This window comes from Onychostruthus taczanowskii, unplaced genomic scaffold, assembly GCF_017590055.1.
Source record: "Onychostruthus taczanowskii isolate IOZ18803 unplaced genomic scaffold, ASM1759005v1 scaffold60, whole genome shotgun sequence".
Taxonomy (NCBI): Eukaryota; Metazoa; Chordata; class Aves; order Passeriformes; family Passeridae; genus Onychostruthus; species Onychostruthus taczanowskii.
Genome location: NW_024503680.1, coordinates 3655599 through 3794923, shown reverse-complemented (window position 1 = coordinate 3794923; position 139325 = coordinate 3655599). Strand labels below are relative to the sequence as shown.

General features: G+C 52.4%; 4 protein-coding genes across 11 annotated transcripts; 2 read left to right on the top strand and 2 right to left on the bottom strand.

Moving 5' to 3' along the window:
* Positions 1-20420: 20420 nt before the first annotated feature.
* EMILIN3 (elastin microfibril interfacer 3) lies at positions 20421-29265 on the top strand. The gene is made up of 4 exons (XM_041419316.1): positions 20421-20663; positions 23627-23749; positions 26614-26861; positions 27371-29265. Exons 1-4 carry the CDS (start codon positions 20467-20469, stop codon positions 29263-29265), a joined length of 2463 nt encoding a protein of 820 aa, XP_041275250.1. The 5' UTR covers positions 20421-20466.
* Positions 29266-32947: 3682 nt separating this feature from the next.
* On the bottom strand, positions 32948-41156 carry LPIN3 (lipin 3). The gene is made up of 19 exons (XM_041419209.1): positions 40938-41156; positions 40506-40601; positions 39532-39743; positions 39164-39268; positions 38607-38727; positions 38017-38446; positions 37309-37408; positions 37029-37189; positions 36853-36946; positions 36604-36673; positions 36420-36514; positions 35808-35850; positions 35516-35641; positions 35126-35274; positions 34877-34963; positions 33795-33947; positions 33399-33510; positions 33204-33307; positions 32948-33092 (listed from the first exon to the last, which is right to left on the bottom strand). The coding sequence occupies exons 1-19, from the start codon at positions 41127-41129 to the stop codon at positions 32948-32950; spliced, it is 2595 nt and encodes an 864-aa protein (XP_041275143.1). The 5' UTR covers positions 41130-41156.
* A 10747-nt stretch (positions 41157-51903) lies between these two features.
* On the top strand, positions 51904-95783 carry ZHX3 (zinc fingers and homeoboxes 3). 5 transcript variants are annotated; one of them, XM_041419143.1, is made up of 4 exons: positions 51904-51942; positions 66063-66169; positions 85964-88871; positions 90136-95783. In XM_041419143.1, exons 3-4 carry the CDS (start codon positions 86114-86116, stop codon positions 90144-90146), a joined length of 2769 nt encoding a protein of 922 aa, XP_041275077.1. In that variant the 5' UTR covers positions 51904-51942; positions 66063-66169; positions 85964-86113; the 3' UTR covers positions 90147-95783. The 5 variants fall into 5 exon arrangements, with proteins under 5 accessions (XP_041275077.1, XP_041275079.1, XP_041275080.1 ...); XM_041419145.1 differs by lacking the exons at positions 51904-51942; positions 66063-66169 and adding an exon at positions 78085-78553; XM_041419146.1 differs by lacking the exons at positions 51904-51942; positions 66063-66169 and adding an exon at positions 79328-79607.
* Positions 95784-96183: 400 nt separating this feature from the next.
* Positions 96184-138243, bottom strand: PLCG1 (phospholipase C gamma 1). Of its 4 annotated transcripts, none has more exons than XM_041419139.1 (32): positions 138000-138243; positions 120028-120180; positions 119602-119695; positions 119113-119160; positions 114723-114807; positions 113594-113677; positions 113401-113423; positions 112042-112114; positions 110957-111058; positions 110155-110273; positions 109280-109365; positions 108824-108944; positions 108280-108448; positions 107744-107866; positions 106767-106868; positions 106346-106533; positions 105847-106047; positions 105327-105446; positions 104858-105038; positions 104493-104570; positions 103936-104039; positions 103593-103689; positions 103420-103492; positions 103012-103169; positions 102396-102492; positions 101732-101956; positions 100788-100936; positions 98888-99002; positions 98532-98693; positions 97946-98034; positions 97139-97326; positions 96184-96799 (listed from the first exon to the last, which is right to left on the bottom strand). In XM_041419139.1, exons 1-32 carry the CDS (start codon positions 138199-138201, stop codon positions 96757-96759), a joined length of 3852 nt encoding a protein of 1283 aa, XP_041275073.1. In that variant the 5' UTR covers positions 138202-138243; the 3' UTR covers positions 96184-96756. The 4 variants fall into 4 exon arrangements, with proteins under 4 accessions (XP_041275073.1, XP_041275075.1, XP_041275074.1 ...); XM_041419141.1 differs by having other exon boundaries at positions 97139-97323; XM_041419140.1 differs by having other exon boundaries at positions 103420-103489.
* Positions 138244-139325: the final 1082 nt, after the last annotated feature.

The window sequence follows — 139325 nt, the reverse complement described above, 5'->3', positions numbered from 1 at the left end:
CTGTCCTGCTGCCAGCTCTGTGCCACCAGGATCCTTGCTGTGGCCCAGTGCTGGCTCTCCCTGGCTTGGGTGACATCCAGCTGCAGGACACCTTCCCCGTGGCACAGGCACTGTGGATCTCACCTCGCTCCTGCTCCGAAAGCAGAGCTTTAATCAAGCAGAACACGGGTCAGGTTTTCCTGCCTTGCCCCCCTTTTGGGGATTTCTACAGCAATATTCACAGAGGAAGATGGCAAAGGCACAAGGGCTGACACAAGTTGTGTTTAAAGGAATCCCAGCATCACAGAAGGGTTTGGGCTAGGAGAGGCCTTAAAGAATTAAAGCCCATCTATTCCAGCCCCCCTGCCATGGGCAGGGACACCTTCCACTAGAACAGGCTGCTCAAACCCCATTGGACTTGAATCCCAACACTTCCAGGGATGGGGTTTGTCTGCTCCACCCTCAGATTCCTCCTCTTTGGCCCTACTGGGAAAACAAACCGAACCAGCCACGAATCTGCCATTGGGGGCCAGCAGCCACGAGCCCTGCAGGCATCAGCAAGGTGTGGAGTGTCCAGAGAGGGTTTTCCAGCCACAAGTTTGTCTTGGTATGCACCACGCCAGCCATGAAAGTTACTTGCATCTGTGAGATCCATTTCCTCTTAATTTTGCCAAGGAATGTTCTTTAAAAAGGAAGAATAGTGAAAACAAAGCTGTGAAAGGTGTGTTTTGCACTGCAGGACCATATTGTTTTGCCCCTCCTGAGCAGACAATCAATGATGAACTGCATCCCAGCCGGCTGGGGCTAGGAATCACTGTGGAGATGCTCACCTCCCTGCCACATTTCAGGGAGGGGAGAGGGAGTTTTGGCAAAGGTTGTGTCCAGCTCCAGATCCTGAGGGTTAATTCTCTGCTTTGTTCATGCTGGACAGGGGCATTATCAGTGAAATACAGGGACCACTGTTTTTCTCCAAAACCCCATCATTAATCCATTATGGCTCCAAGGAAGGCTTTTATATTTTCTGTTGGCAAGGCTGTCTGGGTTCATTCCAGACTCACCCCTCATCCCCACACCAGGGGCAGCCAGGACTCCTGCCTCACCCTGCTGTGGATTCATTTTTTCAAGGTGCTGACAGTTTCTTGCCTGCTGATGCTGTGGGAGACTTTCTGGATCCCGAACAAAGGTTTTCGAGACGGTCTGGAGATGCTCTCTGGAGTCACAGTGTCTGACCCCACCGACAGTCTGCAGCCATGCAGAGAGACCTTGGCACTGACGGGGACATCAAAGCAGATCCAGACTCTGGGATCCCACCCTGCTCCTCCCCACATCCTGCCAGCATGAGCAGCCTCACCAGTTAGTTGCTGGAATTCCTTAAACATGAGACTGTCTGCAGAGGTGCAGCCGAGCCCAGCCCCGTGCACAGCTCACACCTGACCTTCCCTGATTTCTGCAACCCCAGACTTGGCTTTTCCTATTAGCAGAGGACCTTTCTGCTGCTTCTTGTACTCTCAGCCTCATATTTCAAATTCCTTCGCAGCTGTGTCTGGTTTTCATTTGAACATATTACATTTAGATAGATCTATCTATATATAATACAATGAGAAAGGATTTTCAAGGTAATAAATGGAACATGCGAGCCTAATTATTCAGGATGACCCAATGCAATTCGGTAAGTCCAGCGAGTTGTTTATATTGGCAAGATGAGAACAAAATATCATTGGATATGGTCATTACTCTTATAAGATTTCAATATATATACATTGTCAGGAGTCCCTGAGTTATGAAGTCCTCCTCACTGGAGGAATAAACATGCTGGGTAGTAATCCTGGAAGCAATCAAAATGCCTTCAGCTCGGTGCCTGCAGAGCCCCTCTCTCTGCAGCCAGCCCCGAGCCCATGGGCCTTGCTCACAGCCCAGACTCACCCACAGATGGTTTGTCTCCCTCTGAGACCATGGGCAGAGCTCGGAGAGTGAGCAGAGAGGCAGAAATAGGATTCTTGGCGTTTCAGGTTGAATTACTGGAGCTGTCTATGACTGGTCCCACTGGTCAAATAGGAAAAAATAACATGAGGGAGTTGGCTTCGCTTTCAATGTGGCTGGGGGAGCCTGACTGGTGTCTGCTCCTGCCTGCTGGCCTGGGAATGGCCTCAGGTGTGCTGGGATGGGGGAGGCAGGACTGGCTGCTCTGTGCTGTGTCCAGGACATCCCACCTGGGGACGCTGCCCCTGTTCCCCACCCAGCTGAGCATGCCTGCAGAGCAGCTCTGCCATCTGTGGATGCAAGAGTGGGCTCTGCTGGGAAGGATGCATGGAACCTCCTGTGCACACCCTGCTGCCAGCTGAGAAAACTTCTGAAGCTTCTTTACTGCCATCCCTCATCCATGATCCAGGGAAGTGGGGTGCTGTGGGCATGCAGGTCAGGGCAGCACTGACAGCAGATGCCAGAAATGCCACATCAGCCCTTCAGCTTCCACAGGAGGCCTCCAGCTGCACAGGAGCCTCTCCGTGACGGTGAAGCTCCTCCAAGAAGCAGGGAGAATGGCACTCTCCCAGCTCCTGTGTGCAGCCCTGGGTTTACCTCTCCTGGGGCTGTCACAGGGTGCAGGGGCACTGGGGCTGAAAATACTCACCAAGTCCCAGTCCTAGTTTACTGTCTGTCCAGAGACACACAGCTTAGCCCCCACAGCTCAACTCCTGCTTGTTCCCAGCAGGGCACCCAGAAAACTCCTGGCAAGGTTGTCCAGTGGGTAAAGGACTCACCCTCAGCTGGTCCTGAGTCTGGGGGGTATAAATCAGCCCCAAAGACAGCGTTTCTCTTTTCAGGGAGAAGTTAACTTTCCACTGAATACACTGAGCTGACAAGCAGTGAAGCCTTGGCTGTTTACCCCAGAGCCCAGGCGTCATGGTCCACATGGCTGGAAGTCTCAGCAGGGCTCTATTCACTTTGATTTTACACCAGGGTTAACTAGACCCCGGTAATTATCCCCTTTTAACAAGGCAGTGTTTACACCTGTGAGAAAGGGTCAGCTCCTGACTTGCTCACTTCGGCTGGAAGGAGAGTATTGCTCATGGCAGCTGGAGAGGTGATGGGACTGTAGGGGGGGAAGAAAAGATGGGAAGAAAGAAAGAAGTGGAAATAAGAAAGATGATCTTAAAGCTCAGATGAAAAATATCCCCCATGATCCCTGACTCCACAGCTTGCTCCCTCCCCATCCCTCCTTCCCCCACCGTGATGTGATGCAGCCTCGGAGTGCACACAGAGATAGTTGGAAGCTGGGATATGTTGATGGATTTCTTAGCTCCTGGGCTATTAAATGTCTGGACCAGCTAATTTTAAAGCAAACAAGCAAAGGCCAAATGACAAATTGTTTGGGAGGCCCTTCAGGAGGAGGATGGAGTTTTACAACCACCAAGGGCACAGTTGCTGCCATTAAATCTGTGGACAAAGTGGAAAAATAAGATCTGATTTATTTGGTGATGGTGGAAAATATTATCCACGCTATAATTTATTGATCATTGCATCCTCCCAGTTTTCAAGGCCTCTTTCTCGTGCATATGGAACATAAACATATTTTTCTGCACATATGAGGCTGAATAGATAGTGGCTCCTGCACCTGAGGAATTTTTGCGTGCTCTGCTGGCTGTGGGGCAGGAGCCAGCAGAGCAGGACTGTGGAGCAGTTTTCTGTGGTGAGGGACAGGTCCCCTTGGGGCTGGGGCTGCTCTTCAGTCAGGCAAGGAGCTGTGGGATTACTGGGAATCACTGGACCCTGGCAGGTCTCTTCCTTCCTGCTGGGCACTGATCACCAGGTCACTGCTGTAGGACCCTTCCTCTCCCCTCCTGCCCCCCTTGACCCTGTGCCTGCCCTGCCTGCTGGTGCCCAGAGCGTCTTGGAGACATTGAATCATGTTTGGAAAAACCTGCGAGATCACCAAATGTGACACAGACATGAGACATAGACACTGCTGATCCAGCACTGCCAAGGCCACCACTGACCCATGTCCCCAGGTGCCACATCCACACATCTCTTGAATCCCTCCAGGGATGGTGCCTCCACCACCGCCCTGGGGCAGCCTGTGCCAAGGCTGGATAACCCTTTACATGAAGAAATTTTTCCTAATCTCTGATCTAAACCTCCCCTGGCACAAGCTGAGATAATTTTCTCTTGTCCTGTTGTTTCTTGCTTAGGAGAGACCAGCCCCTACCTCACATCCATGAGGAGGAATTCTGTCCCTGGGGAAGGACAAACTGGCCCAAACAGCCCTGCACACCCATGGTGAGGGGAAAGCAGACCTTGGGGAGGCTTGGTCTTTGCAAAAGTGAGCAGGGACACACAGCAAAGTGCTGTCAGCAGCGTTTCCCAGTGCTCCCAGGCAGGCTCAGGGGCCCCTGGAGCCCAGCTGCCTCCGTTACCTGGCTCAGTGAGCAGGATTGCTTCCCACAGCCACCACGGGTGGTGGGAGCAAAATTCAAGATGGCAAATGAAAAGAGGGCAGGTTTGGGCCCCTGGGAGCCTTTCTGGAGCTGGAGGCTCTCTAAGCCAGTCCATCTGGAGAAGAGAGAGCCAGGCTCTGCAGGGATAGCCGGAAATAACAGCAATTTATGCAGTTATGTTTCCAGATTTTTTTCCTCTAACTATCAAATAATACCATAAGGAAAAAATAAAAAGAAAAAAAGGAGAAAGGAAATAGAAAAAGCAATATAGGGACCAGAGCTTTTAATCCTCTCTGCGTTCCCAGAGAAATCCAGGGGCTCTTTCCACCCTTTAACTCACTCCTGCTCTCCATTAAAGGCTCCTCCAGTAGACCCAGGGAGAGGAGCCCAAACCATTGTAACCACATTCTGGGACACCTTTTCCCTGTGCAAACAATCAGATGCAAAACCTGATCCCTGCAGCTTTTGGGGGTGACCACGGTGGCCCTTCTGGGGCAGGTGACATTTGCAGAGCCCCACACGCCTCCAGCCTGGCAGCCCGGGGACAGCAGGAGCTGGTGCTGGGGATCTGTGGGAGCCAAGCACTGCTCCTGGAGCAGCACGGAGCCTTCCCACCCTGGCAGGCCGATGCTCCCCCGGGTCAGACCCGGCATTCCCGGGTGTGTCCATCCCACAGCACCACTGGCAGCTGCAGCTCTGCCCGCTGGAGGTGACAGGAAAGCAGCTTTTACAGAGGGAGGCAAAGGCTCCCGGCTGTGTGCTCACCTCTGAGCCTGGGAATGCCCCAGGCACTCCAGGAGCTCGGGATGTGCTTTGGCTCAGAGCAGAGCCCTGTCCCTCTGCTCTCTGCAGTCACCCATGGCCCAGCCCATCTGAGGGCTGTGCCCAGGTGCCAGGTCAGATGGCACAGAGGTGCCTGGCTCCCCAGCATCCTGCTTGGAAGGAGAGCACAGGAGAAGAGCAGCTGGGAAGGCAGTGAGCAGAGAGCCCCTGCAGTGCCACACATCTGTTTTCCTTGATTTGGGGAGCAAAGGCCGGGGCAAAGGTGGGCTGCCCAGACCACCCACAGCCCTTGGTGGTGACAGGGAGTGATGAGCCACGAGGGACCTGCCATCCCCTGCAGAGCAGAGCCACAGCCAAGCAGGGCATGCAGGGGGGAGCAGCACAAGCTGCAGCAGGGATGGACTCCTCTGGTGGTGCCTGGCTGCTCCCAACAGCCTGAGGATGGGTGAGGGCCTGGATTGCCTGGACAGCAGGGTTAAATCCAGTAAACAATAAACAGCACAGTCTGCTTTTACTCTAGCACAGCATCTGGAAATGAGGACAAAAAAACATTTCTGGGTGGATTGAGTGTTCCCATTGCACCTATCAGGTTGGGAATCAGGGAGAAGATGGATAACTGTATCCTCCCACCTGTCAGGCAGAAAATAAACAGTGCTCGGAGAGCTGCTGGAGCTCTTGCCTGTGACACAGATGGACCAGGGTACAGGTCCTCATGCCTCTTCAGAGACCAGTGAGAGTATTAGGTGAATGGAACACCCCAGTGAATGCCTCTTCCTAAGGCTCCCCTCTTGCTGGGCTAAGAGCATGTGGTACCCAACCAGACTGTCCTGATCAGTGAGGAGAGGGGGCCCTGGGAATGATGATTTCCTGCCTCAGCCCTGAATTAAACAGCAAATATTTTTTTCTTTTCTTGGAACAAACTAGGAAGAGAGTTGTGCTGCTTCCAGGAGCGAGCAGAGCCTTTCAGCATGCTCATGCATCAGCTGGACTCGATGCCCAAAGCACGGTGCAGGATTTCTGGCATCACCCAGGCTTGCTGGACGAGCTTCCCGAGGGACAGAGAGCTCGGGGTGAGCCAGCCCCTGTCAGCACAGACCCCCCTCGATGGGTGCAGACAGAGGACATGCAGCCCTCACACTGTGCAAACAGAAGAGGATCTCTCTTGGCACTGGAGCTGTTTTCCCTTCCCAGAGTAAAATGCCCAAGTACTTGCTATATTTAGACCCCGGGGTTTTTCAGGAAACACAAAGAAGCTTGTGTGAAGCTCCATATTCACCTCTGGAGATGGCTCCTGGCCTCCTGACTAGGGCTGGCTCCAAAGCCCATTGCTGCATCGGTGCCAACCCCACGTGTCCTTCCTGCCCCACCAGGCCTCCCACAGGCACTGGGGGTCCCCGAAATGCCCTTGGCCCAGGGCGAGCTCTGTGGGCTCTGACCAGCCCCCTTTTCACACGGGGAGAGGCTTAGGAAAGCCGGCAGAGGGCCAGAGCTGCAATGGGAAAGAGCAGCGGTGCCTGCTCCTGCTGCCAGCCAGCCCTGGCAGCCAGGGCTGCAGTGCTGGACGGCAGAGGGCACTGGAGGTGGCAAAGCCATCCCATAAAAAAGGCTTCTCCGGCGTTTAATGCTTTTACCTTGAGAGAAAAAGAAACAGGTTGCCTTTTTGACTAAGTTAAAGGCTTGCCACCCCTCCTTGAGGTGCCCGGGCTGGGGTTCCCATCCCACCCGCGGCTGCAGGGTAGCCCTCCCTCGCTCCCTGCCTCCCTCGCTTTCCCAGCTGGATGGCTTCCCAGCAAGGAGCAGCAGGAGAAATCTTGGCTCCTGGTGGGGAGAGGCAGCCAGCGGCAGGGAAGGGCGGGGAGGGAAAGCGATGCATTTCCAATGTCGAGCGCACCATCCTCGCAAGCATCCCCGTAATTGCAGCCACATGCTGGCTCCCACAGCCCGAGCCCCGAGCCCCAGATCCCCTTCTCCGCTCCTGGGGCTGCTGCACAGCCCTCCCCGAGCCAGACACGCCTTTCATCTCCTGCTTTAGGCCGAGAGAGAGCTGCACCCGTTCTGCATCACGGACCTGTAAACCCAGCGGGGAATTTCCAACACACCCTTAAGCCACAGAGAAAAATGATGGACCCTGGATTATAGCGGTCCCCAGGCCCTTCTTTCTCTTTCTTTCCCCCCTCTCTCCTCCAACATGAATATTTATCCCCTCGTCTGGGCTGTCTCCGCGCCGGCCGTCGCCATCGGCATTCCTGCAGGAATTCCTCCTTCTCCCGCCACCGAGAGCAGCCCGGGGCCGGGGCGAGGGGGAGGCAGCCCTTTTCATTGCCAATGCCCCATCCTCGATGGAGAGTAAACATTGTTCCTCGCACAAAGGCGGGCATTGTGGCAGCACGGGGGAAGGCGGGCGGGAGAGGCGAGGGGAGATGAAGTGCGGGCTGGAGGAGGGAGGGCACCGCACAGCCCCCTGAGAAGAGGGCGAACGGGATGTGAATATAAATTCTGTAAATATTTTCTTTAAGGTGCTGCATGTAATCCCAGGAAATAGATCCAGTTTCACGGGAGAATGGGGGGAGCGGGACTGGCTTTGCCACGGGTTTCTCCGCATTGATTGAAAATCTGATGGAGAGCTGGGGGGAGCACCCCAGGCAGCTCGGGAGAGCACCAGAACCTCCCTCTGCCACCGTCCTGCCTTCCCTCCACGCCCAGCCAGCAGGCAGCAGTGCCTTGCCCCTGTGCTGTCCCCACTTGCACTCTTCAGGCTCTTCTCCCCCAGGATAACACCTGGCCAGGATGGTAAAGCAGAGGAAAAGGAGGTTTAAATCCTGCAGCAAAGGGTTTAGACTCCATCAGGCCATCACCCTGCGCAGGGACAAGGTTCTGAGTTGAGGTGGGGACATGTGGCACCCAAGGGAGGGGTAGGGACAGCTCAGCCTGGCCATGACCCAGTAAGTCAAGCACCAAGCTTGAGATTTGTCTAAAGGGGACAGCCCTGGTGATAGTGTCCATGGGCAGCAGCAGCAGCCGTGGGACAGCCCCACCATCCCCCTTCCTGCCCAGGAGCTGCTCTGCCCATTCCTCACCCAGCTGGGCCAGCTGCCCTGTGCCAGGGAGGAGACAGGAGCTGGGATGCCTGGGGCTGGCACTGCTGGCCATGCCAGAGGGGATGCTGCTGCCTGCCCCCCTGGATGGGGCAGGGGCTTTCCCAGCCCTCCCACAGAGCTGCTCCGGGAGGATGAGCCTTTACCCCGTTCCAGTCGGACGAGCCATTGAGTCTCCTTCAGAAAAGGATTACCAAAACATCCAATTATGCTTTCCTTTCTGCCTGTCTCCCCTCCTTTGATGGTCTTTGTCATTGTATGAAACAACTGTGTCCAGATTTCAGGCTTTCCATGGACACTTCCCTTAATGGTGATTCTCCACATGCCCAGGTCCATCCCAGGAGCCCCATTTACCCTCCTGCAGGCACCGCTGCTCTCCCCACCCCACAACCCCCTTGCTTTAGGGCTCTGAGCAAAGCACCCACTGCTGGGCAGGAGCCAGGACCATCTCTGCATCCCATCCCTCCTGTGGGAGCTCATCCACATCCTCAGTTCAGGCCTCTGGAGCAGAGGACCTCGCAATGCTTTTGGTTATCCCACATCATGCCCCCACAAAGGGCAGAGACTGGGAGGCAACCATGCTCCACCTGCTCCCTGAGCCATGTGCTAGCACAGAAACCCCTGATTCCAAGGCATTCCTAGGAATTCAACAGTCACTCTCTATAGTTATTATTATTCCCTTGCTCACAGGGGATCCCTGCCACCCCCAGCTGGTCCCCCATGGCCCCAGGGGAATGAATGCATGCCGTGGCCACAGTCCCCTTTCACCAGGGGCACCGTGAAATGTGACATTGGTGGTGGGGCAGTGGGGAGGTCAGAAGTAAACCCGCATTGCAGAAGAGATTAGAGCGGTTCAGGGCGGGCTGCAGGGGGCTGGCCAGGGGTGTGCCTCACCCTTTCACTGCCAGGAGTGTCCCTGCACACTTACTTCATTCCTCTGTCCCAGTTCCTGTTGCTGGCTCATATCTGAGAGGTGACGTGGGGCTCGCCAGGCCTTTGATCTGCTCCAGCACAGCTGTTCCCAGACCTTTATGTAAGGGACAAGAAATGTGACTGAAATAACCGACAGAGTGAACAGAAGCAAGTGTGAAAGGCTATAAATAAATATGACACAATAGCTGTGGCCACTGCTAAATAGGTTTTAAATTGAATTGATGGTATAAATAGAGTGGAAAGCAGAGATGTCACCAGCAGGTGACATGGATTTGAGGTGGGGAGTGACCAGGGTGATGCAAGTGCAAACACATGGAGGCCCCACGTGTTCTCGCTGCCCTGCTCCAGCCTTGCTGTCTGTCAGCCATGGGAATGGTTGTTTTGCCCTCTCCTGCTTTACAGGGGATGTTGAGCCACAGCCAGTACCCAGCAGTGAGTCCTGCTGAGGCCAGAGTGCCCCTGAGAGGGGAGAGGGCCACAGTGGCATGGGGAAAAGCCAGTGGGACCAGAGGCTTCTCCTTCCTTACCTCCCCTTGGCCATGCTGGACCTGGATGATCCAGGCAGGGTGGGATGTGCCAGCCCAGCCCTGGAGGTACATGAAGAAGGTTGAGCCCCTTTGAGGGATGTAGAAGCTTGGGCCCCTCTCCCAGAGCCCCCTTGGACAGCTGACAGCCTCACATGTGGCCTCTACGCAGCCATTAAATGGAGTTTACATTTCACTTTCAGTGTTTAAAATCTTTTCTCCCTTTCCTTTCTCTTCTTTCCCCAGCAGATGTGTTATCCCTCGCTCCAGCAGGTCCTGGCCCTTCATGGGGCTGCAACACTTGGCAACAAGAGCTGTACCTGCATTGACTCCCTTGCTGGCTGATGCAGAAGACTTGTGAGCTCCTTAAACCAGCCATTTTGCACCCATCCCCCAAATTCCAGAGGCACAAATGCTCTGGACACCTCAATTCCGAACCCATATGAGAGTGCAAGGGCTGCTTCTGGTGTAAGCATTGCAGTTCCCAAGTAACCAGGGCACAATCCCATGTGCTTGGCCACATAAACAGACCAAGGAGCAGAGCCAGGGACCTGCCCCCCCTTGGCTGACCTTACTCTTCTGGGCACAGCCATTCAGCAATACCCCAGAGAAGCTCAACAAGTGCTGAACACTGAGATCAGCCATGGGAGATCCTGGTGGGGACAGTGATGTGCTGCTGTCCAAGCCACAAAGGGGCTCACACTGCCAACCTCCAGCAGTGCCAGCACAGGATGCTGCCAGCTCCACAATGCTCAGCAGCACGTGGGAGGACATCCCATCCATGGCTGGTGGGGCAGAGACCTCTTCTGATTTCATCCATGGATGATTTGCCCAGCTCAGATTCACAGCAATCCTGACAAGCTGGAAAACTTCCCCACTCTTTTCTCCCTTTTTTCCACCTTCCTTGCTGTGGGTCCAAACCAATCTCTCTCCCAATTAGTATTTTGGGCAAACACCCCCCTTTGGTAGAGAACTCCTGGCTGGGTTCAGCTCCATGCAGGGGGGAACGTGTGGGAAGGGGCGAGGAGCTGCAGATCAGGGCTGATATGGGCTGGCATTTTGGCAGAATTTTCTAGGACAGTTTGTACAGTGCCTTCCCCATACAATGGTTGTGTCTAGCCACCGCGCTGCAGCTCTCATTTCCATGAGCAAGGAATTCAACCGAAAAGTAAACAGGAAAAAACGTTACATCTCACAGTTTATAAATATATACGGAATTATTTAGGCAGTCAGGCCAATTTGCACAGATGCCGCATATATGCTGTGACAGATCTCTGTGTTGTTTTGGAGCCACCCCTTGTGAATGGGAAACAGGGCTGGTTTCTTGCCATGTCTGCATGAAATATCGGTATCCTCCTGCAAGCTGGCTGCCAGCAGCGAGTGCTCCGGCTCTTGGGAACAGCTCTGTGAGCTGATCTGAGCTATTTGCACGTAGTGCTCACAGACTCGAGCCCCCACGTTTCCAACTTGGGCTGCACAAGGCCTTGGGAAGAGGTAGGGGAGTTTTTCCTGGGGGTTGCATTGGGGATTTCAGCCTGCGATCCGATGGGACAAACCGTGCTTTGGTGGGATGGGGGCAGGACTGCCCTGGCACAGACATCTCCTGAGGGTGAGTCAGCATTCTGGAGTCCCAGTTCCCTGTGTCTGACAGGCTGGAGCCACGGCTTCCCAGGGCCTGGGGGCAGAGATGGGCACAGGCAGGGCAGAATTGCCTCCAACTCCACGCTGCCCAGGGGAACAAGGGACCTCAGCCCTCATCCCATCAACCCCCTCCACAGGGAGCATCCCACTGTGCCCTGAACCTGGAGCCACAGCTCAGATCAAAATGATGGGAGTGGGCTTTTCCACTTCCTCCCCCTCTCACAGCCAGCCTGAGCCCAGAGGTTTATTCAACCTGACAGGCGAGTGACTTGAGCCTTGGAAGCGATGTCTTAATTGCAGGACATCCTCCGTGGCATTTTCTGGCCATGGCCAGTAAAAGAAACTTCTCTTTGCCGTCCTCCCTCTGCCCCCCCAGCACCACTGAGCCGTGCCGAGCCACGAGAGCTGCTCAGACAGTGGGGATATTGTTTTGGCCATTGCCTGAATGGCCCAGCCTCCTCAGCTGTAAAATTACCTAGAGGATAACTAAACAAGTCCCAGACAAACACTTCTTTAAAGGCACTGCTTACTTTGCAGCAGCAATTTCCCCCTGCCTGCCACATGTGCTCATGCTGCGTTTTCTTTTCCTCCTTCTCTCAAGGGTGACACACTTGCAATGCTCCTGCAGGGCATTGGATGGGGAAGAAGGGACATGAGGGGACATGGGGGATGCCATGGGCTCTTCAGGACCAGGCTCTGCTCAGTCCAAACCCAGGAGATGGAGACCTTGCAATGCCAAGGCATCCCAAGCAAACAGGGAGGCAGAAAGCAGCTCCTTGGGCTGGTCCATGTTGGAGCTGGGAGGGGGATGGTGTTTCTAAGGGTTCAGCTCTGACCCATTGCCTGCAGGATCTGGGGTTTTTCCCAAAGGAATACTGGTCCAAAGTCCACTGAAGCCAGTGGAAAAGTTGTCCCAGACTCCAGCACCATGCATGGCCCAAGGGGGTTGCTGAGTCCCTGGGGACAAACCCAAGAGTTAAGGGATGATAAAACCCCTCTGGATTGTACTGGTTAAACAGGGAGGTCAGGACAGGTCCCCTCTGGGAGGTTTTGCTGCTTTCCAACTATCCCTTATAAATAGGAGAAAAGTTCTGCCCAAATCCTCCTTCAGAGTCAATCTAAGCATTTCCTGAGTCGGTGTTGATTTCACAGATTAAAGCTGGTCAAAAGCAACCTGGTTGCAATCCAGACAGCATTAATTTTAGGAAAAAGACCTTGAGGAATTTCCTTTGAGTTGTTCTGATGGTAGGGGCTGCGCTCTTCCCACCCAGAACCTTGTTTGCTTTTGGAATACGTGCGATAAACACATGAACATTGAGCCCCAGCTACAAGCAGGAAGGCTGCCTTCTGCTGCAAAGACTTTTTTTTTTTTTGGTAAAAATATGGGTTACTAGTTAAGCTGAGGTTATGCCTTTAATTTCAGGTCCACCACTAACCCAAAGCATTACAACTGCACCCAAGTTTCCATGTTCATGAGGGCTGCAGTAAAAGCCTGGGTTTTGGCATGGGGAAGGAAGACAGGAATTTAGGATCAAAAATCCCACTGATCCCATAATTAAGGGATGTTAAATAAATCCCTCTGTATTCCTGCAGCCTGTCACGATGAGACTTTCCTTTCTGTTGTAGTTGACCCATTCAGAGAGCTCTTGCAAAGACAGAGGTGGAAACCTAAAACACAGCACCACAGCGTGTGCTCTGGAAATATGCACAGCCCAACTGAGGCAGATCCCAAATTTTGGCAGATTCCTAAGATCAGGAAATTCCTTGAGAGTTCGGGAAATTCTCCAAGACTGAACCCAAGCTATTTCACTTGCAGAAGATATCAAGTTCTCCTCCTCTTCCTCTTTTTTTTGTTTGTTGGTGATGGGTCAGTGGGACCTTGGCGAGTGCACGTTGCTGGACAGTGAGACAGAGGATTAGCAAACCCAAGCGCAGATGCAGGGCTGCAGGAACAGCTGCTTGCAAAGGGAAGAGGGTGAAGCCAAGTATCAGCCATGAGCTCCAAGCAGGTCTGGAAGGAGCCCAAGCTGGTATCAGTTACTCTTTCTTCCCTGTGCATAAATAACCACCTGTTATTTATGGCCATTCTCATCGAACCCGCGTGCCTGCGGTGTCGCCTCAGGGGATGGGGCAGAGCTGGCTGCAGCAACAGGACATGAAGGGCCCCTCTTTGAACCCAAAAATAACTGCCACTCATCCTCTTGCCTCAAGAGATGTGGATGATGGCAGGGTTTCAGCCCAGCTGTCCCACATTTGGTACATCCAGAGTCAACCAGTGCTTGGGAACATGAAGGAGGCGTGCTGCCCATGGCTTGGAAGAAGCAGGTCATGGCCACAGCCAAGAAAAAGCAGGGCTGAGATATGGGAAAACTTCCTGCTGTCCCAGGACCCCATCTCCAGGCAAAATGGCCATGGCTAGGCAAAAATAGGCATAAAATAGAGAACAAGATGTGCAGGATAACTTATCCCAGGTTGGCTGCTCTCCATCAGTCACCACAGAAACACTCACTGGCCACTGGGACAATCCTCATCCACGGGGAGGTGCTGTGGGCACATCCTGGGAAGTTCTGTGTGGCTTGTGCCTCTAAAATGCTGGAGATGGGGGAGAGGGGACAAACCTCAGGCTGCTTCTTCACAGAGCCCTGCAGCAGCCTCTGCACTTGGTCATCACCCCTGTGGGCCCACCAGGTACAGGGAAACCTGTATCCACTGCTGTCCCTCATGTCCCTCTCTCTTGCTGAAGTCACCCCAGCAGACCTGGCTTGCTGTCCTTCCCTTGCCTGCACAAACCAGGTGCCCATGGGTGAATTTAAAAAAAAAATCACCTAGGAAGTTTGTTTGTATTATTGCCCTTCAATATTCCTCACATCCCAAAGCAAGTGTTTTCTTTTTGCTCCTGTGGTGCTTTTCTTCCACTGTGTGCAGCAGTGAGGTCACTGAGCAGAAGTTTTGTGACTCAGTTGCTGGGTGGCTGCCATCATCCTCTTCCCAGGAAAGGCAGAAGGTGACTCAGCTGGACACACAGCTAAGGAAGAATATGGATCTTCCTAAAATCCAAAGGCACAGGTCTGCAAAGATCAGGCTGAGCCATGCAGAAGCAATCAAACATATCATCTGGTTTGGGCTGGAAGGCACCTTAAAGATCATCTAAACAGTTCTGGGGTGTTTCTTTAACCCAAAAGCAGTGAGATTGTTTCTGGCACCAGGGACAGTCCCTAGAGGACATTGACACAGGAGCCCTGAAGCCACTCCGTTCCCAAAGCCAGGGCTCCTCCGGCCCTGCAGACAGCACAGTCTGTGGGATAATGTGATGCTGCTGAGGATGAGCTGCCACCACCACTCTCCCAGATCCACGGCCTGGCATCTCAGACCCCTCTTCTCATGGCTGATCCTCTGTGAGGGCAGCAGGGACCCCCATGGTCTCAGCCAGGCCAAGCAAGCCCATGACCTGCTGCCAGAGCCCTCTCCAGCAAAGCCAGGATGGACAGGAGTCTCCAGGATGGACAGGAATTGCCTTGCAAGGACTCCTCCTGGCAAAGCTCCTCAGCTGCAGAGTCCCTTCCCTCACAGCACATGGCTGCAGCTCTGTCCTGCCAGCACAGTCTGTGCCTGACACAGCCTCAGGCCTGCACTCCAAAGGCATTTTCCTCTCCTACCACTTTCCTTTGGCTTCAGGGATATCCTTTCAGAAAGGCAGGAGCTGACTAACTTTTTTTCTTGCCCTAGGGATCCCTCCCAGATCTTTACCTGCCCACAGAGCAACCTTTTCTCTCATACCCTGGATACCCTGGAAACAAAACCCCTACTCCTCCCTAGCCCTGGCACCAGCCTTCTATAGCAATCCCAGACTCCTGCTCTGAGATCAGGGCTGCTCCTCCTTGGGGCTCCCAGGGCCAGCTACCCCATCACCACAGCTTCCCAGAGCCCCACCATCACCATGCTGGGGTTTACTGGCAGGGTGTCATCTCCTCCTTTCTTCAGTCTTCATCCTCTTCATCCTGCTGAATCCTGCTCCTGCTCCATCACCATGGCTGCTGCCTGTTAATGCTCTCATCCCTGGAGTCCTGGCAAAGCTGGGAAAAGTTTTTTAAACACATCACCTCCTGCCCGCCCCTCATCCTTGCTAAATCTCCCACTGCCAGTCTCCCTGCACATTTTCCTGCAGGAAAGACGCTAATGGATATATAAATAAAGCAACCTGTGTATTCTTTTCCCTGCTCAGAGCTTGGATAACCTGTGGTTGACCCCTCCTAGTCCTCCCTAAACCACAAGCCCAGTATGTGCTGCCGCTGCTGCTCTGGCATTTTTATGAATGGCCGTGAGCCCGGGGAAGAGACGTGAGCCTGGATTTGGAGCAGCTCCATCCCTTCCACCGCAGCGCTAATCTTGACAAACGATCAGCGTGTGCCTTCCAAAGCACAGATAAGGCTGGCTGGCCACTTCAAGTCACTCTGCTTTCCCACGAAGAAAGGGATTTTGTTCTCAGCCCCCTTCCTCTGGAGCCTGGGCAAGCCCAGGTGCCCCCAGCCCGCGGTTTGGGGGACACACTCTGCAATCACAGCCCTGGGAATGCAGCCAGGGGCTAGCTCAGAACAAAGCCTTGGCAACCTCCAAACAAGGCAAATGTTGTGACCTTGCCTGGGTTTCTGATGCACCAGGGATGCCTCCTGCCTGCACACCTGCATCCTCTGCCCGTTGAAACCAATGGGAGAAGTGGTCCATGCCTGGCAAGGAGCAGGGATGTGGCAAAAATATGTGCTGGGGGCCAAAAAGATCTTCCAGTCCTGTAGCTGAATCATGAGCATGGTGGACTTCCTTGAGCTCAGCTGTAGCTGGGAACTGGAGCACCTGCAGAAGCACTGTTCTGCTTGAACTGGTACCCCACTGCACTGCTGTGGCCTTTGGGACATGCCTCCTGCCTGACAGTTTGGGCAACACAGTGTCCCCACCCCTCCCCAGGGCTGGGGAAGCAGTGTGGGATAGCTGTGGGAGCTTCCCAAAGATTATGACGTGGGAGAATGAGCCCTGAGTGGGTCCTGATGGATGTGCACCTGGGAAATCCAGGCTGTCCAGAAAGTTCCCTCTGTCACACAGACACAGACAAGCTGCCAAGAGAAAAGGCCTCTGTGAGTGCCAATTCAAGGAATGCCTTTGATCCAGTGGAAATCACTAGGGAGAAACTCTGCCTCTAAATAGAGCTGCTCTCTTGCCTTGCCACTTTGGGAAATGAATTTGTACTTGGAAAAAACTCAGGCTGGGAGAGCTCTTGGGAAGCCATCCAATCCATTTCCCTACCCCAAATTGGTCCTGACAGGTTTTTTTTTTATCTAACCTTTCCTTTAAAATCTCCAGATGGCTCAATACAGTCTCCTCCAGGGCTATATTATTTTTACTAGCAGATACTGTTTTATTATTAATATTCAGCTGAAATTTCCCTTGCTGCAATCTGCTCCTATCCCATGGCAACAGAGAGAGCAACTGCCCTCTTATTGCCCAGCATGCTGGGGGGTTTTCCACCCTGCTACCTATTTAAAGCTCAGCATTAGGGTGGGCAAGGCTGGTCCTGGCCAAGATCAGGCTGAGTTGCAGAGTTCCTGGGCTGTGCTATCACTTTTGCTGTCTCTGTGGTGCAGGAGCACACACCCACCCCTGTGCAGGCTCCAAACCTCATACCCAGATGGGAACAGGAGGTCAGGGGCTGCTGGCTTGTTGACCCATGAAGGGAGGCAATTACTCAGCTGATGAGGCCATGCAAGTGTTAATTAAAAAGCATGGGAAGCAGACCAGGTCACTGTTTGGTGCCATCCACTCGTGAAATTAGCCTCGTGGTGGTTCCCCCAGCCCTCCCCAGGAGCTGGAGCAGGGGAGCAGCTGCCTGTGGTGCCTCTGCTCTTGCTCTCATCTCTTCCTGCTCAGCTCCTGTTTCTGGGTGCCTCCTGTGTCCTGCATGATGCTTCTGCTGGATCCTTGGTAGGGAAAAACTTCTGCCTATTCATTTCTGGACTGGCTTGGAGCAGGAGTGAGAGGTGTAACCAAAAATAATCAGCTCTTGGCTGTCCAAGTGGAGAAGGAAGCTCCCTAGGCACATGGTGAGGCATTGTAGGATGTGCTCATATGGAATCACTGATGGACACAACCCTCCTGCTTAGGCATCCCTGTGGGTAGGGATTTCCCAGCTTCCAGATTTGAGCAGCAGCAGCAGCTCTGATCTGATCCCCTTTACTCTCCAGGTGAAGCCAAGGGAGAAAGCAGACCTTTCCTCTGGGAAGCACCAAGGGCTGGTGCTCCCTGACCAGAGAGCAGCTCTGCAGAGCCTTTTGGCAGCAGTTCAGTGTGGCAAAGGCCTTCCACTCTGCTGGAGAGCTCAGTGCTCAGCATGTGCTTCACAGCTCTGGGAGATGGGGCTTGGCGTCTTCTCCATCAGCCCTGGGACAGGCCCATGTTGGGAGGATGTCCTGGGAGAAAGGAGTCTCCTGTTTTCTCCACATGAGACCTCTCCAAAGCCAGGTTGCCATGCCAGGCTCCTCATGGGCACCCTCCTGTGCCTGGCCAGGGCTTGCAGTGTGGTGGGGACTGGCAGAAGCACAGCTGAGCACCTGATAGTTCAACCTGAGCTGCTCCCTGATAAGAGCAACTTCACAAATGCCAGTTTCCTGCTGCTCTGTGTCTCATGGCTGGATTAACTCACAGCTAATAAGGCACATGAGAGTTTTCCCCATGATTTGGGGCACCCATAATGGTTCTTTCCTGTATGGATTCCTTGATGTCTTACAAAAGAGTGGATGATGAATCCATTTCCTCAGTTGGGACCTGAGTTTGGCGTTCTGTTGTCTACTCAGATGTCTTTTTGCATAAACAATTAGACAATAGAAAAAGAAAATGGGATTCAGTGTCTCTGAGGATCTGCCTCGCTCTGAAATCTGGCAGAAAGGGACTTGGTTCTTCAAAGGTGGGTTTGGACAGACAGACAGACACACCCACCTAAGAGCAATGGCTCCCACCTCCCTCCCTTTCCCAGCCAAGCTGGTGAGAATGAATGAGCGCTTTTAACTCAGGCCCGTTGTACCCACTCAGCACAGCACAGGCTCCAAGGCTGGGGCCAAGGGCTCTTTCTGAAGCTGTGCAACACCAGATGTTTTTTTCCGGAGGCCTCAGACACACACGTGCAGCATGCTGTTATTAGAACTGGCTCACACTCCCTGCGCACAGGGAAAAAAAATTAAGGCCGCGCTCAACTTCGTTCTCCACTTTGGCATCCAGCATTAAACCAGGCAGGCTCGGTCAGCTTTTGTTTGTTTTTATAGAATTGCTTGTGGACCGTCCCTCCTGCAGCATCCCAGCGGAGCAGAACAATTCAGTGCACCAGCTGGATGAGGATTGCTTCATGTGCTGCCAAATGTACCACCACAAACCACGCTGCAGCACCTCTGGGCTGCAGCCTGACAGGCCGTGGCGGCTCAGCAACACCCTGCAGCAGCTTGAACCAAGAGGATGCACTGCTTCAGTGCTCAGGCTTCCTCCTCTTGGTTTTCTGCCTGGTCTGTCCAGCTTGCCTCTTCCAGCTTGGCCTTCTGATGAATTTTTCTTCTCCTGATAAAGTTTCCGTACTCACCTCAGACCGAGCCAAAGACTCCTTTTAACTGGAAAAAGGCCGTTTGTCTCAGTATCTTATCATCTCTGTCTCAGCCCAAGCCTTGATGCCTCCTTCTCCCAGCAGCAGGTTTCACTCCTTCATTTGGAATTTCACACAGCCACCTCTTGTTTTCCTCCAAGAGTTTAGGAGAAGCATGACACACCTTGTCATGGTGCTTCTCTGGCTTCTGCCAGCCAAGATAGGACTCTCATCAAAAAGCCACTGGTGAGGTTTTGGTGGGATGCTCAAGGGTGTAACTGTCTGCACATATCACAAAATTTCCTGCTCCCTCGCACGGCTTCACCTCTGCAAGGTTTCAATATGTCCTTCATTAGGTAGGACCAGGGATGTTACCCTCTCCCAAAATGCCCAGTGCCCCAGGGGAAGGTCCTTTTCCCCCTACCAACAGCCGTGGTTCACACAAAGGGTTAATGGTGTGGAGCCTGGGGATGGCTGGCAGGGCAGGGCAGGGTGCTCAGGCTGCTCTCTGTAGTGGGTTACCCGTGGGTGGGGGCATCGGGGTGCAGGATAGCAGGGATCTCTGCAGGGCAGGATGGCAAGGAGACACAAACATGACTTCCAGAGCCATGAAAGATGAAATGTGCTTGGCTATGGGAGATCCAGGGGTCTGCAGGGAAAGGCAAGGGATTCCCCTCTCTCCTGGAGCCTACATCCAAAGCCAAAATCTGGGGAGGGCTCCAAAATAGCACCACTTCCCTCTCCCCCTCCCTGCAGGTGCTGGGTTCGCTGGGGAATGCTCGATGCACCAGGCTGGTGCCAGCCGTATGATTGACAGCTGCCAATCTCCAGCAGCAGCACAGACGTCCTCGGGGGCAGAGTTAGGGTCGCTTCAGCCTTTCTCTCGCTTGTGCTCCGGGATGAAGCAGGGCAGAGCTGGGGACTTGGGGGAACCAGAAGCCACAGGGCTCCAGACCCCGCTGCACCTGCTACCCCGTGGGGACAAACTCCCATTGCGCAGGGAGGGGGCATGGGAGAAGGGGGGAAGAGGGGGCCGGGGTCGGGAGAGGCTGCGAGCCCCTTGCAGCCCCCGCCGGGGTCGGCAGCGCGCTCCGCCCGGGCTGCACGGGGGAGGATGCGGGTCGGGGGGCTCCGCTTTGTCTCCCCGCCCGCGGGGCCGGGGTCGGCGGCCGTGGGAGGGCGGGAGGAGGAGCGCGGCCCGCCCCCGCCGCCGCCCTACAAAAGGGGACGGGCGGGCGGCGGAGCGGCGTGTGCCGCCGGGCAGGGCTGGGGACACGGACACGGACACGGACAGGGACAGGCAGGGCAGGGGCCGGGCAGGGCGCAGCGGGCGGCGCTCCGCTCCCCTCCGCAGCGTTGTCCCGGCGGGGCCCCGCGGCCGCCCTGTCCCGTCCCGTTCCCGTCCCATCCCGTCCCGTCCCGTCCTATCCTGTCCCGTCCCATCCCTCTCCACCGCCGCCGGGACCATGCGGCGGGCGCGGGCGCTGCGCCGCCGCGGAGCGCTGCTCGCCTGCCTCTCCTTGGGGACGCTGCTGGCCCTCGCCGACGCCAAGGGTGCCTTCTACCCCCCCGCCGCCCCCCTGCCCTTCGGCGGCAGGTACAGCCTCTACACGGCCGGCTCCAGCCCGCAGCTCGGCCCCGGCAAGCCCGTGGGCAAGCACAAGTAAGCCACCCCCGGCCGCGGCCGCGCAACCCGTCCGGAGCGCACCGGGAGCGCCCGGGCACCGAGCCGGTCTCCGTCGGGCATCCTTTACCGGGAACAGAGCGCGGCCATAGGCACCGGCCGCGCGTCTGGGCTCTGCGGGCAGCATCCCCCGGGGACGGGCTGCCGCGGTACCCAAACCCCGGTGCCGACCATGGGAACCTTCCCCAGGGCTCGCCCGCGGGCATCCCTGCCTGGGAGTCCCCGGGTACCGGCCGCGGCATCCCTTGCTCCCTATCATCGGCCAGGTACTGAGCAAGGGCTCACAGCGCAGCAGTGTCCGAATGTCTCAGTGCCCCCCTCCATCTAGAGGAGGCTTCGGGAGTTGTATTTCCAGCAGGGAACGGGCTGCGTGCGGTGGGGACACGTGCGCTGCGGGACGGGGCAGGGGGAGGTGGGGACGGGGGTGCCCGTGTGTGGTTTTGGGGTAGGTGCATGTACCTGCTCTGCGTGCCATCGGCGCGGGGGAGCAGGGGGTGGTGATGTACGGGAGGGGAGGATGGCAGTGCACAGACCTACGTGTGGAAACAGCTTGGTTTGAGGGGAATTGCTTGTAAAATGCATACATGCTGGAGTTTAAATACGTTTTCAAGAAACCTGGAAGGCTCAGGCAGTGAGGAATGTGGGTTTTACACAAACTGTAGACTTTTTCCGTTCAGTTGCATAAGCGCTGTTACACTGGGGGCGGAGAGGGGGGTTTTGCTTCCCTCTCTGCTTGTTTGCTAGGGCAGTTTCTGCCGGGCTCCTTTGAAAGAGGGAGGATGTGGGCTTACAAACAAGCTGAAATGAACAAAGTAACACTAGGGATGAACAATACTGGCAGTGCCAGTGACAGCTTTCAAAAACCCATAACATTTTCCAGCTGCTCACTCTAAAAACATCAGGCTGGAGCTATAAAACTGCTTGCCACAGGTGTCTGAGAAGGGAAGGGGTTCTGAGAGGGAGAGTGAGCCAGAACCACACTAACCTGAGCAGTCAGGGTAGGCAGGGTTTATTAGCAGTGGCTAGTAGATCCGCCTGCATTGGCTGCTAGCTAACTTAGAGGCAGCTGGTGGTGTTTGTAAGCAGGTCCTGGATTTATGGATAGATGGTGATCCTAAATTTCCACATACACACATGAACTCCCTTGCCTCCAGCTGAGAGAAGTGGCTGGCCTTCCTTCCCTGTGGTCCTGTGCACGGATGAATGACTAACTTGTGGAGGAGCAGGGAGCAGCACAGGGCTCTGCTCATGCTCTGAGCCTGGCAGCCCCTTGCCAGGGCAGAGCTGCTCAGGTCTGGGCAGGCTGGAAATGCCAGTGGTGTGCCCATCCCAGGGGTCAGAGAGGGCCCTCGGTGAGGGGCTGGGGTGGATGTGCTGCTGCAGCTCCTGGCGGGAGCAAGTGGGATGTGCTGGGGGTGTGGGATCAGGGGATCCCTGCTGGAAGGGAGCAGAGAGAGACTTGGAGGAAGAATGGCCCTGCTCACACCTTGCTGCTTCACAGAGAGAGCTGCTGCCCATGGTGGGCTGTTGGAGGTCGTGTAGCCTCTGCATGGGGGCTCTGGGAGGCAGCTGGGGCTGCTGCAGGTCTGCTGCCTGGTCACAGGCTGGGATGCAGTCAGAGTTCCCTGGCATGGCCATCTCATGGCCTGTGGAGAGCAGCCTCGGGGCTGAGCACAGAAACGAGCTGCAGGGCCTCATCCCAGCTCTCATGGGCTTGCTGTGAGGGTCTGGATGATGTTGAGACACTTCTGGCAGGTGGAGGTACAGGAAAGGGACTGTGACTGTCAGGATGGAGCAGAGGGGTTTGGTAAGAAGGGCTATGGTGTCTCCTGTTTGAGTGAGTGTGTGTGCATGCACAGCCCTCCCCCAGCCTCCCCACTATGTCAGGGGCCAGAGCAGCAGGACTTTGGCTCGCCCTGAGTGGGGAAAGGTCGATGAAGGAGGGACAAGCACTGATGGCAAACAGGTGAAGACAAAGGGTGTTCCCTACCCATCCACACCAAGCCCCCAGCTGGCACAGGGGCAGCCACGTCCTCCCGCCTCACTGAGCACCTCTCTGCACCTGCAGCTTGCGCTGGCCCATCTGCTCCATCCCGCTGACCTCCTGCCTCAGCTCTGCTCTGCTCCGTGGGCCTGTGCCCTCCTCTCCTCCCGCTCTGCCGTCTGCCACATCCCCCTGCCTTTAATCCCTGCCTCCTCACACATCCCTGCTGTCTCTGCCCTTGTGGACCAAGTCCATCTGCTCCTGCCAGCAGGTCTGCCTTCAGCTGGAGCAGCCTTGGCCTCCATCTGTCCTACAGCAGTCCTGCATCCTTCCCACATGCTGCCTTCCTCCCAGCCAGCTTATCCTCAGCGCCTGGCTGTGCTGCTTGGCTCAGGAAAGCTGACTGGTACCTGTGGCACCCAGCTGCAAGGGGATGGCAGGAGGGAAGAGGCTCTCAGTACTCACTGTCCCAGAGATCTGAGGGGGTTTCCAGCCTCCATCACAGTTCTGCTCTGTGTCCCTGCCTCCATGATGGGGGGACCCACGGTGCTGCAGCCCTGCAGAGCAGCTTCTCCTCTCTGTGCCTTGTCTGTGGCAGCATCCACAGCAAGGGCTGAAGGCTTTGGCTTGGCCCCTGCACTGGCAGCACTCCAGGAGCTGCAGCAGGACAGACCACCCTGCCAGGCACTGCTGGAGCTATTTCTGGGATCCTATTCCTACAACTGCTGCTGCTGGGATTCTGATTGTCCTCACAGTCCATGCTGTGCCGAGCACAGCCCAGCTCTGGGGACACCATCAGCACTGGTGACAGCATGGCTGTGACTGACACTCCTGCAGCATGGTTGTGATGCCGCTCCCCAGCATCTGCCCAAGCTGGGGGGCTCCTTCCAGCTCCTGCCCCCCGAGCTCGCTGGCAGTGTCTGGACAGGGGTGACAGTGTCTCTCTGTGTTTCCCCAGGAGCTACTGTGCCTATGTGGTGCAGCGCAACGTGACGTGCACGCTGCAGGACGGGGCCGAGAGCTACGTCAAGGCTGAGTACCACAAGTGCAGCTGGGGACCCAAGTGCCCAGGAAAAGTGCTGTGAGTATGGGGGACACTGAGGCATGGCTCCCTTCCCCTCCCAAAGAGCTTTATCTCCTGTGCCACCTTTCTGACCATGACCCCCACTTTCCAGAGGGCAGTGAAAGGGGCTGAAGGGCTTTTCCTGGACATGCCAGTCAGTGGCAGGGCAGTGGTGTTGGGAGGAGGCAAGGTGGGATCTGTCAGGAGGGAGAGGGAGCTCTATCCCTCCTCAGAAACTGTCAGGGGAGGTTTAGATTGGATGTCAGAAGAAGGTTTTCATCCAGATGTCAGCTGAGCACTGGAAAAGGCTCCTCAGGGAAGTTGGTCATGGCACCAAGCCTGACAGAGTGGAAGAAGCATTTGGACAATGCTCTCGGGCACATGGTGTGACTTTTGGGGATGTTCTGTGCAGTTGCAGGGCACAATGATCCTTATGGGTCCCTTCAAACTCAGGATATTCAATGATTCAGAAATAGATGTGTAAGTCATGGGAAGTGGGGAGGTGCCTGTGCAGGTGTGTAGGAAAGCAGTTTGTCACGGACCTGCAATGTGGCACAATGATGGCAGCTCTGTGAGAACCTGGCTGAGAGGATGAGGACATGGAGCCTGTGGCTGGGGATGGCTCAGTGCTTCCTGCTCCAGGACAATACTTACAAAACTCTGCCACCTCGTCAGTGCTGGAGGGAAACACTTTACTGTGCCACAGCTGGAGCCGCCGCTGGTGCAGGGGCTTTGTGCTTCACCACCCTCCAGGGATGCTGCTCCATGTGGAAAAGCTCCTCTCCTGCATCCTCCCCAGGCTGGAGGAGTGGAGCAGAGCTGAGCACAGAGGAAAACTGGGATGAGAGAAGTTTTTGTCAGAGCCTAGTACCCATCCTGTGGCAGCTGGCTGGGACTCTCCATGCTCCGTGGTGCCATGGGCCCTGCTTGCATTCTCTCCTGGCAGAGATGGCAGCTGGACCCACTCACTCACTTGTTCTTCCCACCACAAGTGGTTTAGCAGCATTTGGGGACTTCAGGACATCCTGCAGCTGCTGGTACCCATGGAGGAGATCTCCAAAGCCTCTCCCATCTCCATGATGCCCTCTTTGTCTCCTTCAAACAAAACCAGGGTGAAACCAAGGTGTTTTCTGAGAGCAGATGACCCACAGCTGAATTTTCTGCAGAGCCTCAGATGCTGCATCCATGGACAACAGGGAAACATGGATTTTCCACCTGCTGGGGCCATCAGTGAATGTTTGTGCAGCTGGCTGCAAATACTTCCCCTTGCTGCTGTTTGGAGCAGGGGTCGAAAGATTTGGAGGTGCCCAAGGCTTTGAGCTGCTCTGCAGAGGCTGGGATGACACAGAGGAGGTGCTGGGATGACACAGAGAAGGTGCTCTCCTTGTGGATGCCACCCTCCTCCTTTCTTCACCCCCTGACAGTGGCTGGAGCAGCGATCTCCCATGGTACATCCGGGCAGGTTTCTACACTCTACAACAGAAGGAAAGATCATTGAAACTCAGCAGCATCTGTGAAGAGGAGTAACAAGAAGAGCTTGTTTTGAAACTGTCCCTTTGGGAAATTGATGTTGAGAAATTCTGAAGAGATTCAAAGAGCAGAGGCTTTGGGTTTGGTTTATCCCCCTGCCCTGTGGTGTGTATGGAGGTGGCTGTATGTCTCTGGGAATCGTGTGGAAGCAGCTCTGCCAGGGGCTGCAGCCTGGGCTGGGGACACTGTGGATTCAGACAAGGACATGGATGGCAGGGACTCAGCCCCACGTGCTGCCCTGACTGATGGATTAGTGCCTTCTGCAGCCCCTCTGCAGCACGGATGGCTGTGCTGCTCCTCCAACACCTTCTGCTGAACATGAAGAACAAGAGGCTGATGGTGCTTGTTGTCGCAAAACAGCAAACTTCAGGATTTTCAGGCCCTGGTAAATTCAGATTGGATATTTCCAGGAGGCAGGCTTAAAGCATTGGTACCTAGAGGTGGTGAGAAAAGTGCCATGTTCAGCCCTGTACAGCTCAGCTCAGCTGCTGGGCAACACGAGTGCCAGCAGGGCCCTGCTCCATCTCTGCTACCTCACAGGACAGCAGGGAGCAGCTGGATCCTCCCCATCCAGAGTGAGAGCAGAGGGGGAAGCTGTGAAGTGAACTTGCACACTGTGTGCTGGGTATGGGAGGATCAATGCTGTAGTACCCAAATTCATGATGGAGACACTTCCCAGGGCATCCCAGCTGGGGCAGGAGGCAGGTAAGGAGCCATCCCTCTGTGCACATCACAGCATCAGCCTGGAGACCCTTACCAGCTAGCCCAAGCCCCTTTAGGCTTCCCAGCAAACTGATGCCCTCCACACAGAGAGAAAACACCTTTTCAAAGGTATTTCAACCCTCATGGGGACTTCCATACAGGATTACAGTTGAGAAGAGGATTTTTTTGATCCTACTAGGAAATTCTGTAGGTCAGTTCAAAGTGCAAACCACTTTTACAAGCAGTCCACTTCCCTCTTGGAAGTGATGTGAGCTTGCAGGGCTTTTGAAATCAGTTCCATCATTTCATCTTGTGCTCTGCTGGCCAGAAGTTGCCAAACAGTGGTCACCTATCAGGCCAGAGACTGCAGCAATACACTTAGAGCTGCAGTTCTAAATCAACACAGTGTCTCAGGTTAAAAAATACTCGACCAAAACCCCACCATAATGCTGCACTGAGCTATGGTGCAGCAAGAGCTCTTGGAGAAGATGGGCCATGGACTGTACGTGCAGCACAATGATTTCAGCCAGACTTCCCCATGTTCCCAGATCTCCCACATCCAACAGGACTGTGACCCTGCTCTGTTGCTTGATTTTGAGGTTGCTTCTCTAAACTGTCTTTTCTCTCTCTCCCTCCCCTCTCCTGGCAAGGTACCGCACCTTCTTCAGGCCCAAATACAAGATTGGATACAAGACAGTGACCGAGCTGTCCTGGAGGTGCTGCCCAGGCTTCATGGGAGAAGGGTGCCATGACAGCCCGACAGACCAGCCTGGCCTTCTGCCCCAGCATCCCAGCCCTAAAATGCCCCCTGGGCAAAAGATGTTTCCAATGCCCAGACTTCCTCCCTATCCCAAAAGCCACCCTGACCTGTTTCCAGGACCAAAGAAGAATCAATATGGTGAGATCCTCCTCCTGCGTTATGTCCCCAGGTCACCACACCATTGTCATGCACTCGAACCTGCAGGTTCTCTCTGTTCCAGTGCAGAGCAAGAATCTGTCAAAAATTCATTGGGTGACATGTTTTCCATCGGAGTCCTCACATTTGATTGCTTTGAGGACCAGTTGCTTTTTAAATCTTGTTTCTTTCAAAACATGCAGCTTCAAAATTGCCTTTCCTCATTGACTTAAAGCATTTTCCCATTAATTATGGGGTTGATAGGGGGCACCTCAAGATGAAGCTCTCCTGGGCTGTTATCATCACCTGCTGTTGAACTTGGGGACAGAGGGCTGGATCCCAAGAGGAAAGAGGGTTTCCTGATAGCTTAAGGAGAGACGTGGGCTCAGATTTTGCTGAAATGCCAATAACAGAGGGCAGGACACAAGGTTATTATAGGAAAGGACTCAAAGGAGGGAAGTTAAAGGAGCACCAGCCCTCACTGTGCCCTCTCTATTTCTTTCCCTGTGCAGGCAGGAAGCTGCCTGGCCTCTTTGGGGACCGCCTGGATCGGCTGGAGGAGGAGGTGAGGCGCCTGTCCCAGTCCTACGACAGCCTACACACCATGGTGAGCGGGCTGGGGGACCGCCTGCGCTTGGCCATCCAGGAGGACACCACCAAGATGATCGGCTCCCTAATGAACAGCCCGGGCACGCCAGACTCATCCGTGGGCTTCGGCATCATTCCCGATGGCCTGGTGGATGTGGCAGACAAAGCTGACATGGCCACATACCCTCCCGTAGGGGACATCCTGACCAAAGTGACCGAGGTGAGCGATGTGCTGAAAACCAAGGCAGATCTGCTGCACGAGGTCCGGGGCATGGTCCTGGACCATGACGGGCAGATCAAGCACCTGCTGGAATCCGCCCGGCCCTCGCCCCTCACCTCCATCGACCTGCTGGAGGAGTATGTGGACACCAGGCTGAGCAGCCTGCGTGGAGAGCTGCTGGATGGCTTTGAGAAGAAGCTGGGCAAGATCCAGACCACGTGTGATTTCCGCATCCAAGAGGTGCGGCAGCAGTGCGAGGAGGAGAAAGCCGCCAACCTGCGGCTGCAGCAGACGCTGGATGGGAAGGAGCTGGAGATCAAGAAAGAGATCTCTCAGCTGGAGACCCAGATCCAAGGGCTGACGGTGGTGGAAAGCTGCTGCAGCAACCTGGACTACCTCACCGATCGCATGAACATCCTTGAGAAAGGCCTTCACAGCATCTCCGAGTCCCAGAAGAACCTGCACTCACGCCTGGATGGAGAAATCTCCACTGCCACCCTAGGAAACCTCTTTGAAGGGCGCTTCGAGGACCTGGAAGCCAGGCTCAATGCTACAGAGAGGGAAACGGGGAGCTGCTGCTCTGGTATAGAGGACAGCATGAAAGGCACAGTGGTGGCAGAGGTGGATGGCATGAGAACTGCCTTTGAAGACAAAATGCAGACCCTGGAGGACAGATTCATGACCATAGTGGGGGAGCTGAACAATGTCAGTTCTCCCATGGGCATGGATGGAGCAGTGGTGCCTGTGCTGGAAGGGGAGCTTGCCAGCATGAGGAAACGGACAGATGAGACACTGGAGGCGTTGCAGAATCGCCTCATCACCCTGGAGAGCACCTGCTCCTTGGGCTGCACCTCTGCCTCCAAAGACGTGGAGACCTTTCGGACAGAGATTGAGGACTGCCAGAACAAGAACCAGGACCTGCTCCTCCGGATGGACAGCAATTACGACCTCCTGCGCAAGCTAAACGCCACCATCCTGGAGATCCAGCGGCGAATCGAGGAGGAAGCATCAGGGGCTTTGCAAGGGGAGATCACCTTGCTGAAGATCAACCTGAATACTGTGAGCAAGTCTCTGACAGGGCTCAAGGACTCCGTTTCCCAGTACTCGGACACCGTGACACATGTCAACTCCTCACTAGATGAGCACGAGCGGAAGATTGAGGATGAGGTCCACTCCATCCAGGAGAAAGTCAACGACCAAGGTTCCCAGCTTTTCTTCAGCAACCGCCGTGTCCTGAACCTCAAGGGAGACCTGGAGCGACTCAAAGCCAGGATTGTCAGCGACCTGAGCTCCTGCAAGAACGTGGCCCATGGCCTGCAGCAGGAGGTCTCTCAGTTCGACGAGCGGGTGGCGCGGGTGGAGAGCGCCTGCGGCAGGCTGGGGGCCGTCACCGGCAGCCTGGACGACATCAGGGAGGAACTGGAGAAACACACGGGCAGTCTGTGGGACTATATGGACCACATGAATGGGACACTGGCTGCCCACTCTCAGGAAATAACAGGACTGAAGGACAACTTGCTTGACTGCCAAGCCAAGGTCTCTGAGCTGGCGGAGCAGGTCGGCCACTTGGAGGAGAAGGCGGAGAGAAGGCAGCACTAGCTACACTGTCATGCCATGTGTCTTCCTTCTCCTGCTGTGAAGGACAGGATTAAATTATATCACACAGACTCACTCCAATGTGACAACAGTTCTTGGGATAATTTTTTTATGAAAAGCTGCTACATTTTTTTTCCCCTTAATCTTGTTGGTCCCACTTCTTCTTAACTCCACTGTGCTGGTGCTCCCCTCCTGATGCTCAGCAACTGTCCTGACCCTGGCACAGCAGTGTCACTGCCTCCTGGCTGGGGATGTTGCTTTGGATCCTGGGCTGATGACCCCAGAAGGACAATTCAAGAGTAAGCTGGAGGCAGAAACATTATTTTTTCATTTTATTTTTGTGGATTTATCATTTCTTGAAGAATAAACCCCTGTAGTTATCAGCTGAGGAATAGTTTCTCTGACCTAAAGACCACCTGCATCTTAATCCAGAGACTGAGCAGAGCCAGGGCTCCTTGCAGGGAACAAAACTCACCACAGGAATTGTAGATTTCAAAGAACACACGTATTCACACGTCCCTCCGGGAACTGGCTTCCCTTCCCCGAGATGGCAGCCCTCCTTGTGTATGGTAAATCCATTTATAATGCTCCCTCCTCCATGCAGATGCATATGCCTTATGGAGCATATGAGGGTGTGCATTAGGAAAACACATATGCATATATGTATATATATGGTATGTGTATGTATATTTTTGAATGATTCTGTGTCATGGTGCTCATCTGATTCCAGTTTCCTACTGCTGCCCTCATGTCCTTTGCCATATTCCAAAGACCCACACCGAGTACCTAAAAGCTGTGGCAGCAGTGTTTGGAGAGAGCCCCATGGTTCTGGGGGCTGCTGTGCTTTGCAATCCCACTTTGCTGGACTCTCTGGTTACACCTGGGACTGACATGATGGTTATGGAAAACACGCGTCTTCCCTGAGGAGAGGTGTGTCCATAGGTCTCTGCAGAGACCAAGCTGGGCACAGAGCAGTCCTGTCCTCCAGCTCTGGCTCTCCTGTTTTATTGCTTAAGCTGTGAACTCCATCATCTCATCCCAGGCAGGAGAGTTCCAGCTGCGGCAGGGTGTGGAGCAGTGTAGAGTGCAGCAGTGGAGGAGCAGGAGCCTGCGTCCTCCTCATGCTCTTCTGATCCCACTGGGATGCCAGTAGCGCTGGGACCAACACCGATGTGGAACAAGGCAGGCCATCTGTGAGAACACCTCTGGAGGCCTGTCCTCATCTCAGAATGAAAAACCCACATCATTTACCCAGCTTGACTCTGGTTTCCCAGAGGAATAGGCAGGCTGGAAAACATTGTCCATGTTCCTGAGCTGCTCCAGCCTTCTCCTACAGAGCTGTTGCACACAGAATCCACCTCTCCCTAGGAGCCCACCATGAGCACCCTCCGCTGATCTGCCAGTGGAGACTTCATTACTAGGATGAGGAGGAAATTAGAGCCTCCATCCAAGTAACTCTGGCACTTTATAGAAGAGGAACATACTTTTCTCTCAGCATTGTAGCTCATGAACCCTCCCAAACCAGCCAGCCTTTGGCTCTCACGCAGTGCCTGTCACCCTCAGCAGGCTGTCCCTGCTCATCACCATCATTCCCTCCTTGATCCCCCCTGACTGCATGAAGGAGCAGCTCTGTGCTCTGACTAGCACAAATCAGCAGCTGCTCCCAGCAGAGATGCATCTGCACACCTTTTGTCCCCCAGAAAATCTGGGTGAGCTCCCTTAAGCATGCTTCCAGTTTAGGGAGGACCACAGGGATCACTGAGTCCAGTAGCCACACCATGTTCCCCTGAGGCAGTAAAAGCTCAGTCCCCTTCCAGAGGAGCACAAGCTGTGGGAGCATAGAGAGGACACATTTCCCCCTCACCACTTGCCCACCCCGGCCAGGTGCTCACAGCACCAGAATTCTCTCTCACTGCTCTGGGCGTTGCTGGTTTGGAGCTACCCTCCAGCTGCTGAGACACTTCTCCAGCTGAGGAACAACCTCCTGCTGCCTTTGGGCATCCTGCAAAACAGGCTCTTAGACAACAGAACTTATTTTTTCCTCCAGCCTAAGGAAGGAGTCTCAAGGCAACCCTAAGTACTTTGTGATGGGCCAGGGGAGCCCTCGCCCTGCAGGGGGAGCATCCTGCCTAAGCCCCTTTTCCATCCCCTCACAGCAGGGAGAAAACCAAAGAGAAAACCAAGCCAAGGGCCAGGCTACCCGTTCCCCAGCCAGGGCTGGGTTAGAGTGGGTGAACAGGAACAGCTTCCCCTGAAAAGAGGGAGCCAGAACTGGCCATAACAAAACTAGGACAAGGAAGAAGTCTGACCTTCCGGAAAATGGTGCTATGTTTGGACTATTCCTGACTAGTCACTTGAAGCTATGGACAGTTTGTTATTTCAGTTCTCAGCTATTCATGTTTAAAAAATGAAAGGAACTTTGTACAAAATGGGCATTTTTTAAAAATTGCTTGCAGAGTAAGGAAATGCTGCCCATGGGGTTGTGCTTGCATGGGCAGCTTTCTGAAGCAGTTGATAACTGATCCTGTTAAAAGACTGTGTTCTATTGTTTTTTAAACCATGTCTATTTGTTCAGATTTTAAAAGCTGAAAAACTATTTGTACTGGAAAGGAAAAAAATAAAGTATTTCTTGCTGAGGTTTCCAGGATCAGAATGACTTGTATGGCTTCCAGAAGTGGCAGACAAGATGACACACACACACGGGTCAGGGAGGGAGAAGGTAGATGCCAGACTGGAGGAAGGAGCCCAGCAGTGCTTCTGCTTATGTTTTACTTTGTAACCTCCCAAGAGAGAGTTGGGGATGCTCAGCCTGGAGAAGAGAGGGCTATGGGGCGGCCTCACTGCAACTGTGCAGGACTTGAAGGGTCTCTTAGGAAAGATGGGGACAGAGTGTTCAACAGGGCCTGTGGTGGGAGGAGAAGGGGGGATGGCTTTCAGCTGCAGGAGGTCAATTTAGGTTGTATCTTAGAAAACTGGTATTTTACACTAAGGGTGGTGAGGCACAGGCCCAGGCTGTGCACAGAGGCTGTGAATGCCCCATCCCTAGGAACATCCATGGCCAGGCTGGATGAGGCTCCTAGCAACCTGGTCTTGATAGAAGCAGATCCCATCACCCCCAGGACCCACTTGGTAGGATGCTTGAATAAGACCAATCACATTTTAGAAAGGACTTGGAGCCTGGCTCCCACTTCTGTGCACAGGGCTGCAGCACACAAGAGACAGCCTTGATTAAGGCACTATTTATTATTGGGTTTTGTTCAGAACACTCAAAACCCCAGCATCTTCCATCAACCTTTACAAGTTGGTGGGCAGTTTCAGCTACCAAACTGCAGGTAGCTGGACTGTCTGGAACACTGGTCATACCAAAGGTGGTAACAGCTATATCAGAGGCTCATCAACAAATACAACAGTGAACAACCACCACCTTTAAAAAAGAGCCAGGCTTTAGAGGAGCTACAAACACCAGAAGAGACCCAACTTTCAGGAAATTGTGTTTAGCAACTGGAGTTTTTATAGAGTCAGAACTCTCTCTTACCCCCTTAGGCTTCCTCTAAGGGGTGTCATGACCTCTATTACAAGTGCAAAATCCCAAGCAGCAAACAGGGAGGATGAGGTGCATCTGGAGCATTTAGTCCTGGCAAAGGACATGCAGGAGACTCTGGGTCAGGTCTCCACAGGGATGGGGTTAGGGCGAGCCATTCAAGTCATCATCAGGCAGTGGAGGTCTCCAGTAGGCAAAGTGGCTGCGCTCTGAGGACACCAGAGCAGCGCTCTCCCTCTGTCCCACAGGAGGGAAGAAGACCTCCACCAGCTCCGACAGCTCCTCATACCTGTGGGGGTAAGAAAGAAGTTACATTGGGGTCATTGGGTGTTTGTTTGATGCTTCTTTGCATCAAAGCTGGGTCATCCCGAAGATGCAGAGGAATAAACACTTTGCTTACGTTGACTTTTGGTTCTTTGAGAGCTCTTGGATCAGCTCTCCTTTAGGGTTTACTGTGAATATGCGGCTCTCTGGCAGCCCCACTTGCTTGTAAGCGTAGACATCCTGCCCAAGGAAGGCCAGCATGGCATGAGAGCTGCAGGAAGGCACCACCACCCAGCCTGAGCCCTCCCTGCACACCTGGAGACACACTTACATTGGGCCTGTTCCCAAAACCTGCGTAGAAGGGAAACTTTGTAGCAAACAGTTTTCGGATGTCTGTCAAGCAGGGGACCTTGAACACCTCTGGGTTCTTCTCAATCACCTCCCTGCAGCACAAGAGACACATTCACAATGGCATCAGCTGGCCAGGACTATGGGCACCAAAGCTGTCAGGGGCTCAGGGAAGTGATTTGAAGGGTAAGGGGTTTTGTGCATCAGAAGCTCCACTGTGAAGCTCCAGCAAGGTCAGGCAGCTCCCCTGCTGCCTCCCACGAAAGGCATTGTGCACCAAGGAGGGCAGAGCAGTTTAAGGCCAGGACAACCCTCAGGGTCAAGCTGGGGAAGGAGGTGCTGTCCCCAGCGATACAGGAAGTGCAGGAAAAAGTAGTACCTGTGGAAGGCAGACAAGAGGCTACTGGGGGAAAGCAGCATGGGGCCCATGGGGAGGCCACAGCCTTGCTCATTGACCCATTTGAGGTAGCCTTTGGTGATGTGGGCCATGCCAATAGCCCTGGCCGAGCAGTAGAGGAACTTGTAGCCATTCCTAGAGAGAACACAGGGAGCCACTCTGAGCTGTGGCTTGGGCAAGGCATTCTCCTGCTCTGAGGAGAAAGAGGTAGCCCAGTACCTGGCCTAAGACCAAATCTTATTGCAGTAAGCAAGGTGGCTCCACAAAGAACATGAATCCCTTATCTGGAAACCCCGACTAATCCCAATCCTCACCTGCCTCACACTGGGAGCCCCTGCACCACCCTCCATGCTCGTCCCAGCAGCCACACACACACCCAGCCCAGCTGCACAGCCCCCATTGGTGCTCAGCACCCTCACACAGCACTTTTATCCCACAGCGCTGCCTGTCAATTGTGGAGGGCTGTACCCAGCCCTTGCAGACGCCCGGGCGGGGGACAGCTCGGCAGAGGTGGCACCGGGTGGCCAAAGGCAGCCGAGGTGCCGGTCGGGTCCCTGCAATGCCCAGGAGTGCATCCCTCCCATGCTCCTCCCGGGGCCACAAGGAGACATCCACGGGCCTACAGTGCCTCTCAGTGGCCACAGGAGCCAGGCACCAAGCTAGAGGCTCTGCAGAGACTCATTGCTGGTGTCACCACTTGCAGGTGAGTCCCCTGGGCTGTGGGAAGCGATCGCTGGGTGCCCAGAGAGGTACCAGCACCGCGGTGCTGGGGACCCCCGTGCCACCTCTCTCAGGTGTGACCTTAGGTGGTCTTGTCTCCTCTGCTATTCAGCTATATGTCCCCAGCAAAGCCTCCTCTGACACACACTCCTTCCAGGGAAGGTAATGCCAGCATCTGCTCCCAGGGGACCCTCTGCTTTCACCCCTCAACATCGTGTAGGCAGCGCAGCCAGCATCAGCCACCACTGACAGCAGATCTGGGCCTGCATCAGCGAGTAAGAAGCCCTGACTCTGACTCAATCAGCTTCCCACTTCCCCTTGAACTCAGCTGACCTAATACCTACTCGTGGATTTTGTGGAAGAGTTTAACAATCCCAGGATGAGTCCAATCTTTACCCAGTTGTGGCAAGATCTGTCCAAGAGCATCGGATCTCAAAGGAAAGGAGGCTGGGTTAGTGTCATCCAACGTGGTGACTGTCCACCCCCACCCCAGTCGCGTTTGTGCTCCCTTCTCCTGCTTATGCAAGCCTTTAAAGGAGACTTTCCCCTAACAGGGGAAAACAAGGATTTGGGGTGGGAGAAAATCCTTTTACTTGGTGATGGTGCCATCGATGTCTGAGATCACCACTTTTTCGTTCCAGTTCCACAGGTAGATGGTGGCCTCACAGCGGCACGTACCCTGGTACTGAGTTGTCACGCTGAATGCCACCTCATTGGGACCATCCTGCAGATTCAACTTTCCCTGGGGCAGAGGGGCACCAAAAGTGTTACACCAGCACCAGTTCACACCACTCCAAGGCTTGCCAGAGACAAAACTGCCACCCAGCCAGGCCAGAGATGCCAAGACTCTACAGGGTGGCCAACAAGGGCAAAATATTTGGATGTCCTATGAAAAGATGAGGTCAGGAGTAGAGAAATCCCTGTTTAAGGGTTGTCTCACCCCTACACACATGGACAGTGAAGATGGAGGAATAAATACATACAATTTGTTCAGAGGAGAGCCGTAGGGTTTTCCTGAAGGTGGGCAGAGTTTTCTCAGCGGGAGCTTCCACTTCCAACATGTCCCCAGGGTGCTGGGGTTCACTGTCATTGGGTGACTCCTGTTCCTCCTGCCTACACAAAGAAGAGAAGGGGTCAGCCAGAGTCTTAAAAAAGCTTTCTACCCTCTTTTATTAGGCAAACTTAAGAATAATTAGTCACATAGGAGAACAGGAGTATCCAGACTCCAGAAGATGGCCTGGGAGGGAGGCACTCACCTCTGCTGAACAAGGTCACGCCACAGTGTTCCCAGGCTGGTTTTCTCTGTCCTTGGCTGCTGCTGCAGGCAGAGAGGGGTGTGCTGGTTCTGGTTAATTTTCTTTACAGTGACTGGTATGGAGCTGTGTTCTGGATTTGGGCTCAACACAGTGTTGGATAACAGAGCTGTTTCTGTTATTGCTGAGCAGTGCTTGCACAGAGCTAAGAGCAAGAGCATGGGCTGCTTTGCTTGTCTTCCAGTTGGAACAGAATGCCAAAAGAGGTATTACTGCAGTCCCTGCCTTCACAGGGACACTGCTGATGGAAGAGGAAGCACAGCCTGATGCTGTGGTGGGGCAGGGAGACCAGCAAGCACATATGGTGCCCAGGGACCTGGCATGACAGGTACACAGCAGGAGGTCTCACCACTACAAGCTCCACATTACTGCATTACCAGGTGCTGCTCTGCTGCTCAGGCATTAACAGACCAAAGGGGACAGGTAGCAACCTTAAGAAGTCACCTCATCAGGTCCTGGATGTCCTCATAGTCAACCTCAGGCCATTCCCCAGACCCTGCTCCCACCCTGGCCAGCCAGCAGAATGATGTCTGTCCCCTGGGGACATGGCTGTCATACCCACTGCTGCAAACACACCTCCTCTGTTGGGAATTCTCTCCTCCTCCAGGAGAACCAGTATCTTCTGTCTTTCTTGGGCATCTTCTCCTTCACCAGTTCATCGATGATGCTCTGTGAACATGGCAGAATATGGGATGAGGTCATTCCTCAGCCCAAGCCCTGCTGAAAATCATAGCCAGTAAATGTGTTGTACCACTGACCTCAGGAATGTTCCTCTGGAAAGCCTGCAGGGCCAGGACTATGGGACCAGCCACTTCCCAGTTGTAATACCTGGAAAAAGCAAGAGGGATGAGTACATTACCATCCTGCAGCATGGGCAGGTCCCACAACTACTTTGGTACAATCATGCTCTGGGATGGAGTCACATTCCTACAGGAGGGTTTCCACAGGGACAAAGGGGCCATGCTGTCCATTGTGGGATGAAGCAGCAGGAAGAGTAGGCCACTCACTTCTTGTTGATCATTATCACCAGGTTTGGGTCACTGATGAGCCTTGGATTCTCAGCAAACTGTTGGTAGGAGACTATGTGTTCTGTGAACTTTTCTGGTGGGATAGAGGCTGTGTCATGCCATTGGAGGATAGAAAGGATTTCAGGGCTGGAGATTGCCCCTCTCCTCCTACCTACCATGAGAGATCTGTTGCTCCCTGAGGCCCCCACACAGTGACAGAGCAACTGTGGGCATCGAGTCAGAGTCCATGGGGCTGTTGGCAGGCAAGGTGGATGGCAGCTGGACACACAGAGGGTTGCTGGAGTCTGTCACAGAACTCCAACTCTGTTCTGTGTCACTGCCAGCAAGGGAGGAAATGGAGTGACATCAGAGAATAGCTTTAAACAATGCCTCCATCCTTTGTGCCAGGGAATTGCTCAAAAATGTCTGAGCTTGGCCAGCTGGGGCAACTCATACCTCTGAGCCAAATAGAGAGCCACTGGCTTCTTGCTCGGATCAGAGAAGTCTTCCAGATAAATGGCTCTGGGACCCAAGTGAGGACTTCTTTTGATGGATCCTCAATGCATAGACAGAAGAGAGAGAGCTTAGTTGAATCACCTTTCCAATCACCCCAGCATTTATCAAGAAAACCAACAGCATTTTCCTCACATCCATGTACCATACAAACAGGGCAGACATTGTCCTACTGGAGAAACTGCAATAAGTCAACAGCAACAGAAGTGCCTCAAGACACTTGCACTAGCATGATCCTTAAATACACTGTGAAGGAGGGCACAGAAATGCTTCTCTATGATTTTCCCTGACTTGGCAAGCTCAGGATGAAGACACAAGTCAGGCCAGGTGCTGTCTGACACTTGAAATTCAGATATGGCCTGTACTGCTGAAAAATCTTTTAAGTATGCAAAAGCAGAGACATTGAAGGATGGACTTCAGGGAAAATAAGGCACAAAAGCCTTCCTGGGAGCTGGGTGGTCACTGAAAGGTGGACACCTAAGGCATGTCTCTTCAAAGCAAAGGAGCTGGTAGCACACAGAGAAGGCAAAGCAAACACACCACACCTGGAAGTCATGGAATTACACTGAAGGGACAACCCAGGGACTCATCTGAGTCAGACACATCTGCAGGCTCAAGCACCACTTCAATTAGCACCAGTGACCCTCTCACCTTGCATCCTCTGCCTCTCCAGCTGGGACGTGGGGCTTTCTGAGCCTGTCTGCCTTGGAGCAGTGGCTCCCTCAAAGTGCTCCACACCTGGCTGAACCTCTGGCACAACATTCACATCTCCCTTCTGTTTCTCTTGTGGGACTGAGGAGGCCCCCAAAAATCTCTTTACCCTAACAGCACGGAGGATGTCCTTCAGCCTGGAGATGCTGTTCCCAGCCTGGGATGCAAGTGTTGGCTCAGTTGCAGAGGCAGACAAGGAATGGGGCATGTCCTGAGGTTCTGCTGGGCTTGAATCCCTTCCTGGATGTTCAGAGGTGGCAACAAGAGGAGTTGCCTCATGCACTGGCACCCGTGTTGCAGAGCTGGTGGTTGCTGCAGCAGCAGTGATCTTTGTGGACTTGGCTGGTTTAACTTTCACCAATTTATTCACCTCAAGGGAACCAGAAGAACAGGTTTGAGGGTGGGAAGTTGCCCAAAGCATCACACAGAAGAGGACAACTTCCCTAAGGCTGCCTGGCCACAGCCTCCTCTGTTTTCTGCAGGTCTTTTGGACACCCATTCCCAGCAAAAGAGCAAGAGCAGAGACTTACCTGAGGGAGCCTTCCCCAGGTCCACTTCATGCGGGATTCAGCCCCTAGAGAAAAGCTTTCCCGTGGTTTGATCTCCAGTTCAGAATCACTTCTGGGAGAAGACTGATGGCTTGGCATGAAGCTGCAGGAAGATAAGGTGATGTGGGGCCTCACCTACACTGCATCCCCATGCTCTCCTATCAGTGCAAGACATTTAGGGCCAAGAACCCTGTAAGGCTGGTTTCCTATAAAGTCACTTCTACCCTATAAGATTGTCACTCCTAAAGGACCAAGATTTATGGAAGCTGAGGGCCAAGGAAGCAAAGTGCTATGCCAGCAGTTGCCCAGAGCAGCTCATCAGCAGACAGCCCTGTGCACACAGGCTTCTCACATCTGTGACCACAGCCACAAGTGTCCCTTGCGGTCTCTGAGCTTTTCTCCAGCCACAGAAAGTCAAGCTAGGAGAACTCTCCTCTCCTCACACCTCCAAGTCACTTTTCCATACCTCCTTCTCTGCCATGGGGCATATGCCCTGTCCTCACCAGAGCTGAGCAGAACACCTTGGCTCTGCCTGTTACCTTTTCCCTTCGAGCCTCTCCCCGTCGGAGTATGGGTGTATCTCTTGGGGCTGCAAGGACCCAGTTACTTCAAGGCGATCAGCAAAGGACGAACGTGCTGCATCACTGCAAAGGAGGAAAGAGAGGGAACTTGTGCTGCATCACTGCAAAGGAGGAAAGAGAGGGAACTTGTGCTACTCTCAAGCAGCAGCCTCCTCTCCAGAGAGCTGGTAATGCCCAGTTTCACCATTCCCCCTGGCCTTTTACTCCACAGGAGACTGGGCTCCAACTTGCAAACACTTTCCCCCTGTGTCAGTACTGCTAGGCATCACCAAATGAACCCACAGGCTTGACCTACTGCATAACCCTGCCCAGACCAAGCAGCTCACCTTGGGGCTGGCAGCTCTTTTTTGATCTCATCACTGCTGTCAGAATCCGAGTCCAACATCTCCTTCTTCCTGGGCCTTCTCCTGCGTCGCCTCCTCTTGCGCAGGATCACTCCAGCTCTGGAGACCTCCAGCCCATAGGAGGGTTGAACAACATCCTGTGAGTCCCAGTCCTTGCAAATGGGGGACGTGCAGAGGAAGAAGGGGATGCTGTCCTGGAACAGGGATGGGGCAGAGCCCATTAGCTCCCTCCAGCACACTCCTTTTCAGCCTAGCGCTCCTTCTCTCTATGAAGCATACTATGAAACAGCACACTCAACACCACCAAACCCTCAGCTCGGGTGATTTTGTGGCCTGGCCTAAAAGGAAAGGATTTGTACCTACCACATGTGAATAAAAGAATATTAGGGTGATCCAGACACAAGCTAAAGACATCCTTAACATGGGCAAGGAGAGACAGGCAGAAGATGGCACCACAAGACCAGAATTAGCAAGGCTGCAAATGGGATTTGACTCCAGAGCCCTTTCCTACTTCCAAACCCAGCCCAAGCCAGCAGTGACCACAAGTATGCCTGAGAGAAGAGCTGCCAGGATTTCTGGAAGCCACAGCTAGTCTCATCCCACTTCCCATTGGAGCAGGCAGCCTGCCACAGCATCTGTCTCATTCTCATCCCTGCCACAAGATCCCCTGAGAGGCCAAGCTCCAAGATATCCACCTGTCTGGCCAGCAGCCATGCCCATTGATGGAGACCAATCTGGGATGCAGATATTTGGTCTAATACTCCCTCAGGGTGCTCCACCACATGGGTTGCAAGGTCCTTTGAGCAGGAACCTTTCCAGACACAGAAAACATCAGATGGGACAACGGAGTCACTCTGGGGAAGAACAGCATTCCAAACCTGGTCATTCTAACTCAACACTGCACTTCCAGGGAGTCACACCAGGACACAGACATGCAGCACCTCCTCATAACCAACCTTATGCTCCTCCATCTCCTCGACAAAGAAGGCCTCTCCATTGTCTCCCAGCTTCATGCGCAGGTCCACAGGCTCTCCGTTGATTTCAATGTCAACCTAGCAAGAGACAGAAGCAGCCTGTCCATCTGAGCCCCCTCATCCACTGGAGCACAAGGGCACTTCCAGATGGAGGGGATGGGTTGAGGTTGCTCACAGGGCTGACAGCTACACAGCCTTTGAGGAAAGGGACCTCTCCCAATTTTCCTGGAGAGCACATTCCTCCCTGGAAATGGATGGGCTCCATTTGGGGGCATCCCCTCAAAAACTTGGCAACCCTTCCTGTGGACTCCCATTCCCCTCAAACAAAGTTTTTCCATAACCTGTGAGTTATAGAAGATCCTGGGTCTGGAGACACTGGGAAGGAAGTGTAGCCCCAGGGCAGGCACCACTTACCACCTTCTCCTTGGAGTGCAGCACCCCCAGCTTCCCAAAGCGCACATGAAATGGGGAGCACTTGAAGGAGTTGTCGGGCTGCCTCACCACGATCACATCGATGCAGCCCGACAGGTTGGTGGGGTTCAGATCATGGTACAGATTCTTCACCGTGACAAAGACGTTCTCAGCCAGGTTCCCCACATAGTTCATGGTTTGAACACTGCAAGTGAGAGACACGAATAGACCTAGGTAGGAGAAGAGAACTGCAGCAACTAAAGGCAATGTGAGTTTAGTGTAGGAGAGTCATGCCATGGCTGCAACACAGCCCCATCATGGGGACAGGTAAGCCTCTAGAGAAATTGAGGCAAACACCTGAGGGCTTTGATGAAGATCAGCCAGGGCCTCTGTGGGCACCAGAAAACAGGACAGAAGCCAGAGCATGAGTTATTGCATCCAGCATGGAGGACAGATGTCCTTGCCATTGGGATACACCATCGCATTTCCTCCTTGAGAGGGCAAATAACAACCTCACAGCAACACTGCAGTCAAGCTGTCAACATCCCATTCAAACAAGAATTGGGCTGGCAGGAGACCTCCTGTCCTGCACTATCCTTAGAAATTCCCAAACAACTTATGGCAGAGAGGTGGGAAGTCCGAGCTGCTCCATACACCACACACTCACTTCCAATAAAGTCCAAATCTAACATTTGCCACTCAGAAGGAAAGGCATCCCACTTAGGCATTGCAGAAATGGCCAGACATGGCTCCTGTACAAGCCAGAACTCCTGTGCTGGGCAGCACGGCCAGGTGACGGTGTGGTGTCCCCAGGGACTCTCAGCACAGCACCCAGTGCACGCTCATCCAAAGGGCAGCTGGGGGAAATTGGTTCCTTACCCAAAGGGATGATGACAAGCATGTGCCACGCCACAAGCCCTCTGCCCCTGCAGGTATCCAGCCTCTCTGATCCGTTTTGCATAAACTCAGCCCTGTCCCATTCCCAGACACCCCTCCTGGAAGGCAGTCTGAGCAGGCTGATGTGGTTCCTGCTCCATGCCCTGTCCCCCACCTCTCCCTGGCAGCCAGGAGCAAGCCCAAATCCCAGATCCTCTCTGGAGGATGACAGCAGGGAAGTGCTAGCCAGCTCCCGAAGCTTCGGTGGTTCCATCAGCTCTGCTGTGAGCGGGGCTCAGATCACGGGGCCTCTCATCAACCTGCTGAGCCCAGCTTTCCCAGGCATTGCTGCCGGGGCAGGCAGCCCTCCAGCTGCTTTCCCTGCCTTGCCAGAAGACCTGGCAGCAAACGGGAGACAGCTCCTCTCTGCACATGGGGGCAGATTTGGAGAGGAGGAATGATCAGACTGACCTGGATGCTCCCTGGGCAACACTTACGAGCTTCCAGTTGAGATATACACTGACACAGACCTGAAAAGTGCATAGGGAAAGTCCTGGGCAGAGAAATCCCATAGGATTTGGGGTGTGCGCTTGGAAATTATCCCCAGATATGATGGACTGAGCACCACCTTCATGGTGAATGCAGGGTGCAAGAGCTCTACACAACACTGCAGTCACACAGCAAAACAAGTGCCAGGGCCATGTCCCCTCTGCAGAGCCGCTGTCCCTCCTTGCCTCAATGGGCAGCTGCCCACTCCCCAAGCATCTCATTGCTGGGGACTGCATGGCTATGGTACAGTTTTCAGCTCAGTAAATTTAATTTCCTGTGGGTCTCACCTGGGACAGCTTGAGGAAGGCTGGGAACGGAGAGAAAGAGGCTTTTCCCTGCAGGCCTCGGCCTCACCATGGATGGAGCGGGCCCTATCAGGAAGGTGAAGGGTAGGTTATAGTTTGGAGAGACATTAATAGCCAGACAGGACAAAAGAAATGGTCTTCAAGTCATATTCAAGAAATAAATCCTCTAGAGGAATGAAGCATCTCCAGCCCTCAGCCCCCAAAGCTGCCAGGATCACAGCCCTCCGCCATGCAGCTCTTGTGGAGGATGAAGGAGACAGTCCTCCCCTGCCAACAGCTCACATTAACCTCCAGACCCAAAGGGCCGCCCAAAATAAACCAGGTGCTTCGCTGACACCAGTGTGCTTTGCTCCTGGGACACCATGCCAGCAGCACACCCTGCCCACACCCACACCCACACCCTCACCCGCACCCACAGCCGCGCTCCCATCCATCGCACGCTGCAAGCCAACAGGGCCTTCTCCGTTACCGGGGCAGCTGCTGAGCCTCAGCACCTCCTCGACTTCGGGGCAAAACTAAACCCCCGTGGTTGCTGTGTGCCGGCAGCAGCGCTCACCCTCAGCTCCTCCTCTCCCTGCCGCTTCCTTCCTCTCACCTGGGCGAGGGGAGGGCCCGTCTCCAGGCAGCCCCAGGCTGCGCACCCTGCCTCCCGCTGGGCCTCTGAGGGCCCGCCCGGCCGGCCGTGCCTCTGGGGTGGCAGCGGCACCTGCGGCTCGTCCAACTGCCCCTTTGCTCCTGCAGCCCCGGGCACAGCTGCCCTGTGCCCATGGAGACCCTTGCTTCTCCAACGCACCGTCCTGCAAGGACACGGTGAAGCCTTAATGAGACATAAAGGGTGGCCAAACCTCAGGGGCTCCTCTGGCCTGCATCGTCTCCATGGGGAAAGAGGGCACGGTGAAAGGAGAGCACATAAAGGAGACAGGAAAATTGATGCTCTCCAGATCTCAGGGAGCCTGAGAGCAGTGGGGAAGTGATGTGGGAATAGCTGGATGGACTCAGGTGAGAAACTGAGGTGGTGGGGCTTTTTTGTGGCTCCCAAAAAGTGCATTGACTCCCACCATATTATAACTCCAGGGCAGAGATGTGGCTGGTGTGGGCTTTGTCCTGTATTTACCTGACTTCTGTGCTGGTGGTTCCCCAGCAGCCTCTCTGATGGGTTTTGGAGTGATGGGGATTGAGTGGTGGCACTTTAAGGATGGAGGCTCTCCAACCCCATCGCTCATGGAGCTGACATTGTGCTGTGAGGGCAGGGAAGCACCAAAGATCAAGGGACATCTTTAGACCCTGAGAAGAAGGATCCAAAGCTTGTTGGTCCCAGACGATGGGCTGATCTGCAAAAATGCCACAGCTCATTCCCAGACAAGCCCTCTCAGCACCTAGGGCCTCACTTTCCTCAGCTATGCTGCTGGCAGCTGGAGGCACAGACATCCCCCCTGTGCCTGTCCAGTGCCAAGCATGGCCTGGGCACAAGATCCCAGTCCCAACACAAGAACTTTCCTGAAGGCTGTGGCAAATCTGCTGAGGAATGAAGCTTATTTTCCAGCAGCTTAGTCTTCTGGGAGCTCTGGCCCTCAGTGAAATTTGACTGAAAGCAGCTATTGTGGATGGCCTGGCATGGCTGCAGTCCCTGAGGAGGGTGCGCTGGCACTGCAGGGCAGGCAGCTGCCACCAAACTCCACAGCCCATGGCCAGGTCACAGCCCAGCCCTGCCCAGCAGGGAGGAATCTGCTGGAACCTCCATCAAGACAGCTTGGGTGTGACATTTCAGGTGATGTCCTTAGACTGGTGCTTGCTGATTCTGCTGGAGTGGGTCTCACCCAGGGCAGGGGGTTGCAACCTGCAAGCCCTGAGCGTGTAACACAAACCCCAGGGCTGGAACACAAAAGCAAGGACAGATTTCAATGCAGATATCAATGCAGATGGCTGCTAACTGGGGGGACTGCAAATGCCTAGTAACTGGTAAAAAATGCTGCAGAAGACATTCAACAAAGGACATCCGAGCACAGGACACCATTTCTTCCTCAGCCAGCTGAGTGCATCCTCAGATGAACATGGAGAAGGAACAAAATGCCAGCAGGAGCAAGCGGACAGCTCAGCCTTGCTGTGGCTCCAAGCCCCCACCCTCTGAACAAAGGGATGAGCTCTGAACACAGGGATGAGCTCCTGGCACTTGAGAACCCTGCAGAAGTACAGACCCCATCATTTACCTCCAAGGCTCCTTGCCCAGCTGGTTTTCCCCACCAATCTGTACCCCTGGTTCCTGACACACCAACCTTTGCTTGTGCCCCCGTGCCCCTGCAGCAGATCCCCAGCTGTACCATGGCTGTTCTGAGTAATGGCTATTCCTCTCTGCATCTTTTCCTGCAATCCGGGCTTTACTTCCCTCTCCTTTCCTTCTTTCTCCTCCAAAGAGCTTAGAACACTTTTAATTGCTGTGGTAATTTTTTGCAAAGCCATAAAATCATCCTTGGTTCCTGCCAGCTGCTTTTCATAATTTCTCTTACTCCCCTTTCCTCTTTTTTGGAAGGTGAGCCTTGCAGATCCATCCCTCCTTGTGCTTGTAACTCTGCACCCCCCAATTTCTCTGCAAATCTTGTGCATCCTCCCCCAGGAGCTGCTCCATCAGGGAAAAGTTTCTTTCCCCTTTTGGGAACTACACAACCCACAGATGTTTGCAATGTGCCTTTGCATAACAAGACAGATTTCTTTATTAGTCAACTGAGATGCAATATTTTCAGCTCCTTGCATTCCAAAAAGCTCACAGACACATCCAACCTGGCAGTTTTTGTCCTTCATCCCAGCATTCCCTATCCTTTCTGGATGGCAGCCTTCATCCCTAATGAGGCACCTCTGCCTTGTGGGCTGCCCATAGCTCCACTGACTGTTGTGCTGAAAGCCCTACACCCTGAGATCCTGGGCTTCTCTAGGAAAATTCCATCCATTCATCCACCCATCCATCCATCAGCTTTGCAGTTGGGAGCACCAACAAAATGCCCAGGAGCCTTCTAAATTTTCCTCTCTCCCAAAAAGCAAGTTATGTCTTTGGTCACAGGGTGGGAGATTGGACAAGCTGTGTCAAAAAGATGGGCTTCTTCTTCCCCCTCTTCACATTTTGACAGCTGCTGCAGCCCAGCCAGGTCACAGCCAATTCTCCAGCTGCCTCCAAGGTGGGAGTTCATGAGGGGTTTGCCTCCTCCCTTGACCAATACATTATTTCTCTGGGATTTTCCCAGCTGTTTGATTTAATATTTGAGCTGCCTGGGATGCTCTCCTTGGATCCTGCCCTGCTCCATGCCTTTTCACAGGCCTGAAATGTCTGCAGGGAGGTCAGACAATCCAGCAGTGAGGCAGACTCGAGGAGCTGGCCAACCCAGCTGCCTTCATGCTGGCTGAGACCTGACACAACTCAGCTCCCAGAGATGCTGCAGAGGACAGGAGGGGAACCAAGCTGACTAAAAAAGGGTCTTTGCTTTTCAGACAAGCAAAGCTGGGGCTGGAACAGGAGAAATCCCCCCAGCTGTGGGGCTCAGCCAGTAGCTGGGGACACCAGTACTATTTGATGGCTAGAAGCCCACGCTGCAAACCCCTGCAGCATCTGAATCCTCTTTTCACCCCAGAGCCAGGAAGCTGTGTTCTCCTGTTTCCTTTCCCACACCAGAAAGATGCTCCAAAACCTCACTGTTCTGTGGCACAATCCTCTGATGACCACTGCTGTCTTTACCTTCACCACTGTCCCCTTCACATGGGGGTTTCCTGAGATGCTGGCAAAATCCAGGCAGCAGCCAGGCAGGCTGAGGCACGGCTGTAAGGATGCCTTTTCCTGAGTGCTGTGCACTGAGCAGGATGCTGCAGGCACCACAGGTCTAGTGAGGGATGGCCAGAGCCGTGGGGCTGGGTGACAGCAGTCAATCAACCCATCAGGTCCAAGGTCCTTGTGCCAGGCAGTTCCCAGGAGCAGCTGCCTGCTGCTGGCAGGGTTTTCATCCCTGACTGACATTCCTCTGCTGTGACCCTCCAGGGAATCCCTGCCAGACACTGGGATGTGAAAGGGCTTTCTCATTATCATGGCCCCTTCTCCCAGCAGGGAGAATCAGCATTTTAAGAGGAGGGGGAGCTTCAGGAAGGTTGGCAAAGCTTCCTGACCCTCAGCTGACTGGGCTGGGGCTCCCATTTCCTTTCCTGGATCAACAAAGAGCTCCAGAGGCTTGTGAAAGGAGTGATTCAGCAAAACAGGATGAGAGGAGAGGCAGAAACACCAAGTCAGCACAGCTGGATGGGGTCAAATTCCCGTCCTGTGAAAGCCATGGGGAGCAAGGCTCAGGTGTCCTACTCCCTCAGGCATAGGGACAACTCCTGAAAGTCCAGCTGTTCTGGATACCAGCCCTGGAGTCAGAAATACAACAGAAAACAGTGTTGTTGGTTTTGTTTTTTCATTCCCATTCCCAGAAAGATCAAGTCAGACTGGCCTGGCATGCAATGGAGTGGGTGGGAAAGCCATTTTGCCTGAAGAGGAGGAAATGCCATCCTCAGTCCCCAATCACAAGCATTGAAAAAGCTGAATTACAGCAGCAGGACTGGTTTAAACCATCCATTCTGGTTTAAAAACATGCTCTGCTGCTTTGGCTCCTAGTTTCTGACCTGTTGGAAGTTCACATTTCTTCTGTAAACACAAAGGGTTCAAGCTTACTTAATAAAAAAAACCCAGAAAGCTGCAATTCCCACGCAGTTGTGTGGCTCCAAGAGCCAGGATTTGCAGAGATATCCAGCAATACCCTCAGAATGGGAGAGCTGAGAGCCCTGTGCAAAACACCGTCCTGAAAAATGAAGTCTCTGAACTGAGAGCCCTCAGCTTTTGTGTCCCAACTCCCAACAATCCAGCCAGGACGCGCACTCTAAAGCCAGTAGCTTTAGATAAGCGATATATTTACATCACTGTAACCGTGAGCAGAGCCTGACCATCAGCTCCGCATCCAGGAAAAGTGAGATAATGTGCACATTTAGGCAACTGGAAAATCTTTTATCTTTTGTCCAAAGCTGGTGTCTGATTTCAAGACAAGATCTTTCCAAGACACACTTTATTTAAAGGAACTAGTTGGTGCTCGGTTCGATTCCTGAAGCAGGCTGGGAGTGGCGCTGCCAAAGCCTTGGGGTGCAGAGGTTTGGGCACCCCAAGCACCTCTCCAGTCCGGGGAGTGCCAGGGGGGCAGAAAGCAGCTCAGGGGTCCAGCTCACCCCTGAGCCCCCGCCCGCAGCAGCTTCCCTTCCTCCCCGGGTGGGACAGTCCCACCTGCCGGGGGACAGCGGCTGGGAAAGGGAAGGGTCTGGGGGCTTCCAGCCACCCAGCCATCCACGCCGGCTCCGCTGCCCTGGGCGCCTGCAGGGCTGCCCGCCCCGAGCCACCCGCGGTTCTTGACAACGCTGACGGAGACCGCGGACCGAGCGGACTCGTCGCCCTCCTCCGGTTCCAGCGGAGCCCCGCGCCGCCGGGCCGGTTCAGCTCCCTGCGGGGAGCGGCAGAGCGGCGAGGACAGCGGGGCCGGTGCGCACCGCGCCGCGCCCGGCCCCGGCCGCACGCTCCTCATCACCCTCCCCGTGTTCGGGGCTGCTCCCCGGGACGCGCACCCCACGGGCGCTCGGGGAAAAGCCCCGGTGCAGGCGCTCGCCGCACGCCCCGGTGCCCGATCCCGGTCCAGATCCCAGTCCCGGTGCCCTGTCCCGATCCCAGTCCCGGTGAGCGATCCCGTTCCAGATCCCAGTTTCGGTGCCCTGTCCAGATCCCAGTCCCGGTGCCCTGTCCCGATCCCAGTCCCGGTGAGCGATCCCGTTCCAGATCCCAGTTTCGGTGCCCTGTCCCGATCCCTGTCCAGATCCCCGTCCCGGTGACCAGTCCCGATCCCGGTTCAGATCCCAGATCCCAGTTTCGGTGCCCTGTCCCGATCCCTGTCCCGATCCCAGTCCCGGTGACCAACCCCGATCCCAGATCCCAGTCCCAGTACCCGGTGCCGGTCCCGGGACTGCCCCGACCCACCCGGGCGTCCCCGCGCGCACGCGCGCTCCGGCCGGCTGCGGTGACGTCAGCGCCCCCCGCCCGGCGATGGAGCCCGGCTGATGCCGGTGTGTGTCGCGCGCGGCGGGGAGGGTCGCACGCCCCGCGCTTCGCTGCCGCCCGCACCCGCTGCCCCCGGTACCGCAGAGCCCCGGCAGGTGCGGGGCAGCGGGGCCGAGGCGGTCGCACGGCCCCCATCCCCGTGCGGGGCGCCCACCCGAGGGTCGGGACGCGCGTGGACCCCCCCGCCCCGGTGCGCCCAGCCCTGCCCTGCCCTGCCGCTGGCCGGGGAGCGGCGGGGCCGCGCTGCCGTGAGCTCGCCAGCAATTAAAATTGAAATAAACCCAGGTAAAAATCCGGTCCCGCCGCTGTGGGAGCTTTGCGTGAGCACCCGGCTGCGTGGGGCGGCCCGGGACCCACGCGGCTGCGTGGGGCGGCTCGGAACCCCTCTCCCCCGGCGTGGTCTGGGTTGTTTATCTTTTAGTCTGGGTTTTTAGAGGAAGAAAAGTGCTTTTTCTAGCCATCACTGGCTGCTCGCTCTATGGGCAGCAGGGCAGCAGACCCCACTCGTGTCGCAGCTGGGGCTTGGAGGGTTGGTCACAGTGGGGATTTTTGGGGCTCTTGGTGTTGCGGCAGTGCCAGGTTTAAAGTGCCGGTGCTCGGGACAACCGGGATGTGAGCAGACGGCATCTCCCTGTTCACAGGTAGGAAAGCTGAGCGGCCGCTAAGTGACGAGCCCGAGGCCGCACAGGAAATCTGCGGCGGAGCCGGGACTAAACCCCAGATTTCCCGTTCGGTGCTTTTCTTGCCTGGCTGGGGACAGCGGTTTAACCTCGCACTCTCGGGCTGCCGGGGTAAAGTCCTGCCCGGGCTATGCCAGCTCCTGGCCAGGGCTCCTGCGGTGCCAGGCGGGCGTGTGGCCAGGTGCCAGCAGAACGAGGCCTCTCCGCTGCGAGAGGTGGATTTGGAGAGCAGAGATGTCCCTTTGGAAAGGATGGGGGCCCAAGGTGGAGACTGGGTTTGTGCCGCTCGGGTGTCACATTGGCTTGGCACGCTGGCCTGCGTGAGAAGTGGCCCCATCGTGCTGCTCAGGGCGCACTTTGTCTGCGCCCCCAAATCTCAGACAATACGGTTTTTCAAAGAAGTTCTCTGCTACTCTGATTACCTGATGGGAAGCTTTGGGGAGAGTGGTAGGTGATGTGTCTTGTGAGGCCATGTGACATACCTTGAAAAGCTCATATACAAGCCTTTCTTGGTCTGATTTTTCCCATTTCTGCCCACTAAAGGCATGAACTCTGCCCAGCCATGGGCTTTCTCTCTGCACAGTGCTGTAGGGTGGCTCCAGTTGCACAGGGAGGGTTTCCCTGCTCTTCTCCCTGGCCACCTATTCTGGCTGCAGTCCCTAAGCAAGGATCATAGTGTCCTGAGGAGCACTTCTCCATGGATAGGAAGCCAGAAGTTTACTTCATTATCTGGAACAGCTTATTCTAAACTAATCTCTCTTTAAGAGATGAAGAGGAAGGGAAAACCACCCAGATGCTCAGATGCATTTTATTTACCGCAAAAGAAAACAGCAATTTAATGATAACTTCTATTAACTAGGTTGGGTCTGTGACCTTGATGTATTTTACAGTGTGGCTGAGAAGAGGGAGCAGACTGTTCCAGTCTGTTTATTGTTTCCTCTTAGTGCATCCCAGTAACTCGCAGCACACGGATGCCCACACAGTTCTGTAGTCCTGACCCACCTTTGGGGGTGGGAAAGAGGAGGCTGTTGGATCTGATTTGCTTCAGATACAGCCTAATCTGTAGCTGGTGTTAATTATATTAGAGATGGGTTGGGGTTTAGCATAGGTTTTTCTGACAGGGCTCAGCCTCCGCAATTCTTGCTACTGTAGAAAAGCTGTAGTAACTTGAAGCCCCGAAGTCACTCATGGGAGCACATCCCTATCAATAAATTCCTTGTTGTAAAGCCAAGTGAAACCAGCCCCATGGGGACTGCTGGCTTTCATCGGGGAGGCACAGGGATGGATGCAGGCCGTGCTGACAGCCTGGAGCAGGGTAGCCTGGAGCAGGTGAGCCAGGCTGGTACTGAGAGCCATCTGGGTTGTTAGTGTGGGGAGATTTCAACTGCAGTGTGCCTCCAGTTCTCCTTTATATAAGTGTGTCTCCTTGCTCTGCAGGGTTTTCCTTCTATTTAGACCTCCTTCCTGCTCCTCCTCTCTAAAAAGGCTGTCCCCTGGCGTATGCGAGCTTTTCCCTCTGCTTTGGTTACTATGGTGCTACTATGTAAAAACAGCTCGTCTTGTGGCTCCTGGAATTATCTGCACCTTGGGTTTGCAGTCCAGCCCAGGGACACGGGCCTGTGTCCATGCCTTGTCCAGCCTTTCCCTGTCTGCGTGGTGGGACAGGTCTGGAGGCAGCGTTGTCGGCAGGGCACGTCTGTGCCTTGATCCCACGGCACCTCCTCCAGGTTTCTGGGCACCAGGATCCCGCTGCTTTGTGCCTGGCTGTCACACAGGTGCATCTCTTGCTACTCCTGAATGTGGGACAGTATCTGGGCTGTGATGAGCCCTGCAAGACCCACTCCCTCCTTCAGGGACTGGGCTGATGGCAGACAGGGCATCAGCTCCCCCTGAAAACTGTTGGGAATGGAGACAAACAACTGGGAGTCTGTAGAAACCTGTGCAAACAAAAGGCAGAAGGGGGGAGCAGATATCTTCCTGCATCCTGTTCAGCCCCCCCAGCTTGTGCAAGTTAACCCCCCTAGGGCTGGCTTGTTGCTGTCCACTTTGCTGCAATGGGTCCCTTGCTTCCCTTGCCTGATATTATTATTCCTTTCTGGTTTTCCACCTGATTTGCATGTAAAAAAGCATGAGGGAGGTTCACCCCATGGAGAGGTCCTTGGTTTGCTCACAGCTAATGTAAATTATCGTTTCCCTCATTCTTGCAGGGGGCTGGGGTCACCCTGGAAGAGAGGGATTTTGTTGGGATTGCAGGAGCCCAGAGCCAGGTCCAAGTTCCCCCCACCCTGCTCATCCTAAGGGTGATTTGCCCCGTGCAGACACAGAATCATGCTGAGTTCTCTATCTCTTTGCATTAACTACATAAGAGATCAGGAGGATTATGTCAATAACTAAAACACCTGCTGCAGGTGGAGTGAGTCTAGTCCTGCTGTGGAGGCTGTTTTGGAGAAGATCCTGCTTGCTGGTGCCTGATGGTCTTTGTGGTGAAGGTCAGCAGCCTCTTTCCCTGTAGCAGCTGTGATGGCTCTTCTGCTTTGTTAATTAGGAGTGGGGTGATGCTTCTAATTATGAGGGAAGAAGTCTTGTGCTTCTCCCCTCCTTTGTTTGTTTGCTTTTTCTGTTTTTTTTTCCTCTTGACAAATGTTCTAAATAACAATGCTTAAAATGCAAATGGAGCTTGCTCGCTGAAGTGCCTGGGAAGGCCTGGTTGGGGTGGACTGTGTGGAGCTCAGGAGCTGGTGATGACACGTGGCACAAGAGCAGAGCCCAGGCAGCTGGGCTGTCACCAGAGCAGTCACAGCCATGGCAGCCATGGCTCATCTCCACGTGGAGGGTGCTCTCATGTCCTTCAAAGGCTTTGTGGTTTCTCTTTCCTCTCCCCATTCAGAGGGACACTGTGAGGGTGCCCTTTCCTTGTTCTACAGGCACAATAAGGGGACATTTAACTGGACTCCCTTTGATCTGTGTGCTCTTTACCTCTTATTCCTACCTTTTTTTTATATTTTTTTTAATTAGAAATAGAAAAATTGGACAATGAGCCTTCTAAACTGTGTGTCCAGTTGCAGTCATGGCATCTGTAAGGTCCCTCCTACTGCAGGCAAGTGCTGCCCTTGCTCTTCCAGCCAGGTCCCTCATGTGTTTTAGCACTTGCTTGGGGAAAAAAAATGAAATAAAATAACATGGTGTTGAGGTTGCAAAAGTTTCCATTATAGCTCCACCCACACTTCTGCCCAGTAATGCTCAGAAAATTCAGTCTGGGTGATGGGGCTTCCCTGCCTGCTTTGCTGCTGGGCTGCCTGGGGGAAGTGGAACAGCTTTTTAAAAATTATTATTTAATTTTAATACAGAGATGCTTGAGAGCCATGTCAGGAATAGGGTGAGGGAATGAGCTCTGGTGCCTGGCTCCTCAGTGCAGAGCCTGGGTGGCTCAGGTCTAAAGTGTGAGCACCCAAAAATTCACTGAGCAACAGGCAGATGGATCAGCAGAAAGGGGCTTCCAGGGGGGCAGAGCGGCTCTTTGCTATTTGTGTTGGTGTTGTTTAACTCTTCTTTTCCTGAAGAAGTGCCTTGATGTTGTTTTCAGGCTGATTTTGTCCCACTGGTGTAAAGGCATCAGTTTGCTCCTCTGGGAGGGATAAGAAGGGAGTCAGTTGCTCCTGGAACATGGCTTGGTGTGCGGGATGCTTGCAAATGCTCTGCTCTCATGCTTCAGTAAATAAAGAGGTTTTCATGGGACTTATAAAAAACTCTCTTTTGGAAATAGGTCAAGCAAATATTTATTTCCCTAAGGTGTCATGCCAGTGTTGCACAAATACTTGAATGGGTAGTCATTTTATTTTTCACTGCTTTGTTGCTTCCTAAGCACATTCAGTTCTTTTTGTCCAGTGGTGTAGGGACACACATTAATAATTGTATGTAATCAGTCCTGTCCCTCTCTCCATCTGGAAGTCTGTGCATCTTCTGTGGGCTTGTGCTCTACAATTGCAGTGCTGTAAATAGGAAGCTGTGACACTTTTTTCTTTACATCCAGATGCTTCTCTGCTGTGAAGATATTTGTTTTCCAAAAGAGTTTCAGGTCAGTGGTGGGCCAGCTGCTGCAATGAATTTAAAAACAAAGCTCCCAGAATACAGCAAAGCTCAACAAAATGGCCATTCTGGTGTCTTGCTTTCCTGTCCTAAAGCCTCAGCTGTGGTATTGGTGGTGTCCTTTTGGAAAGTAAGTTCAGGTTGTCCCACAGATGGAGAGTGCAGTTACTGCCAAAAGCTTGTGTCCTGCTGTCTGGTGGAGCTCCTGTCTTCCCCAAATAATCAGGGATCAGTTGGCATCCTTCTTTAAAGAGGGATTGAAACTTCTTGCCTGCTCTTAAAATAGTAAAAGTGAAGAGTTTAGTTAAGAGGACCAAAATTAGGCTTGAAGTATTGGCTACTTGATCTTAGAGCTCTTCATCTCCAGGTGTCCTCAGTGTAGGAGTAGCAAGGGTCTGTGCTGGAATGCACTGGAGTACTTGGAGTATACTTTGTGCAGGAGGATGTTTGAGATGGGCTTGTCTTGGATGCTTTTTGATGTGTAGCATATGTAATGAACTGAAGTCTTGGGTCTTTGTGTGAAGGATCCAGATGGACTCCTGGCTCCTCATGCTTGTACTCAGGGCAGACTGCAGTGGCTGGAGACCCTCCTGGTGCCTTCAGGTCCTGCCTTGGGGCATGGGGAGCACAAGGTTCATTCCAGCTTCCAGTGATGGAAAGCACTGGGCTGTCTCTTACAGCCTGCAGTCTCCAGGCTGTCATCACTTCTCAACCAGCACCTCGAGCAGGTGGCTTTGGAGACCTTGAAGGGGTGAATGTGATGCCATTTTTCACAGCTCTGCTAAGACAGGTGTTTACACTTTGCATTAAAGGTTAATTGGCTCTTACATTGTTTCCTGGGTGTGGGGTGGCCCCTGGAGACAGATCAGCCTGACCTGTGCCGGAGGTTGTGCAAGCCTGCTGCGTGCTGGGCTTTGATTTGTTAAACAGGATGTAAAAGCAGGCTCCCCTTCTGAAGCGTATCCTGCTCTTTCTTTCTTTGCAAGGAATCATTTCCACGTCAGAAAACATTTAAGAGAAAGGGAGTGTCTCTGTTTTATAGAGGCAGAGCTGACTTAAACCCAAAAATCCAAGCACAGACCCCCTCAGCTGTGCTGGCACAGGGGAGGCAGGCTGTGGTCTGAGCTGTGAGCAAGCAAACGATGTGAATATTTCATTTAGATCATAATCCACCTGTTGGGTTTCGCTCCCCCAGCCCTGCATGCGCTGGGAAGTGCAGCAGATGTTTTAGATGGCAGCCAGCACTCCCTGCTCCAGTGTTTGGTATCTCCATGTTGCTTTACAGGCAGGAAAGACAGAGACTGAGGATTATGTAGCAACTGCTGCAGGTTTGCAGGTCCTTTGTTTTAAGTTGTTTTCCCTCTGTTGTTCTGTCTGCTTTGGTGGTGTGGTGTTGTCCTGCTCTGCCAGCCTGTGCTGAGCTGTGGTTGCTCTGCCACATGCCAGCATAATTCCTGGAGGTTGGAAATTTGTCCCTGGGAACACAGTACTGCTGATTAGAGCACTAGAAATGAAGGTTCTGTGGGGGAGGTATCATTTGAGTTGGTGTACTGGGGGTTAATTTTACAAAACCCCTCTCCTGTGAGCAGTCACTGTGTGTCCACCTGCTCCTAACCCTTTTCCAAGATCCTTTTGCTACTCTCTGCTCTCCTGATTCTCCTGGCATCTTTCTCTTTCTTTGTCAGTTCTTTAGATGTGTTTTTTCAATCTTATTTTCTGCTGTAGGGTCACCTGTGTGTTTCCCTTTGGCATTGCAGGACATTGTTTTTTTTTGTAAAACAGGATTTAGGTCTCGGAGCAGCTTGTGGGTGCCGAGCAGTTTGTGGCAATCAGGAGATTGGGGTGTTTAAAGGAATTTTAAAGCCTTTGTGCTCCTTCTTTGGTCTTCTCTGGGACCTAGCATAGGTTTTGATTGTTTGGTTGTTTTTGGTTTTTGGGTTTTTTTTGTAGTTTTCAAGGGGATGGTTGGAATGGAGAGGTGGAGGTGAGAAGCAGCCTTGCTTTGAGGGGTAACCACAAATAAACAGCACAGACAGGCAAACACTGCATCCCTTGTGTGCTCAAAGCCCTGCTGTTGACGATATTGTTACGTGAAATGAGATGGTAAACAGTATTTGAGATGCAGTAGTGAAATTTGGGATCTCTCTGCTGAGTAGCTCTGAAAAAAGGGTTTCTGTAAGGAAGACCTGAGAGCAGATTAAGGTGGTCCTTGCTGCTGGGTGTTGTTGGGCTGGGGTTGCTCTGTCCCTTGTGCTCTTCTGGTGTGAGGATGAAGCCACCAAAGTCCCCCAGAGCTGCTCATGGGGCAGGGGACAGCATTCCTGCCTCTGTGTGGGCATTTCAGCATTGCTGGAGCCTTGGCCTTGGAAATGGGGGCTCATTTCCCACATGTGGGGAGATTCCCCTTCTTAACCGCAAATGTCAGCCAAGTGGAAAAGGGTATGGTTGGTGTGAGGCAGTGCAGGATGGGGGGAACAACAGAGGTGTTGATAAACTTGGGAGGGTTGCATCGCCTTCCTAAAATATCTGCTCTGTGGATTTCATTTCTGCTCCAGTCCTTAATGCTGGGAAATGCCTTGTGCATCTGCTCTGCCGGGGCTGAGTCTGTCAGGGCATTGTAGGCATGAGGCTGGGAACAAAATGGGAAAAAAACCCCCATGCTGAATGTAAAATGGCATTGATTTCTTTCTCTATTTTTTTCTATTTTTCTTCTAATTTAATCAATTCCCTACTGGGTTGTAAATTCCAAATGTGAATGGGAAATAATCTCACCAGTACAATAATTAGCATGTAACCAGCAGATGAAGAAAACCCAAACTGCTGAGCTGATTGGTGAATGCTGACTGTTTTCTGAATTAATTTCAATAATCACATCTCCCATTAAAAAGAAGACGGGGTGGGGAGGAAGTCTTAAATTTTCGTCAGGCTCAATGTAGCGAAAAATGGTATGTGCAGTGTAGCTGTTCTGCTTGTGATTAGAAAAAAGAGCTGAGGGAGGTTCTTGGATCTGAATTAGCAACAAAGTATTGCTAATTTTACAACCAAGTAGCTCAATTTCACCTGCTTTTTTGAGAAGAGAAATAGAATTGTAAGTAAAATATCCATAATTTTATGTAGGTGTCTAACAGTAAATAGTCTTCTGGTAGAGGAAAACATTCCCTTGCAGTCTTGCTTTGCTGCAAGATGCAAAAACAAGTTCACTGGAGTAGTAGTGAAATATGGTCATTAGTAGTGAAATATGTTTAGGGTGCATCCATCCAGCTCCCAAATATTTTGTTCTTGTGTTTTGGAGGGAGAGATGGGAATTGGTGTTTGGGAAGGGGTGATTTCAGAGCATCCAGGAGCTGCACACCCTCTTGGCACAGGGATCTGCAGCCCTGCTCTGCACTGCCTTCCTCTCCTGCTTTTCTTTGGCTGGTTCTGCCCCAAAGGTGGGTGGTGTTTGGAGGAGGTAGAAATCCTGTCTCAGCCTTGATAGCTCCATGGTGTCACATCCAGACAGCACAAGGAAAGGTCACCTCTGCAGAGCTGTACCTGGCAGCTGGTCTAATTACCCACCTGAGTTCACAGTCAGGATTAGCAGAGATGATTTTGTCTCCTAATGATGTTTTTCCCCTCGTGGCCATGGCCACCTCACCCTCAGGGCTTGTTTTCCAACAGAAAAGCACAGGTGATGCTGCTACCAACTGTTGGACCAGAGCATCACTTTAGAGATGCTTCTTCATTCCAGTTTAAACTCAATTTTAGGAACATGTGTGAAGTTGTGATAGCTTGGTGCTTGTAGGCTTAAAATGTTTCATTTAGAAATGCAGGGATGGTCTCTGAAACCCTAGGCATACAGGAGCTGGGTCCACGCTGTGCTGCAATGGTGAGAAATCCTGGAATGTGTGACAGAACCACCTTGTAATTAATGCAAAGTGCTCATTCTGGCATGAAGCTGGTGATGCCATGTGCTCCCTGTTTTCATTGTGGGGAATGACACCTGCCCAGAACCAGGGCAGTGACAGCCAGGAGGGAGAGCAGGTAGCACAGAGCATCTCTGATGTGTGGCACTCAGGTTCTCTCCCTCCCAAAGCCTCAGGATATGCTAGCATATGATATTATTGCCATATATTATTTAAAAAACAATTTGAAAAAGCTGGGCCAGTTTATGTGCTTTGAAACAGAATTTGTTGTTTTATCAATTCATGCTTGGTGTTCTTTGGGAAGGTCTGCAAGTGGAGCACTATGGGATTTGCTTGGCATGTTTTCCTAATGTTAGAGACTGTCTCAAAGAAGAATCACATTGTTTCATTTCCCCTCCATACTTGATTTGGTGTTTTTTTAAGCTAATGCCAGCAACCCTACAATAACCCAATGACCAGTGAGGGAATATGCACCTTCTGCACCCGGGTTTTTATTGTTGTTGTGGTTTTTTTGGTTTTTTTTTGGTTTTTTTTTTTTTTTTTTTTTTTTTGTGAAAAGCAAGATTTAGCTGGCAATCATGTCATGAGCTATGTATAAATATATATGTTTTAAGCCACCTCACTTATGGCTTTTGCTTTTTGCCTTTTAAAAATGCAATTAATTGAATTAGAGATTTGAAAAAATCAAAGCAGAGACTGAGAAAAGTCATTTGAGGTGAGTAAACAAGTTGGCTTTTTTTGTTTAATGAAAGCTCAAAAAATGGCCCACTGCCACTGTGTATGTTAAGGGTACCTTAAATACAGAGTGTCCTTCAGTGCTGACAGGCATCCCAAACACCTTTTATATAAACCTCTAATTATAGCTTAGTGACTTTGTAGGTTCTCTGGGTCAGCTTGGGAATATGGCACTGAAATCAGGGAGAATATTTCTGTTTTCTGTGTCTTATGTGTGAACCAGATTCAGAGCTGGACTTGGTGAGTGTGGTACAGAGTGATGTATTTATGGTGCGTTAGAGAGTTGTGCTTGCTGCTTCATGATGCAGTTTTGGGGTTAAACTCTGCATTTTGGGAACTACTTCCTGCCTGCAGCAGTGTGGATTCCCAAATCCAGACCCCAGCTGAGCTGGTTGGAAAGGGTTCGGCTGGTGGCCAGCGCCTGCAGCCCATCGCTGCCTCCTGATGTGTGGCTCTTGGGGCTCTTGGATTACAGCCCAGCACTCAGAACCAGAGACTTCAGTGAAAACCTCGGCTTCTTAAAGGGAAACAAAACCTCCAGAGCTTTGTGGTTGTGGAGAAAAGCTGGAAAATGGGAATTCTTGGGCAGAGAGTGGTAGGGAGATGCATTAGCCTGGTTGTTTCGCAGTGTCCCAGACTGGGAACAGTGCCATGGGGTCCTGGGCTTGACTTTTGGCTTTGGAAGTTGGCATGGCAGACACTGCTAGGTTGGTTCTTTTCTCCTCTGTTTATTTGTTTCTTCCCTCCTTCATTTTAATACTGTCTCCTGGGAGATTCCAGCTGAAGTCTATTAATTGCTGGGATGTTTCCTTTCCCCCGTGTCTTGGATGCTGGGTCCAGTTTGGCTGTGGGTTGTTTCTGGCACAGAGGGAGGAGCAGCAGGACAGAGGAGCTGTGCTTGTGTTGGGTGTGTGTCTGTCTGTCTGTCCTGCAGAGGTGCCCTGTAGGTGTTACACACTCGTGTTTGGGCTCAGCCACACTTCCACAGCAGCAGCAGAGCCACTGCTCTGTGCCACCAAGGCTTGTCCCCCATCAGGAGCTCTGTGTGTCTCCCAGGTTTTGATTGACCTTGCTGAGTCAGTGTGGGGCTTTATTTCAATTTATATTTCTCTTGCAAGCCTAAGTTGGAGATTTGTGAGACAGCTGGTCTGATGCTAAGGGATAACTTTGGACAGCTTTCTGTTGGTCCAGAAATTCTTGGAGAGGTCTCGGAAGTTCCCTCCAAAAAGTAGTCACCAGTGGGACACTGCAAAATCCTATGGATGGATCAAATGAAGTGACAATTCATCAAAGGTTCCTTCTGCTTGGCCATCACTCCTTGAAAACCTGGATCACTCTGCCCTCCTACCTGAGAGATTTTCTCATGAATTGTGGATTTTTTCCCTATCCTGATCAATCTGAGGTTCTCATGACCCTAGGAGATGGAGCTTCTCTTATCCTGCTGCTCCCTGCAAGGGCATCTTTTCTCTCTCCAAGTATTTTGGAGCTCATGATAAAATTGCAAGGCTTTGGCAGTGCCCGTTTGGGTGCTATTTGTGTGCCAAACCCTGCTGAATACATCTTTTATCACAGATTTGTAACAGTAGCTGTTGGAGAGGAGCTTCACGGGAGAAGTGCTTTCAGAAGAATGCTTTTGTAAGGGAACACTGTCCTAAAAAAAAAAAAAAAAAAAGAGAGAAGAAAGGACCTTGCAGGCAAAGAAAGAAAAAAAACCTCAACCCCAACGTTTTTCATGTTGTAAAATTTGCCCATTAATTTGGGTGAGTCAGGTTTTGCTTCCATTTCTAGACAGTTTTGTCTATCCTCTTTGTACAAACAAGCGCTGTTATGCTCCAGGCATTTTTTTGGGGTGGGGGGTGGAGGGGAAAAAAGGACATTTAAGTTCAGCTAAGAAATGCCAGAATCTTTGTTCTGTGTAACTGTCCCCAGGCTGAGCCCCAGCCAGGTCCCTGCAGGAGCTGGGATTGGGACCCAGCTGGCACTTTGCTCAGGCTGGCCCCGTTCGAGGTGTGGATGAAGATGGATCTGTTCATCTGGTCCATTTTAATAGGAGAATTTAAGGAGAAGAAGAGGCAGGAGGGTTTCTGAGCAGGAGGTGGAGTGGTAGTGGAGGAGGTGCAGCCTCTGGGGCAGGGCTCTGCTGTGCTCAGCTCTTGTCCCTGCTCGGGTCCCCCTGACGCTCCCTTTGTGGCCGCTGTTGAGCTGTGTCTCTGCAAGAGCCTGCTGTTCCTCAATGGCAGAAACATACAGCTTGTCCTCCCACTTTTGCCTCACAATTACCAGTGCTTTTCCTTAATAAAAGGATTTTTCGTGGGAAAACTTGCCTTCAAATCACACTAGAGTCCAAAAGTGTTCTGGCTGCTGAGCATCCCATCTCCAAGGAGTAGGGTCACAGCGCTGTGCTCCATTTCCAGTTTTGGTTTGGACCATCATACGTTGTTCTGAAGTAGCCATTTAGTCTCCTTCCCACCTCTCTGGCAGAGGAGCAAGAGAATAAAACATTAAAAAAGGAATGTGATTATAATCCTGTAAAAACTGTCAGAGGAATTTGGCAGTGGTTGCAGCCTGTGAGTGTAATACATAATATTATATTCATTTTCTAAAATGATTAGATTTCAAGCTGACAGTTTAAATGACAAGTCACCTTAAAAAGATATTATGGACAGTGTAAAGACTGTCAGTGTGGTTTTTTCTTTGTTAACCGTGGAGTTTTCAAGGTCTGTGCAACCCCCAAAAAATAGGAACCTTTGGTTTTTGGCAAGCTGCATGTGGAAGCTGAGAGCAATGAGGTCCCTTGTATTAATAATTTGTATTATAATAGCATTGTCACTGCTGGCTCCCAAGCTTTTTTTTTCCCTGAGATAATGGCAGGGCTGCCTGTCAAAGGGAATTTTTTTTGGAAAAAAACTTATTTTTGCTTTTGTTGTCTCTTTGCTCCCACAAAACCGTGTGTGAATGGCACGAGTAACTGCAGCTGGGAGGGGCTGGAGATAAGGGCAGAGGAACTGTTCAGCCATGTTATTGAATGTATTGACAGTTTAAATGTGGTATTCAGCAAGGGGAGCAGATCCCAGGGGACAGACAGAGTTCCCCATCCCAGAATATCCCTGCAGGAGCTGAAGCTAAAGATGCCAAAACCTCCAGGCAGTGCAGGAACAGAGCCACAGCTTCCCACATCCTGCTGTAGGCCTGGGATTTTTGGATGAAAGGGAAACCAGTGCTCTTCTGTTTCCTCAACTGGAAAATCACACGGATGATCAGAGCCCCATTAGGCCTTGAATAAAATAGGAAGAAAGTGATGATTACTGCTCTCAAATAATAGATTAAATTATAATTTAATCTAATAGTAGTTAAATTTATTAACAGTTAAATTTATTAATAATAGTTAAATAGTTAATAATAGTTAAATTTATTTAATAATAGTTAAATTTATCTCTTTGTGTCCGCTGTGGTCCTCAGAACATCCTTTGAGCAGTGAGATGAAAATGAGAGGAGTGGGAGTCTGTTGTTTCCTTTTCTTGGATGAGAAGCTGACTATCTTTGCTGACTTTTAATGAACCATGTTGTATATACCTGTTTGATTGTTTTTAAACCCAACCTGAATAGGATTTGTAATTTTTAAAACTCTGCAATACTCTTAGTGTCATGGGAATATTCCATAATTTCTTCTCTTTGCAATGGAAAAAGTTATTCCAGTAGACATGAATTGAACCATGATCTGCCTGTAAATTCTTGGGGGCTGGGCATAAAACTCAGCTGAAAATAAACATCAGCATCAGGATAGTATAGTGCAGAAGGATGGGGGAAGGTGTCTTTGGTTCTGGCAGGAGAGAGAAGAGTTTGGCTGGAGGAGATCCAGAGAGTTGTAAGGAGATTGACTGGAGGTCTGAACAAACTGGAGCTGTTTGGCTCCAGAAGGGAGAAGAGCAAGGCAGGAAAAGCATCTTCAGGTGCCTGAAAGGGAAGGGGGTGGTTGCTCTCTGTGTACACAGTGGGAAGAGCAGGAGGTCACAGTCCTAAAATTGTAGAGAAAGAAGTTCAGATTAAATAATGGGCAAAATTAAGGCAGTATTTTGTCTGAAAGTAACAACAGGATTTGATGGTCTGAAGAGCTTGTGGAGCATCAGTTGTCAGAGGTTAAAACAACTTGGAGATAATCTTTCTGATACTTCTTGGTGGTCACTGATGCATGAGGAAGATGCAGTTTATTCCCCTGCACTGGGAGTTGTCTCACTGCTCTCCTGTGCTCCCTTTCCTCCAGGCCTGGAGTGGTGAGGCTGGAGAAGGTTGTTTTTGATCTAAAATAAGCAAGAGATGAGAAATGATGTTCTGTGACTTAATTTTTCAGGCACTTAAAAAAGATTGAAGTGACTAAACATAATGTAAGTTTGCATGCCTCCCTACAAAAGCAGATGTTGCCTAGAAATATTTTATGCTCTCTGGTTCTGAAATTGAATGTTATGGACGTTAAATTGTACAACATGCCTCTCTCAGTGGTGAAACTTTTCTGAGATGCTGGTTCACTTGAGCTGGAAGACACAGAGAGGGGAGTGAATGATGTTGATTTTAGTACAGCTATTTCTCTTTAAAGAAATATCAGTGAAGTCGAATTCCCAGCTCTGTAAATACTGGAGAAATAGAAACAGCCACTTTAGAGATCCTGAGTGGTAACTTGTCAGTCTTTTAATTGTACCTTGGGAATGGTAACTTTTTAAAATCAGTGTTCCACGAACAGCAGAGGCTGTAGGGCCAGACAGTCTCTGCTGGGCAGTGCCAGAAGGTCTCACACATCTGAGAAGTTTCCTTCAGGTCCATGTGGACACTTCAGGAAGGTGCCCATCTCTGCCAAAGCTGGGATCTTGCAAAGTGCTTTAAGAGCTCCACTATTTCCTAGTTCTAAGAACTGCAAGAAAAGGTGAAGCATCCCTGAAAGTATCCCCTTTGGAGACTGGTGGGCAGGGGAATTGTTTTTGTGTTTTTCTGTATCATTTTGTTCTTCTTCAGCCCAACCTCTGTGTGGACAGAGAGGTGGTCTTGGGGCTGCTGTGTGAGTCTCAGGGTGAACCAGGCTTTGCTCTGCAAGGAAGCTTTATTCTGGGACAGCCTAGTTCCCTTTTCAGTCACGTCAAAAAAAAAAAAAAAATCCCAAAAGAGAGCAAGATCTGTTAAGATTCCAAAAGAGAGCTAACAGCTGTTAAAAAAAAAAAAATCTGAGGCGGGGCTGTCAGGTAAAAGCAAAACAGAATAGTCTCTATTTTTGAGCCTTTGCAGTGGATTTGATTTTGAAATGTTCAGTCCCTCAGTGGCTCTCACACATGGGTGCTACCAGGGGCTGGAGTTTCTCTCTCCCCTTTCACGAGCCCACTGGTCCAGCTGGTTCAGCCACTGCAGTGCTAAACCTCCAGGTACAGTAAGATGGCTCACTGTTTGTGTTGAATTTGCTGTTTGGGGAAGATATTCTCCATTCTGGAGCTGTTGGCAGGTTTTGAGCTGCTCAGTGAAGCCTTGGGAAGCCGTAAGGACGGCAGTGGGATGGTAATGATGGCTGTGGTTCTGGCAGACAGTGCAAATAACTGAGACAGAAGGACCTCAGTGTATCTTGGCTGTTGGATGCTGGGATTTTAATATCTGAAAGAAGTTAGGAAAAAAAGCATGCCTTGGCTGTCCTTGTTGCTGTTCCAGTTTCAGTGATAAGCAGCTGAGCTGTTTGCATGTTCTGCTCCGAGGAAACCCCAGTCCCCTCTGTGTTATTCTTCTTGAAGCAGCAATTCCAGGGAATTCAGGGAGGAGCTGCCAGGGTAATCATGGCTCATGGTGCCAAATTTGCAGGGGCTTTACTCCATATTTCAGAACAAGGTTTTGGAAGACTCAGATTTATCTCTGCCTTCAGCTTAAGTTTCTATTTAAGCCACCTTTAATTTCTAGAAGCGCGAAGCTGTTCTGACTGCTGTGATCGAGGTCACTCTTTAATTTAGGTACTCCAAGGAATGCAAAATCTTGTTTGCTAAAGTTTTAGGCATATGCTGAATCCCTAAAGGGGTGTGTGAAGGATATTAAATGTACCATGGCAGGGGGAGAGGAGCAGCAGTGTTACAGGAGGAGGAATGGCAGATAAGCAGTGGGGCCGTGCTGTTATCGCTCTGTTTGGGAGGTGCTGGGGTTGTGCAAGCCAATATAGGACATTTACACAAATTGCTGGAATAAAAACCCACTCCATCAGCAGTCTAGTATTTGTTTCTTATTATATGTTAAATTTTTTCTGGCACAGCAAAGTTTGTCACCTGTTATGTCAAGGTCTCGGCATTCAAAGCTGGGATCTTTCCAAGTGTGCTGAAACCTAATTGGTTAGGGGTAAGCCTTCCCTTCATTTTAGGAGAGGAAAAAAAAGAAAAGCGAGGAAAAAAGAAAAAGCTGTGGCATCTAGCAGGCATTTAAAGCATTTTTTCTTGTTCTCGCAAGTCTTGTGATTTGCCAGAGTTAGGCCTCCTGATTTTTCTCCCCCCTGGTTCTGGGCTTGCTTTGCTTTTCCTGTTAATTAAATAGGGAGAATAACATACAGCAAATAATGTATAACAAATAGCACTGAGCAGCCAGCACTGCAGGTCTGGCATGGCTCTGCAGCAGGGAACATCAGGACACCTGAGTGCTTAGTGAGGGAAAACCTTTGGGTCCTTCTACCCGTGTCCAATTGCGCCTTTTTGTTTTTTTTTTTTTTTAATACTACTGTGTTTGATCTGTAAGATTACAGCCCAGAGTAGAAGTTTCTTGTCTGCATGATGTTGGGTGAGTTTGGGGAGCCCTTTCCTGAAATGTAATGCTCTGTGCCAGGTATTTGGTGAAATCTCTCTGTGCCACTTACTTATTTAATCCAAGAAATGCAACAGTTGTGTGCAAAGCATGTGGTCAGCAGGATCCAACCTGAGAAGCAGATCAGTGGGGCTCTGGCAGGGAACTTTAGTGAGCTGGCTGAAGCACAGGGACACTTCATAGAGTCACAGAATCACAGAATGGTTTAGGTTGGGAGGGACCTTAAAGATCACATATTGCAGCCCCCCTTCCACTGGGCATGGGACACTTGGGACATGCTGCTGGGAGAGAAGGACCTGTCACTGCTTGGGCAGGAGCAACAAATACCTTTAAATTTTCCTTTACTTGGGCAATCACAACCTAATTTTCCTGGTTTTCATCCTTGTTCCAAGCTCTGGCTCACCTTTTTCCAGGGCAGCTCTTTGTTTTTCAATATGCTGTTTTTTCCCCTGGTCTGAACTTAATCCCAGAAATCCACTTGGCTGCTTATCTCTTTAGACAGTAAAGTTTAGAAATTAGGAAATACATGGAGCTGGCTCTGCTGCTTCTCCAGTGGTGAGGGAACAGGGATTGGATGGCAGTGGGGGGAAATGAAGGGGAGAAAAGAAGGCCACAGGTCCAAGCAGAGCTGTGTTATATTATTATATATGTTATATTTAGCTGCTGCAGTGGCTGTGGCAGTCAGGGTGCTGTGGTTGCTGCCCTAAATATGTTCTGGCCAGTTGAGCTTTCCAGCCCTGTAATGGACTGAGTCCACAGGCAGCTGGGCAGCAGTGTCACTGGTTTCCAGCACCCTGCAGCTGGGGAATTGCTTTCTCTGGGTAGAGGCCTTGGTGATTAATTCGGCAAATTTGGGTAACTTCTGGTAAATAATGTCTTTACTAGTTGAGAGGGGGAAAAAACCCCAAATATGGGTGTTTAGGGTGCTTCAGTGGGGATGTACTGTGGGAGCATGGCAGGGTGGACACCTCAAACTGATCAGTGTTTTATTTTTGCTTTTAGCCTTTGCTAACCAAGGGCTGCCTTCTCCTTTAGGGGTGCAGCAGTAATTTTTGGTGTCATGTCTTCTCTTCCAGCCCTGAATCCTGGTGCTACTGAGGCAACTGCAGGCACTTTAAAGATGTGGGTGAGCACAGAGGAGGGGCAGGAGAACGACATGCTCAGGACGTGGTCCCTCGAGCAGGTAGGACACTGCTGTCACCGCAGGTGCTGTGTGTGATGTGAAACCTTCTGTCCTGGGCAGCCTGGGCAGGGAAATGTGGTGTATTCCAGTGTGTCACAGAGATCCCTGTGCAGGCTGCTGGAGCCCGATGGCTGAAGGAAGTGATCCTGCAGTGATTGGCTCTGCTGCCTTGCGAGCAGGGGCTGCTCTGTGGTCAGATCCAGCTTGGCTTATGCTTCCTGGTGTCCCTGAGAAGGGGGAAATTTTTATTTTCTTTGCTTTTGGATATCACTCCTTGAACAAAGCAGAGTTCAGATAGCCTGTGTGTTTGTAATTTTCTCCTGCCTGGGTCCTCTGTCTGTGTGCTAGTTGCTGATTTACTTTATTTCCATATCACTTAATAAATATCCATCTGTCCCATGGTGTGGATGAAGGGTCAGGAGAGCAATGCTTTTTCCCTTTGGCTTCTGTGGATGGAAGAAGTGTGCTTGGAAATAACACTCCAGTTTTCCATTACACCGTTCCAGGCTTTTGAAGAAGAAATTTGGTCTCGTAGCAGAGCCAAGCCATTTTATTTGTACAAAAAGTAAGCTCCATGGTTGAACATTAGTGAGCAGACTGGCAGGGAATTTGTTCACCCATTTCATGGCTGTGTGATAAATGACAGTGTCCCTGTGGAAATGGGGATTTTCAGACCCTGGAGTGGTTTCTACCCAGCTTGTGCCGCATCTGGAGACTGCTTGTTTCTAGACTTTATTAAATAATCAGCGTTGGGAGTACAGTAACTGGACTGATGCTGTTTGATGCAGCTTTCCTGACACACTTCCAGTTCTGTAGCCTGTTAAACTGGTAGGAATAAACTAAGGCACCCTGCTGAAGCATGTGATGTGCTGGGATCCATGTGCACCCTCAGCCCCCTGAGAGCTGTCCTCCTTGAAGTTCCCTCCATTAATTGCATCTAGGTGGGTCCTCAAAACCTTATGGCAGTAATTGTGCAAATGCAGTGAACATTGTGGCTCCCTGGTTGTCTGGCTGTTTTAAACAGGGAATTTTGCAGGAGGAAGAGGGTGAAGCTTTGGTAGCTTCGCTCTTCCTTTGTGAACAGAGTCAGTCTCTAAGGAGGGAAAGTAGGGAGAAGGGCATTAAATTTTATATCCCTTGGTATCTGCCAGGGAAAGACAGCAATAACGGATGTGGATGGTTCATGTGGAAGGTGTCTGGGTAAATAAGAAGGATTCCTTTGTGTTCCATCTGCAGAAAAGGACATTGTTCATTACTGGAGGGCCAGCACCCAGAGATGGCTTGTGGCTTGCAGCAGTGTGCCACCCTCCCTGCAAGCTCATGGTCCTGTGCTGGCCCACGAAGGCTTTTCAGTATCTTCTCTGGGAGCTTTGAGAACCAAGCTGAGGATCTTTGCTGCAGAAGTTGGCTCCTTTCTCTCTGCTCCTCCTTTTCCCCCACCCTCCTGTGGTGTCCTCTCCCTCCCAATTCATTTGTTTTTTAAACGATTGTGCCATTGTGTGCATCAATACGTGCATGGCCTGTCTTGTTTTTCTCTTGGCCTGAAAGTGCAAAGCAAATCTGTTTATGGTTTTGGTGAGCTAATTCTTCCCCACCCTAGATTTTTAAATAGACTCTTTCTTTACCAAGCTTGCAGAGCTTGCAGGATGTATTGAAGTAATGGGAAAAATATGTTGTGTGTTAACCTTCCTTTTTTGTAAAACTTTATTTACAAGACCCTATTCCTGGCAGTGCATCTGGGAAGTGAATATCTGGATGATAGAGAAAGTAGAAGACTTGGAAATAGCAAAATGTGCATTTAATGCATTTGGGGAGGAAATGTTTTTGAGTTTTCCACATTCAGTGCTTGCATCGTGAAGCAAAGTCTAGTGAGCTGTGCTCACTTGTCCCTTTAATTATTTATCTTCTCCTGCAAATCCCAGTTTCTAGGCTGTTCCCTGGGCTGTCTGTTACCTTCAAACAGGCTCCTCCAAGGCAGCTGCTGACCCAGACCTTGCAGCTGAAGGTAAGAGCAGTAAGGAATGCTCTTGGCCTGTAAATAGTGCCTTGGATTAAGGGCTTGGTATGTCACTGGTGTGTTGGAAATGTTATTTTTGCTTCTTGATTTCATCCTTCCTGCAAATCAATCTCAGACCTGTCTGTTTAGGTTAACAACCTTCTCTGCATCGCTGTGGGGTTTGCAGAGCTCTGTGTGCAGCATTTTCACCAGGGTGTTTTGGCTGCTGGAGGCAGAACTCAGCTCTGCCGTGGGAGCACTAGAGCAGCCCCAGGGACACCCCTGGCCATGATGCCTGGCTGCTGGCTTCCTTCCCAGCCCTTGTGCTGCCTCTCTCCTGCCCTGCCACAGCACCTCCTCACCTCCAACCTGGCTGGGAGTTATTTCTAAAGAAAACTCTGAGCTGCTTGTGGCTGGCCATGAGGCAGGAGCTCTCCTTGGAGATGTGGGGCTTTGTGCATCCTGGTGCAGGGTTGGTGTTCTTGCCCATGGCAGCAGGGCTGGACTAAGATGATCTTTAAGGTCCCTTCCAATGCAAACCATTCTGTGACTCTACGGCCATTACATGTGCAAATTCACTTCTCCAGCCCCAGCTCTGTAGGGCTTGGCTGAAGCCTCTGGGTACTCCTGTAACATAAATAAGCAGGAGTAGGATTTCAAAGCAAGCAAATTTTTGACATAGTTGATGTCACGCCTCTTCAGCCCTGTGTTTAGGACCCAAGGATCTGCAGGCCCACAGCTGCTAGTTTGGTCTTGTTGCTATAACCCTCTGGAGGTGTTTGTGCTGAGCTGGTTCTTGCAGAGGGCTGAGGGGTTCACCCTGATCAGTGTCAGGGAAGACAGGATCCATGGTGAGAACAACGTGAGGTGCTTTCCCAGAGCGGGGTGCCCTGTGTGAAGCTGCAGCACTGGACATGCTCCTCACTGGGTTTATGGTGTGGAATGTCACTCCACAAGGACTTCTGGTGAGTAGCCTTAAAGCAGAAAGGGCTGGGGCAGGGTTATCCCACTCATGCAGTTCTTCCACCCAGAGCTTCTGCTCTGCCAGTGAAGAACAGATGGGGAAAAGAGATTTCATTTCCTCAGCCTGAGAGGTAAATTTTTCATGAGAGTTTTGTTCACCTGCAAATCTACAGCAGAGCTCAAAGCAAAGAATTTCCCACACAAAGGCTTTGCAAAACAGGATTGTCCTTTGTCCATGTAATTTGGTAGCACGTGGGGTTTCTTTCTGTAACAGAGTCTTAGAAGAGGTGAAGCTCTCTTTTTTCTTTGCTTTTCTCTCTGTTAAGCTGGCAGTGTTGGTGCTCCCTAGGAAGGTGATGGCTGGGCTGGCCCTGACCAGTGCCCCTCAGTCCCCAGGCAGGGGCTGTAGCCCTGAGCATGGAGCTGTGAAGCCTCTCTTACCTTCTCTTTTCCTATCTCCCCAATCAGTATGTGAAACTGCAAAGTTTCCCAGCTTGCAGATGAGATGGAGTTCTCCAAATGTCCTTGCATCCTTTTCCCTCATTCCTCTCTTCCTACTCTTACTTCTCACTGACCTGTTTGCTCAGAATATGTATACAATATCCATGTGACAAATTAAATTGCTTGTACTCAGAAAGATGAGGCCACTGGATGCATAAACTTCTTGGCTAGCCCCATACTAACAGTTTTGACTCCTGCCCCTCACATTGTATTTTGTGAAAGGCAAATTCCATCCTGCGTGTCCCTTTCCAAACCTATTGCCCAACACTTCCACTATTTGTCATCAGCTGAAAGGGATCTGAGCACTGCAGATATCCACAGATGTGGTTTGATTGTCTGTGCTGTTAACAAACCACATCTGTGTATCAGGAGGGTTTGGCTTTGCTGTTCCTGTTTGCTGGGGTTTGGGATGTGCAGTGGCTCTGCTGTTCCTCTCCTGAGGTGAGCAATGCCCAGCGAGGCTCTGGGCTCCAGCAGCAGGAGACTCCCAGGAGCAGCAGCTGGATGCTCCAGGGATGCCTTCAGCCAGCAGGGCTGCCCTGGAGCTGGGGAAGGCTCCAGTGAAGGCTGTGTCCAGTCTCTGTGAAGGGACTGGGGTATGCCTGAACAGGTTTTCTTTATGAAGGGAAAGAGCTGTGCCTGTAGCCTGTGCAAGTCTGGATAAAGCCCATTGTATTGTTTTGTACCAACACAAACCGGTGGCAAGTCAGGTTCAAGGAGAGGCCTGCTGCAAAGGGAGAGGCTTTGGCATGTCTGGCTCAGAGCTAAGGCTGCAATATTCTGTGTCCTCAGAGGTATTTGTGAAAGAGGACACAAATCCAAGGTGAAATGGTGAGTTCTTACTCGCCACCCTTCAAAACAAATGCCTGTAGCCTGTGCAAGTCTGGATAAAGCCCATTGTATTGTTTTGTACCAACACAAACCGGTGGCAAGTCAGGTTCAAGGAGAGGCCTGCTGCAAAGGGAGAGGCTTTGGCATGTCTGGCTCAGAGCTAAGGCTGCAATATTCTGTGTCCTCAGAGGTATTTGTGAAAGAGGACACAAATCCAAGGTGAAATGGTGAGTTCTTACTTGCCACCCTTCAAAACAAAGTGATTCCCTACAGAGGAAAAACAGCTTCTTCTTTCCCAGCTTGATCTGGATCCTTGTTATCACTTTGGTGGTTCAGCTCTCTACAGCACTGAGGAGTTCTCTGCTCCAGTGCACTGAGCATGCTGCAAGTTTTATTTTATTTCCAAAACAGCCCTTTAAGCATGTTGGGCTGTAAGGGAAACTCGTAATAATTCCCTCTGCCAGTATAATTCAGTGGCAGTGCAAAATAGGAGGGTATCTGACTAAAGGTGACCCATTAAAGGGTGATTTCTGATAAATAACTAGACTGGGGACTCACAAGTCCTGAGTTTAATTACTAACTTTGCTATAAGCTTCCTGTGACCTTGGGCGAGTTATTTAAAATTGCTTTGTGCCTCATTTCCCTTTCTGTAACACACTGGTGACAGCATTTCCCTTCCAGCAGGAGCTGTGGCAGTGGGAAGGTGTCTGTACCCTTTTCCACAGCTGCTGTGTGAAGAACCTGGATGGACTAGGAAGCATGACCATCTCATGGGCCTCTCTTCTGTTTTCCTGGGGAAAAAATATCCATTTAAAGGGTTTTACAGGTATCCAGAGAATACGTTCCTTTGTTATGCTCCTGGCATAACTGCACTAGCAAGGTGGTTGCTCCTTGAGCTGTAAAGTGTTCCTTAGCACTGCTCTCAGCTCTTGAGCTCTAAACTGATGGCCAGTTTGGGCAGAGCAGGTTTCTGGTGCTCCTGTGCTGCCTTTTCTGCTTTGAGCCCAGGTGAATGCTAGGGAGGGGAGATGGCTTTGGGGATAAAGATGATGGCACATGGTCCTGCTCCCCATGGCAGTGTGCAGACAGACCTTGGGCAGAGCATTTCATCTCTTCCCTGCTCCTTCCCAGTGAAGGCACTGACCACCCCTTTTCCCACTCCCTAAATGTCAGGAGAAGCTTTCCAGCATGCCTGAAATGTGCTAAAACCTCGTGGCCGGAATAGCAGATATCTGGGAGGAACAAGGGCTGGCTGTCTCCTGTGTGCTGCTCTGAAGGCTCCCTGCCATTCCCATGGGATGAGCTGTGGGAAGCCCTCACATGACAGCTGTCCTGGGGGAGCTGCCTCTCTTTTAGGTACAGCAGAGTTGAGAAGGAGTGATGCTGAGCCTCCTTTGTCCTGAGGGCATGCAGCCCCTCTTCCCTTTGCCATATCCAGGGGTGGGTCTGGGACAGCCACCAGCCTGAGACCCCCACCCTGTGGCAGTGAGTGAGCTCCAGCTGGTGTGGGATGCTGTGGGTGGATGGAAGTGATCATCTTTGGGATGTGGCAGAAAACCAGACTTCATGGTGGTTGTGGGTGGGAAAATGCTCTTTGGGAGTATCTGACAATCCAGAAATATTAAAAATATTGTCATCTGTCTTTCCCTCTGGTCACACAGCTGGTCCAGTGGCTTGTGCAGGCTGTTGAGAACCAGCAGTGTGAATTGTGGCCACTCTTTCATCTTTGGTGTGAATATATCATACAAAATTTCTATCACCTGTGCGAGAGGCATGGCCCAGCAGCTGGAAAAATCCATCCATTTTGGACAGAAGCTTTGCTTTCATCTCCATCCTTCTCTTCCTAAGAGCCAAAACCCTAACCTCCTTCTCCTTCAAGGTATCCTGAGTTACTGCCCATCCTGCTGGGATGCTGCAAGGCTGGAGAGCTGGCAGCATGTGGCCTCCAGGGCACTGCAACAGGCTGGGGCTGCTTCTAGACCGGGGATTGTAAATCTCAGGCTACAGGTAGGTCTGGCTGTTCCCTGAGACTCTGGCTGTAACTAGGAGTAAAACTGTCTGGAACAGCACTCCTGACACGAGTGAAAGGGAAGAAATTGAATTCAATGTACAGGATGTGGTATCATTAAGCACTTCTGCTGTCTAACCCTCTTGTTTTTCCCTTTTGTGGTTTGAGTGATCTTCCTGCTGGGCCAACAAACATTTAAGGCTGTGGATTTTTCCCCAAGTTGTGAGACTTTTAGTTGTTCAAGCTGCTTTGTGTGTGGGGGAGGGTGAGCTCCAGACTTGTGTGTGGAAGATCACATGGATGTGTGACTTCTAAAAGTCTTCAGGGCTGTCCTGGAGGATCTTGGAGCTCTGGGCAGAGGCTTTGCACATGTCTCTTGGGAAATTGTAAAATGCCGTGGAAATAACTGCTGACCGAGGAAGGGAGGGATGTGGGGAAGATGCCAGGCAACAAGGAGGAGGCTGGCAGCAATTTCCTGATGGAGCTGAACCCTGGTGAATGATTTCAGAACACTGATGTACTCTGGGGGATGGCCAGTGACTGTACCCTGAATATCCCTCAGACAGGGAGCTGCCATCCTGTGGGGCCTTGCTCAGGATGGCAGCTTGAGTCCTTTGAACAGTGAGGGTGTCTCCTGCACTGGCAGCTTCTCAGCACTCACCAGCACTTGCAGGTGATGATGAGACTTGTGCCAAATTTTAGAAGGGTGGAGAGTATGAAGGGTGCAGATAGGAGCAGCTGGCCATGAATTTTGTGTGTTGCCCCTGTGGTTGCTGCTTGCTTTTGATGTGAAAACAGATGGTCCAGAAGAACCCCAAACGCGGTGGCAGTGCTTTGGACAGTGCTGCCAGCCACTTCCCCTGCTACCCCTGGCAGGCATGTGCAGTGTTAGAGCAGTAATCCATGGAGAGCTCCCTGAAGGAGCCCTGCTGCTCGCTGCTCCGGCCCTTGGGGAGGCAGCTCCATGTGGAATTGATCACAGGGCTGTTGCTCTCGTGGGGCTCCTCTGCCCTGATGGGATCAGGGACGAGTCCTGCAGCGTGTGAGGGATGAGTCCTGCAGGCTGTGAGCTCTGTCCCTCCTGACACAGGAGGCTTCTATTCCCTTAGTCCTGTGTGGTGGCTGAGGGATGAGTCCTGCAGGCTGTGAGCTCTGTCCCCTGTCTGCCCTGGCACGGGAGGCTTCTTTTCCCTTAGTCCTGTGTGCTGGGTGGTGATGGGCTGGTGCGTGGAGGCAGTTCCCCCTGTCCAGCGTGACACAATGTCAATTTGGTGCAGTATCATCAAGATGCTCCCAACTCTGTTCACTCCTAGCCCAAAGAAGAGGGCAGGTGCCTGGAGGACCATGTTCTCCTAACCTGACTGTGATTTGGGCTGCTGGCCTAGGAATGAAAGGCTCCATCATGGCATCACCACTCGGTCATCCCCACCCCTGTGTGTGCAGGCTGCCTGCTGACACAGCAGGGATGTTTTTACCTTGCTGTCCCCCGTGCTGACTCCTGCAGTTTATCCTGCTGTTTTCTTAGTGCTGTGAAACAGAGTTAATTATATTGCTGTGCCCTTTACCCTAATGAGCATAATGGATGTTTTAGACTGGTGTAATGAGACAACCCTTCATTTTTTTCTGAAAAGCCAGGAGGGATTTGTGACTTCTGACTTGCTGAAGTTATAACATAGTCTGTGATGCCTTTGGTGCAAACCAGAAATGTTTCTGTTATTCATGGGATACTTTGCAATGAGAACTTATCCATGTTTATTTGAAGGGCTGGGAAATTTAAAATTTGCAACAGATGGATTTTCTCCAAAGGCTCCAGGTTAAGTCATCTCTAAGGAAATTACAGTCTTCATATGGCAAACTGATTTTTTTAAATTTTTATTGACTCTTATTTAATTTCATTCCCATGAAGGACGTTGTTCCCCTCTGCTACTCCTGCACCCAGTCTAACCTAAGTTCATGCAATGTTTGTGAAGGGTGGGATGGTTTCAGGAGGGCAAAATGCAGCAGTCAGCTCTCCTGTGAGCACTGTAGTGGTAGAAAACAGGCACAAATCCTTTGTTTTCTCACATCACTCCCCTTTGTCACCTGTCTGCAGGTCTGATTTGGCAAATAGAGCAGCTGTTAGTGAACTCCTCACTGTGAACTGGGGTGGTGAGGTGGTAACAATGTTTGTTTGCACTCCTATGAACATATAAAATACTTCAAAAAGTCATCTAATGCAGGTATTGGAGATACCTGTAGGTTCACACCCGGCTGCATGCACAGAAAGTGAGGATTTCCTTGGGCTATCATTTCTAGGGATGGATTTTTGAAGCCTGTGGCCAAGACCTGAAGATAGGTTTGCTATCGCTTGGTGGTAATCGGGCTGTACTTGCATAATGATAGTAATTTCCTTCTTGTATCTTAAATTTGATTTATAAGACTATGCTGCAGTGTGACTTGAAGTGTTTGTCTCTGCTGGCAGTTGGCAATGTATTAGCTGTGATCCTTTACAGAAATAAGTGTTCAGTGTTGGAGCTAAATTGAATAATATGGTGGTGTTTGTGTCTTAATCTTCCAAATAGCTCCGTTAAGTTTGCTACATTGATGTCTGAAAGGCTTAAAAATAATAAACTCCATTGTATAGAGCTTTGAATACAGAGTGGAAGCTTAGTAATTGCTGGCAGTTCATGGGCAGACTCACTAAAACATGGCAAGGTGGCAATTCTCCCAGCACGCCTGCATTTTTTGAAAGAATCTCCTTGTATCGAGGCCTTGTGATCCACAAGGTACAAAGTATATCAATGTGAATTCAGGCTTGTGGGACCAGTCCAAAACCCCAAACCCTTTAGTTGCACTCTCATATAAATTTCAAACACCTTTTGTCTTCCTCATCAGTCTGCTGGGAGCTGTTTGCATCCCCAGCTTTTGGGCGGGGTAGGTGGAGTGGGCTCATCTTGGTTGTCAGCAGAGAACTGAACTCCTGAGCCCCCATCCCAGTTTCCAACCTTTTGCTCTTCATAGGAAGTGGGAAAAACCCTAAATACATGGTGGGTTTTGTTTTTAATGAGGTTCTCAGGGAATCAAGTGTCAAAGGAAAAACTCTGCAATCAGGGATCTGGCTTTGCTGTTTCTTCTCCAAAGATGTCTGTGGTTCCCCTGCATCCTTGTGAATGAGATTTAAATGAGGAGTTACAAAGAGCAACTAAGGAAAAGGCTGGTTGGACTAGCAGGAATGATTTAAAAAACAAACAAAAAACCCAAACAACCAATCCCCCCTTCCCCCACAAAAAAACCCAAACAAAAAACCCCAAAACAAAACAGGAGAGGGAAAGGAGGAGAATGTGATTTGTTTATCACAACTGAACTTGAAACTAGTTTTAAATGTCTGTTTTCTGAGAGTAAGGAAATTCCTTTAGCTTCCAGCAGTAAATAACTGGGATGCTTTCAGCTCACAGCTGATCTAGAGGATGGTGAGTTTTCAACTAAAAAAATAATTGACTCTCCAGTAAGGCCACTCCATTCCAAGCGTCACTAAACAGCTGGAGGAAGAGGAGAGTCCTGACTGGCACAGTTCATATCACAAATAACCCTTGAACTTTGTTCTGTGTCTCTGAGTTCTGTCCAGAGTGTCTCGACAAATGGTTTTGAGCAAATACAGTTTCTAACCACGGAGCAAATGACCAGCATTGCATCTGGGTGGCAGGTGCGTGATCCAGATGCCCAGATTTTGCCCAGAGAGGTCTCAAATCACATCTCAAATCCATTTTTCTCTTGCTATCAATCCTAAAAGACATGGTGAGTATTTCAGAGAAAGGGAGAAGGTTGTCCCATGGAAGTCTTGGGGGTCACTGAGGGTGTGGTGGTAAGGATGGTTGTTCTCCTTGCCAAGTTCTTCTTGACAACTGAGTGGTGAAGGATTTAATGCTGGCTGTGGTGAGCAGGATTTCTGAAACTCAGCTTCTCCCCAGGCTCATCTCAGCAAAGGGTTTGGCTGTCAGAGATACTGAGCTTTCTTAATGGTCTGCCCTTCTCTATGCCAGCAGGGCCTGTCCTGTGCAGTCCAGTTGGGACTTCTGGAAGTCTGTCACTTATGTAGGTGCTAAAAAGGAACTGAACTTGTTTGGGAACTGGTGTTCCAGCTGAAGGAACTGAGCACTTGCCAGTCTGACCATATGCTTCTGAAGTCCTTGTGGTTCAGTGCTTTAGTCCAGGATATTGCCTATTTAAGGCAATGGAAGGAAGCCCTGTGCCACTCTTGCAGAGTAGGTATGTGAACTTTAAGCATCAGGACCAAATGGTAGTTCTAGAATTAGATGGTGTCCCTAATTTCCCTCTTCAGTTTTAAGTGGATGCAGCATTCTTCACTTACAGCCTCAACTGTTGCGTTGCATTGTTGGATGGGGTTGAACATCTGCCCCTTCCAGCCACAAAAGTGGCTGTGTTCCAGTGGTGGGTGGTTTCTTTCTATTCAGGGATCCTCTGAGGCCTGGAAAAGCTTGACTATTAGGCATGACATACTGTCAACTGCTGCAGATCCCCTTGGCTCCCTCCTCCCAACATCTGCAAGGCCGGAGTTGTCCATCTTGGCTTGTCCATATACAGTGCACGGAGCAGAAAGACCCAATTCCTACCAGCTGCTGCTGCTGAGCAGGGGATGAGCCCTCACCAGGAACCTGCCCATCCCATGCAGGAAACATTTGTGGTGCCAGCCTGTAGCAGAAGAGAGGGAAGAGCTATCACCAGCTCCCTCAGGAGGGCTGTGTTGCTGGGACCACAGTCCTGGGATCTTTCCCCACTCACAGCACCCCTGTTTGGGATGCTCACCCTCCCCCCAGCAGCGCTGCTGTCGCCCTGCTGTCCTGTGGGGTGGCAGGGGATGGAGCAGCAGGGCACAGCCCTGGCAGGAGCACCGTGCACCACATTAAAGGCTTGGATGCTAAAGCAGAGCCGTGGTGAGGGACAAGGTGCCTGTCTCACCCAGGTCTTTCAGCCCAGTGTTTTTTTCCCTGCAGCATTGTTTCCCTGATTGACTGGCGTTGGCTTGGCAAAAGCCTTTTGAATATTCATTTGGCTGACGGGAGATGAGAGAGCGGTAGCTCCTTGAAATCAGCTTGGGGAGGGGAAGCAAATAAGACTGCCTTTTTCTCACTCATAGTGCTACTTGAACTCTCTCGAATGCATGCTTCACATGGATAAATGATTGCAGAGGCCTCAGCCTACCTAACAAGCCTGCTGTTGTACAGCAAAAATTACAGTGCCTGCATGCTTGCCATCCTCATTTAAAAGCCCATTCCTCATTAATATCACTTTATACATATTATTGCAGCTCGAAGTGCTATTCCTCTTCTCCCCACCCATTTCCTTGTCTGGCTGTGACATACAGGAACTACACCCAGTGCTTGACTCGCCTCTCCTGACCTTTTGTAACTTGGCTCCAAACTCCTTTTTTTGGGTCTTTTGCAAAACACTGTCAGAAGGGAAAAATCCTTTGTTAAAACACAGCCAACTCCTGCCTCAACGTGGAACAGTTTGTTCTGCTGAAAGAATGAGCCAGTTCAGTGAGCAGAAAAACATTGCCATAAACCAGCGGGCTCAATAAGCTGCAAAAGCCATCGGCTGCGCGCAGCGTCTGAAAGGACGACTCCGAAGCAGAATGCATGGGGATGGAAAAAAATAATCCACAATCCCAACCTGCCAAACCCCGTTTCTTTGCTTTCAGATGAAGTATTTTGCAGTTTTCTTTTTGGTTATAGCAACTGTAAGTGGAGGAATGGGAGCTGAGGCTGAGCCAGGATGTAACACAGCTCTCAAAGCTGCATATTGCAAAAGGGCACAGGGAATGAAGTAATCCAAAAATGCTCAGCTGGGAAGGGGCTGCAGCACTCACAGTCACCAGGCTGTGCTGCAGATGATCAGCTCCAGCGCCTCTGGTACTGTTTAGTAGCTTGGTTTAGTCCTTCCCACCCACATCTTGTTTTAAAGCTCTGGGCACTCTTTACTTCCCTGGAATTGCTGCGGGTCTGTCCCTTTTGCGGCTGCTCGGTAACTGGTGATCAGCCTGGCTTCAGCAAGAGGTTCTTCATGCCACAGGGGACTTGGATGCTTGGTGAGAAACCTGTGTAACAGGCTTTTGGGTTTGTGTCTGCAGTGGGATCGTTTTGGTGCTGGTATAAAAGCTGACACTGGTTTTCTTTGAACAGTAAATGTTGTGCTGGCATTAGAGCTGTGGTTCCCGAATTTGGGGTGACGGCCCCTCGATTAAGGTCGCCCGTATGGAGGTGATGTGCAAGCCTGGCAGAGGGGCTGTGAGCAGGGATACATCAGAAAGGTGGGCTCCAAGGCTTCCCCAAGATGATTCCTTGGGAAGGGGCAGGCTGTAGCAGCACTGAGAGCACAGAGGGGCTGTGGCACTGTGCCACTCTGCTGCCATTGGGTGCTCACACCTGTGAGCTCCTCAGCAGCTCAGCCAAGCGTTCCCTGCTGATTTAAAAATCTCAAGTATCTTTGTTGGAAATTTGACGTGGACAAAGATCTACCTCTGGTGCTTATTCAGTGCTCTGAGTTCCCCAGTAGATTTTTGTCTTGGAGCCGGTTCAGTAATTTCCGATAATAAAAACACAAAGAAGTGTATTTTAGGTGTAACCTATTCATCTTCACATACATTCTGAAGGGCTGCATCTGCCAAAGCTGGGAAATGTCCTACAGAAATGGTGATGCTTGGCAATGAGCTACACGGCGTGTGGCACATCTGAAGGTGGTGTGGCAGGATGTAATTGATGTGTGAGGTGCCTGTGTTTCAGATGAAATCACGAACAAAGCCCTGACAATGCAAGCAAAGATAAAACATCCTAGAGAAAGCACAAGGGGCTGAAATGGGAACTCCAGTGCGTTTACAAGCATGGTCATACTGTCCTGTTCAGGCACAAACCAGCCTGCTGGCAGCCACCAGCTGAGTGTGAGGTGATGGGACACCCACATACTGGTGAGCTGAGGGACTTCTTGAAGCTCCATTAATGCTAGCTGGTGTCCTCTGCTGGTGGTGCTAACCTCGGAGCTGGCTCTGTTGAGATGTGATTATCTGTCCGCTGGGCCTTTTGCTTTGGGAGAATGCCGAGAATGTTTTGCAGCGTGGACAAAATCTGAGGATGGAAGCTATGGAGGTGAGTGCCTGGATTGCTGGAACTGTGAACCCTGCTAAGGTAGTGCAATGCGGAGCAAATCTGTAACGAAGCCTCTGTGCCAAAAGAGATTATTACTTTTTTGGAAGATGTTAATGGTATGATTACATAACATTTATTTTGTGCTCAATCAAATGGATGAAGGCAGAGGAAAAGGAGTGAATTAATGTTAGCGATGTTCAAACAGAAGCACGCAAAGCTCTGAGGGATGATCAGTGGTTTTGTTTTGATGTGTGTTGTGGTGGTTGTTTTTTATTCCTCACATTCTCCTGAAATATAGCACACAAGCTTGTCTCTAAAGGGGGCACATTGCCAATAGTCTAAAGGTTATATTATCCCAGTGACCTATTTTTATACTCTAATCGTGTTCTGTTTCAGCCAGCTCTTTCTAACCTTCCATCTTGCTCAGTTTTGTGCTTGTCTGGGGGGCGGGGGGAAGCAGAGATAATTGCCCTTAGTCCCTGGGTGCAGAGGCAGCCTCTGCCCAGACACCAACACACAGGAGAGGTGCTGCTGTTAGAGCACAAGAGCAATCCAAACACACAGCTCAGAAATGGGGGCCTGCTTGAGACCGGGGCATGAGGAGCACTGTGGGGCAGAGGAGAGAGGGCTTCTCTTAAAGGCAGGTTTTAAATGGAGAAGTCCAGCAGTTCGGAGAAGGGTGAAATTTTAATGAATAGCTCTGTTTAACTGGTCTAAATGGAAAAGACGCTTTTCTGCTCTAGGCCTGCCAAGGAATGGAGAATGAATACGATTGTTCGGTCAACCGGCTCCCACTGCATTTAGACTGTACCCGTGGTTTCAAAGCCAGGCTTAAGCTACAAAGCACCCTGACCAGTTGGCATAAAGAGAAATTGTTCCTTAGTACAAACGTTGACTGTGATGCTGCTTGAAGCTCAAAACTGCTGAAGTTTGTGCGTGTGTTTGTACATTCGTGCAGCGTGAAATAATAAGATGTGAAGAGCCTTTCTTGCCTGCCTGGCCTCTCTGGGGCTGTGGTTATTGTATTGCTGGTGGCTCTGCTTGTTCATGTTAAGGTTTGAGTGCCTGCAGAGTTAGCGTGGTACCAATCTGCTCTGGAGGGGAAAATCTCACTAACTGCTCATTGATGAACTTGCAGTCCTGAATGGGGTTAAGCCCCAAAAGAATTAAGTGTGTCATGACCTTGGTCTGGGTTATGAACCAGGCTTTGGGTGGCAGACACTACCTCCAGGTGCAAGTGCATGGCATGGGGATGTGTGCCAGAAGCCAGGGTGATGCTCTGCTGCTGGCATTTTTAGGCTGCTGGAGATGTTCCCATGCTGTGACTTCCTCCCAGCTGCAGCCTTTGCAGAGTCACTCGGGGAGGATGCTGGACTCCAGCTAGCTGGGATGCACAACCACAGAGTGGGAACAGAGGAGCTCAGCCCTGCCAAACCTTGCCCTTTCTTCTTCACAGAGCCATGCTGGCACAGCTGGCAGAGAGGTCCCTCCCACACCTTGGAAATTTCTCTGGAGAGGTGATCTGTCCCTGCTGGCTGTGTCTGTCAGTATGGAATGACAGGGATGTGGCCTGGAGAGGTCTTTGCTGAGATGTCCATCCACACAGTGTGTCCCTGGGATGGATTAGCAGTAGCCCCCACTGGGCATCCTTCAGCAGTAAATAACTCAGACTGGTGAAACTCCTACATGACTTCTCATGAATGGACTGCTAAGGCAGAAGGAATGTTAATGCCCAGCCAAAGAGGAAGAGTCCCAGGACTGCCCTGGCTGGCAACAGGGCCTGTACCCTGTACCCCAAATACATGGACCTGTTTGTCCTCCCTTTCCCAGCACCATGGTAATGCCCCCAGTCCCAGGCTACTCCGCTGGCTCCTAGGGCAAACTGGGTGCCTGTCATGCTGCTGTCAAACACAGTGGGATGTTTGTGGGGGTGGGAAGCGCAAGGGGGCTCAGCCCTCAGGTTTGGGGTGATGGTGGTGGCCACAGGGATCATTTATTTGATGGCCTGGCTAATTACAGTGTGATTGGGAAGTCATCTGGAACTCCCAGAGACAGTGCTGCATCTTCTGACCCTGGCTGGAGGTAGAGCCTGAAGGGGAGAGACAAAAACTCAAAAACATCAACTTTTTTTCCTCCTTTGATTTCTTCCTCTTTTCCCCCTCATATGATGCTATCAGCTGGGGCCTGTGGAGCTCCAACTTAAAAACAAACTGCTTTTATTTAAAGTGCCAATATTGTGCTTGGCTCCATATGAGACAGAAACATTAACTTTGTCTCTGACCTGGGGAGTGTGTCTGCCTGCCTAGCAGGCACTGAAAGTGTTGAGAAAACTGTTATTTTACTTCTATTTTGGTGCCGATTTTTAAAAATGGATTTTTTTTATTGATTTAATTTCATTTGAACGGAGCATTCCCTCTTCAGCAGAGCACCAGAGCCCACAGAACACGCAGCCATCCTTTGTGTCCCCATGGAGCTTTGTCCCTGTGTTGGCTCAGGAGCTGGCAGGGCTGGGGGCAGGGGAGGGCAGCTGTCCCTGTATTCCCATGCCTGGGCAGTGGGACTGGAGCTGCTGTGTCCTGGTGCTGCTGCCTGGTGGGTTTTCTGGATGCTGTTTCTAGGCGAGGTTTGCAAAAGGTCACAAAAAATTAATCTGCTAACTGGGGACCTTGGCAGTGCATGCAGTGAATGTTTTGCATTAACAACCTAACTCGTTAATTCAGTGAAACATTTAAAACCAAACCAGTTATATCCAGCCAAGCTGGAAAAAGCTGAAAGTTCATACTCAGCAGTGCAGATTTCGAAACCTCCCTTTGTTAATCTCTGTAGAAGTAAATTTTCTGCTATTGCAGAGCTCACTGTGACTGGTCTGGGCATTGTTTCCCTCAGCAGAGGCAAAGCTGCTCTGCAGAATGTTGGTTTTTGTACCTGGAACAGCCATCTTTCCTTCCAGCCTTAGTTTCTGTGAGCGTCACTGTGGAAGATTTGCTTTTACTTTAAGTCAGTTTTCCCTCAAATTTCCAGCAGCAGGGATGGTTTAGGTGCACTGGACATTTGACCTGCTTACCCTGCTACCTTGCTATGAAATTAGCAGGTATAAATTAAATAGGAATCATGAATTTAAGTACAATAACTTTGTCTTCCTGCCTCCAGCTAACTCTTCCATTCAGCTTTGTCTCTTTGTTCCAGTTAATCATAAAACAATACATAGGAAATAAAGTTCTTCACTCATGGCTGTGCAGATGGGTCTGAGGCATTTGCAGTGGTGATAGATACACTGAGATCAATTGTAAGGATCTTTTTCAATTGATTATTTTTTCTGCAATTAATTTACCCTATCCATTAGAACAGACTCACTTTAATGAGGGAGAAGTCAGTGAATTATCCATTCTGTTATATATTAGCGGTGTATTAAAGTATTAAGTGCATTCCAGAAGGTGAGCAGTGAATAAAACATACTCCCAACATGTGGTTATGCAACTGTTCCATGGAAATGAAATGGACAAACAGTACACTTGATTAATTTTTTTCCCCCCCAGAAAATTGCCAGTGTGATTCACTTCCAGCTAAAATTTGCAATCTGTGTTCTCAGGTGGCATTAATATTGGAGCCCCGCAGGAGAGCTGTGGTGGCTGGGGCTGCTTTGATTGCATTTTTAAGGAAAGTTGTTGGAGAGAGCACAGAGTTTGATGCAAATGTGCTGGTAAATGAAATGCAGAGCTTTTAGGTTCTCGGTAGGTGGGTCAGGCCATTCACACTTACCCAAAATAACAGCGATGGAGTGCTCGGGAGAGGCACTTTGTTAATGTGGCACAATGGGGGTCTTTGTGTGTCGCTGTTGCTTTGTATCAAATTTACTCTGTTGACAGATAAAAATCATCTTTTTGATATCTAGAGACTCCATAAACACTGGGTCAGATCTGTCAGGGACTGGCGCTGTCTCAGTAATGGAGACTGGAGTTTGCTGGAAAGAAAAACGGTTGCAGAGGGCCCAGCAGCTTCTCTCTGTGCTAAAGCTGCAGGATGAAATGAAATAAGAATTCCCTTTTACCATTGCTTCCCTGGCATGAAACTCCTCTCAGCCTTTAAAGCTGTATTTTGTAGCCTTCAGGCTGATCTTACTGCTTTTTCCCTAATTGACTCGACTTGAAAAGGTCATCACAGCCTGCTAGACTGTGTAATATTTAACTTAGCATCAAAAGTGAGGATCTCAGGACTGGTGTCAAATGGATGCTGTTCCCCTCTGAATAGCACAGCCCATTCATAGTCATCCAAATATTCCACTTGCTAATGCTAATGAATAACTCTCTGGCCCTCTGCAGAGGGCAGGACCAGCCACGAGAAGGTGGGATGAGAGTGGCACAAAGCAGGTATTGAGATGTGCAATCCACGCCGTCGAAATCCAGCTCACGCCTTTAATACCTGTTTTATTTATAGAATTTTTTTTAAAGTTATAACTTGTAGCTCTTCATGATGCCTTAGCATAGCAAGCAGTCTTTTCTGATGCCAAGTTCAGTGATGACTAACACTGTTTACAGGACTGTTTTGTAATCTCAGACCAGCCCACATTAACGGGAAGTTACGTTTTCCCGTCAGTCTTTCAAACGGTGCCTGAGAGTTGCTGAGGCCAGAGCCAGCCATCCAGGCTCTCCCGTTTGGAAAAAATGATGTCAGCTTTCAGAACAAGCTTTTAAAAAAAAATCTAATAAAGTTAGGGAGGTCATTTGAAATTGAACTTCCTGCATTTGATTTTTTTTTCTTTCTTTTACATGAGAATCTTTCATTCCTCTGTTCTAAAAACTACCAACAAAACTAAGTACAGGAGGTATTGCATAAGCACCAACCAGGCATTTGCCTGATCTGCATTTCTCAGTGCATGAGATCAGCTCCAAATATCTGATCTGAGAAAGCTGCTGGTGCACAACTGCTGTAACTGATAGGAATTACCTCTGTGAGTCATCTCATAAAATGGTAAGTCTTTTTTTTTTTTTTTTCCTTTTTAAAGTTCAAGTTTTTATGAGTGTTTTTATAAAGCTCAGTTGCTGTTACTGTAAATCTCAGGGAAATCTGGCACAGAGTCTTTGTAATATGAATCAGTGAGTCCATATGCTTCCAAGTGACCTTGCAGTCTGGAAAAATATCATTTTATCCCTCTGTTGAAGAGAAAAAAAAAAAAAAAGCAGAGTTGCTGTAGAGAAGGTTGACAGAGGGGTGTCACCAGGCAGATGACTCCTGGTGCCAGCTACAGCAGCTCTGCTGCCCTGGGGTCATGATCTCAGGCACAGAGCATTTGCTGTGCAAGTGGGAAAGCTACATCAGGCCAGGAATAAGGTTGTGGCTAATGCCTCAGCCAGCCCTGACCTTCCACGGGCTGGAGCACTTCAGGGTCTGCTGTAGCTTCAGAGGAGGAAAAAAAAAATAAAGGAAAAAGTTATTGTTGGTTGGTTGGGTTTTGCTTGTTTTTGTTTGGTTTTGGTTTTAAATGTAACAAATCTCTGGCTGGCCAAAGGCCAGCGAGATGGGCTTGCACTGACGAGAAATTACCCTTTGTCAGGGAATACCCCAGTGCTCTGGGGGTGTGACTGCCAAGAGCTGCAGAGGTGGTGGCAGGGGAAGCCTAGGAGCCAGGAACATTGTGGTGCTGCTCTTGAGCTTTGGGGCCTTTACCTTGCCTTGCAGCGCCAGGTGAGGACTCACAGATGGTGTTGGAGCAGGAATGAAGTGTACACAGGATGGGAAGGGCATCTCCCAAATGCTTTGCAGGCTTGCTGAGCAAGAAGAGCTAAAATACTGCAGCCTCCTCGCTCCCAGCAGCAGCTCTGGGTGTCTGCAGAGACTTGGCACAGGCACAGTGCTCTGAGCTGGCAAGAAACTTCCTAACAGGATGGATGGAAAATGCTGATTTTGAAGAAATTGAAATGTTCTGTGGGGAATATGTGGATTTTTCATCCTTTTTTTTGTGATGGAAAGCAGGCATTTTTCCCAGGTGACCCTGCCTGGTGTCACCTCCTGTGTGAGGCTGAGCTGGGACCTGGGTGCACAGGGAGCCCAGGGACTGCTCTCCCTGCTGAAACACCAAGGATGGGTCTTGACAGGTTAGAATGAGGGGGAAATTCAGTGTTTTTCCTCCTTAAATGAGAATTTGATGTGGGCTGTAAAAGTGGCATGTTTGTGTGTTTGGTTTGAAACAGACACTTCACAGGTTTAGGTGTGAAAATACAGTAAATCCAAGGTCAAGTGAGATTTTTCCAGTGAAAAAAGAGAAATTATTTTTTTGAGTGAAGCACTTAAATACCAGAGCAGTTGTACTTTGTCTAATACCAAGGGAACTAATCCCTCCTCCCTCTCCTTATCCTCAGGTTCAGTGGCAAATATGAACATTTGTCAACAACACCTGGGGACATCATGAGTTTGCTGGAATCTGGACCACAGAACACTTGCAATAGCTCTTTCTAAATTTGAATTTAATTTAAATGAAAGAAAAATAGTCCTCTGGATCACCTGTAGCGATGGCTAGCAAAAGGAAATCCACAACTCCCTGCATGATACCAGTAAAAACACTGGTGCTTCAGGAGACCGAACAGGATGCTGGAGAAGATGATCGTGAAGGAACACAACCAGAGGCTCCTGCAGAAGGACCAGCAGCGAGTGATGCCGGGGCCAGCAGCAGTAACAGCGGGGCTTTGTCCAACGGGCACCGCGGCGTTGCCGACGGTGACACTTACATCTGCAGGCCTTGTGACTTCGGCTCTCAGGACCTTCACCAGTTCTTTGGGCACTTGGACTCTGAGCACTCAGACTTCAGCAAAGACCCCACGTTCGCCTGTGTCGGGTGCAGCTTCCTGGCCAACAGCCACGAAGGGCTCTCGCACCACAACGCTGAGGCGCACGCCGGCGACACCGGCTTTGTCTGGAGGCTGGTGAAGCAGGACAGTCGTACGACCGTGGAGCAAAGTCTCTGTGAGGCCACCAGCAGCCATGACCTGCCAGGAGAGGTCCCTGAGGAAGGGGCAGATGGCCAGTCTGAAATTATAATTACCAAAACCCCTATCATGAAGATAATGAAGGGTAAACCCGAGGCCAAAAAAATCCACACGCTAAAGGAGAATGTGTCAAGTCAGTTGGGTGGTGAGGCAGAGGTGAAGGATGGAGAGCATTCATTCCCAAATGGGTCTGTGCCAGTCAGCCAGCCCACTGCAGGTTCATCGAAGTCATCCCACATAGTGAATGGCTCCATCATAGGAAACGTGCCTGTTCTGCAGGCGGGTGTTGCACAACTTGTGTCTCTGCAGCAGCAGCCCCCCTTGCATCAGCAGCTCCCTACATCCAAGTCCCTTCCCAAGGTGATGATCCCACTGAGCAGCATTCCCACATACAATGCTGCCATGGACTCCAACAGCTTCCTGAAAAACTCTTTCAACAAGTTCCCCTACCCCACCAAAGCTGAGCTCTGCTACTTGACTGTGGTGACCAAGTACCCAGAAGAGCAGCTGAAGATTTGGTTCACTGCCCAGAGGCTGAAGCAGGGCATTAGCTGGTCACCAGAGGAGATCGAAGACGCCAGGAAGAAGATGTTCAACACTGTTATTCAGTCTGTGCCACAACCCACCATTACAGTGCTGAACACGCCCCTGGTTGCAAATCCTGGGACTGTTCCCCATCTTATCCAGGCAACTTTACCAGGCCACGTGGTGGGGCAGCCAGAGGGGACAGGGGGGCTGCTGGTCACGCAGCCCATCATGGCAAATGGCTTGAAGGGCACCAGCTCCTCTTTCACCTTGGCAGTGACTTCTGTCCCCAAGCCACAGCCGGCAGCGCAGCACAGCACCGTGAGCTCCAGCAACACAACTGGGGTCAAGGTGGTCAACAGCGCCCAGTCCCTGCTGACTGCCTGCCCTGCCATCTCCTCGCAGACCTTCCTGGACCCCAATGTCTACAAAAACAAGAAGTCCCATGAGCAGCTGTCAGCCCTCAAAGGCAGCTTCTGCAGAAACCAGTTCCCTGGCCAGGCTGAGGTCGAGCGGCTGACAAAGATCACAGGCTTGTCCACCAAGGAGATCCGAAAATGGTTCAGCGACAGGAGGTACCACTACAGGAATGTGAGAGGCGGCCGGGCCGTCTTCCCTGGAGACAGTGCTCTTGATTCCCTGCCCGAAATCACCTTAGACGTCCCACCCAGAGGAGCTGAGCTGAGCCCTGCAGCGGTGGCGGCTACGCCGGCCCCTCACCACCCACCACGGCGGCAGTCGTGGCACCAGGCGCCCGACTTCACCCCGACCAAGTACAAGGAGCGAGCGCCGGAGCAGCTGAAGGCCCTGGAGAGCAGTTTTGCCCAAAATCCCCTTCCTGCCGAGGACGAGGTGAACCGCCTGAGGGGGGAGACGAAGATGACGCGGAGGGAGATCGACAGCTGGTTCTCGGAGAGGAGGAAGAAGAAGGTGGCGGAGGAGAATAAGAAAGTGGAGGAGGTGGCTCAACAGGAGGACGAGGAGGCAGAGAATGGCGGCGGGGAAGGGGAAGACTCCTCGGATGAGCAGAGGGCCACGAGTGAAAACGGCTCAGTCGACGCCTCCGGCAGCAACCCCAACGCGGCGGAGCGGAAGGTGAGTCCCATCAAAATCAACCTGAAAAACCTGCGAGTGACCGAGTCCAACGGCAAAAACGAGGTACCGGGGACCGGCGCAAATGAAAAGGGGGACGGCAGCTCCAGCCGGCCGCCCACCCCTCCCAAAACCAAACTGAACTTCAAAAAAACGGCCCAGCAGCGGCATCTGCTGAAGCAAATGTTCGTGCAGACCCAGCGCCCCACGAACCAGGAGTATGATGCCATCGTGTCCCAGACGGGCCTGCCGCGGGCCGAGGTCATTCGCTGGTTCGGGGACAGCCGCTATGGCTACAAGAACGGGCAGCTGAAGTGGTATGAGAACTACCGGCGGGGGGTCTTCCCCCCGGGGCTGGTGGAGGTCAGCCCCGCCGGCCGGGAGGTGCTCGAGGACTACTACGAGAAGCACAAGGGGCTGCGGGAGGAGGACGTGCCCGGCCTCTGCGAGCGCGCCCGCCTCGGCGCCCAGCAGCTCAAGGTGTGGTTTGCGGTGAAGGCGGAGGAGCAGGGCAGGGGCTGCGGCCCCGAGGCGGCCGGCAGCCGGAGAGGGCCGTGCGGAGCCGGCGCGGAGGCGTCGGAGAGCAGCGAGGCGTGGGAGCCGGGCGGCCAGCGGGGCAGCGCCGGGACCCCCGACGCCCCCGGGCCACCGCCCGCCACAGGGCTGGGTAAGGCCCCTGCCTCGGCGTGGGAGGGCTGCGGGTGGCACGGGGCTCTGGGCCTCTCGTGTTTCGGAAGCAGCTTCAGTGAAGAGCTTGGTGTTTGAGGTTTAACTGAGGAAGTGCTGAGGAGCTCTCTCTGAAGGAGAGGCGTAAAGGAAGGAGGGTGAGGAGGATCTGGCAGGATGATGCGAGTGCCACTGCCTGCCCGCCCTTTCCTGCCTTGGTCTTTAGGTGCTGGCACCACTCAGGGACCAAATCCTAGCTGTATTTCAAGCTGGAGTAAAACTTTAGGGGTGTCTGGTTATTTTAGAGGACCCGCTGATTTATTTATTTATTTATTTGGGAAGCAAGAGGCCTGGCTGCTTGTCCTGTGCCACTGGTTCCTTCCATGTCCCTGCCTGACCTCCAGCAGCAGGCACACCCCTGCCTCCTTTCCCTCTCCTGCTGCCTGCCTTCCAGATGTGAGCATCCTTGTTAGGTGTGGAGAGAGGCTCAGGTGGTGAAGGTGGAGGCTGCAAAGGCAGGAGGGGACGTGGAGTCTGCAGAACTCTTTTGAAATGCGTGTTTCTGTGTGTGCATGTGTGTGTGGAGGAGAGGTGCTTTCCAAGCCCTTTGGGGGCTTTTCTGCAGTGCAGCTGGGGGCTGCTTTCTGCCTGGTAGGGTTCCCACCAGGTGGGGATGGCCAGGTGCTGGCCCTGTCCCATGGTGGTGCACGCGCGCAGCTCCTTGCTGGCCAGCTGGGATCTTCTCCAGTCCCACTGCCTTGCTTTGGAGCTTCCCACACACCGTGGGTGCAGACCTTAAAAAATAATTGTAAAAATCAAGTAATATTCATTGCTTCCCTGCCCATCTAATTTGGAGAAGGTCTGGATGAGTCCGGCCTTTACTGCACATCGTGTGTGCTTTGCAGGGGAAGGGTGGATTTGGGGGCTGGTGGGGGGTCAGCTTTTGTGCTGGGGAGTGGCTGTGCCCCTGCTAGTGCCCTCTGAGCATGGCTTTCTGCCAGCCAGAGCGAGGGTCCTGTCAACCCTCGTGGCACAGAGGTGCTTAGCAAAGGTGCATCCCTCCTTAGGGGTGCAAAGCCAACTCCACTCCCTCAAGGATTTTGGGTTTCCTGGCCCCTCTGAATGTTGCTAGCCCTTCTTTGCAACTGACTATCAAGGCTCCTGATCTTGCCTGTCCTGAGGCACTCCTGTGTCCCTTCCTGCCCACCCAGCACCCCACCTGGAGCAAGGCCAGCAGCATCTCTGACACCTGTGTTCTTTTTCAGAAACAGACTGAACTCAAGCCACCAGCCCCGGAGGATCCGCTCTTACCCTTGAGAAGAAATTAGTGATCTTAAAGAAACCCATGGGCCGGCCTGACCCAAGCCTGAGGAGCAGGACGTGGTGATGAAGCGCTGCCGTAGCTGAGACCTTGGAGCACAGCACACGAGACAGCACGTGCTCACACTGGGCACGCCGTGCTGAGCTCTTGCAGGCCCAGCCAAGGAGATGGCTGGGAGCTGGCAGGGGCTCAGCTCACACCCAGGAAATAGGATGCTCCTGTTTGCTTTCCAGTGACAGACTTTCAGATTTCATATTCATATACCGATGCCTACAGCTGCCTATACAAGCATAACAAATCTCAGACGTTGTGTAAACAAGGTCATTGCTTAGATATGGACTATCATGGCATAGTACTTGTTTCTTTTTTCTTTTTTTTTTTCATCTGTCCATTAAGGTGTTTGTTCTCTAAAGGTTGGCATGGCTGCATATATCCTCTCTGCCCTTTCTGGTCCTTAAGCCCTGGCAGTGAAGGGCTTCGTGAGCACATAGGTGTGAGTGTATTAGGAAAGGGAAGGGATTTGAAAAGAAAACTGCCAATTTTGAATTTGAGTGAGATTCTCACCCCTCCAGATGAGGTTAGAGTGAGAATTTCATACTCTCTGACAGGCAGCAGGTTCCCAGGCCGAGGCAGCCCAGGAGATGGAGTTTGGTGTCATTTATCCCTTGCTGGCTAGAACACTTTCCCCTGTGCTCCTGGAGATTGCCTGTAACAGCCTGTTAAATCTCCAAGTCTCTTTTTAATATCTGAGAACTAGCACATAATAATTTTTGCATCCTGACCTGGAATCCTTTTCATTGTTTGGAGAGAACAGTCTGTTCTTCAGAGAACAAACACAGAGAGTCACAGCGTGGCTGTGAGTGGTTCAAGTCATTGTTGTCACCAAGGCAGCGGCTCTGCTGCCACCAGGAAGTTTCCTTCTTGCAGCCCTACATGGCAGATCCTCCTGCAGCACCGCTGGTGATTTCAAGTGTTTGTTCCAGTCCTTTTTGTTTTTTCTTTTCTTATTTTTTCCCCTTTTTTTTTTTTTTTTTCTCCAGGCCATGTGCAACAGTTCTGGAAAAAGAGCAAAATAAATTTCCCAGTTATCCTGCCTGCTGCCTGGTACCTGTACATTTTTAATGTGGGTTGTCTTGTGTGGTTGCTGTGTGATGCAACTGCTTGGACATTTTTGCTTTAAATATTCTTTTCTAATAGAAAACAAAGTCTAGAAGGGAAACTCTTGAGCTGAATAGTCCAGCCAAATGCTGTGTCAGATCATTCTGTCACAAACTAATCAAATCCCAGCTCCAAATTGGTTCCATGTTTTGCCTTCACTTTTGCTCTTGGAAGGCTAGTCCAGAAATTGACTGCCTTTGAGTGGTTAGAAACTGTATTTAAATTTCTAGTTTGAATTAATTTGTGGCTGGTACATTCCTGGTTTGTTTTGGAGCCAACATTGTCCTTTAACTTAAATAGTTTTTGGTGTTTATCTGCTGATGTATTTATGGAGAGTAGTCATAGCTGCCTATTTTTTGCCAAGCCAACTCAGCCAAGCTTTTTCAGTAGAAGGTTTTTATTTAGTGAGAGCTTTTTAATGTGGGAGACTTTATTGTTGGTGGTAAATGATATTTATTAGGAGGGTGGGTAGCAAACTCCACAGGATCAGATCCAGAGATTTACAAAAAATCTGTTTTAAAAACAAAAAAGCTCTTTCAGAACCTCTTCCAAAGATGGTGTCTGATTTCTACCTTTAACCGCCCTTGCTTTTGCAATTCTTTCTTCGCCCCCTCTTCCAGAGGCCGCCTTGCTGAGCTGCTGGAAGGGGCTGTGGCTGCTCAGTGCTTTGGCAGAGGTTTCCCCTCGCCTGGTGGGATGTGCTGGGTGCTTGTTCCCGAGCTCACAGGGCTTCCCTGGTGTGAGACCATGGCCAGCTGTGACCGTCTGCTCCAGACAGAGGTGAGCTGCACCCCCGAGGGAGCGGGGTGAGCCTGGGGTGCGGCCACTCGCACTGAGCATCCCCCAGCCAGGGCAGCCATCTCACCTCCTGTGAGCAGGGCTGGCTCTGACCCGGAGCAGCCTGCGTGGCACCAGGCTCCCTGAATTTGCCTTTTTGGGGGGAGCACTGCTGATGGTCATGACACAGGTGGAGGCAGGACCAGCAGCCATCCCACCTCGGCTGGACATGGCTCAGCCGGTGGCATCCCCGTGGGTCCCTCTTTGGGGACCAGGGACAGCTGCCCTGTGGTGACAGCCCCAGGGGTTCACCCTCATGGGTGCAATCCTGCGCACCCCAAAATATCAGAGAGGGTGGCAGAATCTGGGTGGTTCTAGAGCTGAAAGCAGATCTGGGAGTTGTGCAGCCTGAGAATATGGATGTATGTCAGTGTCACCTTCAGAGAACAAATACAGGTAGGTCAATTTACTCTGTAGTGTCTGTGTACATGCAGGTTTATTTAACTACACATATATACAGTTCAAATATGCCATTGATTCTTTATTGCATTATGATGTACATTAAAAATGTACACTTTTACTAACTACTTGCTATATAAATATGTTGGAAGTGTAGTTTGCCCATTCAAGGTGATTTTCTGTGGGATTTTTGATGTACACTAAAGGGCCTATGGCTGATTGGAAGAGTGATCCCCACTCCATCTACAGGAATGCTTAAGGACTATGGTATGAACTGGTCCCTTCAAACCATGTTTTGATGCACTAGCTGAAATATTTTGCACTTGGATTGTATTCAGCCAGTTTTCCAGAAAAATTGAAAAGAAGTCTTGTGAGCTAGAGGGAGAATTTCCCGGTGTACACAGAAAAACCAGCCTTGAGGGATGGAAGCTGCTGAGGTTTTTGAGCTTTGTCTCCATGCATTCATACAAGCACAGCAGGAGTTTTCTTTCTTTTGGGTCGGAGGAATTTTAAAAAGTGGTTCCATGCAGACTCCCCTCGGACATGGCAACGGGGCTGGCAAACGCCTTTGCGTGGGGAGGGTAAGATTTAGAGACAGAAAAGAAATCAAAACATGATCGAGTTCCCTCTCTAACTCCTACATTCCTTGTTATCTGCATTTTTTAGTTGACTTGAAATCTCCATAAAAGTATAAGCTGAAGATTTTTGAGGGTTTAGCTCTGTGGTCTTCTGTTTCTCTGCTGAGGAGGAGAAACAGGTGCCATCTCCAGACAGACTGGGTTCTGGTGCAGGACATTGGAAAAGTGTTTGCATCTGAAACTGAAAAGAAAAATTGAGAGGTGGCTTGACAGTCCCAACAGCAGCTCTTGTGGTGTTAAGAGGAAGTGTCACCACAATTCTTCACAGTGTGTGAATATTTATCATCATCTAATCAAAGATGACTATCTTGACTTGAAAGGGGTGTAAGATCGAGGTGATGGAGCCAGCATCAGTAAGGAAGGGAAATTAAATTCTGCACCTCCATCCGCTGTGCCTGAGCTTGGGCTTGGCAGGCACAGCAGAAACCATCAATTTTAATCCATGTGAATCTTGTTACTTATGTCTCTGAGGCTGCTTAGATTAAGGACACAATCCAATTGCTTAATAACCCGAAGCCCTGATTTGTGCTGGCCCTGGCTTGCTCTTGGGAAGGGCTGCTGGTTCTCCTGGTGCAAGGAACTGAGTTTCTTTATTCATTGGTATCAGCAGCCCCTGCCATGAGATTTCTATTCTTTGTTCCATGTTTCATTTGGGTACCTTATTTTTCAGCTCTGTTGATTAGTATCCTTGAAATTATTTTTCTTTTTTTTAGCAGAACACTAAACAAACAATGATCTACAGGCTCCTGTCTCCACTTGCCTGAGAGCTGAGTGATGCTGCACATCAGGCCAGCAGCGTGGTGGGAGGATGGGCACAGGTGCTTGCAGGTACTTAGTGTGATTTCATGTCCCCTCCCTGAGTTGGTCACCAGGAGAAGCCACCAGCAAGAGCAGTAGCTGCTGGCAGAGAAGCACTGTAATCCTTAACCTGGTTGGAGGATGCTCACCAGAGCTGGAAGATACCTGCTGGGTTAATTTTTGTTATGTGTCCCGTGACAGTTCAAGAGAGGGAAGCTGTAGTAGGCTGGTTTTTCATTTAGGGTTTTGGGTATTTCATTTTTTTAATTGGAAAGCAACGGATTTTGGTCCCCTGCAGAAGTGTTACATTGTTTTCCCTGCAGCCCCTCTCTTACAGATATAACAGAGACAAACTGATCAAAAGCTTGCTCATTGGGAATCAGAAGAAAAATACAATTTTCAGCACTTGGGCACAAATTACAAAGTGAATGGGATGCTGCACATTCCCATTAGGGTGACAGCATTTAAAATGCTTGTAAACATTTTCTCCCTGTTGCCCAGATCATTTTGGCTTTGCTCTCTTCAAATCAGTCAAGGTCCTGATGTGATTCAGCTCACCTGTAAAGCTGTGGTGTCACTTCTCAGCTGATCCCAAAACCAGCAGGGTAAGATTAGGCAACACAACACATGGAGGGGAACGAGGCACTTGCAGGCTATTCCTGTTCTTCTTTTTATTGAGGAATTTAGTTTCTGCTGTATGTTTTACTGGCAGTGGTGTGTGCCAGGAATGTTGGATTGGCATCAGAAAACTTGAAAGCAGAGCAAGGGAACTCAGTTATGTAAGCAGTGATATTTTTTTTTTTTAATTTTGGGTTTTCTTGTTATGCCCCAAGTGCTCTTTTGGGTGATGTTTGGTATATTCTGATGGCACAATTAAAGCCCCTTTTTCCCTGTACTGATGGAAGGTGGTGTTAGGAGGATTCTTGCTTACTGGTGCTAGTGAAGGTTGGGCTAGGAATCCATGGCATAGAAAATGTCTAGCTAAAATTGCACTTTCTCTCTGCCCCATCTGGCTCGTGGTGGTGTTATGGGTACGTGGCTGTGATTCCCCTTGCACATACTAACATTGCACTAAAAGAGAGACTTTGGGAACAGCGTGTTGATCACTTTGTTTCTCAGCAGACCACAAAGTCAGCCTAACGGGGTCTCTTTTTTTTTTTTTTTTTTTTTTTTTTTTTTTTTTTTTTAATTATTGTTATTTAGAAATCATGCTGGTGCTGAATGACCTGGAATTTTTGCTTGGATTTATCCAAAGGAAAATGTAATTGTAGCTGCAACGGGACCTTTCATAAGGGTGGCCGGTGCAGTGAGGGAGCAGGGTGAGAGCTCTGCTGGGTAAAGCTGTCTTTGTACCGGGCAGGTGTGGGGGGTTCCAGGGGGGTTGTTACTTCGTTTTTTTTTGTTTTTTTTTTTGAAGACCACAATTTTAAATGGTCACCTTGGCAATCGTGTGAAACAGGAAATAGTTTTTACTTTTGGTAAAGGTTTTAAAGAGGAAACAAAAAAAGAAGCTGCCTGTGATTGTGGGCTGTAGCTATTATTAGGGCTAGGGTAGCTTGTACGTGCTATGGACTTTACCTGCTCTTATTCTGAGGGCAAGAATTCCCTGTAGCAACAATGCCACTTCTGAGAAGTGAACGGCAAGTTTCCCTTCCTTTTGTATATGTGGATGTGAGGGTGGGCAAGGGGAAGAGCTTGCTTGTACAGTTTGTTGAAATGAAACCAGACATTTTTGGTTGTTCCTAAATAAAGAGCGTAAAAAGCAAACGTGAGTTGAGTGGTGCTTGCAACTGGGGTTTGGGAGGGCCCAGGAATGGCTGTGCCTGCCTTCCAGCTGCTGGGCTGGCAGTGTTCCATCACAACCTCCTCATTTATTTTAACAGAATGACAACTTTTCCATGGGGTATGCCATGAGTGAGTGCCCAGACACCTCGACCCTACGGCTGCTTCTTCATCCCAGAGTTCTGTCTCCAGCCTGCCTCAGAACAGCACAGGCAGCTGGAGCACGTAACTGTTTTACCCTTTTGAGTGAACAGCATAAAACCTGGGGCTGTTCCTGGTTATTTTTCCTCTCTTAAAGCCAGGAGAAGGGAGGGAGCAGTGCAAGCTCTCCTCAGGAACGGCTGCACCTCAGCCCTGCAGGGCACAGACCACCAGACACCTGAGCCAGCACACACATAATACTGACACTTTTATTGTCATTTAAAGCTAGAGAGGCCCTGTAAATGTAGAGTTTCACTACTGGACCCTTCGGCAGTGGCTATACAGGTCAGACGTGGTGGCACCAGGACAGACAGAGGTGCTGCTGTGGTCACTGCAGGCCCAGAGCTCTGGGAACGGACACAGCACGGGATGGCTGCAAACAGGCTCCAGCAGCTGCACACCATCTCTGGGTTACAGGCAGAGCAGTGGCGCAGAGGCTGGATGGGGAATTTTTAGGTCTCTCCTTGTGGTTATAGACAGTTTGGTCTCTGGCCCCTGGCAGCCTGGCCGCACCGACGCGCTTCTTAAGGGCTTCGTGGTGAAGGTTGGTGGGTGCTTGGGGCTGGTTCGGGGTGGGGTTTGTTTCCAATATTTTTATTTTTTTTTTAGTTCTCCACTTGAACACACTTCAGCAGAGAAACTGGAAAAGCTGCCTGAAAGTAGGCCATAGCAGTGCCGTTTCCATAGAAACCAGTTCACAGCGTGCTGTGAGATTCACAAGCACTGGAGGTGCTTTCGCCCGCCGGGATGGGCTACAGCCGGTTGTCCCCGTTGACCCGGGTCCTCCGCAGCACCCTGGAAGGGGGCACACAGAGGGGACACAGCTCAGCCTCACCACGGGACCACCAAGGACAATGCTCTGCTGGTCTCAAGTTGCCCACTGGAGTAAAGTGGGGGCTCAGCCACGTCCCCCATGACTGGGGATAATGCCACCAGCTGTGGTGTCCCACCCTACCCCCATAGCAGTCACTGCCACAAGCACTGGCACAACTTGCAGCTCAAATTTAAGGTTTGCAAGCAGCAAACAAGGCTGCAGCTCCACTTTGAGTTAGTTGCATTCACTGCCTCCAGCCAGACTAAAGGCAGGGAGTGTGTTATGCTGCAGGGGAAGAGCTGAATGAGCACTGGCCTCACCTTCGCTCCCGGCTCTCGAAGTGGTCAGCGAGCTGCTCTGGGGACACACGGAAATCCTCGAAAGGCTGCTGGTACCGCAACTCAAAGGAGCCCTCTCTGCCTCTGCTGGCCAGCAGCTGGCTGGAGCCGTCCCCTGCTCGCTCCCGTAGGGATGAAGCACTGAAGAGGTTTATTTCACCATTTTCCTGCTTGGATGAGGAAAAAAATACTGTAGTCAAGGGCTTGTGATTTCAAAGCATACATCCTGGAGCAAGGGCAGTTGTGGGGCAGGGCCCTGGCTGCCCTGCAGGGTGTCCAGGGCTCATGGGGGCTTGGGGTTTGCAACGTGCAGCTGCTCTAACAGCCATCGCTGGCTCCCACCAGCACTATTTTAAATGAAGAAATAAAAGAACCATCTGTCTCAGAAGGAGCTCTGCCCTCTGTTTATGCCAACAGGGACAGCCTCAGGCCAGCCAGCTCCATGATCCTGAGCTGCAATGTCCCTGGAGCACAGACAGGCACTGTGACAAATCCGCCTTCTCCAGCTTTTGCTGAAGGGATTTCCAGGCAAGTCAAACCCAGTGCAGGCAGGACCCTGCCTGAAAGACCCTGACTGCTGCAGGAGGCAAACCCAGTGCTTGCTTTCCTGCTGGGCATCCCCATGGAACAGCACTGGGAATTCAGCTATCCACAGCACTCAGGCCAGGCACCACTGAGCCTCACTGCCCCAGCTGGAGCAGGAGAGTGGGCAGGGCCAGGCTGGGCTCACTGGCTCTGCTCCTCAGCCCTACAGCATGGTCACCTTCTCATGTGTGCAGCCAGTCTCACCTTGCAAGGGAAAATGTCTATCTTGACAAGCAGAGAAGCCAGCTCCAGGTTCTCACTGTAGTTGTTCTTCAGGGGAACAGCTCGGAAACCTACGGCAGAGACAGCCCTGCTGTCACTCACGGCACAGGTGAGGTGGCAGTGCCCTGCCACAGAACTCAAGAGGGTCTTTCTCCCACAAGACCCTTTTTCTCTTCTGCCAAGAGAAGCTGTGGCTGCCCCATCCCTGGAACTGTCCAAGGCCAGGCTGGATGGGGCTCAGAGCAGCCTGGGATAGTGGATGGTGTCCCTGCCCATGGCAGCAGGGCTGAAAGAAGATGGTCTTTAGGCTCCCTTCTAAACCAAATCAGTCTATGATGCTGTGATTCTCCAAATTTCCCTCAAAGTGGCAGGTGGACCCAAGGGCTATTAGCAAATGGCTCTACCTTCCTTTAACTGGTTGGGGATGTGACCTGTCATGGGGACAGAAGGACTGAGCCAGTCTGGGGCCCAACAACACCCTCCCATGAAACTCAGCATCTCCCTGGCTAACAGTGTGAACTGGTGAAGACGCCCACGACCCCCCTCCCTGCTGTCCCAAGTGCTTCACCTGTCTTCAAGCCTTTCACCAGGAAGGTGGCCTGAGCCAGGAAGTTCTCGTCGCTGAACATGTCCTCCTCGTAGACCACGAAGCGGAGGAAGGCAAAGTCAGGGTTGCTGACCTGGAAGTGGAACTGCTTCGGGGTCCAGAGAGGGTTCAGGCCGTTGTCAGCTGCTCACAAAACACAGCTGTCAGTGGGCAGCCCCACTGAGTCCTTCCACTGCCCCCATGGCTGATGCTGGGCTTGGGAGCAGCACGAGGGTAGCTCCCAGCTCAGTGCCAGGCTTTGCTGCAGAGCCCATGGCTCACACCAGGATCAGGAGTGCTGGTGCATCCCTCTCCCTTCCCTTCCCCACCCTACTCACCCACGATCTCCGTTTTGTGCTTGGCATTGTCGTACTCAGCACCAGACACCTCCACCTCCACGAAGGGACAAACGATTCCCCTTCCATTTTTGGGAAGGTGCCGGGCCCCCAGGACCTGAGCAGAGGGCAGGGAGAGACTTGGTAAGAGACACGAACAAAGAGGAAAAAATGTTTGCATACCAAGACATTTTCTTCCCAAATAAATCACCCTGGCTCTGCTAATTGGAGGGAGAAGCAGCACTGACAGCCAGCCCAGCCTGCATCTCGGAGAGAAACAGCTCCCACCCCTGGAAGCTGCTGTAGTGTTCTTCATCCACAGTTTTGACTTGTAAGCCACAAAAAAAAGCAGCTGAACTGCTCCAGGTTCTGCCTGCTGCTGGCACAGCCAGGCCTGGGCCACAGCATCCCTCCCCCAGCTGGCCAGCTGGAGCTGGGCTCCCTGCCGAGCACCGTTCCCTGCTGGGAGCACTACCCTGGACCCCCTCATCTTTGCCGGAACTTCTCAGCCCTCCTGCCTTGGTGTGAGGAGGAAAAGGAGCTGCTCTCCACCCCTGCTCTGCCTCGTGCCTGCAGCACAGCCTGTGCTCCCCTCACATGACAAGCTGCCTCCTCGCAGCAGAGCAATGGCAGCTCCCTCTTGCCCGTGGCCATATGTCGCTCTGGCGTGCTGTCGGCACGCTGCTGCTGCAGGGGAAGGACCTGCTGCCAACGCTGGATCATGTGCTTTGAGTCATGCTGGGCTCGAGATGGCTTCTCCATCCATGCAAGCTGGCTTTGCTGGGGACAGCAGGCAGTTTTGCCAGACAACGAGAGGCTGAGCCTGTCTCTTAAAGGCGACAGTGACTGGCTATGGCACGGTGACTCCTGACACTTGGTGGGGGCAGCTGCATCCTGCGGTGCAGGAAGAGCTTGGAAAACAGAATAGGGCGGTGACTCTTTAGGGAGACAGTGAGCATGGAGTCAGTGGTGCAGAGGGTAGATGACAGGGTGTCCTCATGGAGAAGGGCTGTGGCTTTTTTAGGTGGGATCACTCCAAAACAGAGGTGGCTGCAGAGGAAACCTGTGAGCACCTGAAGACAGGATCTCCACTGCATCCTCCCCAAGGTCTACACGAGCTGAGGGGACTGGCAAAGCAGACTGTTGACCCACAGCTTGGTTCTGAGACCACAGGGAATGCCTGTACAGGCTACTGGATGCCACTGGACCCCAAACATGAGAGCTAGCTGGTTTGGCACAGCCCTCCAAAGCTTTGCCTGGTGAGCTCTCCCATGTCCCTGCAGAGCCTCTGCTGTGCAGCTCTGAGAGCTGACACAGGAACAATACAGCCTCAGTTGCACCATTAGGGAAGTAAAAAAAAACTCATCAAGCATCCACTCCCCATCCTCTGGCACCCCCCCACCCTCAGTCCCCCTCCTCTTATCATCACCAGCAGCACAACACAGAAATGGCCTGAAAAGTTTGCCCTGACCTCAAGCATCTTCCCAAGAGGGACTATGAGCAAAGGGAAATGGAAACCTCGAGCCTGGAGTAACTGAGTGACAAGGAGGGGACAAAGCACAGCTCTCGTGTTGTTAGCCTGTGGATGCAGTCCCGGCCGGCCCTGGGGACAGGGATGCCACCTCTGCGGCTCGTGGATGCCACCTGCTGGCACCGGGACCTGGACTGGAGGAGTCCTGGGGGAGCATCCAGGGATGCTCCTGCTGCTCCTCTCCAGGCACCCTCAGCAGCACCCACAAGTGCTCCTCTCCAGCGAGGGCTCTCCCAGTCTGTGCTGCTGAGGGGGCTCAGTGAGGAGCAGCTGCAGGCAGAGCCAGGAGCCCAGAGAAACCATTCTCTCACCCCAAATCTGGCACCCCACTGAGGTCTGACCCTGCATTCCCCCACACCAGGAGGTACTGACCTCAATGGAGATGGAGAGTGGTTCTGTGCCCCGCAATGTGCTCTTGTCAAAGGGGTCAAAGATGTCGTCCCTCATGTTGGTCGGCTGCAGGACGTACCCACACTGGCCACTGGACATGAACAAGGCCTGGTTCATCTGCATGGGCTTGTCTAGAGCACAGGCAGGAGATACAAGAGATCAGGGATACCCTGTGGACAAGCTGGATCATCACCCCCATCATTCCCTTGGCAAGAGGACCTGGCTCACCCCTTGGCAATGCTGAGCAATGTGTCCCCACTGCAGCCTGTGCACGTGTCAGGGCCATGAGGTGACTCTGTCATGCACGATCTGCCCAACTACCCAGAGCCCCATGGGTCACCTCCCTCTTTTCCTCCTATTTTCAGCTTTCCGTGTGCTGCCTGTAGCATTTGCCAAACCCCCTGTGAGCTGCTTGAATTCACAGAAGCAATGAAGAAGCTGGCAGGAAAAAAGAGGCAGGTTGTTTGCTGGTGTGTCGTTGAGCTGAGCAGGCTCACAGCAGGGTTTGGCAAAGGCCAGGGAAAGGAAGGCTGGACTGCACGGCAGGAGCAGGAATGGAAGCTGGGCAAAGGCAAGAAGAGCAGCCAGCTGGACTCAGACCAAGATGCCAGCTGGTGCCCCAAGCCTGGGGCAGCACCATCCCCTTTGGCACCTTCCCTGCCTGCCCTGCTTGTCACCAGGGACCTGGGAGAACCCCCTGCCTCCTCTCCATTCCATCTTGCTCTCATGGCACAATCCCCAGCCTCAGTGCAGCTCCTTGGCTCAATCCAGCCCTCTGGAGCACATTAACCCGGGTCTCCCTGCCTGCAGAGCCCTTCCAAGACGCAGAGCCCCTCCCAGCCCCCATGTGCCAGGACAGCAGGTGGCTCAGAGGAGGCACAGGGCACCCCAGGAGCCAGCCCACCCTCCCTGCCCGCTGCCCTCACCCGGGGTCTGGAAGTTGAGTGCCACCAGCTGGCTGCCACAGATCCACATGGGCAGGGGGTCGTAGTTGGAGGAGTCCAGGCGCTGGCCCTTGGGGTAGATGCGGGACAGCTGCAGGCGGTTGTACTGCAGGAACTTCTTGCCCTTGATCTTGTTGACGTACTTTTCCGCCTTGGTCTCAGGAAAGGAGGACATATCCCGGTAACAGGCCCTCTCTGTGCCGATCTCTGCGAGGGGACAGCACTGTGTCAGCCAGGAGCACACTCACTTTGCTGACACTTAACCACCCCAGCTCCTTCCTGATGCCATCCTCTCACCCCTGGCATAGCCAGGGCTGTGCAGATCCTGCTCTGCCCCAGTGGGTGTTTGCCAGGTGCCCAACACCAATGACTGAGAGCACCAACACAGCTCCTGCTGACCAGGCACGATGCTCCCCAGCCTCACTCCCTCAGCAGCTGCTCTGGGTGCTGACAGACCCCAGCAGCAGAGGGATAGAAAAGGGATCCCTCTGGAGCTACCCAGAGCTCCAAGGTAAACTGGGAGTTTGACACATTGGACACCTGGCCTCTGCTAAGATCTAGCCAAAGCAGCCCCTTGGGGCCCACCACAGGGTCTGTAATGCCACAGTGACTGTCTGTGATGGCCACCAGCTCAGCAGATGCTCACTCTCTTCGTCAAAGGGCACAGGTCGGCAATAGACCACCAGTTCTGAAAGCTCCAGAGCAATCTTCTTTCTCCTCTCCATCATCTTCCCTTCAGAGAGCTGCCAAGAGAGGGTGAGAGAGGTGTGAGGCCAGGTAGGAGCACTGGTGATAGATGACCCAACTCATAAGCTGACCCTCACTGCTTGCTGTGGCTCCTGCCCACACTGTGGGGACCACCAGCAGATCTGCCAGGTCTCTCTGGGGAACATCACACAGGTAGGGCATGGGTAGGTCCTGCATCCTGCCCAGAGCAGGAGAGGCACTGGTACCAGCACAGGGCATCTGTGACCCCGCCACCCTCCACAGATGGAGACCCCCTCCCCTACTGAGCACTCAGCCAGTCGTCCAATCTTCCCAAATATCCAGCCTGAACCTCTCAAGCTGTGTGGCCACCACCCCTTGCCCCACTGTCCAAGACTGCCCTGGCTTTACCACCTCTGCGACTGCTCTGCCAGCCATCACAGGCTGTCACCTCACTGCCCCCCACCAGCCTCCACCTGCTCCTCAGCTCCTGCAAAACCCAGCACTTGGAGACCCTGGAGATGCCTCCTCCCCTGCCAGGGGCTCCCCAGGCTCACCCTGGCATCAGCTGTCTGAGCTGCCTCCCGGATCTTCTTCACCCAGTCCAGCAGGTCCTCGTGCGTGTCGGCCGCCACGTCCAGGGACAGCCGTGACACCGAGGACATGCTGATGGAGAACACGAAGAGCCGGTTGTTCTTCCCCTCGGGGCGGATGGCTGTGGGACAGGGAGCAGGGGACAGGGTCACTGCAGGTGCTGAGCCAAGCCCTTCACAGGCAGGATGGCAGAAGACAGGCACAGGGACTCATGGCTACCCTGGCACTCTGCAGCTACAGGAAACTCCCATTTCTGGCCACCGGAAACTCCCATTTCTGGCCACTGGAGGCTACAGCTGGAGCCCAGGCAGCAATAAGTGAGGGCTGAGAAGCCTCAAAGGGCCTTTGCAATGTCCCTCCCTGGCACTCACCAATCTGGCAGGAGGGCACGTCCAGGACACCTCCCAGCAGGTCTCCCAGGGGGCTGTTCTCATCCAGCTGCTGCTGGGAAGGAAGCACAGCAGGATGGTGCTGGGCACGGTGGGCAGAGCAGCCAAGCTCGGGGGGCACAAACCCTCCTTGCTGCACTCATGGCCATACTCACCTCCCGCTCTGGCTCCAAGCTAGTGGGACTAGTAATTTCCTCTACATAGTTGGAAGGGAACCACAGCTGCTTTTTGCCACCATAATCTCCTCTCCACCTGGAAGGGAGGGAAGGGATAATGTCAGCACCCGCCACGGGACCCCAGAGTACTCTGAGTGGGGGTGAGGGGAACAGGCAGCTCTTCCATCATCTGCTTTTAGGGTTTGTGAGGCTTTGGAACTGTGCTGCTCATGGGTAATCCCCAGACAGACCCACTCCTAGAGTGGACACACCTTTGTGTGGATGGTGACAGCAAGGTTTGACCATATCCCCTAGGGAAAAGGGAGGCTCACGACCAACTCACCAGCCTCCTTCCTGTTTCTCCACATTCTGGATGATGGCATTTTTGGTGAAGGTGAGCTCGTCCTCCCTCTGCGCCTTGTAGTCAAACAGGGCTTTGACTGCACACTGCAATGAGGAGGGGTCCCATGAGGCTGGCAGGGAATGGACATGTGGACAACGAGCCCACAGGAGAGATCACCTCCCACCACACATGTGTTTGTTGGGGGGCTGTGAGGCACATCATGTGCAGGCAGGCAGCATCCAGCCCTGCTGCCAGACCTTAGTGACACCCTGAAGAGCAAATCAAGGCCCCCATTTATACCAAAGCAGAGCTCACAAGTCTGGTATGGCCCCACACAGGCATTCTCCTCTGTCCCAAGAGCCACTGAGAGACTTAGTTTGGAGAGCTCAGAGCAAGAGGCAGCCCAGCCTGGGAACCTGGAGGTTCAAACACCACTGTCTCTCTCTTCATGGTCTAAAAATGGGTGTGCAAATGAATACAGCTCTTACAAAATAAAAAGATCCTTGCTAAACCCTCCAGCCCTGCAGTTTGTTTTGTGCCAAACAGTGAGAGTGTACCTTGAAGGTGGGCATGGGGTTGGCTTCCACATAGAACCCAGGATGGCGTCCCTCATACAGGGCTCCATAGTCCGGCTCCTGTGGAAGCAAAGGGACAGTGGTTACAGCAGTGACTGCAGGAGAAAGGGTTCCCTACCTTGGGGTAGTTGGGAGAGTGCCCCAGGAAGGCACAAGAACAAAGATGATGCTGCAGACAGAAAAGAGCAACCCAAGCCTGGCTCAGAGGGGCAGCACCAGACTCCACTCAAGTGTCAGGAAGCCCCAAGAGGTGTGGGCTGCAAAGCACAGAGATAGCTCACACACCACCACCTTAAAGCACCAGCTCAAAAACTACCTGACCATCATTCTCTGGCTCCTGCACTCACCGCTGTGCCGATCTTCTCCAGGGTCTCCTCGTTGATGGGGTAGCGCAGCTTCATCTTGCGGTACAGCGGGTGCTTCTCGTAGTAGCTGATCAAGTCCACCAGGCTCTCGAACTCAGAGTTGCCCAGCAGCACAGTCTGGCCCTCCTGCTGCACCCGGCAGTGCTTGATCTTCCCTTCTGCCCTGCAGAGAGCAAACACAGGGAGAAGCCACTTGGCACCTGGCAAGAGAAGGTCTCTGCCAAAATACAGACACCAAGGAAAAGGTGTCCCTGGTGAGGTGACCGAGCACAGCCATCTCCCACTGAAAGACGGGAGGAAGAGCAGGATCTCAAGGATCAAGGGCAATTCCAGAGCAAGAGGAGTTCTGGGAGGGCTCAAGGCTGGCTGATAGCACCTGTCCTGCCCTCTCACACACTGCAGTGTCCCAGCTCCCCCTCCAGCACCCACCACCGCGGTCGCAGGGACACACCTGAAGGAGATGGCGTAGGAGCTGGGCTCGCTCCTCTTGCGCACCAGGAAGGCTCCATCGCGGGGCACCCGCATCAGCATGTGCTCGGCTTGGGCCCGCGTGAGGTTGGCGTGGTACCACCTGGCAGGAGAGACATCGCTGTGCACAGGGCACACACACCCAGCCCATCCCACACCTCTGCCGCAGCATGTGGCTCCCCCTGCAGCCCCTAAAAGGCTCCTTGAATCCTCCAGAGGAAGACAGGGACTGCAATGGGGCAGGCAGGATCAGAGTCTGTTGGTGAGGTGTGGCACAGTCCAGGGCATCCCAACCAAACCCAGCAGCTCTGTGCCCTGCACTGAGCCTCCATGACATTCAGCTCCATGAACAACGGAGCTGGCCAGCACGGCTGCTGTGACAGAGCTTCATGGGGAGAAAGTGGGGACCAGAAAGCTCCAGCAAGGGAGGAATGGCTGAGGAGAGATCTGGGAGAGCTTCCTACAGTGTCCTGGCTGCCCAATGGACACACACGTGCACTCACTCTTTGCTCTCGTGGGCATTGGTCTGTGGCACTGGCTCCGTCAGCCTCATCTCAAACTCGTTGCACCTCAGTGGCACCTCCTGGTAGTGGGTGATGAGGTCGTAGAGGCTGTCAAACACCAGGTTGTCCGTCAGGAAGAACTTGGGGCTGCCGGCGTCCTGCCGCGAGTGGATCCGGCAGTGCTGCACCTTCCCATTGCGCCTGTGGAGCAGGGAGGGAGGGAGGGGGTAAGCCAGGCTCATCCACGGAGATTTTACACCTGCCTCAGGCACAGCTCCAGCCTGACATGGCATTCCTGCCCCAGGGGCGAGTGACTGCATAAGGATCCCAAGAGACTTGACCCTTCTGCACAGGGACAGGGAGCTGGAATGACGCTGGGCACAGAAATGGGAGAGACTGCTCAGAGGCCAGCCAGGAACGGACCCCACATGAAGAACATGTCAAGAGGAAACAACCCCCGGGGCGACACAGAGCAGCGGGCTGGTGCTGGGGCCCTCACCAGAAGGAGAGGGTGTAGTCTCCTACGAAGGTCTCGCTCTCTCTGACGAGGAAGGAGCCGTCGGGGGCCCCTGTCTCGATGCAATATTCCGTCAGCAGCCGCTCCGCGATGTGCCGCCCGTCACGGCCCGCTCCCAGCTTCCCGTGGAACCACTTCTCCGTGGAGTGAAGCTCGGTGCTGTTGCTCACCTGGCAGGGGAAAAAAGCCATCGCCTTGGGTCACTGAGGGCAGGCTCATGGTGCTGGATTCTGCTTTGCTCAGGGGTCTTCCAGCTGGGAGCAGGGAGTTCCTGAAGCAGCTCCCATCCTTCCCACCACAGGATCTCCCCCTGAAGTCAGCTGGCAATGGCAATGCTCAGCCCCTGGGATAGTCAAGTCCTTTCCTTAGGGGACAACTCACAGTCCCACAGGAGAGCCCTCACCTCCTTTTGCTCTTCCTCATCCTCGTTTCCTTGGTCACTGGTTGTCTCCCCAGAGTAATAGATCTTGCTGCTGGTCAGCACAAAGTAATGTGGGTTCCACTCCTGCAAGGAAATGAACTCTGGCAAAGAGACCCCTGGGGAAGCACCAAACTGCCCACCACCCACCCATGGGATCATCTCCTAACCAGTACAGGGAGGGACGATCAGGTTTGTGAAGGACAGCCACCAGCACTGACTCCAGTGAGTCACAGGAGCTTCCAATACATCCCCCAGATCCCCCAGAGGCATGGATTTATCAGTAGCAAAAAAACCAGCATGTGACAAATCACACTGCAAACACTCCAACACTTAATAAAAGGAGATGACCAAATGAAGAGCAAATCAATGCAAAAAAAAAAAAACCCAGTCTGCATGGACTCAACACAGGGGCAATCTGAGAAGATATCAGAGATGTCTACGTGGATTTACCATTGCATTTTACTGTTAAAAAAAACCAACAAACTGTTCCATTTGCATGTGGTTTTGCCAGACAGATCCTCAGCAGAGTAAAGCTGCTGAAGGTGGGCTGTGAGTAAATGCACACAGTGATAAACACTTGGTGCTTCACAAAAATAAACCCTTGCTTAGGCGTGTCAGGTGTGCAGGCACTTGGCAGGAGGCAGGGCTGGAAGCGCAGCCATCTCCAGAAATTCCTGCAGCACAAATCACAGGCTGCAGTGCCTTGGCCCAGAGCTCCCTCTAGCTCAGCCTTCTGCCTCTAGCAAGGGCCCACAGGAGGTTCCTAGGAAGAGCACAGAGAGAGCCACCATAAAACGCCCCCAGCCTTCAGGGACACCTGAGAAACCAGACAGACTGAGAGACTCTTCAATAACTGGCACCACAGCCCTTCCTTCCAGCACACACAGCACCTAACAGAGCCACCAGGTCATTGACAGCGCCCTCAGAGCAGGGACTGGGCCACCATGGCACAGACATACGTGATTGATGGGGTCCTCCAGGTAGAGGATGCCATTCTTGATGGAGTTGCTGATGTCATTCTCTGAGTACATCACGGACGTGGGCAGCTCCTCGTAAGCGCTGCCCTCCGCCAGCTTCTTGTGCTGTGGGATGAGAGAGGGGTCAGGCACCCCAAAAGCAGCACACATTTCCTGGTGAACAGCCATAAAAGCCCAGGTCTGCTGCAGTGGGGTCCTCCAGATTAGAATAAACAAGACCCTGCCACAGGGATCATCAAACAGCACTGAAGTCCCACCCCTTCTTCCCAAAGGTGGTTCCTCAAGCAGAAATGCCAACATTCCCCATGCCCTGAAAGAAAGGCAGCACCCAGCTGCTGAGCTCATTTCCCAGCAGATGCTCTGAAGTGAGAGCTTTTTTGTATCCAGCTGTTCTTAGCATCAGGTCTCCACTTCCACCCCTACACTGCCAACCACCAGCTTCCAAAGGCAGCTGCCTTCAGTCCCATACCCTCACCCCATTCCCTCACTTAGGAGCCTTGCTGGGCAAGGGAATTCACCTTGATGAGAATCTTTCTCTTGAGCTGGTTTGGAGATGGAAGGCCATCAGCAGAAATATCGACTGGTTTGGTCAAGAGCATGTCTCCAAAAACCTTCTTGAAATTCTGAGCCATGTTCCTCTGCTGAGCAATGCTGCAGTGGTCCTCAATGGACAGAATGACGGGGAAACTGGGAGAAGGAGCAGAGCCATCAAGACCAGCATGGGATCTGGATGGAACCAAGGACTTCTGAGCTCTGTCTAAAAGCCTGGCCTCTGTGCCCTCCAGGAGCAGCTCACAACAACAGCCATCTGTGCTGCCTGTAGCCACCCTTCAGGAGTGCACAGGGTGGAGAAGGACTGGCAAACTACTGGGGTTACCCCAAGCCCTCTCTCTCACAACATTTTTCTGGGAAAATTCTCCCTTTGGCTGGCAGACATGACATGCTTTCTTCCCACCATATCCAGGCCTTGTGCTGCAGCTCTGGATAAAGTGAGCTTCACTTTGCTACAGCCTTGGCTCCACCCTCTCTCTGCCCTGCTAGCTGAAGTCCTGCTGTACTCACTCAGAGGTGACAAAGGCATGCTCCTTGATAGTGACCAGGACATCAGAGAACTTGATCTTGGTGGTTAAGGTGTGTCCGTGGTAGATGACCGGCATGCCATCGGGACCGTCCCAGCAATCCACTGAAAGAGACCCACAGGGGAAACTTAGCCCAAAGGCTGGAACAGAGGCAGGACATGGACATGAGATGGACTGAGCCAGGTGCTGCTGGGAGATCTACTGGAAGGCAATAAAGGAGTGAGGTGATCATTGAAAGCCCTGATCTTCCTGTGGGACCAAAACCTTGGGCACAGATCACCCAGTCCCACAAAGCAAACGACCTCAGCTCTTTCTGCACATCATGATGTTAATTTTGTCCTGGCCAGGCCAACCTTCAGCTCTGCCTTCCTTGCACAGCCTCCCCTGAGCACCACAAGCTGCCGTGGTGGCACACAGAAGGGCCGGTGGGGGTACTCACGTTCGATGCAGCGGCAGCCCATGCGCAGGCAGCGGGCGTAGGCCTCCAGCGAGGACTCGCTCGAGAACTGATCCCCCGTCAGGTACCTTCCAGGTGAGACAACACATCAGCACACTGACCAGCCCACTGTGGGCACAGGCGTCTGCTGGGACACTGTGGACCTGCCTCTGGCACACGGGAATGGCGGGAGTGGTGCTTTTCCACACCTGCCACTTTCCCGGGGTGAGGGGTTCCGCTGTGCCCCTGCTGCAAGGGGCTGCCAGCCCTCCTCTGAGGTCCAGCCCCAGCTCCTGAGACAAACCTCAGACAGCAATATCAGCACTGGTGCCACAAAGAGCCCCCTGCAGCCTGAGAGCAGGGTTAGATGAGCTCTTGCAGGCAGACAGGATCTCACTGCCTGCCCTCAGGGCTGCTCAGCTGGCTCTCAGTCCTTTAAATTTGGGTTAACATGAACACAGAGCACAGACAGAGCCTGTCTGCACAGAAAGCAGTTCCTGCAAAATTATTCTAGCAGCAGAGAGCAGAAAATGGCCAATTTCAGCCTGACAGGGTTTATCATATCTGTCCTGAGAAGCTCTGGAGAATGACAGTGCTAATGGTGAGAAATTACCAGAGCAACAGCTCAGGACGTGAAGGCACCTGAAGGCCTGTGCAGATCTGTGCTGCTGACAGTGCTTGAGCAAAACATTTATGGCTAAATGACAGAAGGGAGGAGGGAGGCACCAAGAGGATGCACCAAGGTCTCTGATGTACTGGCCTTGGTTTGGAAAAGCCTTTTTGACCCACCACTGGAATCAGGCAAAATACTCCCACTCTGTCATGAGAAAAGGATGCTGAGAGCAGCTGGGTGGAGAGAGCCCTCCCCTTGTCCTTACGTGTTGTGTGAGGAGGAGATCCAGTAATGGGAGAGAGGGTTATTCATGTTCTCCAGACACACCATGTCCAGTTGTGAGTTCCAGATGCTGTTCTCTTTGGAAAACAGGAAGGTGAGAAACTGCTCAGGAAGAAACAGAAGCGTGTTAATGATGCAGAGGAGCCAGCTGCCGTGGTTTAGCTTCACACACATCTCCCATCCAGCACAGACTGACCAGGGCTGCCCACAGCACACCAGCTACCTGAGCCAGGGTGCCTGAGTGACCACAGCTTGGGCACTGCCACCTACCCACTGAGCTCTGCCAGATATCTGTGTGCCAGACCCTTTGACCCAGTTAGAGACAAATTAATGGCTCTGCATTTTATTTTGCAGCTCACATGGCAGGCAATAGCTTACTAAGGCCATGTAGGTCAAGGGACCTTGGCTTAGTCCAGAGTGCCAGTGACATGGTCATCTCTAGCTTTTATTCTTTATTCAGCTCTTTTTGCTTTGAAGAAATCCTTACATACCCCAAGGCAGCCTTAAGCCAAAGGCAGCCCCTCTCCTCCTCCAGATGAACTGCCTGGTGAGTACTCCCAGCTGCACACACTCAGCACAAAAGGACAGCCCAGAAGCCATTCCCTTTGCCAACCACATCCATCTCCCAGGGCCACGCAGCTCCCAGGAGCTGTGACCCTTCCAGCACCCCCACCCAGCAGCAAAGGCACAGACAGCAGAGCTGTCACCCCACAGCACACATCACACCAGGGATGCCATCCCCTGCATCACCCCACTCCACACACGCCACCTTCAAGGTGTCTTACTTCATCCAGGGAGAAATAAGCCTCATCAATCTCCCTCAAAGGATCTCTCAGGAAGCTGAACATGAATTGCTGTACCTGAAGGGTATCTGCAGCCCAGAGCTCCTGCAAAACCCAGGGGAGACGTAAAAGAAGCCATTTCAGAATGTATTACTGCAAACCACATGCAGCTCATCCAGTTCGAAGCTTTAACCATTAAGGAGGCGGTTTTTGATGCAAGCCCATCTCTGCCAGGAACTCAACTGTCAGCACAAATGCTGGAGAGCACACAAGGAGGAAATCTGCCCTGCTTCTGAGTGGGCTTCGTTTCCTCAAAGCCGTGCATTTTTCTCCTTTGAACAACATCTGCCATCCCTCCTCCTTCAGCAGCAGAAGCCAACCCAGCTTCCTTTGGCTCTCTCATCCTGGGTTTCTTTCATTAGCCACCAACACACCGCATCTCCCAACTGCTTAACTCCCTGCTGGCTGCAGACCACAGGCAGGGAGGTGGCAGTGGGGGACAGGGCAGAGCAGGAGCTATGAGCCGTGGCAGGGCTTTTGCCAGCCAGCCCTGCCCTCCTGGAGGAGACCAGCAATGAGACAGGAACCTGGCAAAAGCCAAGGGGTCTGTGCTGCCCACAAATGCACAGCTGGTGCCTGCGTGTGTGTCTGCACATGCATGCTGTGCTTGCTGAGTGACCCAAGATTGCTTTTAAATTGAAGAATCCACCAGCTGCTCCTCAGGAACTGCTGACACCTCCTGAGCAACAGGATGGACATGACTTCTTGGCCGCAGCAAACCTTTGGTAACCAGCTGAGGTCACGGGGACTGGGTCAACCTCCACTGATCAGTTCCTGCCTCCTGGCAACCCCACCCCTCCCAGATCTCCTGGTTCCTCTTTGGCCAGGGTGCCCAGCTGAGTTCAGGTCTGCCCTCCCCAGAGCTTCCCCTTCAACACCTCCTGCTCCAGAAGGATGTGCTGTGCCAGGCAGAGCAGCCCACAGCCCAATCATCCCAGCTCCACAGCAAGGCTACCCTCGGAGCACTGGACCCCAAACGTCCCAGTGCCTACCCCATTGTCCCTCCCCAGTGCCTGTGCTGAGCTCACCCTCTGGTACTCCAGCAAAAACTTCTGCAGCTCCAGCAGCGACACCCTGAAGTGCTCAGACCTTTCTGCACCCCTGACAAGCAGAGAGAGAGAAGCTTCAGTCACTTGTGCAGCACCTCATGTGAGATGCCAGCTGCCACCTCCTTGGCACGTGCAGCCAGATGTGCCCCGAGCCTGCAGCACTGAAGGAACAGAGTGGGATGAGCAGAGAGCTGAGAGCTAACACATGCCCACATCCCAGAAGCAGGGACTACTCCAGGAGCAGTACAGGGTTCACACTAACAAGGGCATGCTAACATGAAACTCTGATGAAGGGCAGCAAAAAGCTGAGAGCTAACACATGCCCACATCCCAGAAGCAGGGACTACTCCAGGAGCAGTACAGGGTTCACACTAACAAGGGTGTGTGTGATGAAGGGCAGCAAACTCTGATGAAGGGCAGCAAAATCCATGAGAGGAATGGATTAGTGAAAAAAAAAATAGAGGGTTTGGTTTGAACCTGAGTGTAAAGAACTAAACAGAGGCAGGGCAGTTAAGGAGTGACTGCAGACAGGACAGGCCTACAGGTATGCAGAGAACATGGACTCATGGAGGCAAGACACAGGGAATGAAGAAGGGAACTGTTTGTAGCTGATAATCTCAAGAGACTGGTCCATGACTGCTGTAAGTCACAATGCCAAGGCCATGCCAATGCCAAGTCACAGCCAAGGGCCATGCTGGGCACTAACACCACAAAATCCAAAGTGGACTGGACAGTGCTGGCTGCCCTGGGCAGAGGGATGAGCCAGATGCTCTGCTGAGGGTCCTGACGTCCCTTTTCTATGGTTACAGGAAAAAAAGGAAGGAAACCATTGGGAATTACCTGGACAAGTAAGTAAGTCTTTCACTCTTTAGCTCCTGTGTCTAAATTCCAGCTCTTTCTATCACAGCCAAGGTGAGCAGAGGGCAGAGAAGGGCACAGCTGGCAATGGCACCAGAGGCACTGCCTGGGTGGGGAGGGCCCTGCAGCCACCACGAGCATAATCCGGGAGACAGCTCAAGGTCTGATCACATTGCCTGGGTGGGGAGGGCCCTGCAGCCACCACGAGCATAATCCCCAGGAGATGGCTCAAGGTCTGATCACACCAACCAACTGACCTGAGCTAGATCCCACTGGGATGTCTGGGAGGGAGAGATCCCTCCCTGCCCCGAGCTAAAGCATCTACAGCAGTGATGCTTGTTCAGAGCACAGAACCACAGGCAGCACAGGAGCAGGAGGAATGCATAATGCCTCAACCCAGCATGCTGCTGCAGGCCCCAAAGCATGTTATGGAGCAAAAGAAAGCAGCCCCTTCCCCAGAAAACACAGAGAATTATCCACCTTTCCAAGAACGGGACATCCATCTGCAAAAGAAGAAGCACAAGCATTAGGTTTGCACTTGGTAACTTCCTTACTCCCAAGAGAAGAGCTCATCCCAAGGGCAGCAGGGTTAAAAAGTCAATTAAGTGGGAATGCCCAGTAACAAATACAGTTTCTCCCTTCCCTCTCCTCCCCTGGAGAATTCAGCTCTTACTGTTTTCTGGGCGCTGAACATCAGGCTGCGGTAGAGCTGTGCAAACTGCCCGTACGTGATATCCCCGTTCCTCTGCTCCACATCCTGAAAAACAGATCAAACCCAGAGGTTTTACAGAGACCACAGGTAACTCTGTGCAGCTTAAGGAATGTCTCTTCCCACCAGAATCCCTGAGGAAAGAAGGAGGGGGAAAAGGCCAAAACCCGCTCAGACTTTGTCTCCTGCACAGTGGCCTCAAGTTGTGCCAGGGGAGGATTAGGTTGGATATTTTGAAAAAATCATGAAAACAGTGGTCAGGCATTGAAACAGACTGCCCAGGCAGTGGTGGAGTCACCATCCCTGCACATGCTCAAAAAACATGTGGATGTGGCACTTGAGGACATGGTTTAGTGGACATGGAAGTGCTGGGTAATGGTTGGACTCAATGATTTTAGAGGATTTTTCCAATCTTAACAAATCTGCCACAGTCTCTGCTGGGGCCAGCGGGACCCTGCAGTGCCCAGGGCACAGGCACATCCTAAAATGAGTTTCATGATTCCCCAAGCTCACCCACACAAAGGCAACCCACACAATGATAAAGTGTCACCACTTACTGAGTACTTACAAAAGGATAATTTGATTTTTTGTTCGCCCAGAATATCTGGAGTGTCTGGAAACCGCAAGACCCAAAGTGTGTGGCCTCCTTTGGATACACCCCTCTTTGGCCTTGGAGGTCTTTGCTGGTGGGAGCAGCTGTCACCATGAGATGACCCTTCATGCCCGGGTCAGTGGTGATGCTGGCAGAGCATCCCTGGCTGGCAGGGGGTGCAAGAGCCAGGATACTGGACCTGGTAGCTGTTCTGCACTCTACCCCACCAGCACCAGCCCATGACTGGAGCCAGGAGCAATGAGGGGAGTGTGGGAGGCAGGGTGGGGTAAGGAGAGGGTGCTGGCCACAAATGGGCCAGGGTGCGGCACCCAGTGGGAGCTGGCACCTCTTCAGTCACCACCGTGGGTGGGGGCCCTCCCAGGAAAGGCTGGGAGGCTCTGCAATATGCAAACACTCCCTGGGAGTTGAACCACCACCAGTTTTTGCTCAAAGGCAGGCAATGGACGGCTGAGGGGCAGAGTGGAGGGGTCACACGCTCACCGTGAGTCTCTCCCGCAGGAACCTCATGTTGGGGACCCGGTAGTTGACCTGAGACAGCATGTTCTTCAGATCCTTGGCAGAGATCCTGGCTCGGCAGGGGAAAGAGGAGAGACATGTTCAGGAGTCTGGGATGGAGGGGTCTCACCCTGGGCCTGGAACATGCAGAGAAGCTGTGCCCAAAGGGACACCAGCTGTGGCACAAGGACGGATGTGTGACCCCAGAACAATGCTGAGGCTGGGGACAGTGGGGAAGATGTGGGGAGCAGAGAGAGGTATCTGCATGTCAGTGGGGACTGCAAACACTGCTCCTGTAACTCCTGACAGAGCAGGGTGAGCCCAGCAGCCTCTGCCCAATTGAGTTGATGCCACAGCTGACAGGCAGCACCCACTGCTTTAAATGAATGACCAGGAAGAAGCATTTTTCAAGTATCTGTGCCCCAACATGGATGCTGGGTGACCAACTCCCTCCCAAAACCCACTCCCTGGACAGGACAGGCTCTCTAAGTGGTTAGGACTCAGCTAATTTTATCTTAAGGAGAGGAAAAAAGCCATTTTAGGTCCCCAGCCACAGGCACAGCACTGCCACGTCGTGTCCAGCCGTGCTCTCCCAGCCACACACACCACAGGCAGGCAGCAGCCAGTGTGGCTGTGCTTCCCAAAGCCCTCCACACCAAAGGTGCTGGTTCCAGACCAAGGAAAGCTCCTGCCAACCCTGAGCAGGATCCCACAGCCCAGCAGGCAGAGACAGGCAGGAAGGAGCTCTGGGCTACCCTTGCCTCTGCTGGAGCTGTCCCCACATGGGGCACCAGCCCTGCAGCAAGGAAAAATGAGGATGCCTCCCATCTGCAGGATTTAGAAGCTGAGGGGTCTGTGTCCAATCATCTTCTGGCAGCTCCCGCCTTAAAAGCAAGTCCTGGGAGTCCACCCCTGCAATCACAGATGGTGCTTCTGTCCCCCACTGAGCACGTGGGAACACAGGATCCTACAGGATGCTCCCCCATCCCACAAAGCATGGGGCAAGTCTGGAAATCCTTATGGCTTTGGAGTGCAAATATAAAAATACCAGGGAAGGTGCCCTGCATGGGGGATTTAACCTGGGGGCACACTGGCATTCACATGTGACATCTTTTTTACACTCTTCCCTGAAAGCAGGGTGATCTCAAACACCACAGGAAGGAGGAGGGATGGAGAGAGCTCCAGGGAGAGGGAGAAACCGGCTGGTGTCAGGCACTGCAGAGGCCAGGGCTGGGCAGGCAGCGGGACACAGAGAGCCCTTGTTCTGGGCTCAGAGCCCTGGGGACCCGGACACACACGGCCAGAGCAGGACCTGGCCCAGCTCCTGTGGCCTGACCAAAGCCAGCACCCGGCCATCTAAAGACTTTGCAGTGTCCTGCCACTCACTGGCAGAAGAGATAAAGAAGACAAAAGAAGCTGGGAAATGACCCCAGCCTCCCCTTTCCTCATGGCTGTACAGACAGCAGCACACACACAGCACCAGTATCTCCCCTGCACCTTACCTCCCTGGGCAGGTGAAGCTACCCTGGGGGCTCAGAGTGAGGTTCTGGGGAGAGATCCTGCCCTTTCCCTTCTCCAGCACACCCAGATCCATAGTCATGTGCAGGGTGCTGTGACCCCCTGGGCAGGGGGTCCTGGGTGACAGGGAAATGTGTGGAGTGAGCCAGGAGTACAACGAGAGATGCCCTCACATGTCAGGAACCACACCTGTAACAGCTGTCAGGGACCCCCAACAGGACACACAGAGTCCCCAGGGCTGCCCAGCAGCAATCCCTCCTTGGTGAGAGCATGAGACTGCAAAAAAGCTCCTGGAAAAAGAGCAGGAGAAGCTGAAGAGCAGAACCACCAGCAGCCATCCCTGGGGAATCTCTGGAGCTGCCACTCAGCTCTGGTGATGCTGAGCTGTTTCACAGGAGGTGCTGGACCACAGCCCTGCACCCTGATGTGACAAGAGCAAACCCTGTCAAAGCTGTGACCAGTATTTCCCTCTCAGCTACAGAAGGAGGACAGGGTACGGAAGGATTTTATTTATTGTGTATTATTCATCATGTTAAAGTGCTGGAGACCTTGGATAAACAGCTTGGTAATATTTTCAGACTAGAAAGTAAAAACAAAATAAACTAATTTTTTCTATGGAACAATTTTTAAGGTTTCATGACAAACAGGCCAGAGGCCCAGCCCTCTCACAGGGCATGGAAACATTCCCCTGCCAGCCCTCAGTGCTGTAAATGCTGCTCCCAGCCATGGGCAGCTCTCCTGGCCAGAGGTGAAACAGTCTCCTCCAGAGCAATTAGGAAAAAAACCCCAGCATCCTGTTATCCTCCTCTTTCCACCTAACCTCCCTTGGAAAAACAAATACCAAAGGGCCAGCAGCCAGTGGAAACAGCCACCATCTGCTGGGGCTGGAAGGGACAGCCCGGCCCCCAGCCGGGGAAGGCAGAGAGCAGAGAGAAGAAAGGGCTCCAGCACAAGAGCCATGGGGTACACAAATGCTGGGAACGATTTCTGCAGCTGCCAAAACCCTATCTGCTCTGGAAAGGGTCAAGGATGGTGTGCAAGTGGGGTTTTTTAAAAAAATAAAAATCACAACTCACTGTTCCCTTTGAAAACCCACTTCCAGGCTGAAAAGGAAAAGCAAAGAGCTCAACGACATTAAATTTAATGCTGGAATGCCTCACAGGGACCAAGATTTAATCCAGGAGATGTTTATGTCACATAACTGTAGCCTCTACCTTGCAGAAAACACATGGATGCTTGTAAAATGTTTGTAAAATGGGAAGACCCCAAGTCTTTCCACAGCCCTTCTGTTGATGTTTTGCTCCTCTCACTGCCTGGGCTGGAGCAGCAGCTCTCCTAATTAAGGGTTTTGCACTGAAACCTCTCCCTGTGGGTGACAGGTAAGGAATATATTGGATTTTGCTGCCTTAATTCTAAATGCTAATAGAAAGATGATAACAATAGAAACAACAGGGATGCAACAGGCTGGCTGTCAGCTCTGCTGATCTGCCTTGGGCAGACAGATCTATACATGCAATCTCCTTTTGCACTGCTGGGATGCCATTTCATCAGTTTTACTGCATAACCAGAGGAAAAAAAGGACCAATTATTTCCACTTTTCGTGCACTCCTCCTCCAAAACCTCCACACAGCTACCCCTGCACCTGCCTCAGTGCTCTCCATTGAAAAATTAGGAAATATTGTGCCCAGTCATCACTGTGTATACAGCCCAAACCTGGATTCAAAAGGTGTGTGTGGCTTATGCAGAGCAGCTGCAACAGATTAAAGCTCCTCTTCTTCCCTTTCTGCTTCTGTAGGATTTATCCCCCCTCCACAAAATCCCCGTGCACCCAGCGGTGCTCTCATCACATCACAGTGTAAATCACTGCAAAGGCAAAAATGTCCAGTGCAGCAGGGTCTGCCCCATGTAACACACTCCTGCCCTGCTCCTGGACAGGGTCAATTTACCCCCTGGCTGGCTGTCCTGGGAGGGTCACAACAAGGACAAAGCAGAGGATGCTCCAGACCCCAGTGTTCTGCAGCTCTCTGGACATCAGAGCATGGAAAAGGGGCAGGTGGGACCCACGTGCTGCACAGCAGCTGGGGGGAGGCAGGGCTGTGCCCCCAGGGGAGCACATGAACACAGGAATCAATGCTGAAAGGTTAATGGGCTCAGTTAACATCACAGGGGAGAAGCATGGCCCACGGATGGAAGAAGGCAAACAGCAGCAGCTCACAGCCTGGCAGCCAGCATTGGGACTGCAAAACTGGTGATGGCAGTGGGACAGAGAGCAGAGCACGGTGGAATTCACCTCCCCAGCAGGAAAATGTCCCCTCCCTTATCTCAGGGTGAATCATGACCCAATTCCCTTCCCTCACCTCCTCATGACAAGCATGACATTTTACTTGCTAGGACAACACTAAGTACCCACCCAAGAGCCCCACAAGCCAAGCAGAGGGATCATCCATGCCCTCGTGGGCCTCAGAAAAGAAGAACAGAACAGGGTGGAGAGTAATAAACACAACCCAGTTCAGCCCTGATGGGGTGCCCTGAACTGCCTCCTGGCTCTTTGATGTCTGCTTCCTTGGGTGGTGCCAGGTGGGGGGAAGGTGTTTCACAGCTGTGGGCTCTCAAGGTGTTACTGGGTCTAAACAGCTGAGAAATAGGTCAGGAAAACAAGACAGCTTTTTTATGTTTTTTTTAATTCAGTGAAAATCAGCCAGGGAAGTTTGGGATTTGGATTAAGGTTCCTTGAAAATGAGCATTAAAAGCCTACAGAACCCAACAAAAAACCCAAAGGCTGGGGTTCCAAGTCAAAGGGGAACCCTTCCAGCCCAAACCCTCCCCTGAACACGACTGCAGGTTCCTCCCTCCTTACCTGTCCTCCCGGTTGCGATCCAGGGAGTAGAACTGCTTCCGGAGCCACCTAGGTGGGAAGGCACAAACAGGCACACACTCAGCCCTTCAACAACCAGCCCCTCCTCCAATCCCTCTCTGAAAGATGCTCAGTGCCCCACCATCCACTCCCACATCCCTCCTTCCCACCAGAGAATCCAGCTCTGCCCCCTTTCACAGGCAGCCCACCCTATTTTCATACAAGTTCTGCTTTAAAAATGCCTCTGCACTGAAGTGCTACAGATAATACAGGCTGTACACACACAGAAACATCAATTTGTGGTAAAACTCCTTCTCCCTGATGCATGAGATCAAATGCTGGGGTCAGCAAGATGAAGCTTCTGGAGTGCAGAGGCAGAAGTGCTGGGTCAGCACAGCTCAGAGAGGGAAAGAGTGTGTGCTCACCTTTTTCTGTTAAAACAGATAGAAGGGAAAAAAAAACAAGTGCAGGAAAAGGACAGGCTTTTCTCACCTTTCAATCTGCAGGGGGGTGGGTGCTCTCAGAGTGTCTGCCACCAGCCAGTTCAGCCCCTTGATCCACATATTGACCTCATCCTCAGAAGTGGCTGTGGAAAATGTACAGGAGAAGTGGGAAGAGGGGACACACAGGCTTGATCACCAACACAAACCTCTTGGGACTATCCCCAGCACCTTACACGCCCTACTCCTTGCTTCATCCCCTTTCTGGTAACATTTCCCCCCATGCAGATGCTCTGGCTGGCTCCTCTCCCGTGGGATGGATGTGGCTGGCTGGACCTCTCGCCCCTGCGTGTCCCACTCCCTTCTCCTCCACTTCCCAAGAGCTGGGAGTTACCTTTGTCCCCAGGCAGCTGTTTGGGCCCTGTGAGGATGAAGCTCGGGCTCAACCCTGTCTGGCAGACCCCCAGGAGAGCTTTACCTTGCAAGCTGAGGGTCTTCAGGCGGAATTCTGTGCCGTAGAGGACGACGAAGCAGTGCGAGTGGTCTGCTCGGAAACACGTGTCCTCCTGGTACCGGTCAAAGTCACGCGAGTTCTTCCCTGGGCGGATCTCTTTGATCTCACGAATATCCACTAAGGGGAAGGGAAAACAAAGAGTTTTCTTTGAAAACAAAGGGAATGTTCAGTGATTCTTGGAATTCCCATGGCATTGGAGAAGGAAGGGCATAGATGAAGTGGATTTAGTCATCTGAAGAGCTGGGTTAGCACCTAGTACATGATGGCAGCCCCAGACCTACAGCCTGTAAGCACAGCCCCCTCTTACTACTTCTCAAGGAGGTTCCCCAGCCAGAACCCCCCCAGTTACCTCTGTGTTCCCCAAAAATGTCTCCCCCACAGGAATCCCCAGGAAGGAGCAGCTGTGAGCATGCTGGAGCATTAGCACTAAGCAAGGAGGACACTGGTAAGGGAACATCTCACAGCCTCCCTCCCCAGAAGAAATTCTGGGAAAGGACTCCTATTGCCATAGAACAAAGAGAAAACAAAGCAGCAGCAAGGCAAAAAAACCCCAAAAAACAAAACAAACCAAAACAACGAAACCCAACCCAAACCCAAGAATTTTTGCTTCCTGGAAAAATAGTTTCTTAAATGCTTGTGGGAATCAAATAACATTTCTGAGTCACGTTTCCAAAGCAGATGATGCTTCTGAGCAATGCAGGATGGAGATTACTGCAAACCTGGCATGTAATTCATCCCAATTAAACTCCACTTACTGCACTCATTGTGATCATCTCGCCTTTCATTTCTATTTACTGCAGTTTAAAACTAGACAGAAATGTGACCTGCTCATCACCCACAGCACTAAACTGCATCATGAGAGATGATGCTCTCCAAACCCCACAGCAAGGCAGACACAGAGATTGACTTTGGGAGGACTTGTAAAGCACAAAGAACATGGGATCCTCTCTTGGATCCTGCTCCTGTGCAGTACTGAGGGTGCACCTGGAGACACTGGCAGCCTGCTCATTGTCTGGCACAGAACATATCCAGACTGACCATTCTATGAATTTTGGGAATGTCCTGTGCAGAGCCAGGAGTTGGACTTTATGATCCTTGTGGGTCCCTCCCAACTCAGGATATTCTATGAATCTAATAACTCCCCAAAGCTCATCCAGCTGTGACAAGAGCATAGAAAGACCCAGTTCCTTGGGGCTGCAAAGCAAGGACAGACAAGCTTCCTAAAATAAGCAAGAATGTGACTTTTTGAGGCATCATCTACCCCCTGGAAAGAGCTGTCTGGCAGCTCAAATGTTAGCATGCCCTGTGATAACCTTACCCATGTGCTCATATCCTTAGTGACACAGCAGGTTATTTTAGCCCATAGAAACCCTTACCACAGCTCAGGTCTTTGCATCCAGGACACACAATGGGGTTCAAGGCTAATCCTGTCCTTGGAGGATGCAGGGTTTGACCAACACAGTGGGGAAAAACGTGTCAGATGAGTTTTCATGGTAATTTACCAGGCAATAACTACCAAAGTAAAGTGCTGGAATATTCCTGGCCTGCCTTTGCACCACACTGCAAGCATATTGTCTGCACTTTGGGATGCTGCAGAGTTGGCTGTGCCCTGTGCTCACCCCTCCCTTCACCAGCAGGTTACTACCTAGCGAGGCAGAGCTGGTGTTACAAAGTGCACACCTAAAATCCACACAGTGGAGAAAGCCCCGGAGCAAGTGAGGTGCTTATCAAGGACAAAAGCACGCAGGGAATTCCTAGGGCAAAGGGCAGCCTCCGTGAGGATGGGGCAGGAACCTCCAGCCCACGCATACTTGCAGCTGCTTGCTCCTCTCTCTCACCCTCCCAAACCTGCCTGAGTGTGCCGGGGAAGGCAGCTGGGGTTTGCTTTGTGCAGCCCCTGAGCTTTCTCACCACAGAGTAGCACAGCAGCCTCGCCCACCTGCTGCCTCTAACACCTTGCTGGTCCCCGGGCAGCTGGAAGGAAGTGACTCTGAGCAGGAAGCCCAGCAAGCACAAATGGCACCATCCCCAGCAGCAAGGGCTGTCCTGCACCAGCCCTCCCTCTGGCACTGCAGGACCAGGAACCACCAGGGAAAGGAGGGCTGGAGGGATTTTGAGAGCCCAGGTCTCACAGAGACACTCTGCAGGCTCTGCCCTGCTCAGCACCAGTGTCCCCATCAGGGTGGCGTGGGCTCTGTGACATGAGCCACATGTCCCACCATGGGGCTGCACCTCGAGTCCTTGCTGGGAAAGGCTGACTGAGGATGTGGGCAAAGACACGGGGTTAAGCACCTGGTGGGGTCCCAGCTCCAGAGGCACACCTGGGCAGGGGAACAAGGCCAGGTGACCTGGGGCAAGCCCTCGAAGACAAGTCCTCTGTCACCAAGGTGAGCCACATCTCCTCCTGTCCCATGGGGGAGGCAGAGTATACAAACTGGTCCTTATCCGACCTGGGATGTGGCAAGAGAGGAAGAGCTTGATCCTGGAGCAATGGCAGAGGGAACCTCTCTGATGTAACATGCACCCTGCTGCAGCCTGGCAGAGCTGGATGCCCCAAAGAACCAGCAGCACGCAGGGGTGGATGAGCAGCGGGTGAGATTGCAGCCTGGAGCAGGCTGGCTCCTCTCCAGCCCTCCTGGGAGGGTGTGCAGACAGCAGCCAGGAGAGGCTCCGGGAAGGAGGCAGCAAAGCCCATCCAGCCCAGAGATGCTCTGAGCTCCCCACATGGTTCCACAGTGCACACTGAGCTGTCCCAAGGCTCTACAAAAAGTTGTGCCCTTCACAACCTCCCAAACTTCCCTGCAGACCACTGCCAGAAGAAACAGCCTGGCCCTCCCTTTGTCTCCAGGGCTGGAAAAAAAAAAAAAAAAAAAGCCGTATTTCTGGGCAAAGAGCCCTCTTTCAGCAGGAGTGGGTTGCACCAGAAAGAAAAAGCTGACCCCAGAGACACCTCCCTCACCATGTAAGACAAAAACCCACCAAATTACCCTCTGGTTACATGAAAACCAGATCCACCCTTGAAGTAATTTAAAACTGAAACTTCATCCAAGCCTCATTTACCCACTGATGGATAGGGTGTTGTAACGTGTAAGGATAAGGACAGCCTGGAACATGCTCTGAGGGTTGCAAAATCGGCACCTCCAGAGGATTTCTGGAAAGATGGAAAACTGATTAAATTTTTTAAAAAATTTAAAAGCTGACCAAAAGAGCATTTAGCCAGATTACTTTCCAGGATGGGTTTATCAGGAACAGCCTCCAAGCAAACACCCACCTCCCCAACAGGCATGGCTGGGTCTGTGTCTCCCTGGGGAGAAATGGTGCAGTGAGATCCATGGGGTCACTGCCAGCCCAGCTGGCTGACATGGACTGATCCCGCCCGGGGGCAGCGGAAAAGCCTCCAGCCTACTCACTCTGGCAGAGAAAAAGAGGTTAAAAAAAAGAGTCTTCCTGCTATTTAGCATTGTGGATCCCACTGAGCACAGCCATGTGGTCATCCCCAGGCTTCCCATCACTGGAAAGGGCACCGGAGGGTCAGGTGGCCCCCAGGGAGAAAGAGGAAAAAGACGTGTATGTGCATGTGAGTAAAATACAAGAAAAATCTATTATGCAACAGCGTGGACAGTAAAGCAGCGCCACCTCCCTTTTAATATTTCAGTGGAAGCCCCCTGGAGTGGACATTTGGGCCAGCAGTGGCTGTTAGGAGTTGCAGGAGCCTGGAGGAGGATCGTGGCTCACCTGCTCCTGCTGGCACCCACCAGCCGGGTGTTCCCCCCACGAGCAGCCCAGCCCCTGGCTCTGCTGCTGCAACCCAACACTGCCTGCAAGAAAAACAAAACCCCACCACAACTCCCCCGTGAGCGAGCTGGGATCGGCCGGGCGAGCTCTAAGTGCTTGGCTGGCCGGGGGCCAGGCCCTCAGCACCTCTGCGTCTGGAGCCTGGGCCTGCCCTTCACTGCCATCGAGCCCCTCCTCCTGCACAGCCCCAAACCCCCGCCGGGCTGCAGGGCAATCAGGAGACCCAGCTGATTTTGGCACGGGGTAGGAATTAGGGTGGCTCTTGGGACACACGTGTGACAGCAGTAATGAGCGCACCGAGGGCCGTCCTGCCCTCTGCATCCCCTTCGGAGGAGCCAAGCACTCAGCCCGAACAATCAGGAGTGCATGTCACATTAGTATTGGTGTTGAGAGTGACAACTGCTCAGCCTCTCAAGGCCACAAGCTCCCCTTCATCGACAAGCCTGAAGCAGGCAGAGTAATGGTGAATTGAACATCCTAAAGCAGGCAGAGTGAGGGTGAATTGAACATTCCTAAAGCAGGCAGAGTGAGGGTGAATTGAACATCCTAAAGCAGGCAGAGCGAGGGTGAATTGAACACCCTAAAGCAGGCAGAGTGAGGGTGAATTGAACATCCCTGCTCAGACGAGGTTACCACATCCCCCTCACATCCCCCTCGCTGCTCAGCTTCGGCTATCAGGTTTCCAGAGGAAGAGCCAGTGCCATTAGCAGACGGCTTATCCAGACAGGACAACAAGAAACCAGCTGAGGCCTCTCATTTGACCTTAACTGGTTTTTCAGAGGGCAGGGAGCATGGCTGAGGCATCCACGGAGGCCAACAATCACCAAAGCAGCAGCACCCTGCACCCCAGAGCATCCCTCGGCCCTTATGAACTAAAAAGGCAACTCAGCCATTTTTCAGTTAAGCACTCAAATCCATGTAAAACTTCCTCTCACTTCCCTTGTGGTCCCAGGGAGGAGCCATCCTAGTGCCCAGGGGACCAGTGGGTCCCACTGCTCTTGTTGGTACAACATGCAGGTGGTACTTCTGTCTCAGGAAAAGAAGGAGGCAAAGCTATTTTCCCCTCCAGACTCAGCTCAGCTGTGTCTCAGGTTGCTCTAACAAGGTGCTTCATCTCACCTGCATCAGCAAACTGGATTTTTTGCTCCAAGCCACTGATTTTGCTATGAAGTAACTGTCTCAGTATCACTACCCCAGTGCCAGCAATGCAGAAAGCACCTTGGGAGGGGAGATGCTGAGGGGGGAAAAACAGCTCAGTGGGCTGGAGAGGGGACAACAGGGAGTTCCTGACGAGGCAGGGTGACTGGGGCTAGCCTGGATCCCAAACACCACCTGGGAAGTGGCAGCAGTGCCAGCAGCATGGCCTGGGCAGCCCACACAGGGCACATGGGGATGAGCTGGCTGCTCTGTGGGCACCACGGCTTCCTGCCCGAGCCTCTGCCTGCCACAGCCTCTGCTGTGCCCCCCAGTCACATGGCCTGTGGCTTCTGAGCTCCTATTGCTCCCTCCCCTGTTTCCCCCCACAAATATACTTATCACCTGCAGAGGAAGCTGCAGGAGATGTGCAGGGAGATTAGGAGATGCTGCTGAGAGGATGTGAGGAAGAGACCTCCCCTCCTCCACCCCACACTTATCCCACGTTAGGGCTGGAGCAGGGAGGCAGAGGTGCTGCCCAGACACTGCTTCTTCTAAAGGGCACAGTGGCCTCTTCCCAGGCTGCCTTGCCAGCATCAGCCTCACGCAGGTGGCCTTCAAGAGCTCTTGAACATCCTCTTGATGTGAGAACCAGAGGCAGCTGTGGGCTGGCAGCTGCCTGACCTGTTATCATCAGCACATCTCTCCTGTTCACCCTCAGCTACAAGAAAATATGCATAAAAAAACCAAAGCTGATCCTCCAAGTGAGCAAAGCAGGATGCTGCCACCTCCCAGCCTCTGCCCACAGGCAGTGGTGGGGAGCTCAAGGAGACAGGCAGCAGATGGCGAACGCCAGGCAAGGGCTCCAGCAATCCTCCTCCTGGAATGCGTTGGGGCTCCCTCTTGTCCTCCATGGAAATTTTGTCTTTGTGGAGCTGTGGGGTTTTGTACCAAATCCCAAGCTGGCATCCAGGGCTGCTGGTTGTACCCAATCCCACATGCAAGGCTGGCACCTCTGAGAGCCATGGACTTGTTGCACTGTCACCATACAGGACACAGGAGCACATTTCCACCCCAAAGAGAGGCAGAGCTGCTCCAGCTGAGGCAGTCCCAGTTTTTGCTTGCACTGATGCTGCTCTGAAGACACTGGTGTCCCTGTCCCAGATGAAATCAGGCTGGTGGCAGCCAGCAGAAAGACCCAGAGTCATTGCCTTGTCTGAGAAGCACAAAGTTCCACTGACTCATCTGGAAAGGGGAAGCTCAGCACTGGTGCTCTGGTCAGCCTGCCTAGGGAAGGCTCCACAATCCAGTCCCAACATGACCTTCCTCCTGCATGGCATGGCAGGTTCCATCCCCCTCATCCATCCCCCTGCCTGGGCGAGAAATGCAATGACCTTTAAGGAACAGAATAGACCGGAGGGAGGATGGGATGAAGGTCTGTGAGCACAGCTCCTGCCTCTGCCACTCTTCCTCCCTCCAGGGAGGATCTCCTTACAGCTGTGAGGAGACCCACAGGTGGGCAGGGACAGATTGATGAGGCACCAGTACATGCTGTGTCTCAAAATAGAAGAGGGTGAGCGGCTGAAGGAAGCTGCTCTCTGGGCAGGTGTCCTTCATGGAAGGGCTGAACAGGGAACCCTTCTGTGCAACATCTCTGCATCCCTCTCCTGGACCTTACAGGGTCACTGATGCCCCCAGGCTCTCAGCCAGCCAGAGTGCTCGCTGCCACTGAGGGGAAGGGGATGGGACCAAGCAGACTGGCAGAAACCAAGCAGGACAGAGGGGCAGAGGAGGCAATCCAACAGTTCTGAAAGCACAGCTCACAGCTGGGAGCCTGGCAGGGCCAGTGAGGAAGCCCTGGCAGAGGTGGATCTGGGGACCCAGGTGTCCAACAGCAGCAAGATCTCCTTGGAGCATTTTGGGGATTTCTGCACTCAGCAAAGGTGCCTTCCCAACTTTCATGCCCAGGGGTCATGCCCTGTCACAAAGCAATTGGAGACAAGAGCTGGACACATTGTCCCCAGGACAGGGCACAAAGGCAAGGAGTGAAAACCAAAGGACAGAAAAGATTCGTCACAGAGGCAGCAAATGTCAGTGATCTTCAAATGCTGGGACTGAGTTTTCATCCACCTCACCAGATGATGCAATCAAGTTTCCATGACAGATTTACAACAGAGGTGCCTACTGGCCAGGACCCTCTGTGGGCAGCAGGGAAGTGGTTTGTCCCTGTCCCTACCAGGGCTTGAACTCTGCAGTGTGAGGGCAACACTGGGAAGATAAGGATGGGATGAAGATCCCATCTGCTGCTGAGCTGCTCGAGGTCACCACAACAGCCTGGCCTCCTCCTATCCCATGCTCATCTCAAAAGCTGTTGTGAGTCTGGGAGGGCTGAATATTTGCCAGAGCACAGATGTGACTTCCAGATGTGTGCCCTCCCCTGCATCTCCCTCTGTGCCACTGTCTGCAGGAGGCCCAGGGGCTGGAGCATCTCAACCACTAAATGCAGGGAGCACCTCCTCCTGTCACCTCCTCCTCCTTGGACTCCCCACCTGAGTCGCTTTTCCACCCCAACACAAACCAGACACAAAGTTACCAGAGCAGCCACAGGTGAAATCAAAACTGTCCCAAGGTGGTTAGAAATGGAAACAGTGACTCTCCTCTTCCCTTTCCACCAGATTTACTCTATCTCCACTAACCATGATGGGACCCCCTGGGCTGGTTTCACCTTCCAATGCCAAGGCAAGATTTTGGAGGATAACCAGCCAATGGCACTGCTTACATCACCATCCTACTGACGATATACAGGCACTGAGCAGACACTGCCCAAGTCACACACTGCCCTGGCACATTACAGCATTTTCAGTTTATGGGGGAGAATCAGAAGCTCGTGGTGATGGTGTGAAATCACTTGGGACTGTTTTTTTTAAATGACCTCACCTGGGATTTATTTGGTCCCCAGAACTGGAGACCTCTTCCTGTTTGTACTCAAACCTGCTCCATGATTCATACCAAACCTGATGTATCAATGCTCCAAAAATTTAATTCCCTCACCTCTAGAGCTCTTCACAACATGCCCCAGAGCCTGAGCTGCTGGAGGTTACAGGGACAATAATTCAACTAGCAGCAAGACCTTGAGAACAGGCTGACACAAGGCTCTACAGGACATGTGAGACATAGAAGAGGAAAAAAAAATCAATTTCTGCTGCTTTGCTGGGACATAGAGACAAGCAGAACCAACTCCCCACTGCCCTGGCAGTGCTTGGGGTCTGCTCTGGAACCAGGGACACAGCTCTTTGGTCTTCTGAAGCTGAGAGGGCTGTGAGCTGGCAGGGATTAACAGGACGAGGACTGCAAACTCAGGAGAGGAGGAGGGTATCCAGAGTGCCCTGGAATCCCGGCAAGAGGAGCCAGAGGTGGGAGAGTGATGTCTAAGGGCAAGTATCCAAGCACAGGAGCTTGGAGAGACGAGGCAGCAGGCTCTGTGTTCTGCTCTGATGAGCCCAGGGGCACGAGAGCCTCACACCAAGAAGGACCTTGACAGGCAGTGCCCAAACGCTCAGCAAACAAACCCAGCCAGCCCCTACCCCACCTCCTGCCAGCTGGGAAGCAGATTTATGGGGAGCAGATCTCCAGGGCAGGGAGCCAAGGGGGTGAAGGTCCTCTTGGACATTCCCTGCTCCCAGCATGGCCAAGCTCCCACCCACAGCCAGCCCTGTTATCTGACCTGGGCTGGGGTCACACCACCAGAGGAGAGGAGGAGCAGGAGGAGGGATGAAGGATGCACTGGCACATGCAGGGGGTTGTCCTTCAATCACCACAGCATCAGCACTTCTGGGAGCAAGTAAACAGGAAAAAGACTCTCAAGCAGCTGTCGTGCCCAGCGTCCCTGCCGAGCACAGTGACAGCTGTGGTGATTTCCAGCCCTGGCTGGTGTGGCCCTGCCATGGGGTGATGCTCAAAGGGAGCTGGATGGGGCTCTGCACGGGATCCCAGGAGGAGAGCACAGGATACCACAGAGGGAATCAGAGGAGCTCCAGCAAAGATGGAGAGCAGGACAGTTGGAGCAGCTGCCAGAGTCAGGAGGCAGCAGAGCAGCCACAGCAGGGCTGTGTGTCACCCAGAGCACAGTGGCCCTCCTGCAACCACCCCTCCAGGCACTGGGGTCCTGGCTGTGCAGGGGACACACTGCACATCCAGCTCCTGGGGGATGGAGTTTGGAGCTAGCACAAAGGTAACCCTTGTCCCTAAGATGCTTCAGCCAGGAGGTCACTTCCCAAAGGACCACAACTGGGAAGGCAGGAGTCCTGCAAACCCCTCCATAAGGATAAAGGCTCGGGGTGAGCTGCAAACACAAGGCAGCACTGCTCTGGACTTCTGTATGTCAAGGCAGGAAAAAGAGAGTCATATGCCAAGAAAAGGGAAATAAATGCTCCTGTAATGGGTTGGGGAGAAAACACAACCTGTAAGTCACAGTCCCGCCCCTTCTGCTGTGGCTTTTGGCCACTGCATCCTTAAGGCCAGTGGGCAAACAGCTCAGCACAACATCTCACATCACAGGAGTTCATGTGCTGGACCATGACCTTCCCTGGGATGATTTTAAACCAGCACCATGGGTTTGCCTGGCTTGGACAGCCAGGAGTGCTCTGGGGCACCCTACTGACAGCACAAGAAGGGGCTGACCAAAACCTCAGAGCCACAAATGTTTACAAACAGAAAGGAGGACCTGCAGAGGAAAACAGGGGGGAGGTCCATCCCAGATTCTGAAAGGCTTTCCATGGCTCCCCACCCAGCCAGCCAAGTTCAGAACCCCAGATCAGGCTAGAGAGCCACCAGACCACAGGGACAAAAAAGACAGAGCTAAAAATCAGTTTGAAAATCAAAGAGACTTTCAGAGTATGGGCTGGCAGCATCCTAATGCTCTGCTGACTTGTACAGATTTAGTGTGGCCAGCTTCTGCTAGAGACAACAGCCCAGGGCTGTTTGGGTGCTTAGGGTGCTCCACAATCCTGAATCCTCCTGCCATCCAGTGTATCAAGGTGTTCAATAGATGACAAGGACAGATCAACAGGCAGCAAGGTGCTCAGAGATAAGGACACTTGGGACAAGAGGAATGAGCTTGGCAGATCAGAGGCAGACAGCCCTGGCCTAGAGTTCCAAGTACTGGGGGACCTCCAGAAAGGCTGAAAATTCTCAGAAATTAGGAAGTTTCTCATCGGAATCAATGTCAAAAAGCTTTTCCATGTAAAACAGCACTTTGTTCAAAATAAGAATACTCAAAACTTAAATATTAACACCATTTAGAAGGACAGCTTTTTCCAGCACTGCAGATTCCCTTCAGGAATGGCTGCTGTCACCATGCCCCTTCCTAAGGGCTCTCCCTGGTCTGGAAGACACCCCCCCAACACAGCCTGATGAAACACCTCCAGCAGCAAAACCGCGCTTGGCGGAACAGATGAGCAGGGAAAAGCCATGAGATCACCCAGGCAGCCACCCCCGTGCAGGCAGGACACAGGCACAGCAGGGACGGGCTGGATGCTGAGCTGATCTCTCACGGGACACCAGCAGCAACCACCACCACCACCAAGTGAGCTGAGGAGCCTCCCAGGTTTCTGTGAGCATCCCCAGATGTCAGGCAGCACACAGCCCTCTCCATGCAGCTGCTGTACATGTGTGGAACACCCAGAGCTGCTCTCCTTTCATCCCTCTCTAGACAGGTATCCCTCTAGCTGCTCCAGTCCAGCATCATCTTCCACCATCCACTCACCAGGCCTGTTTGGCCAAGGGGAAAAAGGGAGGATGTTGGGGGGGAACTTTTTAAAAGCATTGTAAGACCTTCAAAACGTTCTGATTTCTACCGCCCTTAAACGTCAGAGAACACTAGAAAAGTAAAAATTCTTCTTCATCGACTTCACCCATTTCCTTCTACTGTATGGCAAGGTGCAGCCAATGGTTTTTAAACTCAGAGCTGCTGGGGTTTTCTGTGCTCAAAGGCCCACACCTCCTCACCACACGCTGCAAGTTCTTCCTGGACTCCCCACACCCTCCTTCACTGTGAGCTTTACACTGGGTCTCACAAACCCTGCAGCAGCTCAGGAGCAGGGACACAGCACGGGGGCTGGCTGCAGCCCTGCCAGGCCACACAGCTCCTAGAGCCACTGTCACACACCTCTGAGCCCAGAACCACCAGCCCAGCTCCTGGCTGACCCAGCATTAAGCACAGACTGTCACTGTTGGCCTTTTCACCTGCCAGACCACAAGTGTGGTGCTGGGGTGTTCCTACAGCCCTGCAGGACAGCAATCACAGGCTGATCTCCAAGAGAGCCCACAGCTCCTGCCAGCCTGGATGAGATGCTCAGCACAAACTGTGTCAAGCCAAGCGCAGCAGGATCCCACTTCGGCAGAGACTCAGCAATCACAGGCTGATCTCCAAGAGAGCCCACAGCTCCTGCCAGCCTGGATGGGATGCTCAGCACAAACTGTCTGTCAAGCCAAGCCCAGCAGGATCCCACTTCGGCAGAGACAGAAGAGCTGGACACACAATCAAATGTGTTCCACTTCCAGCAGCTTTTGAAGTTGCCATCCACAGGCTGAGCTGCTGCAGCTCATCAACAAGCCTGCAACTCCAGCAGAAGTGTTTGATGTGGCCAAAACTGTAAGGCAGTCACAGGAGAGGGTCTGTTCTGAAAGCTCCTGCTCCATTCCAAGTGTTCCCAAGTTTTACATCCTGGCCAGGCTGCCCATCACAGCACACTTTGATATGGGTCAGTTCCAAAAGGACACAACAGCCCCAGTGCTCTCTGCAGGGGAAGGTCCCAGCCAAAGAGCAGTGCCCAGGTTCCCAGGAACACAGAATTTACACCAAGTCTGCTCTCCTGGGCAACTCAGTGGCCAAGCCTGTCCTGCCACATGCAGCACTTGGAGACTGGGACCTCAGGGCTGCTCAGGGCCGGGGACTTTAGCACTGACTCCAGGCTGCAGAGCCCTTCCTCCTGTGTCTGCAATCTCTAAGATATGCAGGAGGTCACACGCTGCTCACACCGGGACAGGGGGACAGTCAGCATGTCCTGGGGGTGTTCACAGGGCAGCCACTGCCATCAGATAACAGAGCCTTATCTTTGAGATAAGGATGACCATCCCTACTGTGCAGGCCAGGCAGCTCAAAGAGAGCAGCAGAGAGATCCCAGACTGGGCTGGGCAGCTGCAGGCTCAGCTCCTCAGCATGGAGATGGGGCACATTAAAGTCCTGTATAAAATCCCACAACAGAACAGCCCCTGGCAGCGGGAGGTGATGGAGCTGAGCGTGGCGCCTCTTGGCACACGCTCTGCAAGCCCAGATGTTCAGATCCAGCCCACTCAGGTGCTCCTGCTGCCACACATGGTGTCCAGCCATGGCAAGGAGAGAGCCAAGCCCTGAAAAACTCAGCCCCTTGATGTTGGTCAGAAATAATCAGTCCAACACTTTGCAAAACGTCTCCAGCACATTCTAATTAGTGGGCTTGAACCCCATAAGCCAACTCCTTCCACGTGGCTGACTGGCAGAGGAAGGAACCAGATGGACAGATGACGTGGGTGCAGGTACTAGAGGAAAACACCAGCCAGCCAACTTCCAGCTGCTCTCCAGGTCTCAGAGAAGCTTTTGAGATGCCAAAGGAGGAGGTAACACATCTTACTGCACAGGGAGGAGTTTTCTAACCTGCCCCTCCTGGAAGATGCTACCAAGAGTAAAACTGGGATGACAAAGGGATGTGAAGTGAGGGGAGAGGCTGCTTCACTCTGGAGGTGAAGGCAGAGCAGAGCTCACTCACTTTGTGTGTAGCACAAATGCCCTCGTAGGCAGGAAGGGGGACACAAAAAACCTGCTCTCAAGAAGGTCCCACAACAGAGCGTCAGCAGGGGAAGCTTCAACCATCCTGACAGTCACAAGCCAGGCTCCCCTTCCCACCCCAGCCCTTCTGCAGCCCCTGCTCCAGGCACCCCAGGGGGAGCTCCCTCCTCCCATTCCTGCCCACTGCAGGAGCTGCATCCCACATGCGTGGCTGGAGGAGCAGGAGGGGACCCTCCAGTGCAGGAGCCATCCTGCACCCCAAGAGGAGCTCACTCTGAAGTTATTTTATCCTTGAAAACCATTTCTGGCTTACTCGCTTCTTAAGAGCTCCAAACTCCTCAGCTTAAGCAAATGGCCCCAAAAAAAACATAATTAAAGAAGCTGTGCCCCAGTGGACTAATGAAGGAGGCTGGTTCTTGAAACGGCTGAGGCGAGTACGAGCCACACTTCAGAGCCACTTTGCATTAATATATTACAGCTCATTTCTTTTCTTTTACACAGGCGATGGCTTTTCTCCACCTCCAAGGGACTGAGCTCATTTCACTGAAGGCAAGAATGCAACCAGGGTTTTTGTGAGGTAGTTTTTTTTTTCTCCTCTCTCTCCCCTATAAAACAAACATCTGCTCCAAATTTTCAGCTCACTCTCTGAGCAAACTCTATGAATTTTCTGACGTCTTTCAAGGCAAACAGTTCAATTTGAAGCTGGCCTATAACCCCCCCCAGCATGAAAAGGTAAGAATGCAAGACCCTATTTTATTAAAAATAAAGAATCAGTTAACACAGGAAGTTTAAAAGAAAATAAATGCATAAAAGACAACTGACTTGAGGGATTAGCTCTACTTTGCTCTGGGTGCTTAACAAAAAGAATAGAAAATTATTAGCACTCTTCCTATTGTAGCAGCCAGGCCCTCTGCTGAGTTGATTAGCAAGAAAGCAATGAGTTGGTAATTAAACGTGGCTGGAACCCTAAGAATAAAAACAAGTATTAATTGAAAAAAAAGCCTTTTTTTTTTTTTTTGGCACAAACCAGGATTGCATTTTGCACAGTTTTGAAGAAGTAGAGGAGAAGGAGGCAACTGCTTTGGAAAGGGAAAGGCTTCCTGCCCAGGGGAGCTTACCCCCCTCCCCAGCCCTGTGCTCATGGAGATTCCCGTCACTCTGGAGCGAGCTGAAGGGCTCCACGAGGAGCAGGGTCCTGTCCAAGAGAAGAGGCTCTCATGTGGCAGCCCAGCTGGCTGGAGGCCCTGCTCTGCCTGACCCAGCCAGGGCTGCTCACGGAGGGCAGGGGGGGACACACACAGTGTCTTTATGCAGCGCTCACAAAGCGCTACACAAGGGGCACACAGCAGGGGACGAGGAGAGGGCTGTCACACCAGCAAGGGCTCTCTGCTCTCTGTCCTCCAGCACCTCCTGGCTCATGGGCAGGCAAGGCTGGGCAGCTTCACAGTGGCCAGTGAGGCCAGCTGGGTATACATCCATCTACAGCACATGTGGTGATGCCATCCAACCCTTCACAGAATCATAAGGGTAGGAAAAGTCCTGTAAAACCATCCAGTCCAACCACTAACCCAGCACTGCCAGGTCCACCACTGAGCCATGTCCCCAGGTGCCACATCTACACAGGCTCCTCCCCAGCCAGCAGCCCCCTGGTCCAACCTCACTGCTCTCAGGAGACGCTGAGGCACAGAGAGACCCTCGTCCTTAAGTGCAAGAAGTTCCTTGCGAAGGCCAGTCAGACCCTGCTGGCTTCAGTAACTTGAAATGAAGGTGGCACATCACCTCTGGGCATGCAGCATGGCAGAGAACAGGAACTCAGACCCACAGCACCAGGCTGTTGAGGCACCAAAGGCACAGAGCACAGGGATTCCCTGGACCTCTCTCCAGCAGTGGGGTGACCTTCAGCCTGCTCAGGCTCTGCTCCCCTCTGAGCTCCACATCAGTGTGCACAGAAAGCCAAGCACCAACCAAACATTGTTTTTAAGGCAAAGAACTGGTTGCCTGTTGCAGAGTTCAGCAGAGATCAGAAGTACCAACAGACCAGCCCCTGCAGATCCTGGGGCAGCAGCTGCTCCACAACACCTCTGACAGCGATTGACCTTCAGCCTGCTCAGGCTCTGCTCCCCTCTGAGCTCCACATCAGTGTGCACAGAAAGCCAAGCACCAACCAAAGATTGTTTTTAAGGCAAAGCTCCAAAACGAGCACCACCAACTGAGGAACGATGGCAGTGGCTGTGCCCAGAGCCCTCTCCTCCTGGCACACTGCAGCTGAGCCAGCTGACCTCTGTCCCTTCCTGCACTATCCACCATGCAGCAGGAGCTCCCCAAGCTGCAGCCACAGGGGCTGTGCGCCTCCCAACACTGCCAGCCATGGAGCCAGGTCCCCCATCCTCACCCACCCCTGCCTGGGACAAACACACATCTCCTTTCTGCACAACCCACCAGGAGCAGAGAAAGGAGCACAGATTCTCTATAGCTGGTGTCCATGGAGACAGACTTCTCCAAGACATGGCCATCCACACAGACATGCCCCAAGCCCAAAACCTCCATACATGATATACTGTGGATGTTCACCTGTTCTGAAATGGATAAAAACCCAGAATCATTCCTACTTAGACAATTAACATGTATCCAGGGTGGTCTAAAACTCCCTGGTGGTCTCCAGCTCTCAAGAAACACAAGACCATCCATTACTGACCCATGAACACAGCAATCTCTGACCTGTAAGTCCCCAGACACCATTTGGTGGAGATGCTGTTCCATGGGAAGGAACATCTCACCTCCTGACAGCTGGCCACCCCCTCATAGTGCAAGCTGGGGCCCAACCAGAACCACCACCAAAAGCAAAACCCAGATTTCCTACCAGCCCCAGCCCACTGCTCCCTGTGCTGGCATGGCTTGCCTTCATGGGGAGAACTGGATCAGCTACTGCCCATGGCTGACACTACCCTGCACTCAAAGCCATGAGCTCAACTCCAGATTACCTCCCACTCTGGTTGCCACCATAGCCATGCTGACCTCAAGGGATGAGCCAGGAGGGGAATACCTTGGTGTACTTGCCACATGAAGTGGAGCTGTCACACACCTGGCTTTTCCCAGGCATCCTCTTTCTGCCCAGAAAGCACATCCAGATAAAAATAGGGAAGCTGGCCAAGAACTTAGTACTGCTGGCCATCGATCCCATGGCTTTGCCTTGCCTGCCTAGAAACCCAGGCACTATTTGTGTACACAGGTTGGTATTTCCAGCTGGAGCCCCACAGTTCTGTCCAGGAAGTGCTAAAGCAAAGCTCTGCTCCCCAGCCCTGCAAGCTCAGGGTGCTGGGTGACACCAGAGCAGGGGACCGAGGACACGGTGAGTTGCTCTGGTGAAAGAGGATGCCATGGGGAAAGCATCAGGCATCAGAGAGATGGAGCTGAGGATACAGCAGCTCTTCAGCCTGATGTCCTCCGTGTCCAGCCAGGCCCACCTGGCCCCTTGGGAGGGTCACACATGGTGTGGGAACACCACAGCACTGGGAGGCACACACGGGGAACCCAGAGCTCAAAACCACCAGGCAGACACCTTGCCTGCGGCACAGCAGAGAAGCCCCAAGGAATTTTCCTCTGTGAGACATTAAAAGAAACACAATCACCTCGGTCCCTGGGACACTCTTTTTTTCTTTCACTGCTCTTGGATGCCTGCACAGCACAAGAATTCCTTGTAGCCATGGCTTTATCATTGTCAGGCCCACAGCTCTGGTACAGAAGCTGAAGTTCTCTAGATTTCCCCCAAAGGTTACAGGGACACACCTAGGTCTGTCCCAGGGAACAATCACCCATGCAAACACCAGCACGGACCTCTGTCCCCCATGGGCACACATGGTCTGTGGGCTCTCAGACCAGAATCTCCCCAGCAAAACCAACGTTTGCTCTGCCTGAGTTTAAGAACAACTTAAGCCCAGGGTCAATAGAATGCTGCTCTCTCCTCCCTCTCACACTGCCTCATCGCTCCCAGAGGCCATTCTGGGAAAGAGATGGGGGAGCTTCACATCCTCATGATGCTAAAGGAGCCCAAGGCTCCCTCCAGATCTGCCTGCAGACACCACAGGGCAGAAGGTAAAGGACTCAGGGCAAACCAAAGCCCCAAAGCATTTTGTGGACCTGCCACAGAGATGTGGCCACCATCTCCATGCCCTTTCCTCATCTAAGCCCCTGGTACTAACAGCATTTCACCTCTCCATCCCAGACCAGCAGCACTTGCCAGGAGAGATGACAACCCCTCCCTGGCCTTGCTGGGCCTCAGTCACATCCCTCAGCATGGGGAAGGCCAGTGCCACAGCCAGCACCAGCTCTCCCACCACTTGGCCTTCGTGCACGTCCCCTCTTCCTCATGTCCCACACAGAACAGAGACCCTGTTCTCCTGCTGGCGCACACGGGGGCAGGAAGGATAATTTAAGAAAACCTGGCAAACCAACACCAAGTTTAAGAGCGCAGAGCATGCCAGATCTCACTCCCTTCCCACCTTATGCCCACGCGTAAGAAACCTGGTTTTACACTCAGGTTTCTTACGCATCCTTTCCTCTGTCCTCCTTGTCCCCATCCAGCACAGGAAGCCGGAGCTCACCTGACCCTGTGCCATCACCCCCGGGAAGATGTGCACAGGGCAACGGGGAAGAGGACGGAACTACAGCACAATATTTTCGGCTGGTTTTCCTACTGTTTAACCTTTTTCGTTTGGTCTCATCTGTTGCTCCGAGGTGCAACCGCAAAAGGGCTCACACTAACCCTGCCTCCTTCTGAGGCTCCCTACAGCCCTTAGGTGCTGCTCACCAAGGCACCACCCGGGAAAACACCTCGTTTATCCCAGGGGAAGTTTGGTGCCGAACAGGGATGCGGAAAGTTGGGAGGCGGCGCTGGGCGGGGGCAGCGGCGGTACCGGCCCGCGCATCCCCCGCGCACAGGGCGGCGGGGTCGGCCCCACGCTGGGACCCGGACCCCTCTCCGCCCCCGCGGCTGCCCGCGGGGAGATGCCGGGCACGGAGAGCCTGGGGGTTCATTATTTTTCATTTTCTTCCTCCTCTCCTCGCCACCCAGCCCCGGCGCTCCCCGAACGGCGGCTCCGGGAGGGCTCCGGCCCCGCAGCCCCGCCCGCGGGAGCGCAGCCCCTCAGCCGCCCCTGCCCGCCGGGCTCCCCCGAGCACTCACCGGCCCCCTCGACCTTCTCGGAGCCGCGGCTCCAGGTGACCTGCCGCGTCTCCAGCTTCACCTGGAAAGTTTTCCGCTCGGGTCGCTGCGACTTTTTGGAGTAGAAGAGGGTCATGACGGTGCCCACCTCCAGGCTGCGGCAGAGCTGCGCCGCCTCCACCTCGCTGGGCGCCCCGGGGCCGGCGCCCGGCCCGGCCGCCATCGGCGCGGCGAACAAAGGGGAGCGGGAGCGCCCGAGCCCCGCCGCGCCCCGCGCCGCCACCGCGGGAGGGGAGCCGAGGAGGAGGAGGAGGAGAGGGAGGAGGAGGAGGAGCGAGGAAGGAGGAGGGAGGAGAGAGGGGAAGGGGCGGAGCGCTGCCGGCGCGGGGGGCGGGCGCGGACGCGCAGCGCGGGGGATCCGCGGGGGGGACACGCAGCCGGTGCTGCCCTCCCAGGGGGGGACACACGGCCGGTGCTGCCCGCCCAGGGGCTCGGGGGGACACGCGGCCGGTGCTGCCCGCCCAGGGGCTCGGGGGGACACGCGGCCGGTGCTGCCCGCCCAGGGGCTCGGGGACCGGAGCGTCCCCGCCCAGTGGGGCTGCGGGACCCCAGGCGTGGTGCGGGATGCCGGTGCCACAGACCACCCAGCACGCCTGGGAACAGCGCGACCCTCCGCACGCCTGCGGGACCGGGGGACTCTGCACCCCACGGCGCGCCTGCGGGACCACCCTGCACACCGCCGGTCCCCCGTGGGCCACACAGCTCACAGGATAGCTTAGGGCACCAGCACCCACAGCAGGGTTTGCGTGGGATCCTGGCGTGGCACATGTGGGGTCCCCACATTGCATCCCACGGTGGCTTTCCCTAGGGACAGACCCCTCCGTATGGCTGCCGCTGGCACCATGCTGTGGCTTCTGGATGGAGCCAGGTCTCCGTTTGCTGTAATTTCTTCCACACAGATCCCAGCCGGATCCGTGCTGGCATGGAAAGCAGGACGGGGCTTGCAGGGTGGCCTGTGGCATCCTGCCCTGAGTGACCTGTAGGGAGCCGGGGGTCACTGGACACTCTCCAGCTGCTCTCCAGCCCCACAAAAAAACAGGGTTAGAGACCACACAAAAGCAGGGTTAGAGAGGGGATAAGTGGCTGAATTGGGAAGCATTTCAATGCAGTTTGCTCCATTCATGTGGTTAAAGCCTGTGATTTCCCTTTCTGTGTGCCACTGACCTTCTTCCCTGTGCCCTCTTTTCCATCAGGATACCCCATAGCACACTGGGTGCTCAGGCTGTCCCATTTATATGTATAAATGTATAGATATGGGTTACTGCTTGGACCTGATGATCTTAGAGG

Bases quoted from the DNA above. Each gene is read 5' to 3' on its own strand.
- ZHX3 (XM_041419143.1), top strand. From the start codon at position 86,114: ATGGCTAGCAAAAGGAAATCCACAACTCCCTGCATGATACCAGTAAAA.
- LPIN3 (XM_041419209.1), bottom strand. From the start codon at position 41,129: ATGAACTATGTGGGGAACCTGGCTGAGAACGTCTTTGTCACGGTGAAG. The intron at 39,269-39,531 runs GTGAGCTGCTTG...CCTCCTTTGCAG, and splicing joins AAAGAGCTGCCAGCCCCAAG to TGATGCAGCACGTTCGTCCT. The intron at 34,964-35,125 runs GTAAAAGGATTT...CTTTCCTTTGAG, and splicing joins ATCGATGGCACCATCACCAA to ATCCGATGCTCTTGGACAGA.
- EMILIN3 (XM_041419316.1), top strand. From the start codon at position 20,467: ATGCGGCGGGCGCGGGCGCTGCGCCGCCGCGGAGCGCTGCTCGCCTGC. The intron at 20,664-23,626 runs GTAAGCCACCCC...GTGTTTCCCCAG, and splicing joins AAGCCCGTGGGCAAGCACAA to GAGCTACTGTGCCTATGTGG. The intron at 23,750-26,613 runs GTGAGTATGGGG...TCTCCTGGCAAG, and splicing joins AAGTGCCCAGGAAAAGTGCT to GTACCGCACCTTCTTCAGGC.
- PLCG1 (XM_041419139.1), bottom strand. From the start codon at position 138,201: ATGGCGGCCGGGCCGGGCGCCGGCCCCGGGGCGCCCAGCGAGGTGGAG. The intron at 106,048-106,345 runs GTGAGGGCCCCA...CCTGCTCCACAG, and splicing joins GACTACACCCTCTCCTTCTG to GCGCAATGGGAAGGTGCAGC. The intron at 103,690-103,935 runs GTGAGTTGGTCG...CCTCCCTTCCAG, and splicing joins GAGAAACAGGAAGGAGGCTG to GTGGAGAGGAGATTATGGTG.